The sequence below is a fragment of the Podarcis pityusensis genome (genome assembly GCF_964106645.2).
Source record: "Podarcis pityusensis genome assembly, chromosome: 2".
Taxonomy (NCBI): domain Eukaryota; kingdom Metazoa; phylum Chordata; class Lepidosauria; order Squamata; family Lacertidae; genus Podarcis; species Podarcis pityusensis.
Window position 1 is genome coordinate 5,096,714 of NC_138029.1, and position 121,418 is coordinate 5,218,131.

Sequence of the window (121,418 nt, forward strand, 5' to 3'; positions counted from 1 at the left end):
ATAAGCTTTTGTGTGCACGCACACTTCTTCAGATAGCAAGTTCAGGTTGCACAATTACAGCCGAGTGGGAAGTCTTGTATAACAAACTTGCTTCTCAAAAAAAATAAAATCAGTTTTTTGTGATAAGGAAAATGACAAGAAAATGCACTGGAAAGTGTGGGACAATACCCACAAACAAATAAGCATGAATGCTCAATAACTATGTCAGCTGGAACATGGGCATAGCCAGGATTTTTGTTAGGAGGGGCAATTGCGACGTGATTAGTCAGTTAGTGAAGTATTTCTGTTGTTTAACTTGATGGGAGGCAGCTGCCCCTCCCTATCCCACCCCCGGCTACACCCATGTCCGGAAGTGCCTTCAGAGTCCCCAAGGGAGCTCCAAACTTACATTCCTGGGAGTGCAAAGCAAGCAGTTTTGCCATTAGCCATGTTAGTTGCTCAGGGGCCCCACCAAACTTCCATTCCATTCCATTACACACTTCAATGCACATTGTGGCCACACAGGATCCTGCTTTCCATACTGCTTGTGCCTGCAAAAGTTTTGAGACAGCCACATTGCTTCATGTTCACTCAGCACAGATCCCATAACATCCTCCTGAAGTCCCATAGCTTTTTATGCCACAAATGTCCTGGTTTATTTTTGTCCTGCTTCTGTTGCACTATAGCTCCTCCAAACAGCAATAATGTGGTAGCATTGGAGACCCATCACAGAATAAATCCACCACTATTGCACTATCATTGTGTCAAGAACATGTTGCAGAATAAAGCACCAGTCACAATAAAGCACCAGTCTGGAGAAGCCCTAAAAGAGACCCAGAACTACACAAGAATGAAATGAGATAAAATGCAGCCCTAACTCCATTCTAACACCTTCTTTCCAACTCTGCCTCCCAACTTCAGGATGGGAATTAAATTATCCTCTTTGGCATTGTTCTTCCTTGTTACCTAAAATCTTAGAAATATGCAACAAGGCTTAAATAACCTATGTTATTAATGTTCCAAAGCAGCTGAAAACATTGTCAAATGAAAAGGATTTTGAGAAATGCCTGAAGATTTAAAATGGGGGTGGGGAGGGGAAGAATGAGGTGAGGAAAGGAGAGCAGCCTCTTTCCCCCCCTTTTAATAAACCCTTTAGAAAAGATTTACAGTGCCGATAAGTGAACAAAGAGCTAAGATGAAAATAGATCTGAGACTCGGAGCTGCTATAGATCCGTTTAATATAGGTGTTTGTTACTTTTCAAAGACAACCGGGAAGGCTCCAGCAAGGTATTAATGTGGGGCCCCAGTCAACCTGGAAGACTAAGGTGAGGGGAACTGAAAACTAAACAGGTACCAAGGGGTAGAAGCAAATAGGGTGCCCAAGGGCCAAGGTGCACATATAATTCTTGAATTGGGGAAAACCTAACAAGGAAAAGTGTCATTGCAATGCACACTACGGCACTTATGCTGACCCCAGTGCTGTGCGACTGGTTTCCTCTTAGTTTGCTGGTTTGTGACGCTGCTGGAAAGGCAGGCAGGAACACAGGATAGGTCAGCCAGCCCCACTCCATCTGTCTGGGCACGTCACAAACTCCCACCTGCCCTGGCTGTGGCACCTGTGCTGCGGGTTGGTCGCCCACATCCTAACACCTGAGAGACCCTACACATTTTACTTATTTGAAATGCTTCAAGTGTCCCACTGATAACATGGCTACCCCAAGGGTCTGGTGGGAATGCCAGACAGTGGCAGCAAAGTCAGGCCAAGACAGTGTGGGGCCCTTTTGAGTCCCCCCAAACCCCTAGCCAGTGCCCAACCTGGCCAAACTCTGGCACTTGGCTTGCTCCCAGGGACTGTGCTGAATGCAGAATCACCCTACTGTACTAAAAGGGTAAAGGTACCCCTGACCGTTAGGTCCAGTTGTGGATGACTCTGGGGTTGCAGTGCTCATCTCGCTCTATAGGCTGAGGGAGCCGGCGTTTGTCCACAGACAGCTTCCGGGTCATGTGGCCAGCATGACTAAGCCGCTTCTGGCGAACCAGAGCAGCATACAGAAACAGCATTTACCTTCCCACTGGAGCAGTACCTATTTATCTACTTGCACTTTGATGTGCTTTCAAACTGCTAGGTTGGCAGGAGCAGGGACCGAGCAACGGGAGCTCACCCTGTCGTGGGGATTCAAACCACCGACCTTCTGATTGGCAAGCCCTAGGCTCTGTGGTTTAGACCACAGCGCCATCCGCTACTGGACCTTATTTTTCCTGAAATTATCCTGAGATTCCATATAAGTTTTGTAGTCCCAGGTTTTTTCAACATGGTTGGGAAACACTGCTTGCTTTCTGTAATGTTCACCATCCTGAATGGGGTTGTCTAGGCCAAATTCTTATTTTCATAACTGTTCCTGAGAAATCTGGTACTTGCCTCTCATTGGGACAATGGTGAACTTTCCCTCTTCCTTCTCTTCCCCCACCCACACATTCCATTCTATGCGACAATTTCATGCTGCTAGCTCCTTTCCTATCTGTCACACCCAATTTGGCATTGCTGCTTCGAGGGGAGAGATGTCCGTTATTATTTTTGTCTGAAGCGCCATCAGCGGCTCGTCCCCCAAGCTGAGATTTGTTGTCATCCACCTACAGAAGCTGCAGCTGTCACACTGAATTCCACTGCCCACTCCGGCCAGGAAGTCGATTCGGAAGGGAGCTTGGCAGGTGTGAACTTGCCCCTCGCCCTCCTCCACACGATGTGGAAAGCGCACGTTCCCACAATGCACCTCTCTGAATACTGTTTTGCTCTGGTTAAGACCATATGGAACCCTTACATTCTATCACTTTCTTCATCAGCCACTGGGGTCAAATAATCTTATGTACATCTGTTAAGTTTCACCCTGTAGCTAAAACAGCCCCCGGAGGGACTAAGACTGAAAAACAAAACCACCCAGTGATTATGGTTCTTTTCCCATTTGTGAAGGACAGGAAGTCTGTTACAGTAATACAGGGATGAGGAGCCTGAGGGCTTTGATATTACTGGACTGCAGCTCCTTTCATCCCTGACCACGGATCGTGCCGGCTGGGGCTGAGAGTCCAAAAGCATTTGGAGGATCACAGGGCAACCACCACTGCAGTAAACTTTCACCTGACGCAGTAAATATTTGAGGCAATATTTCCAAAAGAGCATTGACATGCGTCTACAGCAGCATAACACAAACATTATTGGGCTGTATTTGCGGGATTCAAGTCCCTCCCAACCTCTACTGAGTGGTTCTCAAAGGGCGTGGTGCACCACACGGCAAGTGGTAGGGAAGATTCAAGGACAAAGAAACATTTAAGCATTGCTGTGCTGTATAGTATAGTATCAAAAATGTTTTTCTATTTGCAGAATATGGATAGATATATTTTCAAAATGGGAGCAGGAGCAGTGATACTGCAAGCTCACACCTCTCATTGAGTTTGCATACATAATTAAAGTATGTCTAGGGTTGCCATACACCTGGGAATTCCCAGACATGTCATCTTTTGGGAGGCCTACATACCCCTCTGGGGGGAATTTTACCTTTTAAAGCAAATGTCCGGGATTTGGGTTGGGGGGCGGCCTGGGGTGTACGGGTGGCTCTGCTTTAGGCTCTGGCTCAGAGCAGCTAAATTGCAGCTTGGAAGCCAAATCATGTGCAGTTCTGACTCTATTCTTGAAATTAAAACAATGTTGTGCTGCCAAATACAGCCGTTCTTTCCAAGGATATCAGGACAAAAGGAATGAGGAGGTGGAAGGGGAACCAAAACAGTTTTATTAATAAATAAAAAGCAGGCATGCAAAGCATAAAATAAAACATACCCAACAGGGGCCACCCAATCTCCCCTTCAGCTGCCCGGAGCCCTAGGTAGAGCACAGGAGAAAGACCCCAACCGTCAGGTCCTTTGATCTGGGTAGAAGCTCTCTGGGCCCCTCCCCCTATGGCTTTTACAGCCTGCCTTGATGTAATCCAGTGCACCTGGCATTACTCAGGATTAGCCCAGGACCCTGAGATGGAACTAATACAGAGCGGCTGAGAGTCTCCCACTACCTGCAGCCGGGCATCCAGCCAGCACTTGCAACACAGAAGAACCCAAGAAACTCCCGACAGGTGTGTGAAACACCAGAATCCAGCAGCACTGAAACTGGGGATGTTAAAGGGAAAGGGACATGCCACCTAACTCCTCGAAATACAATTGTCTTCCGCATTTCCACTACAAATGTCCAAACACTTGTTAAAATATTCAAAAGCTTTTACTTGCAGACCATATGGTTAAAGAAGAATATATGCAAAGTATTTACATTCACATGCTTATCCAAGCATGGACTTAGTTTTCCTTAGCTGAAGATCACAGCTTCTGTGTTTTTTCCTCTTTCCAGTCCTTGCCCTCAGCCTTCTGCACATGACCAGCTGGGCCAGGGAGCTCCTTCTGAGAGGTTTCCACCTTATCCTTCCAGCAGACTTCTCCTGACTGGGAGAACACCAACGTCTGCATTTCTTTCTGCCACAAACATTCACACAGAAACATGGGCCTCCTCGCCTCTATTGTGTCTCCTCTTCAGAGTTCATGGACATGCAGCTATTATAATCAAGTCACTCATACTCAAAACAAAATGGAGAATGGAATAAGGACACCTTCCATGTGACCAGAGTTAACCGATCACACAAGAGTTACTGAGAAACATTCCAGAATTAAACACACAGTAATGTGTACAGTTAAACATTCCTAATTTCAGTAAATTAAATTGTTACAAGGTACTTTACAAGATACATATATAAGAGGCTTGTTTGTAATTATATTTTGGGAAGGATTCATGTTCTTATGTAGCTGCACTGTTTTATACTTTCTGGATGCTCCGTGATCGTATCCTGAAGTAGTTGTGTTCTGGGTTATCAATTGAGTACTGCTAGTTGTTGTTTCTCTTTGTTTTCCAATTTATTTCTTGTCAATAAAACATTTGGTGTGGCACAATCAAATTTTTATTCTGAAAGTGTGTGTGGCCCAGAAAAAAAGTTTGAGAACTACTGGTGTACATAGAATCATAGAATCATAGAGTTGGAAGAGACCACAAGGGCCATCGAGTCCAACCCCCTGCCAAGCAGGAAACACCATCAGAGCACTCCTGACATATGGTTGTCAAGCCTCTGCTTAAAGACCTCCAAAGAAGGAGACTCCACCACACTCCTTGGCAGCAAATTCCACTGTCGAACAGCTCTTACTGTTAGGAAGTTCTTCCTAATGTTTAGGTGGAATCTTCTTTCTTGTAGTTTGGATCCATTGCACTTCTACATTTCAGACTGATTTAACAATCATTCCCCATCCTCAAGAAACCCTGGGAACATAGATTTATTAAGACACATCACATTTAAAATTCACTGCACTCTCACCAAAACATGGCTTCCAAGATTCTTTGGGAGAAGCCATGGCTGTTAATATAGTATAAAATCAATACACACATATAGCCACTGGCTAAATCAGGGCATGTCTTTAAATTAAATATCTTTAATACGGTCAATGACCAGCAAGAATCAGGGCATGTCATTAAACCATGACTTAGCAATCTGAGAGTGTGACATGACGAGCATTGGGCTTCCGTTCACCTCCCTTATTCATGTGCAAGGGGCAGAAATTTAAAGCTTCTGGGCATGGTTTGTAACAAGCCACACTTTCCTGGTTCATCTGAATCTTATTATTAATTTTTTATTTGTGAATTTAACAAGAAGAGGAAAGATGAGAGAAAAAGATAAAATAACATTTTAAAAAAAGAGATAAATAATATTGATAAACAATAATATACAAATAATATTAGACCACCATTAGTACATGAATCTTAAACCAAACATATAAATTAATTTAAGCCCTCCAGATGTCCAAATAGGTATCCACAGAAAATTCCTATATGAAATATTTCTGAATGCAGCCAAGGTAATAAGGTCCTTGGGCCACTGTGTGATAGATGGTGGTTTTTATCCTTCCAGAGTTGAAGTCTCTTAGCTACCAGAAGTGCTTACAAAATCCACTTTTGTAGTCCATCCATGAGTCCCTATACTATAGGTAAATGGTTCAGAAGTACATTCCTTTCATCTGAATCTGAGAAACTGCAGTTGGTACACATCCTGGTTTCTGAACCAAGTATGGTTTGTGCAACCCAGTGTTTCCACAACTGTTCACCACTGCTTTACATTTCCTCCCCTTGTGCATAAAGATGGAGGAAAGCACAAGAACTCAAACTTGTTGAGGTTACTAATCCCATAATGCTAAAACATTGTTTAGAATTACATCTGAATTTTGTCAATATGACATGGGGAAACTGACAATAAGGGTAGAGGGAAAGGCGTATCCCCCTAAAAACTGAGACAAGCCAACAATTGCAAAGCAATCCTGGACTTCTGTGCTCACCTTCAGGTTTGTAAACACATTCCGCTATATAGAAAGCACAGTGTATTGGGCAAATAACCCAGTAGTGTATCTATTAAGCGAACACTTCGTAAGCATTTGAATGTCTTGACACGTGTCTGATTATGTGACATTCTTCTTCATTCAGACATCATTCAGGAAAGTGTAAGATGCAAACAGGGCCTCAGGTAATGAATTCCCCTATTTCTGCTGACTCACAAGAACATAAGAAGAGCTCCGCTGGATCATGCTAAAAGTCATCGAGTCCAGAATCCTGTTCTCACAGCAACCAACCAGACGCCCATAGGAAGCCTATTAAATAGGCATGAAGGAAGCAAGTTCATCCTCTCCCCTGGTTCTCCAGAAATGGTATTTCCGTCATGCTCCCTCTAATACCACAAGTAGTACACAGCTATCATGACAAGTAGCCTTTGAGAGCTTTGTCTAATCCGCTTTTAAACTCATCTCAAATTGGCGACCAACACCACATCTTGTGGCAGCAAATTCCATACATTCAGCTATGCACTGTTTGAAGGTGTACTTCAGCTTTACTCTGGATTTTCAGCCTACCTGTGCAGCATTGCAAACAAATATAGCATCAATCCTTGCTTTTACCTGCAGTTATGTGTCAAATTCTACTGCTGGAGAGCTCTGTGTCGCAAGGATGCCACATTTAACTGAGCTGGAGAAGCAAGCTCCCCACCCAGCAGGTGTCTAGGGGGCCACATCACCCCCCCAACCTCCCCACTGGTTTTTATGGGAGATGCAGGAATGGTTGGGAAACGGTCCTCACAAGACTAGCAGCTGGTTTCTTTCGTTATATATATATTAAATTTCTCAGATCCTCACCATCTGATCCTAATTGTCATCAATATCGCCATTAGGTAGAGTTACAGCTGGGCATGGGGTGGAAGAAGTAGCGCTTATGGGAGTTTCTGCCTCAGGTGCTAAAATCTCTTGATTGGCCCCTGGATTGGGGGGGGGGTGCCATTTCCCGCTCTGCCTCAAGCAGCAAAATGTCTCAGCCTGCCTTTATACACGTTGCCCACCAAATTATTTCCCTAGCACCACTGCTGACACCAAGCAGCACACAGCCTTGAAAGCCCTTTCCTAATATGTTGATGCTTTCCTCTCCCAAATCCTTTCCTACATGAAAATAGCTGCCCCCGCTTCCTAAACACCCTCGTTATCCAAATCTCTGTTCCAAAGTGACCAAAGGTCACTGCTGCCCAGGCAGGGCACAGCTGATCCGCTAATCTGACTGAGTGTGGTGGGTAACACTGATATTTAAGGGAAGAAGTACTTAAAAAACAAACAAACCATTTTTATGCCACCTTTACACAATCAAAGTGGTTCACACAAATTGGAAGGTGGCAAGGAGAACAATAACTTCCAATAATTGTATCTAAACAGAAACACCGAGCACAAACAAAAAACCAGAATAAGCTGAAACCAGAATAATACTTACTAGGCAGATCTCAACAGCCGAATGCCCTCCAGAACAAATACTTTATATATCTTTGTTTCCCAGCAGCAGCCACAGTTCACCCCTTTGCCTGATTAAGTGTATCACGTCCTAGCCTTGAAAATGGTTCCGTATTTGGGGTGTGGGGAGTGTGGTGGGCTGCATTTGAGACACCCAAGGGCCTGAGATAGTATACGTTGCCTCATTTAGTTCTCTGGGATCACTTCAAAAAGACTAATAACATAATACGTTCAAGTTTAATTTATAGAAAGAAGAACCCTGAAAAGTGAGAGCAAAGAGGGAGCCTTGGAGTTGGCCATCAAAAGGAGCACCTGAGCAGCAGAGAGAGCAGGCCCACAGATCACCTGGGCACAATCTTCCCCACGAGGGTGAATTGCATTGTATCTCTTTCTCGCTATTAAAATAAATGTTATTTTTCAGTCTTTCAGAAATATTTTGACAAATCAACATACAATCCAACATTTTCTAACAAATATGTATATTTTGACTTTCCCCCATTCCTTTTGTGGTTTTAATTTTTTTTTTAATTTGTAACACTTCATCTCCTTCAGTACTCCAATTATTAATTACTCCCTAGTTATCCTTTGCATTGTATCTCTTTCTACATAGTAATTATTTATTCATTTTATAAAAATCTGTGTCCTTTTTTATGGTGAAACGTGAAACATGTCCTTTCTTTTTGCATCATGTAACTGGTGCCCTTAATCTGAACAGAGGTGCCACTTCAGACAGGGGTGCCAACTAGAAAAAATATTGAGGGGGGGAGGGAATCAATCACATGATGTGGCACCTGCACAGCATTTTTTGGAGGGCGAATATTTTATGGGGGGGGGGGTCAAATACCTCTTGGCCCCTAGGAGTTGGCTCCTATGACTTAAGATATCACTGGCTGTGATCAAGATTCTTCGGCAGGGCCCAGCTTCATTGGGGAGGGGACAGGACAAACGTGTCCCACACATATATCATGATTCCATTGCATATGTTCAATCTCATGATTTATATTTATAGCCAGACATGGCAGTAAGGTGTGTGCATGTACTGGACATTTGTTGACATACATTTTCGGCCTGTAAATCAGCACTTGTTCCCACTGTTCTTGGGATCAATGTCCCTGATTATCAATGTGGTTTTTGAGAGAGCATTAGATGTAGGAAAACACAAATGATTTCTCTGTCTCTCTAACTACAAGTCCTGGCTTAACTGCACAAAGTATATACTCCTTGTCCTAGGAAAAAGGCCTGGGGCAGCATTTTTCTCTTCAGAGTGTTGCAACACGGCTTCTGTTCCGATTGGCCCTAGCAACTCTCTCAAGATCTGAAGTTCGGCTTCATGTTCTCCCCCCATGATAAAGGGTTGCAGGCTGGCCTGGCCCCTGCCCCGGATCAAACAAGCCCCGGTAAATTGTACCTTTCTCCCTCACGCTTGGGCTCCCCACCAGAAAGATGCAAAGATCCACTCCTGGTAAACATATGACGATAAAATGGCGAAAAAGGTGGATTTTAAGAACAACTGTTGTGATTAGTTTCTTTAAGTACCTCAATAAAACAAAAGCAATGTTATCAACAGAAAACAGATCCTTCCAATCCCACTCCCTTTTAGTAAGCAAAAGGGATTTGAGCCTTTGGCATGCATACCTAATTCATACGTCAGCCTGCTGGAGTGTTTATATAACCATCGTCACTCAGGGTAAAGAACCAGGAAGCTGAACTACTGTTGCCGACGCTGCTGAGGAATAACAACATGTTATCCCAAGTATTCAGAGTTGTCTGCCCGCTTCCCACTACTTAAATGTCACCCCGTGACATTTGAATAACTTTCTTAAACACATGGTGACAGGGAACATAGTATGGGAAGGTAATGCACCACATTTTAAGTACTTTGGAAGTGATTTTGATTTGAACAAATTGCGCCAATGGTAGTTAAGGCTGCAGGCACACTGGCTCCGTGGGCAGGGCCAAAAGCTGTAGGGTGATGCCCCGCGATGAGATGAATACCATTTTAAAAATACTTAGAATATTTGTATGCTACCCATACAAAGATTATCTGGGTGGCTTATAATGTATATTTCATATACTGTACAGTAACCATGAAAAGAAAAAATACCGTATTTTTTGCTCTATAATACTCACTTTTTCCCTCCTAAAAAGTAAGGGGAAATGTGTGTGTGTCTTATGGAGCAAATGCAGGCTGCACAGCTATCCCAGAAGCCAGAACAGCAAGAGAGATCGCTGCTTTCGCTGCGCAGCGATCCCTCTTCTTGTTCTGGCTTCTGAGATTCAGAATATTTTTTTTCTTGTTTTCCTCCTCCAAAAACAAGGCGCTTCTTATGGTCTTATAGAGCAAAAAATACGGTATATAATGCAGCATTTAAACAAACAAACCTCAAGCAGCCTATAATAAAATCAATAAGACAAGACTCTCAGTCAGCACTAAAAATGCGAAGAGATTTTTAAATAATTTTAAAGGCCTGGGAAAATAAAAAGATCTTCACCTGGCACCAACACCAAGTACATGCCAGGTGGTGAAAGAATACCAGCTAGCGTGGCACCATCGAAAAGCCTGTGGTTCACAGCAAACTGCTGTATCTGGTCAGTGCAAGGATTTCTGCCCTACACATACCCCAGTCTGGGCATATGCCCACCTACAACATCATTGGGCACTTTCCCAAAATTTCAGATATGCCCACTTGCCCAAAAGGATTGGCAACCCCTGTGAGGGCAGCAAATGTGTTGCACTCCAGATATTGTTGGATTACATCTTGGATTACATCTTGCATCATTCCTGCCCACTGGCCATGCAGGTTAGGGCTGATGGGAACTGGAGGCCAACAACATCTAGAAGGCACCATATTGAATCATAGAATCATAGAATCATAGAGTTGGAAGAGACCACAAGGGCCATCGAGTCCAACCCCCTGCCAAGCAGGAAACACCATCAGAGCACTCCTGACATATGGTTATCAAGCCTCTGCTTAAAGACTTCCAAAGAAGGAGACTCCACCACACTCCTTGGCAGCAAATTCCACTGTCGAACAGCTCTTACTGTCAGGACGTTCTTCCTAATGTTTAGGTGGAATCTTCTTTCTTGTAGTTTGGATCCATTGCTCCCTGTCCGCTTCTCTGGAGCAGCAGAAAACAACCTTTCTCCCTCCTCTATGTGACATCCTTTTATATATTTGAACATGGCTATCATATCACCCCTTAACCTCCTCTTCTCCAGGCTAAACATGCCCAGCTCCCTTAGACGTTTCTCATAAGGCATCGTTTCCAGGCCTTTGACCATTTTGGTTGCTCTCCTCTGGACATGTTCCAGTTTGTCAGTGTCCTTCTTGAACTGTGGTGCCCAGAACTGGACACAGTACTCCAGGTGAGGTCTGACCAGAGCAGAATACAGTGGCACTATTACTTCCCTTGATCTAGATGCTATACTCCTATTGATGCAGCCCAGAATTGCATTGGCTTTTTTTAGCTGCTGCATCACACTGTTGGCTCATGTCAAGTTTGTGGTCAACCAAGACTCCTAGATCCTTTTCACATGTACTGCTCTCAAGCCAGGTGTCACCCATCTTGTATTTGTGCCTCTCATTTTTTTTTGCCCAAGTGCAATACTTTACATTTCTCCCTGTTAAAATTCATCTTGTTTGTTTTGGCCCAGTTCTCTAATCTGTCAAGGTCGTTTTGAAGTGTGATCTTGTCCTCCGGGGTGTTAGCCACCCCTCCCAGTTTGGTGTCATCTGCAAATTTGATCAGAATGCCCTTGAGTCCATCATCCAAGTCGTTGATAAAGATGTTGAATAAGACCGGGCCCAAGACAGAACCCTGTGGCACCCCACTAGTCACTCTTCTCCAGGATGAAGAGGAACCATTGATGAGCACCCTTTGGGTTCGGTCAGTCAGCCACTTACAAATCCACTGAGTGGTAGCATAGTCAAGACCGCATTTTACCAGCTTCTTTACAAGAATATCATGGGGCACCTTGTCAAATGCCTTGCTGAAATCAAGGTAGGCTACACCCACTGCGTTCCCTTCATCTACCAGGCTTGTAATTCTGTCAAAAAACGAGTTGGAAGGGATATTGGGCTATCCCTGCTATAGACCATGGCACCTCCCCCCCTTCCTGACTCTTGAATCAGTGCTAGCAATGTACCAAGTACCCAGGAGGACACTGCTGGCAAACTCCTCCCAGTCCCTCCATCCAGGTCTCAATGACACCAACCAGATTTGCCCCGGCACCCACAGTTTAATCAATGATTAGATATTTTATTGTGGACTAAGCCAGGGACTTAGCTACCGTATTTTTCACCCTATAGGACGCACTTTTTCCCCTCCAAAAATGAAGGGGAAATGTGTGTGCGTCCTATGGGGCGAATGCAGGCTTTCGCTGAAGCCTGGAGAGCGAGAGGGGTCGGTGCACACCGACCCCTCTTGCTCTCCAGGCTTCAGGAAGCTATCCGCAAGCCTGCAGAGCCCGGCGGGAACTCCTGCGGGCTCTGAAGGCTTGCGGATAGCTGCCTGCAGCCCGAAGCCCGGGGAGCGCGGCACTGTGCACCCCGGGCTTAGGGCAGCTATCCGCAAGCCTGCGGAGCCCAGAGTTCCTGCCGGGCTCTGCAGGCTTGCGGATAGCTGCCCTAAGCCCGGGGTGCGCAGTGGGCTACAGCGCCGTGCTCCCCGGGCTTTGGATAGCAGCAAGCTCCGGGAGCGATGGCGAGGTTGAGCGCAACCTCGCCTTCGCTCCTGGACCCCCAGCCTCAAGGCTAAAAACGAAGCCAAGACAGGGAGCGGGATCTATCCCGCTCGCTGTCATGGCTTCTTTGCTCTTTGGGGCTCGGGGGGGGATAATTCCCCCCCTTTATTTCCCCCCCCCCAAAATAAGTGCGCCCTATGGGCCGGTGCGCCCTATAGGGCGAAAAATACGGTACATCAGTAAAGGAAATGCATTTTAAATGCATTATAACACTGTGACACCAGATGGCGCTGTGGAGTTCCGTCTTTCGGCAACGCGATTTCCCACTATGAGGTTTACAACGCGTTTTGCTGAAAGTTTTTTTGACGTGTCTAGATCCAGCCCAGCAAGCATTCAGTTGATGCCCTGTGGGTATCATACTCCAACATCTGTAGAGCATCCTTTCATCTTGTGCTCTGAGGAGGGCAGAACAGAGACTGGCCCCACAATCCCATGATTTCAGAAGCTGGTGTTTTAGGGAAAGAAACACATGGCATTGTGAATGCTGTCACCCACCTCCTGGGCATTTCCCCTCCCTGGCCACCAGCCCCTTGGCATGGCCACCCTTCCTGGAAGGCCCAGTTGTTCTGAGATACTTCTATGTGGGGTGGGAGATATGTCACCCCTCACTCCGAGAGAGGGCACATTTGGCAAGAGCTCTCCCGGCACCCTCTTCAGAAAGCCAGGCAGGTGTGCCAGCTGCAAAAGAGCCAGGTGGCCAGTGAAAGGGCAAGCACCTGCTGGTGCCAGCATTAAAAGGGCAGCTTTATTGCTTCCTTGTTTGGGTTGCGTAGGATCCTGTCTTTCCTCCCCCCTCCCTTGGTGGCTCCCTCCCCGCATCCCCGCTCCCCTGCTGCTCACACACCAGGCAGAGCCCTGTCAGCCTTCAAGGGGAAAGAGGGAGAAGAAAAATAACACTTGAATATGTATTTCTGCTGAAATGAAAGAATTACTGCCCGCATATGAGGCGGCAGACACCTTAGAATATATAAGGGCATCCTCTGCATACACAAGAGGCAGGTTCTTCAAGTCAGCTTGCTTCGGGGGTAGGAACTGGAGGGCAGAGGGGCCTCTGGGAAGAATCATGTCCTTGATGGGGCAGCATCTGTCTTTAGGTAGGTGCGGGTGGCTGTGGAATATAAAGGGGATTTTGATTTTGAAGTGGATGGGTCTCCAGTTCTCTATGAAACAATTAAATGCTTGGTGATGGGATTCAAGCCCACCTGGAACTAAGTGTCTACTGCTATGAAAGACCCTCCCCAAAATCCAAGATGCGTAAGCTTTCTTAGTGGTAAGTGAAAATAACCTGGCACAAACTATGCGCATGCTTGAGGGCACTATTTTCTTTGTCAGAGAGGTCTTGAGGCACCTTAAAACATTTGTTAGGGCACACCCACCCCTCTGGAAATTGTTTTATTAATTATCACATTTCAGAGAAATTTATAAAAATAATCCTCAAAAACTTAACATGTACTAGGCGCTAAAAGCACCCCTGCCAAAAGATAGACAGTCTTCTGACATTTTTGAAATATTACCTATATAGAAAGTAAAATAGCAAGGTTAGCCTATAGTTGCATACAACCCCAGTTAGACTGATCACTATGGCTGAAAACAGATCCGAGAGCTCAGATTAAACCTTATTGTATACTGTCCCCTGGTTAGCCCCCCCCCCCATCTCTTGTTCAAACTGGAAGATTTAACATACTGCACCCTGCGATTTTGCGCATGGATCTGAACCCACTGAAGTAAACGGATTTACGCGTATGCTGCCGAGTGTGGGGAGGGGGTGGCGGGGGCAACCTTTGATGTCTTCCTTCCCCTTGAGATCACAAGTTCAAACCAACCAACCCTACTCTCTTCTGTGAAAAGTACAATTTTAACTTCTTCAGCATGTTCTCCGCCCCCCCCCCGCCCACATTTTTTTTTTTGCCCCCAGACTCTTTCCCTCCCAGGAAGAGGTGTAGGAAGAAAAATCGCAACACCCTCTCCCATCAGCGGCGGGCGGACTGGGATTGGTGAACTAGGGAATTGAGGAACATACCCCCCCCCCGCCGCCGCCAGCGCCCCCTTCCCTGCCAGCATCTTGGGCAGGGCGCATGCAACTCACGCCCGTCTCTTCTCCGCGCGCTCCCCTCCTTCCGATCAAGTGCAGAGTCAACTTTCTCCACCCCCCCCCCCGCCTCAATTCTCAGTGCATCTTGGATTGCTGCTCCGGATACCTGCTGCTCCTCCTTCCCGCACAGCTCTTTCGCGGTCTCCTTCCCACCGCAAGGATTTTGTTGTTTTCCCCTTTTTTTGTGTGTGGGGGGGTGCCTGCTGCTGCTGGTGGTCTTCCTTACTTCGCGCTCCCCACACCTCCTCCAGACCCACCTCTCTCTCTCTCTTTCTCCCCCCCCCCCCTTCTCCGCCGCGCTCTCAATGCTGGCGGAAGATTTTTGCCTTGAAACATGAAGGTCCTTATCTGGGTGCGTCTCCTCCTTAGCCAGTGGCTCTTGCAAAAGGTAAGGAGCGAGCTGGGAAAGGAGAAGGCGCGGGCGGCTTGGCTGGCTGGCTGGCTGGCGAGGGGGTCGCGGGCGGGGGAAGTTGCCGTCGCCCCAGAAGGCAGCCTTGTGCCCGAAGCAAACTTGCCCCTTGGCACGAGGGAAGGGAAAGTGGGCACCAAAGGAACCAGGAGAGATTTCTGCCCGGTCCAAAAAAAGGCTAGTACTGTGTATATGGCGAGGAGGGATTGCTTTAATTCTGGCCGCCGCCCGCATCGTTTCCCCAACTTTGACTCGACTCTGGGTTACAATTCGTTGGAATGTAAGCAGCAGAGACTTGACGCGTGTCTCGAAAGTTAAGGCAGACGCTGATTTCTGGGGAGCGGGGAGTCGTCTGTATGCATTCATTGGCGAGCTGGGCGGGCGGCTGGGTTGTGTGTGGGTTGCGCGTGTGTCCTGTTTTCTTAGCGTGGGACACAATCAGATTGTGTAGCAAGTTCGTCTCCCCCCGCCCACAAAAAAGAAATCAGCACGGAGCGCCTGTGTGGGGTGTTTGGTTTGGTTTTTTTGGCGGAGTGGGGCGAGGAAGAGAAGAGATTGCCAAGCTGTAAAAACACCTCCTCCGCTCTCGTCTGGGGCGACGGCCCGTCTGGCGGCTCCGCGGAAGGCGGCTCGCGAGACGTGAATCGTGTAAATATAGCCTGGCTGCCAATTCGGATCCTCTTCCCGCTTAGCCCGCAGACAGCGATGGGGGCGGTTAGGTGTAACTCCGGGTCAAGGCGCGCTCGCAATGCTCGCGCCGCGGCGCTTCGCAATGGCATCGTAAAAAGCCGAAGAGCGGCGGCTTGGTGACGCGCGGGCACCCCGAGGTCGAGTGGTCTGTCCAGCCGAGGGCAGCGCCGATCTTTCTTCCCGAACTCAGACGTTCATGCATCGGACGCTCGTGTCATATTCCAGTACAATATTGCGTATTCTTTCAACTCCCATAGGGCTGAAATGCGCACGGAACACGCTCGCAGGCGCGGCACAAGCGAGGCTCCGGCGCACGCCCTCACGTACCCGTTGTGTGTACAAACGCGCGCACGTGGTCGTGCCGTGCCACTTGGCTCCCGGAGGCAGGTGGATCAGTACGGAGTTGGTGTGCAAGGTTTGCACGTGGGAACACCATGCAAGCGTGAATAGAGGCACCTACACGTCCGGGTCACACCGTACAATATCGATTTCGTGCAAGGTGGTGGGAAATAGTGTGTGTGTGCTCACACATATTTCAGACGCTTGTTCTGTGAGTTGTGTGCAAAGTGCTAGACAGCTGAATAAACGTACCTAGCATTTGCTAGGATCTGGGGCTCTCAGGGCAGATCAGCCCATCCCGACCTTCCACCGCAATCCCAGCATTCAGAGTTTTATTTCCATTTCATTATCTACAAAAACTGGTTTCCACCACTTTTTCAGAACCCACTTCCACTGGCTAGGAAAAGAGGTACATTTTTCCCCTTATGACATGGCAACTCCCCTGCTCCCCTCTTTTGAGGTGCTTCTTCTGGTTCTAAACTGAGTAATTTTAGACAGAGCTTTGACCTTTTGCATTGGGTGTTCCTGTTGCGAATTTAGCTTGTCTCAAATGCCACAAGCACTGCAGAACCCTGGGAGCCACTGTCGCTTCCCCCAGAGGATCCGATGCACTATTTCCAATTTGCTCGCCTTGAGGACAGGATGGTTGTTTGCCTGGTGCAAGCCCTCATAAAAAAATCAAACTGGAACCCAGTTCAGGCACAAACCCTGCCCCCCCTGCCCTTCTGACCTTGACGCCCATCTTCTGAATTACAATCCAGTCCGAAGAGATGTCTTCCATAAAATGCATCATTCTCTCTGTTGCACATACGTATGAAAGGGGATGTAACAGCCAGTGTGTTGCTGTTGGTTCTGTTTCTCCAGCATGCTTACAGATTGTGGCATTAAGTCTTTCTTTGTGCCTAGTATAGTATACCCCTTATTGGTTAAACCAGGGCCCATTAGCTGTTCCACTTGGAGGCTTGCTCCTCTAATTTGCCCAGTTTAAACTGAGTGGAGAAGCACTTAAAGCAAAGTGTTATTAAATAATTGCAGAGGCCTTCCAACTCAGACCTCCCCCCTCCCCCCCTACTTCCATTCCCCTAGGCTTCGGGTCTTCTTTTCTTCTACCAAACATGCTGCCATATTTTTTAAAAGTGACTTTTGGGAGCAGAAATGACCTGGCCCTTGTGATTTGGAACTTTAGAACTTCCCAATTTCTCTTTAGACCAGTCAAACAATAGCTTTCAAAAAGAATCATAAAATTTTGATTCTCTTCCGTCTGCTTCATACACATCCGCTGGTGTGCAGTATGTGTGTGTGAAATAATTCTTTCACAGGTAACAGGCATTGCCGTTTTTAGTGCTTGCAAATGGGGAGTTAAGAGCTTCAGTTTCATTTTTAATTTTTTTCTCTGCCTGTGTCTTATTTTTCTTTTTATGGCATTGTAATGTTGCAGGGAGAAATAAGGAACGGGCTCATTAAGCACCAGGCCAGCGAGAATCGGATTTCATGACAATCAATTTTTACTTTTCAACAGTTTCATGAATGCAAACCCCTCCCCCACCCTCTTTTCTTTCTCAAGGAACTACATACAGACTTTTGCAAGGTTAGATCTAACTAGTTTGTCTTTCTTGGGCTCATCTTATTCTATGTAGCAAGATGGGGAGGAAAACATTATTTGGGAGCTACCCCCAGCTTTCCATCAGCCTGAGAGCATGCTTTTAAGAGGCTGTGGGGGGACCTTTGTTTTAATCAGATAACAGCGATTTTTGTTGCTGGCGTGAAAGGCAGGGAGATCAAAGGAATGAGGTGTGCTTTGGGTTTGGAAAGAAGGTTTAGCTACTGGGGTTTTTTTGAGCCCTGCATTAGAGAAAAAAACATTCAGTGAAGGTACAAATGAGATGCTTTCCTGATTCTCAAACTAGGTCTTGTGCGATGTGTGTGTAAGACAGAGAGAGAGAGAGAGAGAGAGAGAGAAGAGACACTACTGTTAGCTCAAAAAAAGCCCAACATCTGGGTGGGAAATCCGCAACCCCCCAACTACACCTCACAGGATCATCAGTTGTTTCAAATAAATATTACAAGCAAAGTTAAGGAATGAGAATCAATTCAGACACCAGTGCCTGGTCTATATTAACTTCTCAGGCTGCAAGCTGCCACTATTACTGTGGAGGTGCCCCATTAAAATGTGGGGCTGCTTTTGTGGACTTCAATTTTTTATTCAGTTCCTTTGTGGCCCTGCATCTTAGGCAGACAGCATCCCTCTTCTACTACATTTCTGATTTATCCCAACATTTTCCATGTTGTCCGTACCATTGAGACAAATGAGATTTTGCAGTTGCCTATAGAACCAAAACCTTGCTGTGAATGAATATTTAGAGCAGAGCACAGCAATATGCCATTCTTTCACCTGAGAATTTGGTTGATATTGAAGACCATTGGAAGTTTTTATTTGCCCCATCTGTGCTTCCTGGTTTCCAGTCTACCCAGCAGCAGGCAAGGAAGTCTAAGATCATGATGTGGAATCCAAAAAATAATAGCGCTGAATGTTGCAGCTGCCATGGTAGCATTTTTGGAGTTTCCCTCAAATAAACAAAAGAAAAGGAGCAGTTTGCTAGCCCTCAAGATGTGGACTCTAACTTAAAATAATGTCTGAGTGCTATCTGGTAATATTGATCTACTAACAGGGAATCGACTTCCCTAAAGTCAGGGTTCTGCTCATCTTCTTTTGTATCTTCCAAGAAGTCTGTGATCGTGTTCATGGGGATTGTGTCACCTTTTATCTTCACAAGATGATAACTAACTCAAGACTGCTCAGTGGGTTTGGAATGTAGATTTAAGGGTTTCAGATTTATTTGTTTCTTTTAAATGCAGAATTGCCAATCAAGTATATAAGTATCCTATCTGTGGCTCTGAGGATGTTGAATGTGATGCTGCCACCTCAGAGTAGACTTTGACTGAAAAGCATAGCTAAGTGAAATTTTACTCACCTATTTCTATCACTAAGATAATCAGATTCAGCTTTATGCAACCTTTGGCCATAAGGAACCCAGGATGTTGCTTAATACCAGGTCAGCTATGGACAGACTGTGGACATCATACAGTTAAAGCACATTCAACCCACATGTAAAGCACATAATTCATCCCGGAAGGATCCAGGGAACTGTAATTTTTCCTTCACAGAGCTACAGTTCCCAGCACCCTTAACAAACTACACTTCCCAGGATTATTTGAGGCTAATTGTGTGCTTTAAATGTATGGTGTGAATCCATCTAGCCCAGATGGATACCTGAGAGCAAGCCTGGGTGTGAGAAAGAACGACTTGGCATGAGTACCCTATTCATTACCAGGCTTTGCCCAGTACCAGAGCTTAGTGCTGAAAGGCTCTCTGTCCACCACCTACAGCTGTCCTTTGCAGAAAGGGCACGAGTGTCCCACAAGGCAATTGCTAACAAGCCGATGTACATTGTCTCTCTGAAGATGCTAGCATTTTGGCACATGGCAAGCTCTGCAAGGGGGTTCAGCTGAATATCTTGTTGACTCTCAGCCCAGAGTTCCCTTTCCATGCTGATCAGCCTTCAACCGGAGCATTTTGTCAAGTTGAGGTGCGAACTCTGATTATCCACAAACCAACCTGAAGTTATTTTAACAAAGTGGTGGTGGGGAAATCTACAGACTTCGATAGTTGATACTGCTTTTTGAAAACAGTTCAGTTGATGTTGAGATTCTTACCCAAATATTGTTTATGGTGTTTAACCAGCACACGGTATTTTGAGATATTTCTAACTTTGCTTTTGCAAATTGAAAAAAAGCTTATTAATGGCAGCCCCCTGTGGTTCAGCACTGTCCGGGTCAACAGGACCCTGTCCATTAACTTGTTTTGTGCTTGTGTACATTTCTGTCAGCAGATGCTGGGAGATTATGAGGAGTGGGATCTACAGCTCTGAGCTAAAAAAAAGTAAGAAATCCCCAAACATTGCAGGATGGAATAGAATAGTGCTAATCTGCTTGGTGTGCTTGCATTGTGGTTGCAAAAGAGACAGTAGAATTTTGAATTTACTTTACCAAGGACTAGTATGTTGGAGGAAAAGAGGAACTGGGTGGGTAAAACATTAGAAATAACATGACCCATAAGTGTATGAATGAAGAAGACCAAACATGTAGCAAGGAGGAAGGGTTGGGGGATGTAAAGCAAAGGTGTGGCCTTCCGGCTGTGACTGGATTCTGCTTCCCATCATTCCTAACCACTGCCTATGGTAGCCGAGGCTCATAGGATTTGGAGTCCAGCAAAATCTGGAGAGCCCCTGTGTCCCTCACTCAGCCACCGACATCCCAAGAATCTCATTTTGGAGTGTTTAGAAATTGCTACTCAATTTTGTACATTTTGTGGTGAGAGGTGTCTCTTTGTTATGAGGACCGCAATTCTGCTGCTTTTGAAGAATGAAGGCTGTACTGAACTAAAAGCGAGGGTTCAGATTCCAGAAAGCCATATTCATCTATTATAGCAATGCAGATTTCTGAAATCCAGCCTCAAATATCAACCTAATAGTGGTGTTTAAAAATGTACAGTGGAAAAACATTGAAAAGGAGAGATTTGGAAATTGCTACAGCAGAATCTCTGCCCTTCCCCTTTCCTGATTCCATCTTCGTTTCCTGTAGTTCCTCCAGTGCTTTTTTCCGGGGGGACGCGGGGTATGCATACCCCTAAACATTTTGTGAATCTTTGTACTTTTATCCATTTACTGTATTTCTTTTCCCCGATTTGAACTATAAAATGGTGAGCCAAAACTTTTAAAGGAAAAAAGCACTGAGTTCCTCCCTATGTTCCACTCATATACTGCCTCAGTTCTTTGGAGGGGCTGATGGTTGCAGCAGGAGCCAGACGACCTCAGGACTTTTAAAAAAATGATTCCTGGCCCTACAGAGGAAATGGGATTTAGTTCAGGGGTGCAGGACAAACCTCTACTTTGGTTTTTCCACTCAGTTTGCTTCAGTAGGGTGTATTTAGTGCATCACTTTTCCCCATATGAAAGTGGTTCTAATAACGTAGAGCAGGGGTCAGCAAACTTTTTCAGCAGGGGGCCGGTCCACTGTCCCTCAGACCTTGGGGGGGGGGCGGGCGGACTATATATTTTTGGGGGGGGGAATGAACAAATTCCTTTGCCCCACAAATAACCCAGGGATGCATTTTAAATAAAAGGACACATTGTACTCATGTAAAAACACGCTGATTCCCAGACCGTCTGCGGGGCGGATTTAGAAGGCAATTGGGCTGGATCTGGCCCCCCGGGCCTTAGTTTGCCTACCCATGATGTAGAGGCACCCTTGCAAAATGCAACACGTTTAACACATGTCTGTCTCTAAAGGAGTTCCACAAAATGAACATCCTATTATTTTTCTGACCCAAGGACAAAGGCATGTGTCCTCATCCTCAGATAATAATGCCTGTCCTTTTGCTGGGCTTGCTATCTTGCTGTGTTCGGCATTGCCCTGTCCTGGGGAAAGGGCTGGCTTCGTTTTCTTTTCCATTTATTACGCTCAATAGCCACTTAAAGTAGCTGATGGGTGCCTGGAGCCCCGTCTGGCCCTGCTGTTTCACAGGGTCATGCGGTGCCAGATGTTCCTGCATTTAAGCAGCTGCCGTAGCCTCATTTTGATAAAATAATAAATCCCTCCTCTTTGGCTTTAACCCCTTTCTGGCTCATACTGTAAACTGATTCCTTCCTTTTACTTTGAGATACCACTCACAGCCAGTGCTACATAGCAACTTGGAGCTATTCACGTTCACACTGGATTGACATAATGATATGAGGGGCAGGGAATTTTTTAACCAGTAGAGAAATGGGCCTGGATTGTAACTGGAGGGGGAATCTATTGAGGCCTTGAAGCTGTTAGCAGATGTATAGAAGGGATAATTTTGAAAGGGGCTGCTTTTCCTGCTATTACAGCAATATTATGGAAAAAAGGGAACACTGAAATTCCTCCTCCAGTAAAACTGATTCAGTGCACCGGAACCCGGCTTTTCTTTGAATCTTGCAACCCTGGCTGGAGTAGTAACTGGTGCTCTTGTCTATAAGACTGGCGGTGGGCACTGAAGGAGTTATGCTGCCCAATTCTGAACTGAGCAAATCTAAGAAATATTCCCCATCTCAGCAGTATTAATTAGCAAGGACACACTTCTTCATTAGCCACAGCCTTGTTAAGAGCTCATTGTCTGACTGGCTCCTCCGTATTGTAATTGGGACTGGTAGGTAAACAGACAAAACACAGTTCTTATTTTGGGAGAGAAGCAATCATGTAACATGGGAAACAGCTTTTTCTAATGGATGCAGCAGCTAGGTTCAGAAGGGCACTTGAACACCTGAGAAAATGAGAAGCAAAATTTAAAAGTGTGCGCTTGTGGACTGAAAGAGTGGGGAGCAGGCTGAGAGCCAAGATGCCTGAGGGATGTGGCTGACTCGGGCCCTCTGGAAACAAAATGGCCGCTGCATGGCTGCTACATAAAATGGCACATGTGTGACAGGCTCCCAATGGAGCAAGCTGTGCGATGCCATAATCAGTGCTGGCTCACCTTCCATACAGATGGAGTTCTAGTCGGCCTTCATGTTCTATCCTTTAATGTGTGATGGGATTCCTTCTCTAACTATTTGTTTTGCCTTTTCCTTAAGAAAGGCCCAGGCTCACATAGAACTAGTTTCATCCAAATGGCGAACACAGAGGTGGGCCTGGAGCTGGGAGGGTGAATTTCAGAAGCTTGCTTGGTCACGGACCTCCTGCCTAAGGGATGTGGCTGACTCAGGTTTGGCCAAGTTGCTCTTTGTTGGCCTCAGTATATAAAATAGAAATGGAAATGCCTTACCTCCCACACAGTTGTTGGGAAGCTGAAGATAAAGCCATAAAAACATTTTATATTATGAACAAGCAGTATGTAAACCAGGCTTCCTCAACCTCAGCCCTCCAGATGTTTTGAGACTACAATTCCCAGCATCCCTGACTACTGGTCCTGCTAGTTAGGGATCATGGGAGTTGTAGGCCAAAAACATCTGGAGGGCTGAGGTTGAGGAAGCCTGATGTAAACCATTAATAAATGCATCTGTATGAGTATGTGCCTGTCTCAGGAGGCATTAACACTTTTAGCCTTATTTAGTCAGTCCTATTTACTCTCATAGTTCCAAATTGAGTTCTGGCTCTTATATTCTTCTGTATTTTCCACCTCAGTTTAGGCTTATGCGCTCTTACTTTTTGCCCTGCTCTTTCCACACAGAGGTCTGCACTTTAGTGGTCTGTGTCTGAGTGTTGTTGTGGTTGGTTTTTTTGCCCCAAGTTTCCCCCGCAAAATCCTGCTCTTTAAAGCTCAATCGGAGCAACTGCCAATTCTGGTTTTCCACAGGTTGACTTTGCTCCAGTTGAGCTTTAAAGAGTGGGATTTTGCGGGGAAAGCCCAGGAGCAAAAAAAATGAAGAAAAAAAACTGGGGGGTGTTTGGATAGAGAGCTTTAAATTGTGGACTGTGCCTGGAAAGAGCGGAGGAGAGGTAAGTGTGGATAAGCCCTTTGTCTCATTAGACCCTCACTCATTACACATACAAAAATGTGCAAGGTAAGTATGTGCATCCAGGAATTGGGCAGGGGAAAACAACAGCGCATTGTGCAAGCCTAGAAGGCCATATTGGAGATCCAGGGGTCACTAATCTAAGCAAGCCTCGCACACCCTTTTGTCTGACTATCAAGGGGCGAGTGGACAGAAGCTGCTGTCCCTGGCTGGAGAGAACCTGCTGTGGATTTCCTTTTCTTCCCTCTCTTCCACTTTGCATCTGCATGCTCCGTGTCCACCCAGTAAGGGGAGCTCTTGATTTCTATTCCTCTCAATTTCCATTCTAGCCCCCTTTTAGCTTTAACTCAAAGAAGCTTGTTGAGAATTGGGACAAGCTGTAGTTGGCACAGCCAGTTTTCAGCCAGAATGTGGACACCTCAGAATTCCAGCTGTTTTTACTTTGTTTTACAATTTTGTTACTGGTATTTTCTTTTATATTTAAGCATAAGTTTCTAGCCCTTATGACTGTTGAGAGATGTGTTTCAGATGTACAGTGCCTTTCTAAAAACTCGCTCCTTCTGTTTATGTGTAGTTCCTTCATGGCTTCCAGTGATACTGCTCTCTGCATATACCGAACCCAAACAGTACGTCATTTGGCAACACCTGGGAGAGTGTATGGGGTGTGTGTATGTGATTCCCCCCCCCAAACTATTTTAATTGGTCAAATTTTATCTTGCCCTTTCTCCAAGGGTAGCTGATTCAGAATAAGACATGCAAAACAAACTAATTTGAAAATGTTTGAATGATAATCCATAATGTAATTGATTCTGAGTTAAAAATATTGAGTTTCCATTGTGCAGGATTTGGAGAAACAGGCCCCAGCAATACCAGGAAAAAATCCTGGGAACAATTTGGAAATCTAGGGAATCCACCTCCCTTTTCTGCCCTGTATTGATTAAATGTTAAAATATGACTACTTCATGCCTTATTACTTAAGAGTTGCCTTCTGTTCTCGTAGAGCAGGGAGAGTCATCAGGCCTAATCTGGCCTGCCAAACCTCTAGATCCATACCCACCTCCTCCCATCAGGTCCAGCCTATTCTCCCTAGACTGCTCTTTATTTGCTATTGATCTGCAATCCCTGTGCAGTTGTGCAGCACTTCCTGCCATGTGATCTCTCCCCACCCTCCAGATTCTGCTCAGCTGATTGCAGGTTTCACTATTGTTGAGCAGTAATCTTTCACTTTGTAATTTGGCTCCATTCTCCACCCATATGTCACCCCGATCACTTTGCCCAAGAGACTGTGTTCCTGGGGGGTGGGGACCCACCCCACCTTTAAAGCTATATAAAGAAGGCCTCCCACTGTTTCATGTTCCTACCTCATATTACTTCCATAGAACTGGTATATTCCATCAGCTCCCAGCATTTAATACAGCACATCCTGGCACAGCTGGGGTTCGCCCGATATCCCCAGTGGAGCAAGCCTCTCAGCTCTCACGGCACACCCATATGATTTTCCTTGGCATTGCTCTACTCCAGGGGTCAGCAATCTTTTTTAGCTGTGGGCCGGTCCACCGTCCTTCAGACCATGTGGCGAGCCAGACTATATTTTTTGGGGGAAATGAACAAATTCCTATGCCCCACAAATAACCCAGAGATGCATTTTAAATAAAAGGACCCATTCTACTTATGTAAAAACACGCTGATTCCCGGACTGTCTGCGGGCCAGATTGAGAAGGTGATTGGCCCGCATCCAGCCCACGGGTCTTAGGTTGCCTACCCCTGCCCTATTTCCTCCCAGACTGTCATCCATTCCCCTTGCCCATATCCTTGCCTGGGCAATCCAATGAATTGAAAGGGGTGGTGGTGAGGAAAATGTGATTCTAACAACCAAATACCAAGATGAAGGTCTACCAGGCTTGCGTGTTGAGCGCGCTGCTTTATGGAAGTGAGACACGGGCAACTTACACCCACCAGGAGTGACACTTCAATGCCTCAGGAAGATTTTGGGCATCACACGGCAGGACAGAGTCTCAAACAAAGATGTGCTCTTCCAAGCCCACACATTTCTGTCTCAGTGATGGCCTGGTCATGTACACAGAATGGAAAATGGCAGGATCCAAAAGGATATGCTCTACAGGGAGCTGACTTCAGGTACCAGGACTGTTGGCAGACCAACTCTGTGTTACAAAGACGTTTGCAAATGTGATGAAGGCTGGCAACATCAATGCCGCCTTGTGGCAATCCCTTGCAGATGACTGCAGTGCCTGGAGACAGACATTCAGGTCATGTATCCCCAGCAGTGACCAGAGGAGAAATGACCACTGGGAGAAGCGCAGAGAGAAGAAACACCATGGTGCATCTGTAAGAGTGAAACTTGACACCTTCAGGTGTCTCACCGGCAATAAAATATGTTTCTCCCATATTGTTCTCTACACCCACAGCAGGAGCTGTAACTCTCCAACAGTTTTGTCTCTCAGGACAAATCAGTGCCAACAACAACAAAATTCCTCCACCAGTTCTGCATAACTGGAGTGGTGGTGTTGGTGTTGAAAGGCTGCCAGAAGAAATCGCAATGGCATGAGCACCAAGACGATGCAGAGGAGCAACCCCTGAAACCAGATGTTGTAAACCAGATGTTGTCTTGCATCTGCCTTGCATGATCTGCTCCCCCCCCCATTCTAATGTGTGCATAGGTAGGTAGGTAGCTAGGTAGGTAGATGGATAGATGGATTGGATCAAGGTCCAGCTAATCTAGGACTCATTGCAAGGTGGTCTTCTAGAAACTGACCTGTAGACCACCAGTAGACCATGATCAACCTTCTGACTCCCCCTGCAGGGTGCAAAACAACAACAACCCTGGGGCAAAATCACAGCAAGGGATTTTTATAAGACTGGGTTTGTCAAGAGGCCCGAGAACCAAGTTGTCTGGCTTAGGCTCCCCCAATTTGGGACTACATCTGCTCTGTCTAGGTAAGGTTTGAGTATGTAAATGTCACTCTTATTTGAATTCTATCTAAAAGTAAAAGGTAAGGTAAAGGACCTCTGGATGGTTAAGTCCAGTCAAAGGCAGCTATAGGGTTACGATGTTCATCTCGTTTTCAAGCCAAGGGAGCCGGCATTTGTCCACAGACAGCTTTCTGGGTCATGTGGCCAGCAGGACTAAACTGCTTCTGGTGCAACAGGACACCGTGGCGGAATACAGAGCGCACGGAAACACCGTTTACCTTCCCACCACAGCGGTGCCTATCTATCTACTTGCACTGGTATGCTTTCAAAGTGCTAGGTTGGCAGAAGCTAGGGCAGAGCAACGGGAGCTCACCTCTTTGCGTGGATTTGAACCATCGACCTTCTGATCGGCAAGCCCAAGATGCTCAGTGGTTTAGACCACAGCGCCACCCGCGTCCCTGAATTCTAGCTATTGTTGCTATTGCCATACACAACTGTCAAGGGCACTTCTCAGACAAGGAATACACATGGCAGATAGTTAAGTATTTCTTGTCAAAGATAGCTCAGTCACTTCTACATCTCTGGATATCTACACACCCCAATCTAAAGGCTAGGCAACTATTCTCAGGTCTGCATTCTATGGAGTAGTTGCAGCAACAGGGGACCATTCCCTCTCCACCAGCTTATGCACCTTCCTCCGAGGGGCTGTGTGCATGCAGCTGGAGACTGTGCCTGTATGGAAACTTTCTCTGTGCATCCTGTTTCAATTCCCTCCTCGTTCTGGGAGAGTGGTGCAGGAAAGGGTGGAGAAGCACCTTCTCTTGCCTGACCTGCCTTTTTCTCCTCTTCTGACCCATCCTGTGCTCCAATTTCCAGCTCCGAAGCTTCCTCATGCCTCTGATTCTTGCATCCTGCCTGGTACAGGTCCCCACAAATCATTGCCCCTCTCTCAGAAATTGCATCTCCTTAACTGGGAGAGGGGGAAAAGTAATTCAGGGGTGGGGTGGGGAGTGTCTGAGTAGATTTAACCTACTTCCTAACATGCCCTAAAGATAAGTGCTTAGTGATCTCTACAGCAACACCCTTATTTCAGCTTGCTGCTCAATTGAGCACAACCAAAGCCATTTTGCTTCCGGTGGCCCAAACAGTGCCTGCTTCCACCGACTCCTGCATGCCAAAGGCGCATCTGAATTTGAGAAATTATTATTATTACTATTATTACTACTACAAGATCTCCACACAGTACATGTGGGGAATCACTTCAGCTAATGTAATGCCAATACTGTACATACAGTGGATCTCTTTTTGTTTTTTAAAAACTAATAACATGGAAGACCTCTGTGTTAAAAACTGTTCAAGACCTCAGCACCATTTTTCGATTTTTTAAAAATGCCATAAGATTCGGGGGGGGGGGTGTTATTATTTAAATGTGTACAGGTACAAAAATACCTGCTTGCATGCCTAGAATGGGAAAAGGTAGAGGAAGACGAAGGCGCAGGACCAGAAAATACATCCTAAGAACATTCCACCAAGCACTGCTCCCTGGTACAGATGGGATACAGCAGAATGGTTATGAAAAATGTGTGGACACTTGCATACCATTTGCCCACATGAAAAAGCAGATCAGAACAATCAAATCGAGACGTTAAGCCCCCATCTGGAAGTCCCCTAAGGGAGCCATTGTTAAGTCTCATGTGCATTCCAGCCAGTGGTAAGTGTTACAGTCTCAGGAGGTGCAAGAAGTAGATGCAGTGCTGTCTGAAAATGCCTCATTTACTGCCCCCCACTTACCACACTGGAATCATCATGGCTTAACAAGCTTATTGTGAGCCTGAATGAAATATGGAGAATGAACCGCAGGTGGAGGAAGGCTGGGCCTGCTCCATGAAACTCTGAACGCACCCCGCAAGCAGCGAATTTGGTATCTCTTGCAGAATTCAGCGTTGTGTGAAATCTCTTTAAAAAGTAAAGCAAGTTTCTAGCACTCAGGGCTAAACATTTCTAGCTCATATGAGGTAAAATCATAGAATTGTAGAGTTGGAAAGGTCCCCAAGACTCATCTAGTCCAACCCCACAGCCATCCCTAGGTGGGCTTGAACCCCCAGCTTTGTGGTTAACAGATGCACTAACCCATTGTGCCACTGGGGGAAATCTCACACATTGGGTTAGGGGTTTAAAGAGACTTCCTGCAGAAAAGAGGTGGTGAGTGCTGCAGAGCTGATTGCCCCCTCTCATGGAAAACAGAAATGGAATGTATTATTCAAATGAGAGCAAAAATGCTCTAATTTGCATAATTTATTCCATTTGCAGAATCTGTTTCCTTGGTGCTAAATTTGGACCAAGTGTGCTTGTGCGCAGAGTGTACAGCAGTCCTGGGTACAGGAGGAACTATAACTCTAACTAATAATTATTTCTGAAGTGCTCTTAATCGATATTAAATTTATTTTCTGAGTGTTGCATACTGCCTGGATTCCTGCATCTTACACCAGTAGCCGAGGTGCTAATGTTAGGAACTATGCATGATTGAAAAGCTGTCTCCAAGAGACCGGAGTGCTGGCTGGTCTCTTTCCAGCCATCTCCAGAGCTAATATATTGCCGAACAAACACACTGTAATTCAGATTGAAGCTTTCCAATATGACTCATTTCCCTCCCTTTTAATAACACTCCCCCTGCTGCGGCCTTTAAACCCTTGGCTGCGAGCAATTCAATAAGGAGGCACACGACCCCGTCTGCCACCCCGAGACAAGCGCTGCGCATATCGCAGGACGCAGCACATCCATCTGGAATAGAAACGAACCAGCGGCTGGGAAGCTGGGGCTAGACTGGGGCAGAATCCGACTTCTCCTGACAAATGCCACTTGCTTTTTAATAAGAATGAAATATTCTCCCTTTGCCATCCCCCCCTTTGCGGTTGATTATATTTGAGAGCATTGCAAGAATCAGTATAAACAGGGAGGCTGGAGGTCAGAACTGAGGGGCACCGTCAGAGCTAGGTTATCAGGAGGTGTGGGAGGAGATTGACAGACACAGAGGATGTTATGGCCAGTAAGCAGAGTGTCCATGGAGGGCGGGGGCCCCTTTGCGTTTGCATTCACTGGAAGTTCATATGTGAGCTTGTCTTATTCAGAAGTGCGGCTGTGCAGATGAGGGTTTAGAGCTCCTTTATCTGTACCTGGAGCGAGATGGTTGCTGAGCTTCTGTGGTTTCTCCCACATCATTCCAGGAACATTAATAAATGTCTGTCCACATGGTTGTTTTGTTTTTGCTTTGTAAGAGAGAGACGATGCCCACACTCTCTTGGGAAGTGTGTTTCTTCTCTGTTACACAAACACCATAAAGCAAAACTTCATGGTCAAAGATGTCCAAAAGTTGTAGAGGGAGTAACTGCGGAGGCAGGAATATTCCATGCTGCCCCAGGAGCCTCTATAAAGTGGGCCTTAGACTTGTTTCCAAGAGAGCAGAGTTCAAGTCCTACCTCTGCCATGGATTCATAATATCAGCCATGCTGAGGGTTTCCCAAAAACAATGCTGAAAACTATTTGAGCCTTCCATATTGCACATGGACACTGGTTAATGCAGGAGAGAATTGGGATGTTTGTGTAGTCAGAGTCAGCTGGATTTAAAGATTGTGGGAAGGTTGGTGCCTCTTTCGTGAACTGCTAACTTTAATGCCAAGAAATTCAGAAGTGGAGTGTTGGTTAGGGGCAGGACTTTGCAGTGTGCCTATGCTTTACCTCTCCCCCGCAAACCCCCCACAGTTGAGGAAGATATCCCCCAAGCTAACAATGGCCAATATTTTTTGCAAGTGTGCAACAGGCGCAAAGTGTTGCTCTGGTTAATGTTTGCATAAGTATTTAAATGTCGTTTGTGAATTATTTGGAAACAGTGCTATATTATGTAAATGTTTCTGACGTTGTAAGATGTTGCGAAGGTTTCTGGTGGAAGAATGGCACGCAGGCTAACTGATTATGAAAATAGACATGCAAACCCCTCTCCTCTGAGCCATTCGTGTCAGTCTGCTGAGCCAGAAAGAAGGCTGTAATGCAGAACAGGAGAGGCAAGCGGGACTGTAGCTCTATGGGCCCCCCAAGTGTGCCAGGCCTATGGGACCCCTCTATGGGTGAGAGTGGTGACACTCAAGCTACAGGCTGGCTATCACACCCATGTCCTAATATATGTCTGCGTTTAACTGGAGGACCAAACTAGGAAGAGTCAACAGTATCATATTGAACACTCCTCTCCAAAGTGTCCCTGAATTCTGCTTTTGAACCCAGTTATTTATTTATTTTACATTCTTAGCCCACCCTCGCTTTAGGGAACTCAGGATCAAGTACTGTACATGATTCCCCTATTATATTCACACAATAACCCTGTAAAGTAGGTTAAACTGGAAGATGGTAACTGACCCCAAATCATTTAGAAACTTTTGTGGCATGTATATAAACCCAGTTTTTCCTCTCTTAAGTCTAATGCTAGCCATCACACAATACTGGCTCTCAGTTGTAAGGCTTTCTTTTTTTATTTTATAAGATATTTATTAAGATTTTTTAAAATATTACAATAAAAATGAAAAAAAAAGAAAGCAAAAATACAAAATAAAAATAGTTAAAAACACACAGATTTTCCATTACTTATTTTCCTTTGACTTATTTCCCGGACCTCCTCATACCTCCCTTTTTTGTATTCCACTTCAATCTGTTGGTTCAGCAAATCCTTTAAAAGTAATAATATTAGATTTTTACCTATTTATAACCCTTTTTTCATATTCCCTTAAAGCATTACAGCTGGAAACCACTTAATTACTATCCAACATCATTCTAACATTCATTAATTTTACAATATTTCTGTAGATAATCTTTGAATTTCTTCCAGTCTTCTTCCACCGACTCTTCTCCCTGGTCTCAGATTCTGCCAGTCATTTCTGCCAGTTCCATATAGTCCATCAGCTTCATCTGCCATTCTTCCACAGTGGGTAAATCTTGTGTCTTCCAATACTTTTCAATGAGTATTCTTGCTGCTGTTGTGGCATACATAAAAAAGGTTCTATCCTTCTTTGGCATCAATTGGCCGACTATGCCCAGGAGAAAGGCCTCTGGTTTCTTCAAGAAGGTATGTTTAAATACCTTTTTCAGTTCATTATATATCATTTCCCAGAAGGCCTTAATCCTTGGGCACGTCCACCAAAGGTGAAAGAATGTACCTTCAGTTTCTTTACATTTCCAGCATTTATTGTCGGGCAAATGATAGATTTTTGCAAGCTTGACTGGTGTCATGTACCACCTGTATATCATTTTCATAATATTCTCTCTTAGGACATTACATGCCGTAAACTTCATACCTGTGGTCCATAACTGTTCCCAGTCAGCAAACATAATATTATGTCCAACATCTTGTGCCCATTTAATCATAGCAGATTTCACCGTTTCATCCTGAGTATTCCATTTCAACAGCAAGTTATACATTCTTGACAAATTCTTAGTTTTGGGTTCTAACAGTTCTGTTTCTAATTTTGATTTTTCCACCTGGAAGCCAATTTTCTTGTCCAAATTATATGCCTCCATTATCTGATAATAATGAAGCCAGTCTCGCACTTTATTTTTTAGTTTCTCAAAACTCTGCAGTTTCAGTCTATCTCCATCTTGTTCCAAAATTTCCCAATATTTCGGCCAATTGGCCTCCATATTGAGCCTTTTCAGAGCTTTCGCTTCCATCGGTGGCAGCCACCTTGGGGTTTTGTTTTCCAATAAATCCTTGTATCTTATCCAAACATTAAACAGTGCTTTCCTGACAATATGGTTTTTAAATGCTTTATGCGCTTTGACCTTGTCATACCACAGATATGCATGCCATCCAAATACATTGTTAAAACCTTCTAAGTCCAAAATGTCTGTGTTTTCAAGAAGTAGCCATTCTTTCAACCAGCAAAAAGCTGCTGATTCATAGTAAAGTTTAAGGTCTGGCAGGGCAAATCCACCCCTTTCCTTCTCATTTGTAAGGCTTTCTATACTGGATCCCTTGGACGGAAGACTATTGCTGCAGTGTTTGTTGGTGAGGGAGTGTCCAGTGTTCAGGATGACAGGAACCCACCTCAAAGGGGTGAAGCGCAGTCAACTGATTTTACTTAAGCTGAAAGCAAAATGTTCATCAGCAGAAACCTGGGCTGTGTATCCACCATACATTTAAAGCATATTCCCTGTCAAAAAGAACCCCAGGAACTGTAGTTTACCCCTCACAGAACTACAGTTCCCAGCACCATTAAAAACTATAGTTCCTGGGATTCCTTGGGTGAAAAATGTGCTTTGAATTATGGTGTATATGTCAGCTTACTAGAGCTGTGGGACTAAAGAATGAAAGGACACCGGCTGCTCTGTGGTGAAGCAAGATGTGCATTTGCCTTCCCCTGTTACACACAGCTTGGCTTACTTACATGAGCCATCCTAGGCTGTTTCCTCTCTAAGGACATTGGTAGTTCCTGAGTGTGTGCTGCTGGTGTGGATTGCAGAGAATGATATCTGCGTTAGCTGATCCAGCTTTGCGGCAAAGGGCTGAGATGGATGGCCTCTGAAGTCCTTCCAACTCCTGCAACGATTGCGTTGCCATGCGCCTATCGCTCCCGTCACCATAATCTGCTACAAATGAGCATTCAAGGCAAAATATTATCCCTCCTTAGCAAATCCTCATGTGTCGGCGACACAGGTTTTTAAAGGTCGCCAGCGTTGGCGCGAGACCCCGGGAACAAATGGTTCGTGTCTCTTTTCTTTGTAGGTGATCGAAAAGCCCTTTCCTCTCCCCACCCCAGCCGAATCGCTTCCCCTGTTCAGCATTCCTCCTCTGCTGCCAAGGCTAAATGGCCCCGAGAAGATGAAAACTTTTCTCCGCGCCCGACTGGATTGATGCTAAAGAAATAATCAACCCCCGGATCGCCGGGCGAAAAGCCATTCGGCAAATGAGCACCGGGACTGCAATCTCGGCTATTAAGAGCCGCCAAGGCTCACTCTAGGATTGGAATTAATTTCCCCCTTCTTCCTCCCAGGGCCTGTTGTGGGGATGCTATAAAAGCTGCTGCTTCAGCTCTTGAGGGGTTTTGGGGGAGGGAGGGGGGAACTGTCCCATGGTGGACCGGCTGTCTCTTTATCTCTAATCCCTCCTTCAGTGCTGGTCGCAGGCAGCTGAACGCACACAGTTAGCACTCACAGTGGACAAATACTTTTTAATTTCTTTCGCTCCCCTGAAGGGCAGAAGAACATCTGCCATATATATATATATATATATATATATATACTCTCTCTCTCTCTCTCTCTCTCTCTCTCACACACACACACACACACACACACGTATCTACATCTATATCACAGTCACAGAAAGTCTATGCTCCACTAGGTCATTGTGCATGTCTGTTTTAATAAAGCTCTTTTGAATTTTGTGAAGGTGGGAATGTGTCTTCCTTATGTAGTTTTTGTTCTATGCTGAAGATGCACATCTTTACCCCAGCTTTATATATACGTATGTAGGGCCCACCCTATTACCTTGACTGTAATTTTTTAAAAATAAAACTGTTTTAATACTGCATTTTAAAGTTGTTGCAGCACTCCCTGGGAACTTACGGTGAAGGGTGGGCAAGAAGTGTAATAAATAAGAGTGACAAATTAAGTTTGGAAAAGACTTTGAGAAAAAAGAGGGAAAACATCTGTCTCAACCACGAGATTCTTAAAATACAGATGATTTAGCTCTCTGAATAAGGTATGATTCACAGAGATTAAATCCAAATCCCAAGATCAGCAGCTCTGAGGAAAATCTGTAAGGGGAGATTTAATTTGTCACCCCGAGCAGCAGCCTGGGCTTTGACTTGGAACAGAAGTGGGTGACCAGATCCATCAGGCCAGCATAACCAGAAACAAAGATGGCAGAAACTTACCCAGGGCCTAAAGAGACCCCTGGAGTTTTTAACCGTGAAGCCTGACCACCCCACCCCCAGGAACCAACCCCTTCCACTCCAGGGACCCACATCCAGTGTTAGAAACTCAGATATATAGGCTAATCACCAAAGGGCACCTTAAACAGAGGTTGTAGTCATCACAATGGAATATCTAGGCACCATTTTATTTGCAATGGATATTATTATTATTACAGTGGTACCTCGGGTTACATACACTTCAGGTTACATACGCTTCAGGTTACAGACTCCGCTAACCCAGAAATAGTACCTCGGGTTAAGATCTTTGCTTCAGGATAAGAACAGAAATTGTGCAGTGGTGCAATGGCGGCAGCGGGAAGCCCCATTAGCTAAAGTGGTGTCTTAGGTTAAGAACAGTTTCAGGTTAAGAACGGACCTCTGGAACGAATTAAGTACTTAACCCGAGGTACCACTGTACACTGTATTATTATTATTATTTACTATACCACTTTATAAAGGATGCGGGTGGCACTGTGGGTTAAACCACAGAGCCTAGGGCTTGCCAATCAGAAGGTCAGTGGTTCGAATCCCCGCAACGGGGTGAGCGCCTGTTGTTCGGTCCCAGCTCCTGCCAACCTAGCAGTTCCAAAGCATGTCAAGTTCAAGTAGATAAATGGGTACCACTCCAGCAGGAAGGTAAACGGCCTTTCTGTGCGCTGCTCTGGTTCGCCAGAAGCGGCTTAGTCATGCTGGCCACATGACCTGGAAGCTGTCTGCGGACAAATGCCAGCTCCCTCAGCCAGTAAAGCAAGATGAGCGCTGCAACCCCAGAGTCTTCCGTGACTGGACCTAACGGTCAGGGGTCCCTTTACCTTTATACCACTTTGTATTTAAAAGAAAAAAGATCTCAAAGCAGTATACAACACATTGAAACATCAAATCAATCCAGAATAAAATAATTAAAGCTTCAAAGGAAATATTTCAGATCTAAGTGACATTTTGCTTTCCCCTTATTTATTTGCCTACTAAGTTTATGTAGCTGCCCCATAGCAGAAGTACTCTAGGATAGTGGTTCCCAATTAGTTAATTACTGAGGACCCCCTATTTTTCAAAAGCCAAGCCATGGACCCCCTACTTTTGAATTTTTTGATAACCCTATGCGCTGGGGGGGGGTGTGTGTGCCCAAGGTGAAGCACAAGTCCCAGAGCCCAGTGTGCCACTCCCAAAAGCAGCGCCACTCAGGACTGGGCTCTTAGCACGCTGAGCTGCTGCGTCCCCCCCAGCTGCCAGAGGGCGGCCGAAAAGGATGCAGCTACCACACACTGGAGGGCTGCTGAGGGGAGCAGCGGGCAGATGCCCTGCAGGCTCTGTGCTGCTCACGGTACGCGCAGACACGCCGTCGCATCTTGCGTTCCATTTGGGATGCGAACGGGGCTCCGGAACGGATCCCCTTCGCATCCCGAGGTACCACCGTACAGTTGCATTGTGTGTCTTTAGACTATTCTCTGTACCCTGAGAAAGGTCTTTATGGCACTATCAGCAGTGAGGCTGAACAAGCACAGAGAGACCAAAATATAATCTGAACACCCTCCACTTACAACTTCTTTCTTTTTTCCAATAATTGGGTTGCCACAAACTTAAGCAGGGGTTACCCAATGCTCATTAAATACTTGTTCAGTAGCCCAGAGTGGATCCAGAGAAGTTTTCATTTTTCAGAGGGCAAAAGGGAGGTTGAAGAGTCCACAGCTAAGCTGAGGTTTGAACATGATACTTCCAGGGTCAAGAGTCAAAGGGTGGTTCCTAAATTACAGGAGTGGCGTGGGGTATGCTGCTGGCTAGCAAGGGAACTAATTATGCCAGATCTTCCCAATTGACTGTTCCCACCCATTAATGTTATTGGAGTCTCACGGGATGGAGCCGTAGGGAAACAGCAGCCAACAGTGGAACCGTTCCTGTAGCATCTTACAAAATGCATAGTTATATGCATGCAAGCGCCTCAAATTTCTCACATCCAGTAATTCATGACTCTTGCCTCCAAGCCCTACTAAAATGAGAGATTTTGCACAAGTACGACTGCGTACTAACAACTCTCATCCATTTCACTGGGGCGAGAGACGTTTCTAGTGGATGGAGCCTTGTATGTTTAATGCCAATACCACCCAGCTGCCCAAATAAGCCACGTTACACCAGTGACACACCATATTTAATGTGAACAGCGCTCCTGCATTTCTGCAAGCATCTGTCTGCTCCAAATGCTGCTCCTTTCTCTTTTTTTAAACTGGAGTACTGGAGCACTGCGTGGTTTTTAATGGGTAATAAACAGAAGAGCAGAATATCTAAAGGTAACTCTGTGACCTCCATTAATGTCATGTCTGAACATGTTAAACAGTTTAATGGCCCCATTAGGGTCCCAGCTAATGGACGGAAGGCACTAGATATAAATGGCTCCATCTCTGAAGCAAAAGTAGAGGCTGCCTTGGCCCCCCAAAAATGGTGCTCGAAGGAACAAGGTTCTGAAAGGTGCATGGTACCCCTTCACCTTCTGTTGCTTTGATTGGAGACTTTTTCCATTGTGATGCATTTTCAGGGACTATATTGCCTTCTACTGAGCAGGTATCAGAAGACTTCCTGTATCCCCAGTCTACAGATTGGAGAACGGATGCACAGAGAAATTGATGCCTCAGTATCACATGTTCCGTTTCAGTATCTGCTGATTCCTATATTAAAGGCTAGAGAGGGGAAAGGAATTGAAAAACAAACTGCTAATAGTGCTTAAATTTTATGGATCACTATTCCAAAGTGTACATGATTTCAGTCATCTTAACAGGAATCCCGTAAGGTAGCCCAATACAATTCCTTCCGTATTATAGAATGCCTAGGGGCACCTGCTGAGGGACAGCAGCTTGCCTAAGACCACCGATTTGGTTCCTGGGGTGAGCCAAGGTTTGGACTGTGGACCTCTCTACTTGTAGTTCATCCACTATGGAGGACATTGTAGCTCTCCAGATGTTGCTCTCCAGATGTTGCTGGACTCCCAACTGCTATCATCCCTGACCACTAGCCATGCTGGCTGGGGCTGGTGGAAGTTAGAGTCCAACAATGTCTGGCATGCTGCAGGTTCTCTATACCTGCTCTACTACTCTGGTACTCAGGAAGGACCTTAGGCTAGGCAGCATGAGGGCAGGAAGGGCATGTTTTTACCCCACATAATGTTGGGAGTGAGATGTGACTTGGTGCATTTGTTTGGTGGGAGTTGACTTCTCTGGTCGAGATGAATGGGAATGAGTGGATCTGGGCAAGTGATGGATGCTTTGGATTTGCCCCCCCCCCCCCGCCCCCCAGCATTATGAGAGAGGTTGGACTTTCAGCCTTCTAATGCTTCAAATGACATTTTGGGTAGTTTATTACAGCAACTTTTTCTGAGTCACTGAGATAAAGGCTGTATGGAAATCTAAAGCAAAAATAAAAATGAAGAAGAGCATCTTTTCTTCCAACTCTCATCACTGCAGGTCTCTTCCATTTTAATCTTTGGAACATCCCGGGGGGGGGGGGGTTCGCTTCCAGCTACCATTGGCAGCCCCTCTGTCCTCGCCCTGTTCATTCCGGGAACTGAACAGAGAGAAGAACAGGACATCATCACTGTTGCCCTGCCTTGCTTCCCCAAAAGTCTTGCTCTCCCTGTTCTTCCAGCTCAGTCATCCTCGTCTGACTGTACTTGTCCACAAAACAAATCATCCCTCCTGGTGCCTCTGCTTTGATTTCTTTTTTAGCAATATTTCTCACACAGTGATTTTCATCTGTGTTCCTGCTCTCCCTCCCGTGGCCCCAGGAGAGAGCAGGGTTATGTAGATAGAGTGGGTGTGCAAATAATATATTGTCCCACCTGAGCCAAGCGAATCAACTCTCTCCCCAGAGGGCCTTTAAGATGCAGTGGGGCTGCTGTTTGTTTTGTTTAACTCTTTAAAGCGGATGTAGCTGAACGAAATCAATTGGTTAGGCAGACATGGTATGGGGGAGGGGAATAGCAATCTTGGGACTGAAGATGGCAAGAGGAATTGAGGGCCAGGGTGGGCCTGAGATTCCACAAAGACAGTCTCGGGCTGTTTGGGTGTGTGTGTTGGGGTAGGGCAATGGAGTCCGGAGGGAAGGGTGAGCAACCGAGGTGGGATGGCCTGTGGCTGTTTTCTGTACGTTCACCAATATTGTTTGTGTGTTCTGGGAGCAAGGAAGGTCCTTGTTATTTCAAGCTTTTCCCTTCTTGGAATTACTTGGGGAGCCTGGGGAGGCCTTTGCTCCCATCGCCACCCTCTGATGCCCCACTTTTTCATTCCGACGTCTGACCTTATGTGCCACCAGCAATCGGCTCTCATACAAATCAAGGGGCGTGCAGTATGGCGGGGGGAAAGGGAACTTGGAAATGCAATTTATGACCCTTCCCGATAAGATCTTATAAAATTTCCTGGGCACACTCGAAATTACATTTCCATAGCTCCGTCGCACTGATCTCCTTGAGTATATGATACTTGCCACTTTTATGGCTACATTTATTGCAATAATAAAGCGAAATGGTGGGGCCGGTGGTGGCAACGATGGAGAAACGGGGAGTGTCGAGACATTTCATTTCCCCCATGGCAGCAGACAAAACTTTTGCTTTCCAAAAGGAAACACCCGCCTGGGAGTCAGGCCTCTGTTTGGTGCCCTGAGCTGGGGGTGAGCCATGGTGCATCCCAAACCAGTCTCCTTTCCCTGCTTTATGTATGGTGCATCCTGCCATACAGGAGTGAAGAAAGAGAAGGAGCAAAGGGAAGGCCCGCTGCTCGGTGGCAGAGTATTTGCTGTGCATGCAGAAGGTTCCTGGTTCAACCTCTGGCACCATCAGGCAGGATTTTGAATCTCCCCAGTCTGAGACCCTGGAGACACAGGACCATTCAGTGCCAGCAGTACTGTGAGAAAGGGTTGGTGTAAGGCATCTTCCTAAGGCATTCTGTTTTCTAGTTCTTCTTCTTCGTGGTGTTTCTGCAGCTCCACATTCGGGTTCTGTGCCAAAGCAGAACAAACCCTTGCCAGGCAAGTGGCATTGCCCTACCAGGGTCTGCCTGAGGCATTTAGTTGGGGTCTGTATCAGCTCTATGTGTACCCCAAATTACAAGGTGGCTCAATATTCAGAGAAGGGTCTCATAGAACCATAGAATTGTAGAGTAGGAAGGGACCTCGAAGGTCATCTAGTAGAATCCTCTGCAGTGCATGTTTCCAAGTCAGATGGTGCCATTAACGAGGCTGATCTGGACCCCCAAACTTCTGAGTGGCTCTGTGATTGTTGGTTATTTTTCTCCCCTGAGAAATAGAACCAAGCTGACCTGGGTGGGAGGGGGAATCTTTTGCTTTAATGGGCAGGTCCATCCTGTCCAACATTTCTCTGATGAAAATAGGGACGTCCCATTCCATAATGATAATTTTACTGTTTATACCCCACACATCTTTCTGGGTTGCCCCAGCCAGTCTGGGCAGCTTCCTATATATATATACATATACATATACATATACATATACATATACATATACATATACATATACATATATACATACACATAATAAAGCATTAAACATTTTTTTTAAAACCTTCCCTATACAGGATTGCCTTCAGATGGCTCGGGGATTGGGTAATTCCATACCCTCCAACATTTCTCAAATGAAAATAGGGATGTCCTAAGGAAAAGCGGGACATTCTGGGATCAAATCAGAAACTGGGACTGCTTCTCTAAATCAAGGAGGTCCCTGGAAAATAGGACCACTGGTAGGGTGTGCAAGTCTAGCTTTAAATCACAGCTAGCTATTTTCCCAGTGCACTCCAATCAAAGTGATTCAAAGTAGTGTCTGTTTTTCACATGGATCTATGGCTCTCTCATGGCAAGTCAATGGAGAGCTTTCCCATTGCATTCCCCAGAATTGGAACTTGTGTATGGAACTCTTCCCCCAACGGTCCTTGGGTTAACAGGGTCATTGTTGGAGCTGGGAGGCCAGCTGGCTATGAGAAACATAAAATCATAGCCAGGCTAGTGGTTTATCTAGGTCAGCACTGTCTACGTTGACTGGCAGTAGCTCTCAAGGGTTTCAGATGGGGGACAGTCCCAGCTCTACCTGGGGGGATGCTGGGGAGTGAGCCTTTTGCTACCTCACCTTTTGCTTTTGGAAGTCTATAAGAAGCTGCTGCAGGAAAGGGGCTGTGAGCATCATCATGGAAGGCTGTTTCTAAGACTAAGGTGAAAATTTGACACTACCTTGTTATTTCTGCTAGGGGATGGTGTGTGCTGTTTAAGTACAGCATTTACTGTACATAGGCTTTCAGAAGTTTAGAGTCTTAGTGTTCCTTATAATACCCTGTAAAGCAGACAGGTGGCGCTGTGGTCTAAACCGCAGAGCCTAGGACTTGTCGATCGGAAGGTCTGCGATGGGGTGAGCTCCCATTGTTCAGTCTCAGCTCCTGCCCACCTAGCAGTTCAAAAGCACGTCAAATGTAAGTAGATAAATAGGTACCCCTCTGGCGTTTCCATGTGCTGCTCTGGTTCGCCAGAAGTGGCTTAGTCATGCTGGCCACATGACCCAGAAGCTGTCTGTGGACAAACGCCGGCTCCCTTGGCCTATAGAACGAGATGAGCGCGCAACCCCAGAGTCGTCCACAACTGGTCCTAACGATCAGGGGTACCTTTACCTTTAAAGCAGATCAGTATCGGCCTCCCTCTCCCACTGGCAGTATTTAAGAAGAGCGCTTCTGGACCAGACCAAAGACCTACCAAGGCCAGCCTCTGGGTTCCTGCAGTGGCCACCTAGATGCCTCTTGGGAAGCCTATGGCTCCATGCTAAAGTGCACATTGCAAGCAAAAGGGTCCCGGTTCATTTCCTGGCATCTCCAAGTGGGGTAGGAATATCCCCTGTGTGAAAGCTGCTTGTCAATGCAGACAAAAACTGACCTAGATGAACCAATGGCCTTAATTGGTACAAGGCAGCTTCTTATGTTCCCACTTGCAGGATCCGGTTTCAGACAGGGTATGTGTGCTGAGGTTTGCCCAAGGCTACTTGCCCAGATAGTTTACCACTCATTCTCTCATAAATCCCTGCTCAGAACTGCCTCCCACTGAGTTCAGTGGAACTTAACCCCAAGTAAGTGTGAATAGGAAAGTATTCTGCCCCACTATGGCTGCTTTCCCATATTCCTTCCCCACTGTGTTAGAGCTGTAATAGTTCCATCCTACAACTGCGGCTGTTCCTTGGAGGAGAGAGATTGTTGGAAAGTAGCAAGCTCACATTTTTTTGCTCCTGCTAATCAGCCAAGTCTAGGCTGCTTGGCTCTCAGGGTAGGGAATCTAGCCCAGGGGGGATTAACCCCCCAGCCTCACAGGCGAGGATGAGCTGGGCCGCAGCCTAGTTGTGTTCTTACAAGGGAATAATAAGAAGTCTTAATAACCTGCCAAGGCGTGCGCTCAAAGGAGAGAGCGGCGTGGAGATTTTGAAGTGATGAGCCTCTATCGATCTCACTGCTGCCGGGGATAAAGCGATGGATAAGGTCTGCTTTCCCAGAAGCTGCCTTCTGCCTTCTGCCTTGGCTTTAGGGGATTCTGTGTTCATGTTCCTCGATCCCAACCACCTACAGCTATTTGCTGTCCTCGTCGTGGACTCATCCTCCTTTCTCCTGATCTGATGCTGAAGGCTCCACTTGCAAGTTACTCTGCCGTTCCATATCTGTGCTGCGTCTTTCTAGGAACACCCTGGGATTCCACTGGAGTTTTGATGCATTGATTATGCCCCGACTAGTCTCTGCTAGTCCACTTGGCAGACCAGGGAAATATGTGGCTGGTCTTTCAACATTTCATTGTTTAAAATGGGGTTATTCTTGTCTACTTGTAACAGTTTTGTTCACACATCCCCAAACACTGACTTATCTCCTAGTTAGCTACTTGTCATTATACATATAGTTGCTCTCCCTGCTGCCCATTCATTCTGCCAGATTCTCCTGCATTCACTTCTGAAGGAGTGTGAATAGACCGTACCAGTTTGATCTTTGCAATTTTCTCAACACTTTTAGCAACCTTTAATTTCTCGATTAGCAAGAGAAATGGAAGGAAGGGAAGGAGCACACTGGTATTTGGGGTCTACATATGCATGCATTTTTCCTGCTTGAAATATGCATTGCCCAGCCCCCAACCCCTTCAGAGGTGTACAGCTTAAGACAAACTTGAACAAACTGGTGTTTTTCAGATGTTTTGGATTACATCTCCCATCATCCCTGACTAGGGGCCATGCAGACAAGGGATGGTGGAAGATGAGGTTCAACATCATGTGGAGGTGACCTGGTTGGAGTGAGGTGGAAATCCTATGCATGCCTACTGAGAAGTATGACTTATTGAGTGGGACTTACTCCCAGATAAATGTAGATTGGATTGCTGCAATCCTATTCCACTTTGCCTGGGAATAAGCCCTGTTGAACTCAGTGGGACTTACTTCTGAGTAGACATACATAGGATTGAGCTTTTGACTTCTAGAAACTCTAGGTGGTAACTCTAGCAATTGACACAAACAGTTTTTTTTTTTTTTTAATTTAAAAAATAGCATCCTGAAGTCTCCCCAAAGGTAATTAGAGGCAAGGACAGCTGCCTCCCACCCAAGAGATTGCCCCTGGTAAATGCAATCCATGTGGCACAGTAGATACAAGTGAATTGAATAACAATAAATAAATAAGCCAGGAGAAGCTGGGTTTGCACAGGACTAATAGGCCAGTTCTGTATCAATCAACCATAAAGCAGCTTTTCCCTTTCTTAGAGCAAGGCTGTGATCAGCTCTGATTGGCTGGCCTTCATATCAGTCAGAAAGCCACCTCCCTCTCTCCAGACACATCTCAGTGTGCCTATATAAATAACTTAATCAGATGCCCATACCAGATGCTTGAATGAGAAAATGCAAAAAAGCAGAATATGTATGGCACCATGGGTCATGTGGTGTATTTATTGTGCCCATTTATAAATGTTCATAAGGGGAAATGGCATGGGTCAGAGTTCATAGGCTTTGGTCATTCCAAGTTTTTAATATATGGGAGCATCAAGGATTGCAGTCTCATTGGCCCCCAGTTAAATTCAGTAACATAATATCATGCACAACACCATACAGCAGCATGGTGCCTCCTTTTTTGTGTGTGGTGTCCCCAGTTTAACAACAAAGTTCTTGAATTAGCAGGGTGGGTAGATCTCATGTGGACATTCTCCCATCCCAGCAGTTCTTGTAGTATGAGGTAGGCATTCCCTAGGGAAGCATTATACATCTAAGAAATCCTGAACAGCCTGAACAAGCAAGCAGGTGGATGCACAGAAAGAAAATGGCAACCGCTTCACTCTTCCTCCAGTCCTAGTACATGAAGCCAAGCCATGGTTTGGCTTGGTATTATGTCTGAATCTGGGTTCATGGTTTGTCTCTCCCAACCCAGGAGCAGTTTGCCAACAACAAACCTCGGCTATAACTTTTTGTCTGTTTGGAACAAAACAGACCACAAGCCCAGATTGGCTCGCAGTGCTAAGCCAAACCATGGTTCAGGTCTGGATAGCATGGCAGCAGCACAATGAAGAGAGGCAGGAAGAGGTTACAATTTCTGCTTTGTGCAGCTGTACATTTGCTAATTAAGCTATAGTTTGTCTTAGAATTGCATGCAAACTATGCCAGGTTCTCTTGGATTTCATTACTGTCTATTCTTTGCCGGGTCACAATTTGCAATGATGGTAGAAGCCCTTATATGCCGCAAGGTGGTTAAGGCACACAAGAGCCCTCTCAATAGACCCATAGACCTTAAGCCATGTTGTTGTTTGGCTTATTGTCCCTAAGCCATTTCCCCCTGCCTCTGCCTTTCTCTGACTCTTCTTCGCAGGTTCCTCTATCTCATTCTGCTGCCTATTCCTCCCCTTCAATCTTTCAGTTACTGTTCTTGACCCTCCTAACTCTTAGGTTCCCTATAATCTAGAATTTGGCAGCCAGCTTTATAATTTTTTAGTCTGTTCCTTCTTCCACAGGACATGTGTGAGGTTTTAATGGTAGATTACACTCTCAGCTATCTGTTATCACAGAAGCTGGCCTGTTTCTGACCACTTTGTGCCCTGAACAGTTGGAATGTTCAAGCACGTTCTGTGACACCACACCAGATGCCTTGCAGCAAGTGCAACACAGTAGAGATTTAATCTGTATAGGCCTCAAACATAGTCAGGTAGAGAGAAGAGTCTTCCGCTGGAGGTGTTTCTGTATTTTTTTTACTGCAACTCATCACCTGGAAGGTTGGATGAGCTGACTATATTTAAAATTGGCTTGCCTTTTCATCCAGGTAATCAGTTGCAGTAAAAACTCAGAAAACGCCTCTAGCTGTACAAACACTTTTACCCGTATCTGTACAAATGACTGTCTGGGATTGTGGCCTAAAATATTTTTTTTTCAGCTGTCTACAAAACTAGCTCCTAGAAATTTGAAATACATTTTCCAGCCTGATCCCAACCCACTATTCACCTGCCCTGCAGTCAATGTGCAGTGTCATATGTGGGTACACTGTGGGGATTCACTTGAACCCCTTCATGTGTTGAAAGCATGTCTGAAGGCATCGCATGCATAGCGCTTCTTCTCTTCCACCACTGACACATCTTCTGGTCATGCTGTGAGCAACTGTGAGCAGGGGCCTACAATCATACCAACAGACACATGTAGGGACCTCCATGAAAGGGAGGACGTCAAATGACCCATGACTCCCTCGTGTAATAGGTAGGTATGTAAGGACTCTTCTCACAGAAACCCAACACACAGAAGATGAGCACTGGGCATACCAGGCAGTATTAGAAACTCAGATATATAAGCTTGGCACCAAATGACTCCTTAAACCAGGGTTACGGGTGCCAAAATGGAATGCCTAGTTGCCATTTTTGAGCCAGACGACTTTTTGGTTCCTGAATTCTTTCAGATTGTGCAGATAAAATATAATGGATAGAATTCTACAGGATGTGTTGTTGGTGTGTGTGAAAACAGTCAAGATCCAAGGATCCCCAGGGACACACCTCCAGATGGTGGAGGCAGACGTCTTCACTTGGTTGCAAGTGGCTGATAGCCAGGTGCAAATGTGCCCGGCAAATTTCGAACGCTGAGGGTAGGAATGGGGCTAACCCCCACATCGCCCCTCACATATGCTTTTAATGCATGAGAGGGCTTCTGTGACTCACTGAGGAGGCTGGATGCACCATCAGCGTTTTGTCCTCCCCGCCTCCGGCAGAGAAATTAAATAATGATATTTTCGTACCTGGGAGCAGTTTGGACTTCCAGTTTTGCTACTTCTGCGGCAGAAGGTTTTAAACCACTGATATGCCAACAGCAGCAACCTCCCATTTCCTTTGACCAATTGGCTGGTAGCTGTTTCCAGCTTTTTATGTATCACATCCATAGCTTTCCTTTCTCTCTCCATTTATTGGGTTCACTGTTCATTTATTCCTTTCTCTCCCTCTTTTTTTTTAAACCACCCGATGAGTCACCCAGCTCAGATTCATTGTCCTCTTGGCGGCTGCTTCCCCTCACTGCTTTTCCATTTTGCAGAGTTTGGTGGTTAATAATGTGGGAAGGGGTGTGTGTGGAATTGAGTGGTACCTCCTCTCTCTTTCTCTCCCTCTCTCATTCCTCTCCCCTCCATTCCTGATTTCCTCCAGGCCAAAGATGTTCAAACACAGAGAGAGAGAGAGAGAGAAAGAAAAGAAAGAAAGGGAAAAGGCAGGAAACAAGTGACAGGGATAAAGCACAGTAGAAGAGGGTGGGGGGAGAGCAGTGATGAAATATTTATTAGCTGGCATGCGTTCCGGGCGCATTAATAAAGCAACCACATTTGCATGGTGCTCCTGTCAGGGGTGGTGGTGAGGTGTCTTATTTGAGGGTGGGGAAAAGGAAAGAAATACACTGGGTTGTGGCAGAGGAGTGGGTGTGAGAGAAAGAGAAGAATGTGACGTCCTTACAAGAGAGAGATTTAGGACCTGGACACTATGTGCAAAATGCATGCTGGATGGTTCAATCAGTGGCTGTTAGTCATAGTGGCTACGTGGAGCCTCCGGTTTCAAGGACAATATGCATTTGAATGCTAGATGCCAGGGTCAACAGCTGGAAAGGGCTCTTGCCTCCAAGCCAGCCATGTTTCTGGCTTCCCAGGACAGAGCTGTAGCTCCCGTGGGGGTGGGGGAGAGGCTAGCCAGGTTTTTTGCCCCAGGTGAAGTCTCCAGAGGGGTGCCCTTGAGGCGTCCAGTGTGTGTGTGTGTGTGTGTGTGTGTGTGTGTGTATACGTGTACAGAAATGTGCATGGTGGGGTGCCATACGGGGTCTTTGACCTGGGTGAAATAAAGCCTAGTTTGCCCCTACCCAGGGGCACTGTAAGAGGCAGTGCTGGTCCAGAATATAAGCAGGGCTCTTCCCACATTCCTCCTGGATTCTGATGGAACATAGGAAGCTGCCTTATTGCTTCATCTAGCTCAGTATTGTCTACAATGACTGGCAGCTGCTCTCCAAGATTTCAGGCCAGAGTCTCTCCCCGTCCCAGCCCAGGACTCTCCCAGCCACAACCCCAGGGACTGAACTTGGGAACATCTGCATGCAAAGGGTCAAATGAAAGCTGAGTGGTTTCTGCAAGGGTCTCTTGAGTGTCAAGGAGTACAGAAGCTCAGCAGCAGGAGTTTCTGTGGCCTGCATTCTAGGAAAAGCATCATCTGCTGGTTCTTTGCATGCGTAGCTACCATTAGAGTCACAAAAGCAACACTGGTAAAATAGTTGGCAACGCTTGAGGTATGCTGCCGTTGAATACATACATTCAGTTCTTAGCATCATGGCCAACAGGCACTGATATGACCCCCTTGGGGCTACCTAATCTTCATGAATTGAATGTTTAAACCTTAAAACAACAACTGCTCATGTAACACCTTTTAGTCATTTAATTCCCTAGGTTTAGTTTCGCTTTCTGGGAAGAAGTACTTCCTTTTGTTTGATGCACAAAGGTTCCTAACTGACCCCCCCCCCCCCCCAGAACTCATGTGTCTTCTGCAGGTATTTACCATGCAGAATTTCAGCCACCAATGCTTTTCATGGCATGTGGGTTTAAGGTTGTGGGAAGAATCAGCTGTTGAAGTTCTGAGTGTGATGTAGCTTGGAAAAAGGCTAAACTCAGTGTGAAGGACAGAAAAGGTGAAGTAGGGGTTGGTCGTGTTGTATGTTGGAATCTTGGTACTTCCCTGATGAGTAGGAAGTTTTCAGGAGTAAACCTTTTAAAAAGTTGGCTGTTTCCTTGTGAGGAATGAGAACTGGAGACATAGAGTGTTTTTGTATTGTTGTCTCCCCTCCCTGCAAATGCAAGCTGAAAAGTGGGAAGCATGCAAGCATCTAGACAGATGGTGCTAATCTTCAAAACAGTGTAGATTTCCACCCCTCAAGCATCAGCATACTCTTGTAGCCCTCCAGATCTCCTTATCAGCCAGCTGCAAAAGTTGTTGGTTCTATTCCAAACTGTCAAACTGTTGCCTTCAGCCTGCACTTCAAGCAGGAAAGATGTGTGCTCAGTAGCTTGGTGTCACCAGCCATCAAAGGCCATCTGGCAAGCACATTCAGCTCCAAGTAATACAGAAACGTGAAGGAAAGGTCATTTTGCGCGTCTAAAAGAGAATGCCTGCAACAATCCTCTTTCCCTTGTTTGCATCTCTCTCTCTTCTTTTTCAGCCTGTGTTGTTCCCTTCCTTCCAGTCTTCCTCCCTCCTTCATCTATCTTTGCTGTTATTCCCTCTCTCCCCCCTCTACGTGCTTTCCCTAGAAACTGCTCAGTCCCCCTCTTTTGCTCTGAACACGGTGGTTGGTGTGCCAGTCCTAAGCAGACACTCCTGACTTGCACCCAGGACCCTCCTTGAGAGGACCAGCGTCCTGTTAGGGTCCCTTCTACATTTCCATCCGGCCCTTTCGATCTTGCTGTAGTGAATCCGATTTCCTTTCTGCGTTGGGGAAGGGCAGGGTGGGAAAGAAGAAAGCAGAGAAGCCCCCCTGGCGACGGCAGCTCCATTAGCGCCCACGACTAATTGTCAGGGTGGTTTTGAAATTAAGATCAAAGCCTTTGAAGTCGGGGTCGGGAATAAGCGGATAGGCACCAAATGCCAAGCGCAGGGAGTCCAGCCAGGAGCTGGTTAAGCAGCGTTTAGGAAGGAGCAGTCGGGATGTAAATGAAATGAGTCTGTAGCTGGCTGGTTCCCCAAACAGACGGCCAGAGACCGAATCTCTTTCAAATGCCTTTGATTCTGGATTTACTTTGCAGAAGGTTGGCCGTGTCTTTACTAGAGTGCAGCCCATGTGAGAGAAGGGCGGGGGGGAGTTAGGAGCGCAGTTCCTTCCGAGTGCAAAGGCAGGAGGAAAGATGGGGGGGGGATATCAGTGGGGGTTGTTTGGAGCGGATCAAGAGGAGGAGAGCTCCAGACGCAGCCCTCAACTCCACACTTTTTAAAAGGTCCAAATTGTTTAGTGTCAACATTTGCATATTAATCAGAGAAGGATTTTTCCATAGAATGAGTATGCAAATTATGCAAAAATCAATGTGGTTCCACTATTTCCCCTCCTAGTTATGGAGACAAAGCACTGCTCATAGAGAGCTGTGAATAAAGCCAGTGTGGTGTAGTAGTTAGAGTGTCGGACTAGAACCTGAGAGATCAGGGTTCAAATCCCCACTCAGCCATGAAGCTCGCTGGGCAATTAGGCTAGTCACTGCCTCTTAGTTGGGTAGTTTGCCATGTTTTAGGGAGCTCCTAGCAACTTAAAATAGGGCTCTGTGTGTATATACAATTCATATGTAGCTGTTTAGACTTCCTTTCAACGGGTTTCTGATTAGGGGCTCATCCACACTTTCCAGGCATGGTCTGCAATTGAAAGTTCCATCTCCAAACACCCCCTTTTTTTTTGCTCTGGTGCTTTCTCCGCAAAAACCCGATCTTTAAGGCTCAATCGGAGCAAACGTCAATCCATGAAAACCCGAATTGACGTTTGCTCCGATTCAGCTTTAAAGAGCAGGTTTTCATGGAAAAAGCTCAGGGCAAAAACAAACATATAAATGCTCAAACACCTCTGCCTGAAAAGAGCGGAGCAAAAGGTAAGTGTGGATAAGCCCTAACTAACCCTCCCTGAATTTCACAAAGAACGGGATGCTTGCATGATGCATCCAGTCTTCCTGGATCATAGAACAAAAGCTAATGAAATCTTTTCTTGCCTTTGTGTTTTCTGACCTTTGTTTGTGTGTATGAGCATTTGCGCGACCATTAGCTACAAACTACTGATGTACAAACTATGCATTAGTTGATCACCAAGCCTTGAAATTGCAGGCAAACCTGTTATGGAGGCTGCAAACTGAAATGGGTCACGAGGAACTTATCATAACATGTGCACTCAGCCTGTTATCCTAGCTCTCTTGATCAACTTGATGTATACCTCCAAATAAAGTACAGTATGTGACTCTGTGTGATCAAATGCTCCCCCACATGTAAATCAAAACCAAACCTCCCTGCTCATGGAAAACCAGCACATCACTGAGATAATGAGGCTTGGCCCCTTCTCCTTAGCATGCTGGCATTCCATAGGCTGGTCTTCCTCAATCTGATGCCTGGCAGATAATTTGGAATACTACTCCCCATCATCCCTGGCCAACAACCTCTTGAGTGAGGGTAGCAGATGGGGAAAAGCTGCAAGAGGGAGTTTTTGTGTTGAAAAGAAAATAGCACAGGAAAGAACATCCCTGTATTGTGTTCTCCCTCTCTTCCATTGTCATATGTAGTTACTAGTTGCCAGATTTCAGGACTACAGCTCCCAGCATCCCTGATGGTTGGTGATGCAGGCTGGGACTGATGGGAGTTGTAGTCCAAGAACATTTGGAGGGCACCACATTGACTAACCTTGCCTTATGCTGTTGTGCCTAAATGTTGGGTGCTTCGTGCCTCAACTCCTCATCACTGGCTGGTGGTGTTGGGAAAATGCTCAGCACCATGTCCATGAGGGCAGGGAGGAAATATGTTGCAGAAGGTGGGGAATTCAACACTGGGGCGCCATCTTCAGCCATAAATTCCACCCCTTTTGACTCCCTGCCAGTCGTCCAGTTCCTCTGTCTGCATCCCAAAGTGGTGCAGGCACCGGAGGACTGCCTCACTTGCCTTTTCTTCCTGCTTTTGATCTACTTGCTCCAGGCTCTGGGCATCTCCTTTCAGCTCTCAAACTGGCACCCAACCCTTGTGCCACTCATTCCTCGCTTTGGTCACCCACCTCCACCTTGAAGGACTTGCCCCAACTACTTGCAGCTCTGGCCTCTCAGGAGCCTCTCCATATGCAGTCATATGCCTACTTACCTGAGAGTAAGCCCCACAGAATTCAGTAGGACTTATTTCTGAGTAGAAATGGATAGGATTGCATTGTTAGGCACTTGATGTGCATATATTTGATTTGCGTACACTTGATTTGCATGTTCAGGTGAACAAACTAGTACTGTGTGTAAATTTTCTACTTCATTTTTTTTGGGGGGGGGAGAGGACCTTCCTTCATCAGTTAATGAGAAAAGAAATACCATTTGAAAATTATCAAAAATGGGGAGGGGGAGAAAATGTTGGTGAAATTCTCATGGATGAGGTGCAGGGTTTTGGTTGCATTTAGCTTGCTTTCAAGGGAGTTGAGGGATGTTTGTGGGTGTCTTTTCTTTCATTCTGCAATTCAAATCTCTCTGGTGGTCTGCACTCTGAAGCTTTCCTGAGTGCCTGTGCTTCCTGGAAACCCAGTGATGTCCTCAGTCGGGCTTTTCTGTACACACAGAATGCAGGAATGCACCTGACGGCTGCTATTCTTGCTTTAAGGCAGGGGTAGTCAACCTTTTTATACCTACCGCCCACTAATGCCTCTTTCTTGATGGTAAAATTTCCTTACTGCCCCCCAGTGCTTGATGGAAGGAGGATTCAGCTTGTGCCGTAGAACCCCCTTCCTCCCACCCAGAATCCTGAAACGCCCACTGGTGGGCGGGAGGGACCAGGTTGACAACCCCTGCTTTAAGGTGAAATCTTCTTACTTTTAAAGAAATTGGTGCAGAAAAAATATTTTAAAAAAGAAAACCAGTGAGTTCACTGATCTCAGACGCTCAGTGGTCAACCTCTCGAGCCCCCCCCCCCCCATTTCAATAAAAACCAGTGAAGGCTGGTTCATAAAGGCAGACAGAGCCCTGCTCTGGCAACTTAAGTTTTCCCTCAGCCAGTGCGCCCCACCCCCCCGGCTTGGCTTCTTATTTATGACCAATCGAGGGTGGCACTTCCTTTGGCATCTTCCTCATCCTTAGCCTCAGTGTTTCCCTTGCAGAAGTCTGCATGGAGGACGAAAGGCACCAAACTAGAATGAGCTGCTGGCTGGCCTTGCCTCTGGCTCTGCTGTCCCTGACTCTTGCTCCCCCTGCCGCTGGTCTTCCTGCGCTCTGTGCTGCCAGTTCCAATGGGCACCAGGGGAAGACGCCATGAGGTAACTTCTCACATGGGGCTTCCTCAGATCAGGATTTCTGGGGGAAGGTTAACTGGAAAAATAAAACACACCAGCACCCCTCTCTCTCACACACCCAACAAAAGTAGAGAGAGGTGTCCTGTGAAAGAGTCAGAGGAACAGAGGGCACTTTCACAGGTGAACTAAAACTTCTGGGAAACTGGAGGACACATTTCGGCGCAGAGCATGGGAGCAAATTGCTGGCGCGTCTTCTCTTGCCTCCCACGTGCATTCGCAACAGGACTCCCCTGTGGCTGCCTTGTCCCTCCCTCCCTCCTGTCTGCCCCCCCCCCCCGTGTCCCAGCAGCGGTTTGTTCTTGGGCTGCTCTTGTCAGGCCCTGACAGATGCAGCTTGCTGTGCCATTTCTTCTGGCCTCATTGAGGCAATCGCATTAAAACCCTCTCTGGTGTCCTTCCCCTAGCCAAGATAAATGGGATCTGTCACCAGCTGTGTGTTCACTCCTAACCCTTTGGAAATGCCACGCTGCCTGGCTCTGAACTGCAGGATGGAGCAGGGGGAGGGGAGGCAGGCGGGAGGGGGGCAGGAAGGGCCAGGGAGGGATGTCGCTTGCAAGCGCCAGTTAATCTCATTACACCCACGTAGGTGAAGGTATTAGGGCTCTGCTGGGTCATGGTGAAGTAGAGAGGCTAATAATAGGAGTCCTGAGCGTTTATATCTCGCTTTGAAGAGTTCACATCCATTATCTCATTGCATCTGTATTGGTCAGTGTTATTATTGTAGGTCACTGGTGGGCAGGAGGGAGACCAAGGCTGAGAAAGAATCATTCGTCTAAGACCATCTAGGAAGTCTATGGAAGAGGCGGAATTCAAACTAGGGACTTGTCTTGGAGGACAGTCTTGGAGGCTGAAGCTGCCCAGTCACATTTATCTTTCCCCCAAAGTTCTCTTTTAAACAAAAAGCTGGTGCAGGGGCTGCCCACAAATGAGTGTTTGCAAGGATTTGTTCGGACTAAGGAACCTGTCACCCTCCAGAAGTTTCTGGACTCCAGCTCCTGACACCTTCCAATCAGCATGGCCAATAACCAGGGATGATGAGATTTGTATTCCAACAGCACCTGGAGGTTCCCCATCCCTGCCCTAAATGGACTGGGCCTGGCATATTCCAGGAACAGCCTGCGCCTGTCTGTCTTCTCAAGCATGGTGATCCAAGTCAGGCCCTGCTTTAGAGCTGAAGTCAAAGTAGGGTGTGTTCACGTTGCCTCCTTAGGGTGCAGTGAAGTCCTCCCCTCTGTAATTTCACAGCTCTTCCCCCCACTAGCTGTTTATATCAGCACAGCTTCATGCCCTGACTCAATATAAGGCAGCTTCCTAGGCTCCTAAGCAAGAGGCTCCTTTGGGTGGCTTGTCCTCTTCCACATCTTTGCTTCATGAGAGTTAGTCAGTGTACTGTGGTACCTGGGGTTACAAACACCTTGGGTTACGGACTCCTCTAACATGGAAATAGTACCTCGGGTTAAGAACTTTACCTCAGGATGAGAACAGAAATCATGTGCCGGCGGCGCGGCGGCAGCGGGAGGCCCCATTACCTAAGTGGTATCTCAGGTTAAGAAGAGTTTCAAGTTAAGAACGGACTTTCAGAACGAATCAAGTTCTTAACCAGTGGTACCATTGTACTTCTCAAGGTTGTGAACTGAAAAGCCCCAGTTCAGATTTTACCTCAGCCACAAACCCATGCCCATGGCCCGGGGTGCCAACTTGAATAAAATACTGTATTGGGGGGGGGGCCAGGTAATCAGCGCACACACACCACTTGAATGGCCATTCCCCATGAAGTCTGAGGCCCCGGCCCCCTCAAATATTTCATGGGGGGGACTGAAGGGACCTTGACCCCTAGGAACTGACTCCTATGCCCATGGCATTAGGCAGGATGCTGCTGTTTGCAAAGCTTCAGCCCCTTAATTTATAATGCACAGATAATAATGCTGACCTATCTCACAGGGCTGCTTTAAGATTTAAGGAGACCATGTATGTGAAACACTGTATAAAGGCTATTTTCAAAATTCGGAGATGTGCGAGTTTTGAAGGATAATTGTTTTTCACTTCACGTATTGGTTTGTGACGAGTGTAAATTAGGTGTTTCTCATGAAAATGCAAACAAAACTGAATTTCTTCCCCATCCCTAGTGGAAGGTTAGGCTGAGAGGCAGTGCTTAGACCCAAGTCAGCTTTGTGTCTGAGTGGGGATTTACCGTATTTTTCGCTCCATAGGAGGCACTTTTTCCCCTCCAAAAATGAAGGGGAAATGTGTGTGCGTCCTATGGAGCGAATGCAGGCTTTCGCTGAAGCCTGGAGAGCGAGAGGCATCGGTGCGCACCGACCCCTTTCGCTCTCCAGGCTTCAGGAAGCTATCCGCAAGCTTTGCAAGCCCGGTGGGTGTTCCCGCGGGCTCACAAGGCTTGCAGGCAGCAGCCTGCAGCCCCGGCGAGTGTCCGCAAGCCTTGCGCGCCCGGCAGGAGGTCCCGCCGAGCGCGCGAGGCTTGGGGCAGCAGCCTGTCGCCCGAAGCACGGGGAGCCCTCCGGAGGGCTCCCCGTGCTTCGGGCGAGTGTCTGCAAGCCTTGCGCGCCCGGCAGGAGGTCCCGCCGAGCGCGCGAGGCTTGGGGCGGCAGCTTGTCGCCCGAAGCACGGGGAGCCCTCCGGAGGGCTCCCCGTGCTTCGGGCGAGTGTCTGCAAGCCTTGCGCGCCCGGCAGGAGGTCCCGCCGAGCGCGCGAGGCTTGGGGCGGCAGCTTGTCGCCCGAAGCACGGGGAGCCCTCCGGAGGGCTCCCCGTGCTTGGGGCGACAGGCTGCAAGCCTTGCGCGCCCGGCAGGAGGTCCTGCCGAGCGCGCGAGGCTTGGGGCGGCAGCCTGTCGCCCGAAGCACGGGGAGCCCTCCGGAGGGCTCCCCGTGCTTCGGGCGAGTGTCTGCAAGCCTTGCGCGCCCGGCAGGAGGTCCCGCCGAGCGCACGAGGCTTGGGGCGGTAGCCTGCAGCCCAAAGCAAGTGAGGCTTGGGGCGGCAGCCGCGGCGGCGGGGGCGGGGGGGGGAATAATTTTTTTTATTCATTTCCCCCCCCAAAAAACGAGGTGCGTCCTATGGGCCGGTGCGCCCTATAGAACGAAAAATACGGTAAACTCTAGTCTTCCTGGTCAAAGACTAATGCTCTAACCATTACACCATAAAATCTAGCAGCAATACAAGCCTAATCAAGACCAAAGCTGTCATATATTTAAGTACCAGCTCAGTACAGAAAAAAAGGGGGTGGTATTTAAAATACATATCATATTTTCAGAGCTCTACTGACCAGGCATCTAAGATTTTCTCCTGCCCTGCCTGATTCCAATTAAGTTCACTGGGCTGACACATTTGCACTGGTTCAGTACACTTCACTGCACACTCCACATAACAAAAAAAAATGTGCTCATCCCACCAGGAATGTCACAGGTGTAGTTTATTAACGTACACACCATAAGGCCCGAGAAACCCACAGAAGGTTGTATGTAGAATAAGCAGCACTGGATTAAATATTGAAGCCGGCTATCCACATGATGTGGGTCCCTGGGCCTTGAGTTGCATTCCTTGTGTGTTTTTGTGTGTGTGTGTTTGTGTGTGTCAGAGAGAGAGAGAGAGAGAGAGAGAGAGAGAGAGAGAGAGAGAGAGATTTTAAAGAACCTAAACTCAAAACACTATCTAGGGAAATAATTGCTGTTGCCTTTGGCGCACGCTTCTTGCAGGAGCCTTCTCTAGGGAGACTGTCACTGTGAGTAAGGGGCAAATGACCTGTGAATTGGAACCGGGTGTCATCAGCACCAGGTAATTGCTGGGTGCTCCTGGCTCTCTTCCTCAAGTACATGCATGTCCAATGCCCTCCTCTGCCCCACATGCCATCGACCACACTGCCTGGGCTGCCAAGTGCTTTGCAATTCCCTTTCATCACGCCCATTGCAAACTCTTGCTGTGAAAGGGAGTTTGGAAAAGGAGAGAGAAAGTGGGGACATGAGGAGCTGCAGTTCCCTCTGTGCCTGGGCTGGGGCTGATGCAAGCGGCCTTCTTTAGAGGAATCTGGGAAAGGAGATTGCTGGATGCTCCCCTAGGCTGCCCACTTCCACATCACCAGAAAAAGGGGACAAAGAGGCACCGATTTGCATGACATTTGCATATGTTAATTTGTACATATCATGGCAAATTCAGAAATAACTGAAGTTTAAATAGAAATACATCTCACTGCAGGAAAGACTATGGCTGGTTGACCTCTATGGCTGCTCAGACGGCTGTCTCAGTGCTACCCGATCCTGGTGGGCAAATTCAAAGCCCCTTCCTCTCCCTTCCTATGTTTCTTTATCTGATAGCTCTTCAAATATGAGATGGGGAAACTGCCACCCCAAGGGCTACATTCCCTTCTGGATCACTTTCCATGAGCCACCCAACTGGGGCCAGAGCAAAGGTGGGCAGAGCAACCAGTGCAGTTTGTCTTTGCACAGTAAGCCAGTTCCTACTCACACCTGAACCCTGCCCCTCTCCCATCCAGGCAAGCAAGAGCTCAAGGACGCATTCCAGCCAGGCAAAACACTCCAGGAGACCAAGAAGCAAGGATGGTGATGGCCATGTCGTAGGGAGCCAGGGGTCTGGTATGGCTAGAGTTCTGAAGTCCAGACTGAGAGGCTCAGAGGGCCACATTTGATCCTTGGGCCTGAGGTTCCCACACACCTGAAATTGAGGACTGTCCTCTGCAAAGTGGGTTGCATGCCCTTCTAATGCCTTTTGCCACAGCAGGTCCTTCAGGATTGTCCTGAGATTTGCCAGTCTTGAGCTCAAGCACCTGATTTTGAAAAGCTGCTCTTACTTCATTTGTTATTTAATTCAGTTTTAAAGAAAATCTATACCTTCCCTTTCCTCATCGAGTTGAAGATGCGTCTCAAAAAATAGCAGCCAAAGATGCAACGCAGTGAAGACAGCAGTACAAAAAAGAAAACACAACAATGAAAGCCAACAATGAAGAAGTTTAAGAGGAACTTCAATCAACAGCATAATAAAATGTAGTAAAAGGCAGTTTAATACACACACACACCCCATGCATCAAAAACAGAGGGATACACAGATACACACCCACAAAGCTTCTCAAGGGCAGTCTAAATTGGGAGGTTTTAAAGCTGCACTGGAAGGAGAAGACAAGTAGCAGCTCCCTGTGTAAGCAGTTCCAAAGTCTGGGTGCAGCAGCCGAGAAGGTTTAATGCTGACGCTGTCTCTGGTTGTTCCTCTGTGTTCCCCTTTCTGCAGGTGGGGAGAGCTGTCATTCTGTTGACGGCTGAAAGTTTAGGACAGATGAAACCTTTGCTTCACTGCTTTCCTCACTCAGATTCAACAGGCAGTATCAGGCAGGTAGCCGGCAAAGGCTTCTGTAGGGGAGCCAAGGCTGCTTCAGTTGTTGCCCCCATGGCACTTTCCCAAGCAAGCCACTTTTTAGAGGCACATGTGGCTCACCTGAGGCCCTCCAAAGGGTTTGTTTGTTTGTTTGGTCTTTATCCAGCTTTCCTCCAAGGACCCCAAGGCACTGGCGGAGGAACGGGCACCATCGGGGAGGTGGGCACCATCACAGCCACTCCCCCAGACACGCATTGCACGCCCCCCCGCACCGAGTGCCATGCCCCTGGGACGTGCGCCAGCCACACCCCCACCCGCTCCCCACCCCCAGTGCCAGAGCATGCAGCTTCGCCACTGCCCCAAAGTGGCCTACATTCTTCTCTGATTTGCCATTTACCTTCACAACAACCCTGTGAGTTAGATTAGGCTGAGAGACAGTGACTGGCCCAAGGTTACCCAGTGAGCTTCATGGCTGAGGGGGAATTTTTCATTTGCTTCCACTTTCAATTTGCATACTACAAATAGCAATTCTATTTTGCTACTCACAAGGCAGTTTACAAGGCAGTAGAAACAACAAAATATACAACGATCACACATTCTATAACAATTCAATCCAATGCAAATAAGTCATAATAAAAAGTAAGACTTTAAAATAAACAACTTATATCAAGCATAATCCAATTAGAATATAATATGAAACATTAAATTGACTCAGAATATCAGCAAATAATAATTAAACAGAAATTCACTCTCAGCAATTACAATAAATCATTGCTAGACTATAATAAAAATAACAGCAAAGTTACAATAAAATACTATAATACATAAAAGACCATGTAAAAGGATCAAACTGAGCAACGAAGTTTCATAGCTTATAAAATTACAAAATACACAAACGTAACTCACCCTGTGGTCCAGGTCCAATATTATTGCACAAGACTCTTGTGTGCATACAGGGATGGGAACCCTGGTGCCTCAGGGCCTAGTCTAACACTCGGAGCACCGTTGTTGGACTCCAACCCCCATGAGTCCCAGCCAGCATGGCCAACAGTCTTGGACCATGGGAGATGTAGTCCAGCTGCATTTAGAGGGCCACAGTTTCCCCATCCTTGCTTTGTAAGGAGGAGAGGATAATGGGAATTTCAGGTGTTTTGGTAAGATCTATTCATTTGGGGCTCCGACAGGGAACAGACAGACACATGGACATACACTGCTGGTATTTTAAACAGCACCAGTTTCCTCTCCCTACAAAAGCAACAATATCAAGTCTTTGTAGCTGCCCCAGAGGCTGCTGCTTATTGGCCAGCTACAAAACCCAGACATTCTTTTTCGCTTTTGGTGACTTTATTTCAAATGGTCAGATTTTTTCTTTCATTTCTGTATTGAAGCTGATGGGAGGAGTTAGCTAGTGGCCACCAGGTGTCCGGGGCCATTAAGCAGGTGCAGGGGGCACCAGCTGTTTAGGGCTTGCCGGACACATTTGGAAATGTGAAAATCTGCTGCATGCATCACCACAGAATGGCTGCCATGAGAGTCTGACATAGTCAACAAGGGACAAGTAACTTGTGAGTGCAAGGCAGAGCTGGGATCTGCAGTGCACCCTAGAACACAAAATCACTAGCGTTATCTTGAAGCCATGCACAACTCGGCCTCCCTGTGTGCTATTTTCTTGCCAAGGAATCCAAAGACCTGCTGCCATCCAGCTGCTGGGAATTGCAAGTGGGGAGAAGACTCTTGTGCCCAGGTTCTGCTTGTGGTCTCACCTGTGGGAAGAGGATTAGATGGGCCTTTGGCCTGATCCAGCAGGGCTCTTATTTCGTTTCTATGCCACACAATAAGTAGCCAGCTGTGTGTGTGTGTGTGTCTGTGTGTCTGTGTCTGCAGGGCTAGGGAGAAAATGGGCCGAAGAAGCTACAGGTCCAGCTCCACTAGGAGATTCAAAGTGTGTGTTCTCCATCTTTGAAAAATCTGGTTACTCCAGAGAGTGGCAATGGCCCAGATCTGTCCTCCATATTTGAGCTTCCATAAACTCAGTGAAGCTTATGAAGAATATTATATGCTATGTGGCAAATATGTTTGTGGCATATCTGCCAAATGTAAAGCAGTGAGTTTGGAAAGGGAGGCACACATCTCTAACCATGCAGCAGAATTGCACCATCCTTACTGGGTCTGTTCCAAGGAGTGCACATGGTAGACATGTGGCAGATAGGTCTGCCAGGGAAAAACTGCAGTAGCATTAGTGGGAAGCCCTGTATAGCAGTTTGTGTATTGTATTCTCTAGATTTTCTTAGCTGAGGCATCTCAGTAAAGGGAAAACACACAGTTTTCCTGCACAATTGTGATGCATTTTCAGTGGTGGTGGCTGAGAGAATGCTGTTCGGTAGCCTCAGCCCTGATGGCATATCAGCCGCAACACTAATTTCCTGGTAATTTCCTGTGCTGCCGACGGGGTCCCCTGCACCAGGTATCGGGAGGGCCCCATAAATATGCATAAGACGAGGCTTTAATAACTGCAAAAAGAGATGGTGGCAGATTATCTCTCCATCCCCAACTCTTGTACTTTCATTATTTGTTTATGTGGCAGCTGTGCTCTTTCTCAACCACCCATCTGCAATGCACCCCTGTTTCTCCCCTGAGTCAGTAGAGGCAATGATACCCACCAACTTGGTTGGCTTTAAAAGAGGATTAGACATATTCATGGAGGAGGAGAGGGCTATCAATGGCTACAATTCAAAGTGTTGGTGCTGACCTTTAAAGCCCTAAACGGCCTCGGCTCAGTAGACCTGAAGGAGCGTCTCCACCCCCATCGTTCAGCCCAGACACTGAGGTCCAGCGCCGAGGGCCTTCTGGCGATTCCCTCACTGCGAGAAGCCAAGTTACAGGGAACCAGGCAGAGGGCCTTCTCGGTAGTGGTGCCCACCCTGTGGAACGCCCTCCCACCAGATGTCAAAGAGGTAAACAACTACCTGACATTTAGAAGACATCTGAAGGCAGCCCTGTTCAGGGAAGTTTTTAATGTGTGACATTTTAATGTATTTTTAATCTTTGTTGGAAGCCGCCCAGAGTCGTTGGGGAAACCCAGCCAGATGGGCGGGGTACAAATTATTATTATTATTATTATTATTATTATTATTATTATTATTACTACTACTACTACTACTAGCCAATATGGCTATTCTCAGCCTCCGCAGTTGGTAGCAGTACTTCTGAATGTCAGTTTCTGGATGATGGATTGGCCTGATCCAGCAGGCTCTTAAAGGACTATAATCCCAAGCCTCTTTAAACCTGTTGGATCAGGCCTGTGTGACCCATGATCCAGTGAGCTGAGCGTGGCCCCACTGGCCCTGTAGCGAGGCCTACCAGATGCATACCAGTCCTCTTTTCCCAGTCCCAGTCAGAAGATTTTTCGGGCCATCAGCAGGCTACCAAACAAGTTATAAATTCTGTTGGTTTGGCCTGGGCTAATCTTTCTTCTCCAAGGCTAAAATATACCATTGCATGCCACTCCAATCTCCAAGTGGTGCGAGATTCCAGGGGTTCCAGATGCTTACCCAAGATTTGTGTTTCCTTTTGGAAAGGAGGCACAACAAAGACTGTGGTCTCTTTAGGATATATGGTTTATTTGCACATATATGCAACCTGAGCCTAGATAGAGGGGTTCACAGCATGAATACCCCCAAAGGGTCTTGTTTCTCCCATAGCCACAGCCTTGGATTCAGAAATCAAGCATTGTGCTCTGCCTCTCTAGCTTTCCAGCTTCTAGCTCACATAACAACTAACCCTAAACTCTGGCTTTACTCCTCCTTACTATCTGCAAGTTGAGGGAGGGGGTTCACCCATTTGCCATCTCCCACAGAGCCCCTTCCTTGGCTCTCTTTACACCTCACCAGGAGGCTAGTCTGTTCCTTTCCCAGAATCTGAAGGCTTGATTAGCTTTTAATACTTGCTGGATCCAGGGATTAGAGACATCTAGCACCCGAAGAAGAAGAAGAAGAAGAAGAAGAAGAAGAAGAAGAAGAGTTTGGATTTGATATCCCGCTTTATCACTACCTGAAGGAGTCTCAAAGCGGCTAACATTCTCCTTTTCCCTTCCTCCCCCACAACAAACACTCTGTGAGGTGAGTGGGGCTGAGAGACTTCTGAGAAGTGTGACTGACCCAAGGTCACCCAGCAGCTGCATGTGGAGGAGCGGAGACGCGAACCCGGTTCCCCAGATTACGAGTCTACCACTCTTAACCACTACACCACACTGGCTCTCTCTCCCAAGACTTGATTAAATTCTAATACTTGCTGGATCCTGGGATTAGAGGGGTTTGGCACCCACACCCTCATAATGCTACCAAACCCAGCTCCCCACTGATCACCACTGCCTTCTCAGCTCTGTCTGTTCCTGATCACTGGCCACGCTCATTGAAGCCGATGGGAGCTGTGCTGCAAAACATCTGGTGGGAACCATTTTAGCTACTCCCAACCTAGTAAGTTCTTGGCAGAGGTAAATGCAAACCAGATTTGCTGCTCTTGGTATAATCCTATTCATGTCTATGCAGAAGTAAGCACTGTTGAATTCAATGGTACTCCCAGGTAAGTGTGTATGGGATTTTAGCCCTGGTCTCTCAGCCATTATACAGCACAATATTTCCTAACAAAGAAGACACCTGTTTTCTCTGTATGGTTGCTAAAAAGATGCAAATAAAATCAAAATTCTTTGCCAACATAAACCAAACTCTGGCAGGAAATTTAAATTCCCCATGATTTTGTTTAAAATATGCAAATCAAACATATACCTTTTCCTAGTTTAGAAGGGCAGGGAGATATAGGGGGCACTGAGACTTTGACTCTTGATCACTGGAAACATTCTGCTGAGCTAGATATTTCCCTATACATTACCCACACTCAAGTTTTATTGGGGAGCACTGAGGCACTCCAAATCTTTCTGGACACAAACTTATGTTCTCCCTGAGCATTAGACACGCTGGCTGGGTGCTGATGGGAGTTGGAGTCCAATAGGACCTGGAGGGCCATAGGTCGTCGTCCCGTCCCCCCCGTCCCCCGGCCTAGGCTCATCACCAAGTCCTTGGATCTCTCCCATGGAGAAACAGGGCAGAAAGCCTGGACTCCTTGACTGCCTGCTGCACTTTCCACAACTGAGAGCAGCAGGACCTGTGAATTCTGAGCCTTCTCCCGAGGAGGGCAGCTCACGCTCTTCAGCCCACTGCAGCCGTTTCTCTTACTTCCACATCTGCCTCCTTCCCCTTCCTCTGGACTTGGCCATTCTCCCTGTTACAGATTTGGCTCCCAGTGCTACATTTCCATCCTCCACCTCCTTTCAGCATAGTTAAGGTACTCCTCCCTGCTCTTCAATTAGCTATTAACCTTGCCTGCCTCCCCCCTCCCTTTATCTCCCCATCTCCCACACTGTCTCTCTCTTTAGAGAGAATCTCTGCCTTTGAAGATGCATTGAAATATAGATAAGGCCCAATGCAGCAGAGAGAGAGAGAGAGAGAGAGAGAGAGAGAGAGAGAGAGAGAGAGGAGGTAGAGGGTGGAAAGTAAGGGGGGGGGCATGGCAGCCTAGCTGAGATTGTCTTGTACTTGGCTTGGCCACTTATTGCCACACCCCTCTGGTTCCATGATTTCTTATACTTAATGGCTCAGCCCTAAACTATGGGTCAGACTAGATCCAATCCTGAATGTATGTTGGACTAGGACTTGGGAGATCAGAGTTCAAATCCCCATTCAGTCAAGAAGCTTGCATTGGGACAGTTGCAGTCTCTCAGCCTGACCTACCCCATCAGGGTGTTGTGAGGATGAAATGAGGAGGGGAGACTCATGTGTGCTTGCTTGAGCTCCGTGCAGGAAAGGTGGGAGTGATATGAATGTCATAATAAATCTCTGCACTATACCAGCCATATCCCCATCTTGACTCATCATAATAAAGGCCATTTATGCAAGTGGGAAGTAATACTAAAGAAAACAGTATGTTTGACCACATGCAAAGTTTATTGATACGGGGTATCAACAGTTTGTTCTTACACATCAAGGATTATACTTGAATCCCACTCACTACCAAAGAAAGAGAGAGAGAGAGAGAGAGAGAGATGGATTGCTGCAAGAAGTCAAAATTCTGTGTTCAGAATGAATCATGAAATTTAAATATATATATGCAGTCATTTGCCTGGCTTTGAATGATTCATTCTGCTTTCACCATTCAGGTTTTCAAATCCACAATGTTATTTTATGGTATTAGTGAGAAAGAGAAAGGGTAACGGCGGGAATGGGAAAGTCTGATGACCTTTTCATTGGGGCTTTGCAACTAAAAACGAAATCTGAGATTCCCAAGAGACCAAATTCTAGGCCTGATAGCAAACCTTGCATGTGTGTTCTTTATGAATTGGCAGCCACAGGCACAATGCACACAGTCCCCCCCCCTCGCCTTAGGAGACTACAGCCCCCAGCCCCCACCGTCAAGTAGAGGGAGGGGCCACACAGTTATGTCCTTGCTTTTAAAAATGTGTTTATATAGGAGATTTTCTACCACTTTTCTCCTTATGCTCCCAAGGTGGCATATATGACAGTAGTCACATAAAACACATTTAAAATCAATATCAAAACAGCAATCAAACTAATTCACTGAACAAACATCTGCAACCAATTCAAGCAGCAGAAAGTGCAGGTAATGGGGGCCAAGTTCCTCAGCAAAACCAAACAAAACAGACACTTCTTTATAATATTATTTGTTTTGTAACGTGTAGGTATCTGCTTGAAAGAACATAAGCTTGAGACTGCTAATGGGAGAAGGAATTATGTTCTGATCGCACTTGTGCAGGGATGGGGAACCTTTGGCCCTCTGGACTACGGCTTCCCTCATCCTTGACCATTGGCCATGCTTTCTGGGGCTGATGGGAGTTGAAGTCTAATAGAAACATATTGAAAGATTCTGAGCTCCCTAGTGCATTCTGATCTCCCACCTCCTTCACTTTCTCTTCCGGAAGTGTTTTAAGTGTTTAGCTGAGAGCTAAGATAGACCAGGAGCATGGGGGCTTGTTTTAATAACTCAGTGGTGATGGATGGGTCCTCTTCTTATCACTGTGCATTGGTACTTCATAGCGCTGACCTTCAACACTGAATGAATGCAGAATCAGTGTGCTAATAAGTTCTAAGTCAAATGAAGCCCTGCTTCCAGAGAAGGCAACTGGAGGGAAAGGAGTGAGTGTAAAGAGAAAAGTGTGACAGAGACCCAAAAGGCACTTGGGAAAGGAGGAAGAAAAGGAACAGGGAATAAAATATTGAGTGGGGAAGAGAGCTATTGGGGAAAAGTGGGGATTGAGTCCAAGAAGCATTGTGTTGGATGGTCTGCAATTTTGCTAGTTTCAAAGACCAGGCAGAAATAATCACCTAGTTTTTTCTGGCTTCCCAATGAAAACCCTGTGTGTGCACATATATACAGAGAGACATCTATATAAAAAAAAATTCTAAAATTTATATCTTGAACCTCATCATCATAGATGATCCCAGGGCCAGAAGCAACAATATAGTAAGATATAAGATACCATTAAAACAGTCTATACAAGTAATTATAATAGAAAAAAACATTGATCAGTATCTCACTGTGCAGGCCCTATACATACATATTCAGAGGGCCGGGCAGAAGAGAAAGGTCTTCAGCTGGCAGCAGCCAAACCTCATGGGTGATGCACAACTGAGCTGCCATTACTGAGAAGACGCTCTGGCGAGTAATAGATCCTCTGACCTTATGTACTGATGGTTAATCCAGAACTGCCTTGCAGCTGATCACAAAGTGGGATGGTCTGGGAAGAGGCCCCAAGTTGTGTGGACTTTATAACTTTGAAGTGAATTGGTTCAGGTCTTCCAGGGCTGGTGCTACATGATTCTGTGCTGAAAAGCCTATTAAAGCCTTGTCTGCTGCACTTGGCACCACTATCTTAATGTAGAGCAAATCACAGTAAGTGGCTTAGGCTCCTCCTTTCCCCAGCTGATGTTTCCAAAAAGGAAATAGGGTCACAAATATGGTACTTTCTGCCCATGAGCGTAGCCAAGGGGAGGCAGGGGGGCAACTGCCCCCCCAATCAATACAAATCAATATGAATCTTAGGTTCTGCCCCCCCAACAAAAGCCTGCCCCCCCCAAAATCCCAACCATTCCCATGTATTCTGCTTCACATAAAACTATGATTCAGCAGTCACCCTGACTTGCCTAAGATCCAGGACAAAGCACCAGCTTCTGGAAACCCCCCCCCCCATCAATTCTGCCTTTGAAATCTCGGTAATGTCTAGGAAAATCCAGACGTGCAGCAGCCCTAGTTAAAAGAAATGGAAAAAAGGCCCCAGGATGTCTCTATTACCAGTTTAACTTCATCCACAAACCACAGGAAAGTTGCTTTGTGGTGTAATACAACTCCCCTGAGAATACAGTGGGTTTAGGGGAGCGTTCTGAGAGAGAAAGAAATGGCACCGGAGAGGGGCCAGAACTGAGCTCCAGTGAGATCTGGCTGAAAAAAAAGCCCTTGTGAAGAGTGTGAACTTTTACTAAGAAATCCCTGGCTGGAATAATTCTATAGCTGTGAGACCCTCAGTGTTGCTCAGCTGACCTCTCAATCTGGGGATATTGCTGATTTAACTTTCAGTATTGTCTAGAGGATTAATAAGCATATTTCTCTGGAATTGACACAGTTGTTTATCCAGTTGTTGTGATGCATCCAAACGATAACACCACCAAACATTTGTATTTCAAATTTGAATCATAGAATCATAGAGTTGGAAGAGACCACAAGGGCCATCGAGTCCAACCCCCTGCCAAGCAGGAAACACCATCAGAGCACTCCTGACATATGGTTGTCAAGCGTCTGCTTAAAGACCTCCAAAGAAGGAGACTCCACCACACTCCTTGGCAGCAAATTCCACTGTCGAACAGCTCTTACTGTCAGGAAGTTCTTCCTAATGTTTAGGTGGAATCTTCTTTCTTGTAGTTTGGATCCATTGCTCCGTGTCCACTTCTCTGGAGCAGCAGAAAACAACCTTTCTCCCTCCTCTATGTGACATCCTTTTATATATTTGAACATGGCTATCATATCACCCCTTAACCTCCTCTTCTCCAGGCTAAACATGCCCAGCTCCCTTAGCCGTTCCTCATAAGGCATCGTTTCCAGGCCTTTGACCATTTTGGTTGCCCTCCTCTGGACACGTTCCAGTTTGTCAGTGTCCTTCTTGAACTGTGGTGCCCAGAACTGGACACAGTACTCCAGGTGAGGTCTGACCAGAGCAGAATACAGTGGCACTATTACTTCCCTTGATCTAGATGCTATACTCCTATTGATGCAGCCCAGAATTGCATTGGCTTTTTTAGCTGCCGCGTCACACTGTTGGCTCATGTCAAGTTTGTGGTCAACCAAGACTCCTAGATCCTTTGCCTCCCCATCTTTTTAAGGAACAGCTTTGTTGCAATTTTTCTCAGCATTTTGTTTATGTAATCCAGTCCTTAAAGTCAAGCCCTCCTGAAGCATCTTGCAGGTGAAAAATGTTTTTAAAAAACAAAACTATAAACACAGCATTAATTCCATCCTTTTCCATGTTGCCTGGCAAAGTGCTGTTGACGTGCCTGGGGGGAGGAGAGGTCCATGGAACAGGTGGCACGGGGCTGGTGATGGCCCACTTTTCTGAACTGCTTGCCCTGCGTCTCCTGGTAGAACTGCCATTATGTCACACTATATGGTCCCTTCCAAAGCCAGAGATTTGTCTTTTTAATATCTTTTTTTCCTGCTAAAGCACAATTATATGAAAGTAAAATGGAATTAAAAGAAGCAAGCAAATAGTAGAATTGTACTGGCTGCAAATAGGAAACGAGTCATTAAACAGCTAATGTCAACAGGCCCAGTGACTTGAGTTAAAGGGCCTGTTTCAGTTATGCTGGGGGGGGGGGGGAGAGGATGGAAGGCAGCAGGAAATGGCTGGTTATAAAGGGCTGATTTTGTGGGATAACCAGCCTCATACAACCAAGATGCTTAAGTCTATGCATGCTTAAGTTAATATGCCTGAAGGGGTTAAGACCACAGAGTAAGCTTCCCTGCCAGGCTTAGCTCCCTTGGGAAGGACTAGGTAATCCAGCTTTTGTTTTCTTCCAGTCTACCTGAGAAATTTGCCTATGGTATAGAAGCAGTTAACATGGTGCTCTCCAGATATTGTACTACATCTGGGACTTAGTTGACCTTTGCGATAATGTATGACTTGGGGGGGGGCAGGGTATTTTCAGTTTCTCTATAGCTTTTAGTACCATCCACCATTGTATCCTTCCAGACTAGCTCTGCGGGATGGTTCTACAATGGTTCTACTACTGTCTTGAGGATCTGCTGTAGACAGTAGTATGGGGAGACTGCTCTTTGTCCCCTTAGCAGTTATGGGGTTCCACAACGCATTATTTTATCCCCAATGCTCTTTAAAAATATGAAGCCATTGGGAGTGATCCTTAGTGGGTTTGGAGTGTGGTGTGATTAGTATGCTGATGATGAACAACTCTTTTCTCCATCGCACCTGAATCAGGTGTGCCTGGGCACAGTGGTGGGATGTGTGACCATGCATAACCTGAACTTGAATCTTGGTAAGAAGGCGGTTCTGTGGGAGAGCTCTTCTAAGGTCCAGAAAACAGTTCACATGCCTGTTCTGCATAGGGTAGCGCTCCCTCTAAAGCTGGGGGCTCCTGCTACATCCATCTTTGTCTCTGGAGGCTCAAGTAGCTTCAGTGGCTAGGGGCTTATCCATACTTCCTCTTGTCCCACTGCTTTCCCCCGGGGAAACTGCTCTTTAGTGCGCAATCAGAGCAAACAACAATCAGGTTTTCCATAGATTGCGATTTGTTCTGAGTTAGAGCTTAAGAGCAGGTTTTCCCTGGAAAGGAGCAGGGCACAGGACAAGCAGAAGTCTGCACAAGCCCTGAGAGTGCCTTCTAACAGCTTTGGTTGGTGCAACAGCTACAGCTGTTCGTAGATCAGGAAATGCTTGATGAAATGTATTCATGGCATGCTGAAATCCATAAAATGTCAGCCTGTGCTTTCACTGAACATCAGACAGGCACCTACAGTATTGGCATTTAAACCCCTGCTTAAAGCTCAGCCTGTTCAGCTGGGCTTTCTCCTGCAGGGTGGTCCAGCTAATAATAATAATAATAATAATAATAATAATAATAATAATAAAAACAAAAACAAAAAACACACGAAACATTAAGAACTTCCCAATACAAGGCTGCCTTCAGATGTCTTCTAAAAGTTGTGTAGTTCTTTATCTCCGTCACATATGAAGGGAGGGTGTTCCACAGGGAGGGCACCATTACTGAGAAGGCCCTCTGCCTGGTTTCCTGTAACTTTGCTGCTCGCAGTGAGGGAACCAGCAGAAGACCTTTGGAGGAGGATCTCAGTGTCCAGCCTGAACAATGGGAGTGGAGATGCTCCTTCAGGTATTCAGGGCCGAGGCTGTTTAGGGTTTTAAAGGTCAGCACCAACACTTTGAATTTTGCTCAGAAATGTACTGGGAGCCAGTAAAGATCCTTTAAGACCGGTGTTTTATGGTCCTGGTAGCCACTCCCAGTCACCAGTATAGCTGCCGTGTTCTGGATTACTTGTAGTTTCCGTGTCACCTTCAAGAGTAGCTCCACGCAGAGCACGTTGCAGTAGTCCAAGCGGGAGATAATCAGAGCATGCACCACTTCTGCGGGAAGGTAGGGTCTCAGCCAGCGTACCAGATAAAACTGGCAGATGGCTAACCTGGGCACAGAAATGACCTGCACCTCCATGGACAGCTGTGAGTCCAAAATGACTCCCAGGCTGAACACCTGGTCCTTCAGGGGCAGGGTTACCCAATTCAAGACCAGGGAGTCCCCCACACCCGCCCGCCTCCTGTCCCCCCATAACAGTACTTCTGTCTTGTCAAGATTCAACCTCAATCTGTTAGCCGCCATCCATCCTCCAACCACCTCCAGACACTCACACAGGACATTTACTGCCTTCACTGTTCTGATTTAAAAGAGAGGTAGAGTTGGGTAACAATAACAATAACATTAATTTATTATTTATACCCCACCTATCCGGCTGGGTTTCCCCAGTCACTCTGGGTGGTTCCCAATAGAATATTAAGAACAAGATAAATATATCAAACATTTAAAACTTCTGCATACTGATAAACACCCAGCCCAACCACCCTGATGATCTTTCCCAGCAGCTTCATATAGATGTTGAAAAGCATAAGGGACAGAGCCCTGAGGCACCCCACAAGTGAGAGCCCGGGGGCCTGAACACTCATCCCCCAACACCACTTTCTGGATACAGCCCAGGAGGAAGGAGCGGAACCACAGCATAACAGTGCCCCCAGCTCCCAACTCCTCTAGACGGTCCAGAAGGATGCCATGGTCAATGGTATCAAAAGCCACTGAGACATCCAGCAGAACTAGGGAACAGCTTTCACTTTTGTCCTTAGCCCACTGGAGATCATCAATCAGCATGACCAAGGCAGTTTCAGTCCTATGATGAGGCCTGAATTGGAAGGGATCCAAATGGTCCGCATCCTCCGGGAGTGCCTGGAATTGTTCAGCAACCACCCGATCAATCACCTTGCCCAAGAATGGAAGATTTGAGACTGGGCGATAGTTGGCCATATTGGCTGAGTCCAAAGATGGTTTTTTAAGAAGCAGTTTAATAACCGCCTCTTTAAGCAGGTCTGGGAAGACTCCCTCACAGTGGGAAGCATTCACCACCCCACAGAGCCCATTGTCCAGCCCTGCCCCGCTCGCTTTTATGAGCCAGGATGGGCAAGGATCAAGGAGACAGTGATTGGTTTCACTCATCCAAGCAGCCTGTCCACATTCTCAGAGGTTAGGGTATTAATTTGAGCTACTGATTTTTTATGTATTTTGTAATTGTTTTGTGGGTGTAATTTGATTGTTGATCCTACGCTACCCTCCACCATGAAATTTTCCTGTAACATTGGTGGTATAGAATTGTTGTATTTATTTATTTTGCAAATATATAATCCTTAAGCACTGGCCAAGGGGAATCCAGTAACATCTGGAGGGCACTCCGTTGGCTTCCTTTGCTAGAGTATAAGCCAGCTGTCTCCCTAGTGGCAGCCAGTGACATGTTCCTCTTAGCTGCAGAAGCTCTCTCACCACCAGAAAACATGTGCTCACATGCACGCGCGCACACAAACCTCCCACTGTACAGATCATCATGTCAGACAAGATGCACTCACTCAGTAGCAGCTAGGGCATTAGTGGGGAATAAAGCAATTGAGCTGGGAGCAAGAAGCCTTACAGCTGGTTAACAGAACAGCTGGGGACTAGGACTGAAAAGCAAGCAATTGCTTGAACTCACCACCTGGCTGGAAACAAAAGCCAGAATCTTGAGTTACTTTCCCAACCATTCCATAGTTAGCTTTGCAGCAGGTCTTTCACGCCTTTCTTATAGAGAGGCGAAACTGAGGCCAGAATGATAATCGGATCACTTGCCTAAGGCCACCCAGATTGCCTGAGGCGGAACAGAGGGTTGGATTCATTTGTTTACTGTGTGGCTGTGATCAGTGTTATATATAGCTGAGTTTGATTTCCACGCAATAGCATCTTCTTGAGAATCCTGGCATCCTGTTATACGTGGAAGTTTTCAGCTCTTGCATATTTGCTTTTCATTTTAAAGTGATGACACTGTTCTTCAAGAGCTGTAGGATTAAATAATGTCTGGCAAGGGCTTCCGGTGGCTAGGGTGCAAGATCTGTTATCCTTCACACTCCTCTGTCCCTGGGCTACGGCTCCTGGTCTCAGGTATTTTGCTTTTACCTACTCCTTGTCAGATTTGAATGTTCATTTCTCTTTGCTTTTATGCAATTAGAAGAGCTTAATCTAGCATAACTCAAAGTGAGTTCTTCCCACCTCTTAGTGCTGAATAGTAAAGGTAAAGGGACCCCTGACCATTAGGTCCAGTCGTGACCGACTCTGGGGTTGCGGCGCTCATCTCGCTTTATTGGCCGAGGGAGCCAGCATACAGCTTCCGGGTCATGGGGCCAGCATGACTAAGCCGCTTCTGGCGAACCAGAGCAGCACACAGAAACGCCGTTTACCTTCCCGCCGGAGCGGTATCTATTTATCTACTTGCACTTTGACGTGCTTTCGAACTGCTAGGTTGGCAGGAGCAGGGACTGAGCAATGGGAGCTCACCCCATCGCAGGGATTTGAACCGCCGACCTTCTGATCGGCAAGTCCTAGGCTCTGTGGTTTAACCCACAGCGCCACCCGCGTCCAGTGCTGAATAGAGTGCCTATTAAATCAAGTTTAACTGATGCAAACCAGGGGTGGAGAATCTGTTGCCCTCCAGATGTTGCCAGACTACAGTTCCCATAATTCTTGACCATTGGACTGATGACTGTTGACTGGGGCTGACTGGAGTTGGAGTTCAACAGTACCTGGGAGGTCACAGATTCTACATTCCTGCATTCGACAAAATATCATTTTTAAAAATAAATTAAAAAATCTGCATAAAATCTGCATAAAAATACATTTGCCTTGGTAAACTTGTGTATTTTATGTTTTCCTGGATTACACAATTTTGGTTTCCAGATTTGCAGTACATTTATAGCTTGTCAACCTGGGAAGGAGCCTATCTAGGAGAAGGAAAACTCTGATCCTATACTGCCTTTGAGAGAAGAAAAGGCTAAGAAGTAAGCCATACCCAAATCCAGTGTGGAGTCCCTAGGACAGTTGAATAGCGCCTTGTGCGCCTCCTTCTGACAACTCCTGCAGCCTAGCTGCTTTCCTTTGGACTACATCAGCGAGGCCAAGAAGTGATTGATGCAAGAAACATTACCCATAATTACACCTAGGGAGAAATTCCCTTCCAAGCTCATGGAGTGGGGTGGTTTGGTCCACTATTTTTGAGTTGGGAACTGGGCTTCATGGTCTTAATTTCAAATGACATTTCAGCCAGTGTCCTGTTTTCACACATACATCTGTTTAAATGTGGCTAGATTTAAAGAGGCCTCTGTACAGTCCCACCTAGAGAACTCGTTCCTGAGCAGGCCCAAATTTGCAGAATCTTCCAGAACCCTGGAAGTTCACAAGATGCCATCAGGTAGTTTCCCCCACTTTTCTGCCAAATTCCTTCCTGAACCACCACAGAGTGGGAAACAAAAACCACTCTTGTCATCTCACACCCTTTGGAGCACATTGGGGCTGCTGCTCAGTAGTTTCATGTGTTCATTCATTTCAGGGTGCCCTAGATTAAAAATTGCCCACTGCTTAGGGGCTCAGTGAAAACCTAGCTAGGTTTTGCAAACAGATGAAGGAATGAGAGGTAGCCAGAACTCTGTATATTGGAAATGAAAATCACAATCCTTACAATAATAATATAAACCCTGAAAGTTTTTCTGGGGGCAGGCTAGCGGGGGAGTTCATAGTAGGAAAGGAATGGCTCCTTTAAAACCAGCTAGGCCACAAGCCTAACAAGACTTCATGTTGACAAGGAGTTAGGCTGAGAGACACAAGAGGCTTGCCACATCAGCGGGAGAAAGGGGCTTCCAGTCACGGAACAAATTAGAATGGATATAGGTACTGAGCCACACAGCCTTGCAGTTTTGCTCCACTGGTGATCCAGGCCTTTTGCCCCCTTTTTGTTTCTGAAAAGCTCAGACACATCAGTTTCTAAGATGACGGGTTGTCCGTGGCCAAGCCAAGAGATTTTATTTTTTTTTAAGTCCGCCAAGTCAGATGCGACAGTAGGTGACAATGATTGACGAGCCTGACATGGGTCCACATGATGATCAAAAGCCATCGGAGCGCAGCTGAGGAACAAGTAGCGAAAAGCAGCTGGAAGGGAGGAGGAAGCTGTTTGAGGGGTGAGGGAGGCATCGCATCAGAGCGGACGCCCACATGATGGATAGGGAGAACGGAGAGCTACTGTAGCCGGCTATCTTCTGTTGATAGATGGAAGAGGCCAAGGTAGAGAATGGGAGCTGTGTTGCCTGTGGCAGACTTGGCAGTGGAGGGGGGGGGGAGGCAGTAGCAAGACAGAGAAGTGAGCAATATAAATTGAGATTGATAAATGGTCCATGTGGTCAGAAGGTGATGAATAAGCTCGATACTGCTTAACCCTAGACTTATCTAAGTAGGTTATGTATGTTTTATAACACTGTGGTACTGCGGGGCTGGAAATTTTGACTGGTTCATCTGCGTCTTGAATTATGAAGTGGTAGGGGGTTATTAAAATCTACAAGTCCCACTCTCTGACTCCCCTGATTGTAGCCAAATCATGCCGCCAATAGCCTTCTAAAAAGAGTAACCAAGGGAGCTGTTGCAGAAATAAGACCCCCACTGCCCCCAGTTGTAATTTGAGCTCTGTCTCTTTCCATAAAGGTGGTTATGTGGATTCATCATTTTGGGTGATGGAGGGAATATGTAACCTTACCTTCAACCCAGCAAGTAAGAAAAGACGACAGTGATTCTCAGTTTGTTGGCATCTGTCTGTCTCGAGAGACAATGGAGTACGTCTCCAAGTTGTGTTAGGCTGAGCAGTGTGCATGGAGGTTCTGGGCTACCCAGATGACAAGACCCCCCACCACTTGGCCTCACTGATGTGATCCAAAGGAAAGCAGAGCAATACGTTTGACAGCCGCTTGGCAGCAGGAGTTGCCAGAAGGCACCACCCACCTGCCTTTGGGACTTCTCAGGTCCAACACTAGGGTTTTCCATGCTTGATGGTTCTATGTTGGGTGGCTGTTTGTTTTTATCTTTTCACTCCAGAGGTGGTATGTAAACACTCTTTGCCATACAGTCTTTGCTCTGATAACCCTTTCATATATACAAGTCATTCACTTGTTGTGGTCATCCCGGGATGCATGGATAAACCAGCAGCACATAGAAAGGTCAAAACATGCAACACAGCCTTTCCCAATGTTTGTCAAGCCCTTCTCTTGAACCTGCACCCACTGGAGGAAATTCCACAACCTCAGTAAGCAGCGTCTTATATTAAGGGAGAAATCCCTTAATGGCACAAAGCTAGTTGGTGTAAGACAAACCAGGAGCTGGCTGAGCTGGCCTAAGCCTGGCAGAGAGAAATCAAGCTTTTACCATAGTGTTTCAGTTACACCACCCTTTCTGCCAGCTTAATTTACCCTGGGTGGCCAGGTCACATGTCCAAGCTGAATGGGCTTAGGTCAGGATCTAGCCCAAGTCCCCGCTCTCTGGTCCTGCCTCTGCCACTCCTCTGGAGTGCCCCATTATCAGGACTTAGGCTGCCTTGATATCCACTGGATTTGGCTCAGCTGGCTGGGTCCCAGCTGAGCTGAACTGGGGAAAATACGCCGGCGTATCTCCAGCTGTATCTCCAAGGAAGGGGTGTTATACTGGTGTATCCCAGCTATGCTTGGAACCTCCCAGCTCAGCCAGAGATTTGCTGGATCCTAACCCCACGCACACTGGCAGATCTTGCTATATTCTGCAGTGGGCTGCTACCAGACTAAATAAATTTTAGTCAATGAATCATATAAATTAATCAAGCAAGTTGATTATGAATAAAATAAATTTTGAAGTAAAAACTGCTAATTATAACGGTAATAACAATGAGATTCCTGCATTGCCGGGGGTTGGACTAGATCCCTCCCAACTCTACGATTCTATGATTCTAAGTCATATTACTGTTTTTATTAGATGATGCCTGGTCATGTTGCAGCAGGCACCACCTTAGAAGAAGTATTTCATCTTTGGAAACAAAGTGAATTATTTTAGTTTCAGTTCACAGTGCATTTTCAGACAACCTGTTTATTGAGCATTCATCTGATTTGTTTTCACAAAGTTCTCATGGAAGTCATACAACTCCAGCTGTTTATTGGGCATTCACCCTGATCTGTTTGCAGGGAATTTAGACATTGTTTCTTCAAGCAATGGTTATTCCTTATTTTTCTGTGCTCCCCCCACCCCATCACTTCTATTACCACAAAAAGTCAGGTGCGGTTTTTTTAGAAGTGGGTTTGTTGTGATGTGTGCCAAATCCATTTTAAATGTGTTTGAATCCCACCTAAAATAGCAACAGTTCGTTGGAGAATTTGGCAAGGAAGATGTTGGCAAAGCCAAAGGTTTGTTTGTCAAAGAAGTGAAAGAACAGAATGAATTAAGATTGAGAACTGCTTAGCTGGAAGGTCACTAAGCATAGATAGCCAGCCCTGAGATTACTGGATGATATGTTTTTAACTGAATCTGTTTTTATATGCTTTTAACAATAACTGTTTTTAGAATGTTTTAACTGTTTTAGAATTCATTGTTTTTTAAAAAAAGAAAATTTGTGGGTGTGTTTACTGTCCTGGGCTCCTTCAGAAGGGAGGATGGGGCATAAACTAACTAAATAAATGTAAACCATCCCTGGAGGAAAGCTGGGATATACATGGAATAATAATAACAATGATGTGCTGCTAGAGAATTGCTGCAAGAAAGGAAATTTGGAAAACAGTGCTCCATTTTGTTTTCATACTTGTTCTCTGTTGACTATGTGGTCCAAAGGGTGGCCAGTGTAGGATGGAACATAACCAGAAATCCACAGTACTGAATTACTTTTTCGAGCAAAAGCCCCTCAGCATATGTAAAAAGCAATCATTTAAACACACATACAAATGAGCAGATGTGGCTCACAGCAGGGAGGTGCAGATTTCTGTGGGAAGACAGAGTAGAAGATGTGGAGACCTTTGTTGTGGTCCCTTTGGCAATCTAAGTTAGATATTCATGTTTGGTAAATCATGTTTGGTGAAATCAAAACCAGCAAGCAGATTGATTGCTAATTACACAAATCAGCATATACTATTAATTAATCTGTGTTATGCATGTACTTGGGTACTTTCAGTTGGCTACCCAAGTCCAAACTCACCCTTGGAAGGGTGTCACCTGCTCCCTAGTGGCAAGGGAGAAGGGTGGAGGAAGTGGTGGGTGTAGCATTGTGGGACCTGATGGCCGGTCCTTTTGGGTGGCTAAATGTTGAGCTCATGACCCATCATCCTCACAGAGGCCCACGTGCAGAATTAGTTACTAACCTGCACAACTCATCATTGTCTTGCTGTTGCAGTATCCTAGAGAAATTGTGAGGAAGCTTTAGTTGTGTAGAACATAGTGGCCTGCCTCTGGTGAGCATAGGGCAGCAGGAATTGCATATGTGTACCAGACTGCTGTGGAATGGGTGGCTTCCCTCTTACCTTCTGGGTTAGGGGTGGGGGAAGCTCAGGCCCTCTCTGGCCTTTGGGAATCTCCCCAAGCAACAGCCCTCACTGGCCCTGCTCCAGACCCTTAATCATCATTCATACTGATTTACTTGCCAAAGCTTACATAGAGGTTAGATTATATATTTATTGAACATTCACCCTGCTTTGTTTGTGGGAAAGTTATATGACAGTGAACGTTCCTCCTGCAATTGTCCTGATTTGCTTGTGGGGTGTCTATATGTTGTCCTGTTAATAATTTGTTCATCCCACACTTTTCAATTCATTTCTACATCACTTTCCTAACTGCAAACAGTCCGTTTCTTTTTTAAAGCGGCCCTGTTATGCTAGGGTGACAAGAGCCCTTTAATCCATTGTAATTGCACATACCTCCTGATATGCACCTATAATAGAATCATAGAATTGGAGAGTTAGAGTGGACCATGAGGACCATCTAGTTCAACCCTCTGCAATGCAGGAATCTCAACTAAGCATCCATCCAACCTCTGCTTAAAAACCTCCAAGGAAGGAGAGTCCAACACCTCCCAATGGAGTCTGTTCCACTGTCAAACAGTTCTTCCTGTAAAAGAGTTCTTCCTAATGTTTCATTGGCATCTCCTTTCTTGTAACTTGAATCCATTTGTATGAGTCCTACACTCCAGAGGAGAAAACATGCTTTTTCCATCTTCCATATGATAGTCCTTTAGATATTTGAAGATGGCTATACTATCTCCTCTTAGTCTCCTCTTTTCCAGGCTAAACATACCCAGCTCCCTCATAGACCTGGTTTACAGACCCTTGATCATATTGGTTGCTCTCCTCTGCACACGTTTCAGCTTGTCAACATCCTTCTTAAATTGTGGTGCCCAGAACTGGACACAGTATTCCAGGTGTGGTCTGGCCAAGGCACAATAGAGTGGTGCTATTACTGCCTCTGATCTGGACACCAGACGTCTCTTGATGTCTTTAATCCCTCCTGCAAAATAGTGGCACTCTGGGGGTGCCTATAGTTTGCTTGTTGTTGTTCTTTGCCTAATTTACATACATACATTTTGATATTTTGCTACCCAACTAGAGAAATTAGGCTGAGTATTTGTCCTCGTTTGCCTTTTATGAAACTCACAGGCCTTATGGGTCAAACTAGACACTGATCCTCCTATCCACAGTGTTATTTTCCTCCCCCTTGTCTTTGTTTTTGAAGTGTAGGAAATAAATTCGTCCTGACAAAGGAGGTGTTGCAACGATGAAACATCACACGTGAAAACATTGTCCTTTATTTCAACATGTACGTGAAGATACCAGCCTAATTTGGGGCCTTGGGTGCTAGACTGGTTTTTTCTTTTATATATAGGACTTATGGGTATGCTTTCAAATGTAGTCAGGAGGTTAGGTTTCTATTCAGGGTTCTGGAGTTAGGACTGGCAAGTTGGAATGATGTGTGTGTGATGTGGAAGCTTTGCGGGCATGTGTGTAAGTGTGATAAAAAGTGAGAACCAGAAGCAAGGGCTGCTAGACTGTACTTGCAGCTTTTGAAAGGTTAGGGCTTTTTGTTAGGGCTGGCAAACAGGTACTGGTCACCAAGCCTGAAAACTCCCCAAGAGACAGAGGAGCCAGGCCAGGGTCAATGGCTTTATGTGACCAGGTGGCCTGTTATTCGCCCTTTTGGATTGTCTGGTCCCTGCCAAGTTTGTGGTTGCAGCACCACTCTCTGGCCATCAGTAGTGGTGGCACTGAAGCACAGTGGTGAGCAGACAGGCTCTCCCTCAGGGTAGACTAAAACCCCTTTTCTCTGACACCTTTACCTTCTGGGTGAACAAACTTGTTGTTTGCAACTTGGAGAAACATTCAGACACAATTCCCACACCTGAAGCAGCGCTGCCTGGAGGCTGTACCATATGACATTAGTGGATTTGTAGTTTGACTCTCAGAATACCTCTGAGCGGAAAGTAGATCTGTCTTCCTCCTCAAGGTCCTTTAGAACAGCTCCTGCCACCTCTGAATATGGGACAGTGCTCTCAACAGATGAGGTGGCCACAACCCATTCTGTAGAAGGACTTAAATACTTAGCAACCTGCAGAGCACGGATATAATGAGCTGCTTGATATTGTCACAGGCCAATGCTTCCTCTAGCACGCTGCTGACAGTGGCTTTCAGAGTCTGATCCGGAGGTCTTTTCAAGTACTAGTACCTAAGATCCTTTAACTGCAGGTGCCAAGAATTAACCCTGTCATGAGCCCTCTTCAGGCAGCATGATCTGTCCCCATGGAAGCAGTGCCGTGTGTGGCAGAGCAGGGATAAGCATCCTAAGCTCTGCTTTCGTCCCTGTCACCCTCTGCAAGTTGAAGGGGCCATCGCCAAAGCAAGGTGCCTCCTGTACTCATGGAAACTCACCATGTGATTTAGAGCCTAGTCTTCAGTAAGTACAGGAGGCTTCCTGCTCTCGTGGAGGGCAACAGAGAGGAGCTTAGTGTGCTCCCCCCTCTCTCCCCCCCAACGATGCTACTCACATGTGAATAAACCCCCAAAGCAGACTAGGGATAGAAAAAACATTTTTGTCAAACAATTGCATTATAATCTCTGTGCTATCACCTCTCATGCAAAAGAAGAACCCAAAGGTTCCATTCCCCAGCCTAGTGCCCTCCAGGTGTTTTGGGATACAAATCAACTTTAATTTTGCAGCCTGTGTTTGCTGGTCTGCAATTGAATCCCACCCCCCAAATAGTAAAGGTCTGGAAGCTCCTTGTGTTCTTGCCAATTTGCTTTATATGGGTTGTAGACCTCCCTTAGCAGTTACAATGCTCAGAACTTCATGAGATTGCACGTTTCTGTATATTTCCTAAGTGAAATTAGCAGGATAGGGAAACAGCACTGTTATTATTTAAAGCTGCATTTTTGTGGCAGTTCATATGCCCATTTGCAGCTCACAACAGCTGTAGTTTTTAATTTTAGGTTCATTATACAATTGTAGAGCTGCTAGGGATTCAGTTCTCTAAAGGCAAATCTACCTCACACTTTCTGAAACGATATACAAACAGGAGCAGCCATCCTTCAAAATCCACACTTCTTCAATTTTTTCAATGCAATTCTCTAGCCAAGTGGTGTGTACAAAGCAAAGCAAAGCAAAGCAAAGCAAAGCAAAGCAAAGCAAAGCAAAACAAAACAAAACAAAACACCGAACATGTACTAGGGTAAAGTGTGCATAAAATGTATTACATTAGGAAAAATTGCTTTGCAAAAATGTGTATATCAAGCAAAAATGCATACAAAATTGTGTATATCAGGATAAATTTACACAAAAATGCTGTTGAATTTCCATGAGGACATTTTAAGAAATCACAGACTGATGTGCAAATGTGGAGAACTGATCTGAAGAGTTAAAAAAAATAAATCGGAAACAGAGAGAAACCAAATATTTACAGATTCACACATCCCTAAGAACTACAGGCTGAAAGCAGCCCAGGTTTGGATTCTGGCTTAGCTGCGGCTGATCCTGCATTTGAGGTGATCTGTGACAACATAGCAAAAGCCAAATTCAGTCTGTGGTGGCATGCTCAAAAAATCGCTTCGTCAACATGGACTTGCCATCCACTGAACCAACTGGTTATGAGAATTAGCTCTAGTGAGGCAGAGGAGAGAAGATAGTGGCATACAGATAATGGAATCATAGAATTGTAGAGATGGAAGGGACCCCAAGAGTCACCTAGTCCAACCCCCTGCAATGCAGGAATCTCAACTGAAGCATCCATGGCAGATGGCCATCCAGGCTCTGCTTAAAAACCTCTGGAGGTAGTCCCTAGAACAGCTCTTAATGCCAGAAAGTTCTTCCTGATCATAGAATTGTAGAGTTGGAAGGTACCACAAGTTTAGCTGGAATCTCCTTTCTTGTAACTTGAATCCATTGGTTCGGGCCCTACCCTCTGAGAAAGAGAAAACAAGCTTGCTCCCTTTTCCATGTGACAGCCCTTGAGATATGTGAAAATGACTATCCTATCTCCTCTTAGCCTCCTCTTTTTCAGGCTAAACATTCCCAACTCCCTCCTACCAAACTCCCTCATTTCATTAATATTGCTGGTTAGTTGGGTAGGTTGTGTCTGCAGCTGTGGAGAATTTGTAGAGCAGATGTGGGGAACTTGTGGCCTGCTACATGTTGCTGAACTCCAGATCCCACCATCCCTGACTCATGGGCCATACTGGCTGGTGCTGACAAGAGTTGGAGGCCAATATCTGGAGGGCACAGGTTCCCCAATCCCGGCTTACAACACAATCCTAAGCATGTTGCCTCAGACGTAAGTCCTACTGAATTCAGTGGGGCTTACTCCCAGGTAAGTAGGGTTAGGATAGCAGCCTTAGATGTGGATAAGAGGCCTCTCGGGCCCTGCTCCTACTTCTAACGAAAGGCAACTTCCCCCAGCTCCATACCTTGTTTTTCTCCCCTCCGCAGCATGAAGTTCACACCAGCTGCCCTCTCAAGAGCGCACAAGGTTTAATTAGTGCTCTCCAAACGCCTGTGACGAAGGATGCAACACGAGGTTAACCCATGTGCAGCTTCCAGTGGCTGCTTGCTTCTTTCCCAGGGGGACTTCTGTTTCGATTCCTATTCCCTCCTTTCCCAGAAGAGAGGCAGGCAGCAGGACCACAACCCTTTGCCCACCCTGGAGGATTCACAACTCGGCTCCAGTAAAAGCTGAGGCCTCTTCCAGGGCAAGGCTTCTTCCATTCCTGCTTGCTTATGCTGGAGACTACAGCCCCCTAACAATGCATGGCCTTGCATCTTCACACCTGCCTCATGAGTCAGCTCCCCCCTGCATGCAGTTATTGCCCAGGGAGGCTCCATTTTGCCCAGGCACTGCACACTACCCTGGGGTGAGGGCAGGCGCTCTATGAGTCAAGCAGCTTGTCTGAGCTTTTTTATAACAATACAATTAGGGGCCAGCTGCATGGTGTGCTGGCTGCCCTCCTACCTGCCTTTTAATGACCCTCAGCACTTCCCTGAGCAGGTGTTAACAAACTGCTGGGCGTATTTTCCACACTGAATGCTGAGAAGGAACTGGGGGTGGGGGTGGGGGGCTGCTTAGCAAACAGCACCTTTCTTTCAGGCATGGAAGAGCAAGGACTCACCCACACTTCCGCTTGTCCCGTGCCTAGAAAACACAGGCCTGGGCTGCTTCTGCTTGTCCTGTACTTTCCAGGCACGGGTCCAAGGACTTCTCTCTTTGCACGGCTGCTTTCCCCTGGAAAACCCACTCTTTAAGGCTAAATCATAGCAAACATCAATCCAGAGAAAACCTGATTGAAGTTTGCTCTCATTCAGTAAATAGTGGAAGTGCGGATGAGCCCTAAGTCTCTTTTGGGATTGTGGCAGGCTTAAATTTTGTCAGGCTGTACCCTTGGACCTCTTTTCAGTGTCCTAGACACTTGAGCATGTCTGGAGTGCCCCTGTTTCCTCATTGAGGCTGTACAGTAGTCGCTTTTCATTTTAAGAACTAAACTGCCAGTAGGCTGGAGCTCTGTTCAATTGGCATAGCCAAGATTTGGGGGGGGGGGGCAGAACCTCAGTTTGCTATGTATTTTTATTGATGGGGGCCAGCTGCCCCTCCCTGCCGCTCCCTGGCTATGCCCATGATCTATTCCCTCAACTTATGCATGGATATTAACAGATAAACAGTGGTCATGGAATCACACCTGTTAACCCCCAACCCCAAGCTCCTGCAAAAATTCTTCTTTCTCCAGAGCTGTGATGTCCTGCCTTCAGAAGCGGAATTATCAACATATAGTCATCAGTACATCAAAACAAGTCAATCCACCCATCACATTTGTATCTTGCTGTTCCTCCAACAAACTCAGTGGGCACCTTGAGCCGACCTACTTACTGAACGTTCATCCTGATTTAGTTTATGAAGAGGTTGGATTATATTGGTCTTTACTGAGCATTTGTTCTCATTTATGTGTGGAGTGGTTATGCAAGAATAATTATTCACTCCGCATTTGTCCTTATTTGCTTGCAGGGTCTTTATACATTTTCCTGTTAGTAGTCATTCATTTATCCCACATGTTTCAATTCATTTCCCTGTCATTCATCCTAACAGCAAAAAGTCTGCTTCTCTTTTTTGAACTGGATTTGTTATGCTTGGGTGAGTGAACACTTTAATCCACTTGAATTGTGCAAACCTAAATTTCCAGGACACATTTGAATCCCTCCTGCAAAATAGTGACAATATGGAGGTGGCTGGTGTTGCTTACATGGGGGCTGTCCTATTTTATCCTCACAACTCCCCCCCCCCCAAGGTTAGGCTCAGAGATGAAGATTTATCCAAGCCTCCTCTTCTCCCCGCCAGACGGACAAGCTGGGCATACTAGCCAAGTGGGCAGTTGAACTGAGCCTCCCTATATTGCCAGTCCGATTGCTCTCTACATTAGAATCATGCTAGCTATCAAATCAAAATTCTGGGTATCAAGAACAGCATGTTAGAGCAATAGGGTTGTGCACCTATTGTTACATTCCAACCATTCAAAAATCAGAATTTGTGTACACACACACACACACACAGAGAGAGAGAGAGAGAGAGAGAGAGAGAGAGAGAACCCTCCATCCAGGAAAGAAAAAGTATGATTACAACAAGAATATGTTCTAGCCTAGCAAAAGCACTTGAGATGGTGTGTATTAGGGCCACTCTGGGGCGTGTGGCTTAAGGGAGGTGCATGGCCCAGACCCAAGATGGTGGGACAGGTGGAGAGGCCTGGAGGTTCGCATCAGCTCTGGGTCTTGAGGTTCTCCACTCCTGCTGTACATGATGGAGGAGAGTGTGCCCCATTGCAAAAACTCTCTGAGAGTCTCATGGGTTGTTGTGGATGTTTCCTCCCATAGTATTTCACTTTTGCCTTTCCCCCGTCCCAACACACAAAGACAAACAGCAGATGCATTCTGACAAATCCACTTAGACAACTTGCTATTTCCCTGACTGTTTGGGTGCAATGAAATAGTGATTGGCCCCTTTAAAAATGTTGCAGTGGAAAACCGCTTGGCCCATTACATAACTGATGTTTTTCCAATATGTCCATCACATCCAAAAGACCTCACAGCAACCTGTGAAGTAAGTTAGCCTGGAAGATGATGCCTACCAGACACCTGGTGCGCTTCAGGGCTGAGTGAGGAATTGAACCTGGGTCGCCCTAATCCAGTGCTCTAACCACTGCACCCCACTGACCCTGACCATGCTATGTGTGGCTGAATACATAACCGCTTAGGGATTTTATTGCTATTAAGCAGTAGGTAAAAGTTGTGAAATAAATAAACTGTATGGGCGCATGTATGTCCTGTTCCTACATGCCAGTCAGACAGGTGGGCTTGCTGCCATGATCCCACTTCCCATAACATATATTTACTGTATGCGCAATAGTGCACATCTGAAAAGTGCATTTGCCAGGGTCAGTTCAAGACCTTTTGGCACCTCACTCTGCTTCATGGTTGGGCTCGCCCTGGCTTTTGCAGTCATGTTATGTTATACAAATTCAGCTCTTTATTTCTTAGCCAAGGGCCACCAGCAAATCATACAGTAGCACAATTTAAAACATAGTGCATCACTGAGAATATAATTAAAACAAACTAGTAGCATAATCCATTGTAGTATCTAATCCATTGTAGCATTCAGTATTTTCCCCCAACAACATTAAATCTACAACAGTGCGAAAGTGTAACATTCACTACAGAAAAAGGGTCCTTCTCATTTACACTTTAGCCCAGCGCTTCCAGCAACGGAGCTGACAGTCCTCAGCCTTGCTCCAAATCGTGCTGGCAATCAATCTTATGGGATTCGGCCCATTCTTTTTTAATAGACAAAACCACAGAAAGCTAGCTAAGTCAAATATGATCCTGTGGGTCTGGTTTGTCAGCAAAATGACCAATATGTCACCACCTACCCAATCCTTTATGTCCCCCAGCCATTTTTGCTATAAATTTCTGCCTAGGGCAATTACAAAGACTGTACTGCAACACAATTATGTTCCAGAGTTTCCACTGTTGGTTGTCCACACTGCTTCCATGGCTGCTGCACAGAAATCCCTCTGAGCCATCCTAAAGTGACTGCAGAAAGGAAATTGTTTAGTGTTGCCAAGCTGATTAGTCTTTGGCACTTTGGTACCTATGTTTTGTTGAGTATGGGGGAAGGGAACTCATGTTATCCAATCTTGGGTAGAAGGGAGATGTTATTTGGGTAATAATCTCTGCCAACAGCTCATGAAAATCCACATCCATGATATGCTGTCTCATCACATTGAGAGCTTTATTTTCTCCCAGCATGAACATAAGATGAAAATCCTATCCTGAAAAATCCTGTACTGGCTATCAGATTAATGGCAAAATTTAACCCAATCAAAAAGGTTTTAGCACCCAGTACCTTCTGCCAATGAGCATACAGTGGTACCTTGGGTTACATACGCTTCAGGTTACATACGCTTCAGGTTACAGACTCTGCTAACCCTGAAATAGTGCTTCAGGTTAAAAACTTTGCTTCAGGATGAGAACAGAAATCGTGCTCCAGCGGCGCGGCGGCAGCAGGAGGCCCCATTAGCTAAAGTGGTGCTTCAGGTTAAGAACAATTTCAGGTTAAGAACGGACCTCCGGAACGAATTAAGTACTTAACCTGAGGTACCACTGTATCTATATTCCATACTCTCTAAATGCAGAACCTGTTCACCACTAGGCAGGCAAAGGCAAGTATCCAGACAGATTGTTTGGCAGTGGGTGAGAAAGTAATTAACCCCAAAAATCTTGAGTCAACAGCCTGACCGCAGACTCCCACACCCTGCCTGTGAGGGAGTGCTACAAGGAACCAAAGCATTCCACTCCAGTCATGAAGTGTCTTCAAAAGAATGTAGAGCAGAGGAATTATGTCACTGAACTATGGATAGTTTTACTTCTTGCCCGGAATCATTGGGCCAGGGATGCCAACAGGATGTCCTGGGCCTAGTCCACGCAGTCTATTGACAAGAGCTGCTCACTCTGGTCTCCAACCCCTCATTAGCCCTTCTGAGCTTCTGCTTCCTGCCCCATGCAAACTACTAAGCTCACTTTTGATCTTCACCATCCCATTTCTGAAGGCTCTTCTGTTTTGAAGCCCTACTTTTCACCCCTTTTTCACCTTCACTCCTGTATATATGTCTCTTGTGCTTGCTTCTGTGCAATCCCCCTTGAACGCAAACCATGCCCCTGGTAACTTCCTGCATCTTCCTTCTTCCAGGCATTATGTTAAATGCTGACCATGGGATCCTCCAGTCTGGATCTTGGCCTTTGCATCTCTGCATTAGCCGCGGCTTCTGGACCGACCTCGACAGTAATCAATTTTCAAGGTGGACAATCACAAACAAACATCTTCCCAGCTTAATCTAGCCAGTGCAACCAAGCTAACATTCAGATAGCTAAGCGGTGGTTTGGTGCAGATCAAGGTTCCAGCCAAACATGAAAGCTGAGCTGATATGCACTGGGGCACTTGCTGTTGGCTCATATAGAGGTGGCTACACATACTTCGCACCCAAGATCTTAACAGGGACGTGGGTGGCGCTGTGGGTAAAACCTCAGCGCCTAGGGCTTGCCGATCGCATGGTCGGCGGTTCGAATCCCCGCGGCGGGGTGAGCTCCCGTCGTTCGGTCCCAGCTCCTGCCAATCTAGCAGTTCGAAAGCACTCTTAAGTGCAAATAGATAAATAGGTACTGCTTTATAGCGGGAAGGTAAACGGCGTTTCCGTGTGCTGCGCTGGTGCTGGCTCGCCAGAGCAGCTTCGTCACGCTGGCCACGTGACCCGGAAGTGTCTTCGGACAGCGCTGGCCCCCGGCCTCTTAAGTGAGATGGGCGCACAACCCTAGAGTCGGACACGACTGGCCCGTACGGGTAGGGGTACCTTTACCTTTACCTTTACACATACTTGGCCAATTGTCCACCTTCGCTTGGAGAAGCCAATAGGAACATTCTTTTTTTAGAGAGAGTGAGAGAAACACATTGTAGCCACTACCAATTTCAAGAAGGAAGAGTTTCAGGAGGAGCTGTATCTTCTGTTGTGCACCATATTCAAGGCCTTTGAAATATTTAAAGATAATGGGATGGAATTCAACATCACACTCTTTGTTTGCTCCATCTGGGCAAACATTTTGGCGTTCTCCCCGCCCCCAAACCTCGAGTCAATTGCGGTGTGTATGAAGGGAGAGTAGGACGAAGCCCTGTTGCACAAGGGACAGTCCTTGCACAGGACTTCCACTTATGGTGCTCATTAGATCAATCCCACTCAAGAGTCACCAGATCGGATGTATGTTTGCATGCCATGGACCCCTAATATTAGACCTAGTGCTTTTGAATGAATCCAGCACCACTTATGGCTAGTTCACACATTTAGGCTCACCACTTGAAGTCTGTAGCAACCAATGATGACTCAGCATGTGTGAATGAGTCATCACAGATGAAGTGTTGCACAATTTTCATACCTCCTTTTGCCATCCAGCCCAAGCCCACCGCAAGGAAGCTTCCCTCTGGGCCAGTTCAAACATGCAGCATCAAATGGTGATTTGTATGCTTAAATGCACCATCACAACCAGTCAGACACCATCAAGGACCTCACACCCAAGACCTTTCAGTGGAGTAACATGGTCACACCTTCATCTGCCAGTCACCAAAACTGCACAGTAACCACGTATAGTGGAATCCCATACATGCATGTGTGATTTATGACACAATCCTATGTGGATTCACTTGGAAGGATGTCTCCCTGTAGTCAGTGGGCCCTACTCCCACATGAGTGTTTATTGTAAAGGCTGCCATCCTAAACACAGTTACATGGGAGTAAGTTTCATTGAGCTTAGAGCAAGCGTGGGGAACATGAACTGTTCATCTTGTGTCTGCACTATGAAGATAGACTTCTGTTCACAGATGGGTTACTTCAGAACAGATGAGTCTTAAAGCCTGCCTTCTCTCTCATCATGCTGAGACAAAAGAGATGCTGCAGCCATGATTTTCTGCCCTGGCTGCCTGAACTAATTACAGTCAGTGATTGCAGAGTTCTCTGCACCTTGATTCCATGTGCTGAAGAACTGAGTGGGGAGGACAGAACACTCTCTTGACTCGGACTGCATCTTCTAAGACTGCTTAGAGTGCTTTCAACTTTCATTTAAAATTTGATATGCACAAACTCCTTAGGACTAATGCAGACTAAAAGCACAGTGTGAACACACCCAAGAACCAAACAAGGAGAGAGAAGGGGCGTGGGTTTTTTATATTATTATTAAATCTTTGATCTTAAAATCTACAATATGTGATTTCTGACTCTCAGCAAAAGGATGAAAGCAAGGGTGGAGGATGAAATGCTGTTCCAATGCATGCTCAGAAAGTAACGTTTGAAATGACAAAGTCCCTGACTCCTTTTTGAGGAAATGCAAAAGACAAGTGTAGCCTGGGATAGGTATCATGCCCCAGTTGCCGCCCTTGGATTCGGAGGATGTGTTCCTTGTTGTTGTTGTTTTTTAAGAGCTCCAGAACCTCATGTAGGGCAGTGTACCCATTACCTCTTACTATGGCTCCACTGCTGGTGTTTGAAGCTGAGTACACATGACACTAGCCACAATCCATAAGTATCCTACAGCTTCTTGAGAAATACTGCTCAGTGTGCTTTCCCTTAAACCAGCCTCCATCCGATTGCAAACTAGAAGCTACAGTTAAGCTGCAGTGCATAGAGTTCAGGAAGCCATTGCTCATCCACAGATGACAGCATATGCGCAGATGGTAACTTCAGTGAATTGGAGTTGAATTGGAGTTCAGCACAGGGAAACAGGTAATGGGCATCATCTCTGGACTGAACAGCAGCATAAGAATGTGACTTGAAACACAGCAGGGGAAACATCCTCACTGTGTTTCATGTCTCTGATGTGCACATAGCATTGCTTTGGAGTAGCAGCTGCATCCCCCTCCAATGCCTGCCCTTCTCCCTCACTTAGGCCTCCTCCACTTTTGTATGAGTCTGAGCAGTTTTCTCCTTGCCCTGCTCCTTTCCCAGGGAAAACTGGCTTCTTAGTGCTCAGAGCAAATGTTAATCTGGAGAAGATCAGAATTGGCTTTTACTCTGATTGAGTGCTAAAGAGTGGTTTCGCGGGGGGTGGGGGAGCATCAGGACAAGAGAAAGTGTGGACAAGCCCTCAGAGTTGTCATCTTCAGTCCAGGAGACTGCCTATTTGAAGAGCTCCAGGGCAGCAAGTCTTTATGGAATACAGTAGTTGTGCTTGCCTTCCTGGTGTGTGGGTGGTTAATTCACCTATCCATTTCTCCGGCCTGGCGCAGCAATATTCATCTTTCAGCAAGCAGGAGAAGGTGGTGGTGAACAGGCTGCTTGAGGAGTGGGTAAGAGCCCCCATGGCTCCCTGACCTGGATCTCTTAAAGCTTACAGCTGCAGTCCATGTGTCTGGAGCAGGCAGTACAATCTGCTGAGGATGTGCAGAGATCTTCCCAGACATTGAAAAGGGGGTGGGGTCCACATGAAAGCAGAACTGCCCTGCCAAATCAGCTCCAGTAATAATCCAGAGTAAGCAGATGCATTTACTAGATGTCCCTTAGGTGTCTAGAAAGCTAACTTAGATCACTGGGTAGCTGGGCTCCAGCATGATGCAGGCATCATTCTCACACACCAGTGCCTGGAGGTCTTAATAATAATAATTTATTATTTATAGCCCGTCCATCTGGCTGGGGTTCCCCAGCCACTCTGGGCGGCTCCCAACAGAATAGCAAGGATGGCTCTTTTCATAGCATGATGACCCATCTAGGGAAGCCAGGTCCCATGTCAGTTCCAGGATTGGAGCCCAACCAAAGGCCGGGATTTTACCCCAGCTGAACCCAGCTCCTTGATTTGAGGAGCATGTATCTACCTGTATCTTTTCAGCAAGTCTGAGGGGCATGTCTGAATATGAAGGAAGAGGCCTGGACACTCTCTATATTCCACCAATAGCAATAGTTTCATTGGCAGATGAGAGAGTGAGGAGCTCAAAGGAGCATCAGACACCTTTCTACCCTGTCATCTGCTACTATCTGCCATCACCGCCTTCCACTACACTTGGCAAGGTGGCAGAGCTGCAGCTGTGAGAGGGTGGTGGTCAATGGGGGAGAGTGGGAAGAGGAAATGCTGTAGCTCAGTGGAAGAGCATCCTAGATTCATACCCTGGCATCTCCAGGTAGGGCTGGGAGAAACCCTAGTCTGGAACTGGGGAGCTGCCTGCCGAGTTGGTGTAGACAAAATTGAGCTAGATAGACGAATGGGTCTGACTCTGTATAAGGTTTCTATGAGGTATTGAGGTGATAGAAGCTGAAGCAGGAGAGGTGAGAAAAACATGCAGATCCACAAGTTGTGGCTGGGTTTGATAGCAAACCATTGATTCTAGGAGCCATTGCAGATGTGCTAGAAGGACCTTTGAATTCATGGATGTGGTGCCACGATGCCTACTGAGCAACTGCAGTCTGGTGGTTCCTCAAAATGGAATAAGGTAGTAGGGCTTAAGAACATGGATGGAATGGAAGGCTTTTAAAGAAATTACAAAGCAGCCTCATATTATGTGTCTTCCTTGTTAGACAGTGCATCAGCAACAAATTTTAAGAGAGATTGTAACACAAGTGCATACATTCATCAAAGTAATTTGTTGCTTCACCATAGGTCATAACTAGCAAATGCATGGACTGGAATCCTTCCAAAGAGATTTCAGTTCTGGAATATTTTTAGTGGAAGGAGAAAAATTCAAAGATGTGTAGTGTGTTAAAGAGCAGGAGAAGGGAAATGGAAGAGGCAAGAGTTAGGAGCCTTAACAAGGCGGCCTGTGTGAAACTTCACCAGCTTCCAGAAGTAGCAAGTCAATCGAAGTAATTTGGAAGCCCACCTACCCAAAGTGGCAGAGGAGTTTGCTCTTCCGTGGCTTTTTCATGGCGCATCTGCTCTGGAGTTTGTGACCAACATGGGTTGATCTAGAGGTGTGGGTCTGTGTGGGCACATATATGGCCCTGCCCTTTGGCCCTCTGATCTTTTCCTGCCCTGTGCTGTGGCCATTTTAATAAGCCAGCCTCTCTGTAGCAAGCAGAAGGGTGGAGGAGAGAACTAGATGACCTCTCTTTTAGTATCTACCAGCTCAGAAGAGAACAGAATTGTCATTAAGGAGGGGAGGAACTGGGATTTGCTAATAGGCTGACTTGACCAGGTTTACACCAGGGCTGGCCTTGGCCCTTGCTTCTCCAGCCTCCCTGGATCTTAAGCTGCCAAATCTCCCAGCGGTTTCAGTCATCACCTTTTGCAGCTCCTGTCTCCCTTTTAATGAGCATCCCTGCGTGCTCCCTGTACCTGTGAACAGCTCTGTGTCTGTAGCTCCTCTCCACCTGCTGCGCTTATGCCTTGCTGCCTTGGGGGATTTGGGCTGGAACCAATCAGTCAAGAAGCATTGGTGGTAAGAGTTGGTGGTGGCTTACATTCAAGGTGCGTGCAGCTGCAGGGGCTTTTATTTCCTCTCTTTTCTTTCTCACTCTCCACATTTTTCCTTTTATTTGGGATGGCTGCATATGGCTCTCTGTGCTGCTAGGCGAAGTGGGTCTGAGATCTGTGAGCCACAGGATTCAGTCCCCAAGGGCCGCTCCATGTCCTCGGGCAAATAGCTGCAGAAGTGGAGTATTTCTGGTCAATCAAGGCAAAGTGGGTGAGGGAGATGGGAAGGGCCATTCATGTGGCATCATCAAGGCTTCACAGAGCTCTGCCAGGGGCCTGTCGCTCACTCGTGTGCGGCTTGCTGCTGCTGTCATCAACTTTCTCTGAGTAAAGTCTGATGACAGCACACAAGTCCCTTCCCTGGGATGAAGCATCAGACTCTAATGGGCTGTTTAATCCCGGAGTGCTGGGGTGAGCGGTAGGAAGGCAAGAGCACGGACAAAGACAAATCTTAATCAAGACAGCTTTTGGTGCCCCGGGGCCAACCCACAAATAATTAGCCATTGGGATAGTGTGCTGTGGGAGAGACAGCTGTGGAGATTGACAGCACCCAAAGAATATCACCCCACTCGTAAAAAACCCACACAAAAAAACCCAAAGCAAAACCCACACAATGTACTTCACTGCATTCACAGTTGAGTAGCACACACATTTATACTGAATTTATTTCCTTTATTGGATTGTCCCTGGATTGGGTAAATCCAAATGTAATGGGGGAAAGTGTGGACTGCTAGTTGGATGAAGAGGACATAATGTGAACAGCACCAAAAAGAATGGAGACACAAGCGGCTTCAAATCCACATTAAATTTCTGTGTAGACTAGTTCAGGGGTAGGGAATCTTTGGCCCATGGGCCATATTTGACCCATCTGAAGTCCTAATTTGGCCCTCAAGGCTGTTCTTTGGAAGCCACGCCCACCTGCCCCACACCTGACATCATATATGACAGCAGGTGAGGGACAGAAAGCCATAATGAGGGGCTTAAACTGGGCTCCCAATCGTCTCCCCTTTGGAAGGATTCATCCTCCTTGTGTGCCCAGTGTTGTCAACAAGTAGCCCATATGCCTGTGATACAAGCAGCTCTAGTGATGGCAAAGGAACACCAGCAATCCATCATGACCTGTCATCCAGCTGCTGCGTTGGCACAAAAACTTTCCTGGGCTTGAGTGGGGGAGAGCAGATGATGAGAATTTGTGAATAAAGCTAAACTGGAATATGAGAGGAAAGGTTCCAATAAAGTGGAAAGGTTTAGAAGAAGAATAGAGAAGATCAGGGAAGCACAGAAGGTTTAAACTTGGTTAGAGGGACTGATTGCTCATATCAAAGCTGCCAGGCTGGGTCAGTCTAGTGGTTCATTTACCCAGACTCCTTGCTTTCAACTGCACCAAATGTTGCTGAGAAACAGAAGGGACCCACACCTTATTATTTGTTCCTAATATCTGGTACTAGGCATTCAGTGACCACCTTGGCCAGTGGCTTTCAGTAGCAGGGTGTTGTGTTGTGGAGGTGCTTACCTGGCCTCCCAGAAGAGGGAGGGGCAAAGAGGAGGCCGCACTGACAGCACCATGCAAAATCAAGGCTGTAGCACCTGCCCACTCTAGTCTCTGGCACTGGAAACAGAAACCCATGAATTCTGGCCCTTCCCCCCAACCCTGCGGTCACTTTCTGCCCTTGCCAAACTGTTTGGCTGCACACTAAACCTTCCAGGTTTGCTTGTATTTTCACCCCTTCAGCACAAATAAGCAAGTACAAGTATACTTCCAAAAAACTCCTTTTTCCCACTTCCCTCAGAGCCTTTCCCTCTGCTTCCTCTCCACGTCTGTTCTCCACAGTTCAGTGCAGAGATGGATCTGCCTAAGTCCACTGAAATCAGGAGGCTATGAGGGCACATGCTGTAGCTCAGTCTCGGGTTATGATCATTGTATCTTCGCACTGCATGAATAGTCCAACCCCTCCTTTCTTCAGCCTCTGCTACCGACATTGGAATGGACCTTTTCCTAACTACTCCATACCATCTAACATTTCTCCGATGGAAATTGGGACATCCCATTCCATAATGAAAATCTTACTATGTTGCCCCAGCCACTCTGGGCAGCTTCCAACATATAATAATAATAATAATAATAATAATAATAATAATAATAATAATAACGTTAAGAAAAACTTCCCTATACAGGATTGCTTTCAAACGGCTCAGAGGTTGGATAACTCCATTTATTTATTTTATTTATATTCCGCCCTATACCCGTAGGTCTCAAGGTGGTTCGCAGAATAGATTCACACGTGAATCCCCTAATTGTAAAATAAAAATAAAGATTAATGCACTTCTAATGTTTTTATTTTAAATGTGCTTCAGTTTTGAATAGAGCAGTGGCACTCCTGGAGGGGATATTTTCCCCTATGCCATCTTCTTGCTCTGTATTGCTTACACACAAACACCACCAGAAAAAAAAATCAGAAATGAATAAGTAGAGAAATAGCAGCTTCAAATAAACCTCTCTTCCCCCTACTCTTGTGTGCACTCCCCCCTATACCCACTAAACTTGCTCTGGATGGTTGGGGGGAAACCCAGATTAGGTTTATTTGGGGGCGCAGTGGAGAGGGGGAGTTCCATTGTGAAAGTGGTCCTTGTTCCCTGCATGTGTGCCCAGTGCTATGTTTATTTCCAAACCATAGTGGGAAAGGATTAAACACTCCCCCAGTTCTGCTGCTCTGATCAAAATCAGAACCCTACCAATCACCACCACATGGCAGGTTTAGGTTCAAACTATTTGTTTGTTCATTTGCTTTATTTAAAAGCATTTATAAACTGCTAAATATATCAAAAACCTCTAAGCACAGGTCTAAAAGACAAACATTTTATCAGTAAAACATTAAAACAAAAACACAACTTAAAATCAATAAAGTAGCAGTATAGAACACATAAGAGATATCAAAGCAAATAAGAGAGAAATTCAGAGGATTCGAACACATGGAACAAGGCCCAATCTTGTGGTTCAAGGGAAGTGTGGGCAAAAAGGTAAGTCCTCATAAGAAGTCTGAAGCAAGGGATCGTTGCCACTTCATGTAAGCCCAAGGAAAGGGCCTTCCACTATGCAGGGGCAACAGCAGAAAATGTTTTCAGGTCAGACAGTGTTGGCATATTATGGAGCTCACATGTCACAGCTATTGTTACTTGTAATAAAGGCAGAACTTCACATCTGCCAAATGAAGTGTGTGATATGAACAAATGTGCTCACCTGTTGTCTGGGTTGCATGGTTCGTGGAACTGGATTTTTCTGTGTTGTGGAATTTCGGGTGTAGAGCTGTTGTGTTTTAAGGTAGCACTAGAATGAAGCAGGGCACCACAACTTCCCACTGTGGTCCAGTGTACACATTACAGAGAGATGAAGCCCTCTTACAAGTCCTTTTTTAAAACTATTTGTGTCCTGAAGATACCTAGATGCTTTCTCTGTGCACAGGGCAGGGTGCAGATGCACCATGAGTACATGAAGGATCTCAGAGCACACCTGTTTTAACCCAAATTCCCTATTTTTTCTACCTCTTTGATAGGTTGCGTGTGTGAAAGGCCATGTGACCAAGACCCTGAACTACCTGGAGATGAGTCCCTCAAGTGTCTTGAAGGGCACTGCTTTGAAACCTCACCCACTCAACCCTGCTCGAATATTTTCCAGTGAGCCATCCAAAGCCAAGCTGGACCCATACAGTGGTGCCCTGAGTCCCTGGGACTGGACCAAGAACCAGACGGCCATGGAGCACTTCAACCAGCGAGCTAAGAGGAAGCCCTCCATGAAGGCGGGCCGAACCAAGAAGATCTTTGGCTGGGGTGACTTCTATTTCAACATCAAGACCCTGAAGTTCAGCCTGCTGGTGACAGGCAAGATCGTGGATCATATAAATGGCACCTTCAGCGTCTACTTTCGTCACAACTCCTCCAGCCTGGGCAATGTCTCTGTGAGCATTGTGCCACCCACCAAGGTAGTTGAGTTTGATGTACTGGTTCCTCCTATCCAAGCCCAGCACCTTCACCCTCAGCAGTCCACTTTAGCTGAGCCCAAGGAACCCAAGACCTTCAACTGTCACGTGGAATATGAGAAGACCAACCGGGCACGCAAGAATAAGCCTTGCCTGTATGACCCTTCTAAGATCTGCTTCACTGAGCACACGCAGAGCCACGCCGCTTGGCTGTGTGCCAAGCCCTTCAAGGTCATCTGCATCTTCATCTCCTTCTTCAGCATCGACTACAAGCTGGTCCAGAAGGTCTGTCCAGATTACAACTTCCAGAACGAGAACCCCTACTTTGGCTGATGAGGGGGGAAGACTTTGGGAGGAGGGGGGACAGTGCAGAGGGGTGTTAAGTAAGTTGCACTCTTTTTATCAGGACAGGAATTGGAATAACTTTGGCTGGCAGTGAAAGAAACAGGAGAGCCCCCCCCCTCCACCCTGATGCTTAGTGAGAGAAGGATGGCCGGTTCTGAACAGGAACTGGATTCTGCTCCATCTCATAAGGCATTCCCTTCCCAGTGGCCACTAAACTTCCCAGGACTTTAGGAAAATAGAAACTGGCCAAAAGGACACTGTTGCTTTTGCTCCCCACTGTACCCCCTTTCCGATGCTGTTTGGGTCATCTCAAGGGAATTCCCAGCAATATGAAAAAATGGCTTGCTGTGGCTTTCATCTCTTTTGTGCATAAATGGACCCTGCTGCTTCTGTGGGGCTGTAACACTGACATATATGAGAATGTCTTTCAGGATCATGCCTCCCATCTGGAATATAAGGTTCTGGTAGCAGCCAAAGGTCCCTCTGTGCATCTCTCTGTCTCTCTTCTCCTTGGACTGAGCCACAAATTGTCAGCTGAGTTGCTACTGAAGCTATTCATTGACCTGCCTGGGATTGTGGAAAAAGCATATTAACCCACAGTGCCAACTCACCTCTTGCCAGATGCTCTACAATGGAAAGGACCAACAGAGGGCAGAAATTGCCAAATTTGGGAGCTTCTCTGTTCATATAATACAGGAATGTAATGTGCAATGGATCAATCATGTTAAATTGGGAGGGAGAGTGAGAATGTGTGTCAGCTGGAGTTAAGCTGAATGTAAACAGGGAGATTGGGGTTCGGTGGGTGAGATCATGTCAGAACAAAGGGTTCGCATGAGAAACTGAAAGATTGGGAGGTGCATAAGAACACATTGATGCAACTGGGACTGTAACATTTCAGTGTGCGCACGTGCACCTCTCTCTCTCTCTCTCTCTCTCTCTCTCTCTCTCTCTCTCTCTCTGTGTGTGTGTGTGTGTAAGTGGAACTTTATGTTCATAGCAGAAGCCTGAGTTGAGTGTTAGTAGAAATTCAAATGAAATTCTATTAAGGACTGTGAGATTCAACCGAAACACGTATGTGTGCACAACTTAGGAAAGTGTGTGTGAGAGTGTGTGTGTGTGTGTATACACAGCGTGACAGCGAGTAAGGATGTGTGCTATATTAGGTGTGCTCTTTTGGCCTTAATGGCATATGTATTTGCAAGTACCTTTATTTAAGTCTGTATAACTAGGAATGCATATATGCCACCATGACAGTAATGAAGTGTGTTTTAATTAGGGCTGCAAGCATTCATTGATTTATTCTGCAGATTGATCAACTAGAGCTTTAATCTCAGATTAAAATTTGTCCCCTTTGATTGAGTGGCAGGGCTAAGACTGAGGAGCACGCTTCTGTGCAGTCCTTGCAGGTGCAGCAGTTTCCTCTTTCCTGCGGATGGGTTTGCTTTCCAGCTGACACCCAGAGTTTGCAGATCTTTTTTCATTTCAGGGTGAAAACCCACTGGGGTTTTCCTGCCAGCTATATGAAGCACAAAGCAACTAAGGCTGACAGTGCTCATTTGAAAATCACATCAGTTTCTCTTTTAACTCTGGATCTTCCGCAGCACTTACAGGATTTTGAAGTTGTTCCTTTTTGAAGACATTTTGGTTCTGATGACTTTACTGTAACAGGGAATGCTCTGCACAAGAAAGAAAAATGTAAAGGATGATCAATCCTTCTTAATAGTGGTGAGCGGTAGCTTTTGTTGATTAAATTTTAAACTATCTCATATTTAATAGGAGGCCATGCCTATCCTGCTGTATCATAAAAAGGCACCTGCAGTTTTGTGGTTTAGGTAAGGTGCAGATTTATTTAAAGACAATTGACAACCCTACTTTCAATATATTCATATATTTCAGTATAAAGATTTCGTTAAAGGGTATGAAGAGACATTTGAGTTTGCATATGTAAGTATGAGTGTGTGCTATCAGGAATCTGAATGCCTGAGTAAGGAGTGTCCGTATAAATCAGTGGCAGCGTAGGTGAGATGGTGTTAATGGGAGTCTGCATGTGACTGCATGTGCTGGTGGGGTGTGAGAGAGAAATTGGCTTGCTAAACTGTATGGGAGGGAGAGAACAGATTCATTTTTTGTAAGAATGTATGGCTGGGCTTGCTTACATGAGTCTTCTAGAACAGTTACTTTGAAAGCGATTTCTGCAATGCTCCTGCGCTCCCCTGCTCCCTCTTGCACATGGTGTGTCTAGAGGACTTTGGGTGTTCCATGAGAGGCTAGTCTATAGTCTGTCCTGGCTTCAGAGGGGTGGGTAGACTCTAGTAACATTGCAACTACTTCTAACATTCTGGCTCAGTGATGCTTTGAATTCCCTTGATTCCTTCCTCTTCCTCAGCCTCTCCCTTCCACCCACAGCCCTTGCAAGAATTACAAAGGGTTTCAAGTTGGTTTTTAGCGGTTGCCACATGCCAGGTATAGAAATGAAGAGGGGAAATGATATGCTTCTTTTTTTGACAATCAGTATTGTTTGTTGGTTGGTTAGTCTGTTGGTTAGTTAACAGCAAAACAGTAATATAAGTGTGGCTCTTCAGGTTTGAATGCATACAGAAAAAAGCAACTACAAAGTAAGGAACAATTTAATTGTGTGCTGCCATTACAAAATCAGACAGTTGGAATATTTTCTGATGTACAACTTCAAAAACATTTATTGTCATTAAGACAGTCATTTATTCATTTTTAAAAGCAACGTGAGTCAAGTACTAGTAAAAGAAGTATGGCAATACCATATGGTTCAGTCATTTCTGGACTATGACATTTGTTAAAATGTTTGAGTGCTCCCTCCCGCAAACAAACATTCAGCTTGCATGTGAGGAAGGAGCCTACCTATCTCTCTGTCATGCTAGCTTTCTACATGTTAGTTTGGGGTTATGGTTTGGCTTGGTTTTAACAAGGGCATTCAGACATTCATTCCTCCCCCTACATTCTGAAGTAGTACAGTTCTAGGAAGGCAGCATCACCTGATGCTTCCAAATGTGCAGTTCAGCTGCAAGAGCTTAAACACCAGAGATGAAACTTTAGATTGCTTTTCAAAATTGCAAATCAAATCTGAGGACAAAATGTGACTCATTGGAGAGTGGCCTGAATTTTAACTTGCACCTTTTTATGTGAAGGTAGCTTTGACTGAGAATAAGTCACTCTGCCTTCACCTAAAAACAACTTTGTTTCCATGGGTGAAGGACATGTGACACACATCCAGCCAGTTGTGGAATATGTTAGGCAAGCTGCCTCGTGCTGCATTCACACAAATGGTGAATTATGAACTCACACTAACAGCGGGTGATGAATTCAGAAACACAGCCAATTCACATATAACCAAGTGACTGATGTCTTGGGGACCTCTGTGGGTGATGTTTACAAATGAAATAAAAGATTCATGTTGGAATTCATGAGTTGTAGATCATGAATCTAAAGGCTCATCCCAGCTGTAAGGGATCCCACCTGGAATTTGCATGGCCAAATGGTGAATCATCCAGTTTTGCCAGTTCTAGAGGTAGAGGCTGTACCTTCACTACTCTCCTACTTGTTGCAGGACACGGGTGGCCCTGTGGTCTAAACCACTGAGCCTCTAGGGCTTGCTGATCGAAAGATAGGCGGTTCGAATCAGCGCGATGGGGTGAGCTCCCATTGCTGTGTCCCAGCTCCTGCCAACCTAGAATTTTGAAAGTGCACCAGTGCAAGTAGATAAATAGGTACCACTGTGGCAGGAAAGTAAATGGCATTTCCCTGTGCTCTGGCTTCCGTCACGGTGTTCCATTGTGCCAGAAGAGGTTTAGTCATGCTGGCCACATGACCCAGAAAGCTGTCTTTGGACAAATGCCGGCTCCCTTGGCCTGAAAAGCGAGATGAGCACCACACCCTATAGTCGCCTTTGACTTGACTCAACTGTCTAGGGGTCCTTTACCTTTACCTTACTTGTTGCAGCAAAGCTAGAGAAGTACAGCAGCCCAGCTGAAAGTGTGTGCAGGCTAGTGTCTCTGCTGTTGTGTTTTGTGGGTGTACACAACCATGAACAGGGATGCTCGTGCACATCAGCTCATGTGATAGGCATGAATCTCATGCAGCTGTCGGTGTATGTAAGTGATTTTGAGTGCTTTCAACAATGTCTGGTGTCTCTGTGGCTGTATCGGTGTACTTCCTATTGCGTTAGAACTAAGCATAGATGTGCTTAGTCTACACAATCACATCAGCGTTTCCTAAACTTCCCAAATTCTGTCCCCCCTCCCACCCCCCTCCCAGCATCCTTCCCTTTGCACACTCACACTCAGGGTTGGGACTATGACATGCTTTTGGGATTCCCCACATTTGTCTACTCTGGTGCAGGCTGCATTAGTGAGTCTGAATCCTCCCTGACTCACTTCCTCAGGAAGATGTTACTTCAGAGAAAGGATCCATGTTGCACAGAGCTTTCCTGCATGAAAGGTAGAGAGCACAGGCGGGCAATCTGTGGCCCTCCAGCTGTTGATGAACTACAACTCCCATCATCCCTACCATTGGCTGTGCTGGCTGTGGCTGATGGCAATAGGAGTGCAGCAACCTCTGGAGAAAGCCACTCTTACCACTGTCTGCACATGCCCCTGTTTACGTGTTTTGTGAACTTGCAAGTTTATACATGTTGCCAAGGAGGCATGTTATCTGGAATATTTAATCCAGAGCTTGTTGTGCTTTGTCTGATTGCTAGGGCGGACATTGGCAAACAACAAAGCCACATTACCTGGATCAGCAGGTTGTACTAAGCTTATTTCTCTGATAGAGAGAGTAGCTGATGGAACTTCAGAATCTAATGGCTACTGTGCAAGGAGTGGAGAATGGTGCTAGGGATCTGGCCTACTGAACCGGAGGCCTTAAAGTGCCCAGAAAGATGCCTGAACACAAATGGCATGGGTTTGGACCATGCAAGGACAGAAGGATGTTGAGATAAGAGAGAAAGGAATATGTTAATAATGTTCTGAAGAGGGGGAAGGAACAGGTTTTGCCATGACCCAAGACTTTGGGATCATCACAGCTATGTAGTGGGACACTTGGGACGGCTAGGTGCAGGTTTTGTGGATTTGTATGCTGCAGTCTGCAGATACTGCGTGGTGGGATGATCTCTATCATTGGTTTTCAACCAGTGTGCCATGGCACCCTGGGGTGACTCGAGGAACATTCCGGGGAGCTCGGGGGGGGGGGGCATCCTTTCATTAAATTGCAGCCCATATCTTTCTGCATTATCTTTCTCTCTGAGGAACATTCAGGGGAGCCAGAAGCTTTAACTCACAGCCCATTATCTTCCTGAAATAAAACAGCGGCAAAAAAAAGTGGGGAAACACTTTTGCAAGACTGTTTATCTTCTTAAAATCTTTCCCCCACACCAACAAAAATCCTTCCCAGCTTCAGTAACGAACAGTTCCTAGTTTTACACAGAGGGCTTGAGAAATGCAAGAAATTAACAAAGTAGCTTGATAGTGTGTGTGCCTGGATGTGTGTGTGCTCTATACAGTGGCGTAGGAAGGGGGGTGCAGCGGGTGGGGGCCACCCCGGGTGTCATCACTGAGGAGGGTGACAAAATGGCAAAAAAATATGTGTTTTAAAATAAATTTTTAAAAATTGGGCTCACGACACTTTTTTTTGAAAAAAATAACTACTGCATCCCCCTTCCTACGCCACTGGTAGCTAGGTGAGGTGGGGGGCACTGGGCGCCACACTGCGGGGCCTGCAGCGTGCCTGAGCCACTTGTCTCTCCTGAGGGGGTGGCGCCGGGTGGACTGCCTGCAAGCTCCACACTGCTTTTTCGAGCAGCGCAGGGCTTGCGTCTGCCCACCGCTTCAGCCACCCTACATCTGAGGGGGCGGTTGCGGAGAGGCTCCATGCAGTGCGCCCTGCCTTGGCTCACCCTTTCCCCATGGGCAGCTCGCTTCACCCCTGGCTGCAGGACACGTGCACCGCACCGGGCACCTGAGCAGATAGCTACTCCGCTGACTCTATAAGGAGGTATTTAAAAATAACTCTGAAAGTGAGGAGTGTCTTCTGTGTTTCTCCTTCTACCCCCTGCCCCCGACATCCCTCTCCCTGCTTCTTCTTTGCTTCTCCCTCCAGGCAACCACCCTCCTCCTTAACAGTCACCCAGCTTTATGGGCATGGAGGGAATGTTGCAGGAAAGGGCCATGTATGCATGTGTGTCCTGTGCTGTGTGTTTCTCACTTGCCTTCCCTGCAATAACAACATATTTCTGCTTCTGATCTTAATCTTGTTTTGCCCTCTCCACCCTCACTTCCACCATGTGCACACTAATTTTTGGAAAGGCAGGCTGGGGCTGCCATGTGGAGTGAGTCAGCTCGGCCCTGCAGAGCAGTGGCGTTGGTTGGGGTCCTGTCGACACAAGCGCTCCCAAAATGGCGCTGGCAAGGGGCGGGGTGGAATGGTGCAGGGGCAGAACACTTACACACGTCCTGTAACGGAAGCCCAGTGTCAGCGGCTTCCACAGGGGATCCGCAGAAAGAATGTGGTTGGTCAAGGGACCCGGGACTCAAAAAGGTTGAAAACCACTTCTATGGATCATTCAGGACCCTGGTAAGGATAAGGGAACCACAGGTCAGTTTCTTAAAATTCTCTCTATGTAATTTCAAAAACAGCCATTTCTACAAGTTGGAACATGTGGAAGTTATGTTCCTTTGCAGTTCCTGAGTAACCCAATGAAAATAAAAACAGGGCAGCAGGACAGAGGAGGCAAAGGAATGGAGCTAGCTCAAGTGTGGTGTGGTGATCTATTCCATGAGGTCAAGCATACTTCAATCAAAGCTTAAAGCAACGTGTTTGAGGAGGGGGTTCACCAAAGACGAACAATGTGGTTTCTTGGGGAGAGATGTTGACTTCCTGAGGGAACATGATAACCTGAATCCAAGAATTATTAGACTGAGGCTGCGAAGGAATATTCCAAAGTCAACAGGGAATGTGCTAAATCACTGCAAGGTTCCTGCAGCCACAGACTGACTGAACTGTCCCAGCGGGCAAAGGTCAATTGGGACAAGATGTTCCAAACCCATACCGTGCTTGGACTTGGGTGGGGGTCAGAGGTGTCCTACATGGAAGCAGATGTAGGGGTCTTAATCTTTGGAGAAGCAAATGGTTAGTGATTAGGCTACTGGCAGAGCCGTGCCAGCCAGAAGGAACTTCTGGTCTCACTAGGGCAAAGGGAGACCAAGTAGTGGCTTGTGCTGCCTTGTGTTGGCAGTTGGCTGATAGCTTAGCCTCAAAGTGAGGCATTAGCATACATCTAGAGTTCTTGCATCTTATGTGGTCGCTTCCTCTGTGCTTGATACGAATCCACACTCACAGCACAATCTCCTGTTGAGCTAAGCTAAATGAACCACACAGTGCTGGGCTTGTGCTGAGTGCCAGCTCACCTTCATAACACAACTGGTTGCTCACCCCCTATAAAGAGTATGGCAGGGGTCTCCAACGTGCTGCCCTCCAGATGTTGCTTGACCAAAGTCTCATCATCCTTCACTTTGGCTAGCTTGGCTGGGGGCTGATGGGAGTTGGAGTCCATCAACATCTGGAGGGTACCATGCTAGGTATTCCTGGAATATTGGATGCATCCAACATGCTTTCTTCATTCTTTAAGGCCTGGTGCTGCTCCTCTTGTGGCAGGCTAATTTGCCCTAGCACACAGTTGGCATTCAGTGGTGTATCCTCCCCAGTGTGTATGTGTGTATTGTTATCTTCAGTCATACCTGTTTTGTGTTTTTATGTGCATTTCCGTAAGCATCATTCCAGTCTCACGCTAGTGCAGAAAGAAATCTCCAGTCACTTCCATGTGGACGTACTGCACACACAAGTCCAGCTTCCTGCATGTATACATGTTTGGAACCCACTGCCAATTGCAGCTTCCCAATTGCACATGGCCAAATAGATTCATGAACAATCTTCACACATCATAATGTATACATGGTGGTGCATGCAATCTGTACATTCGAAGGAAAACCTGGGAAGCGATTCTTGGTCATTGCGTCTCAGTCTTGTTTTGTGTGTCCTTTCTCTGTCCATACAAGTTCAGATGGTTGCTCTGTTTAAATTAGGATGCAAAGAACACCTTACAAGGAGTCAGATTGTTACGTTACCAAGCCCAGTGCCATGTACTCTGCCCAGCAAAGCATGTGCTCTCCTGCTGAGCTGTGACACTAGTAGGGGCTCCTAATGAGGAAATAACGTGAATCACAACTGTTTTCATTTGGAAAAGCCAGGCAGTTTTTAGCCAGTGAAGTAGTGAAGCTTGAAAACACGCCAGCAGCTCTTAATATACTCTTACATCTCTGAACTGTGAAGGAACCAAATATGTTTGTAAATACCTCATTACTTTTTAATCCAGCCTTTAGGGAGGAGGCAGGCAGGGAGGGGGAGGCAGGAGGTGGAAGGCGAGAGGCATGGAGTCCACAGGTGGTTGTGTCATTTGGAGTTCGTACTGCCGTGTACTCGTGTCGTGTATTGGTATGCATAACTATGCCTCTTTCCAAACATGGAGCCAAAGTTTGTACAATCCATTATCAACAGATTTTCTCCATGAACTCAGCCCCCTGTTGCAGCTGATGGCATGAGAAGCATCATTATGTGACTCTTTGCTGTCAAGATCCTGTTTCACTGCCTCCATTCATTTCAGGCATCAGATCATACATAGCATCGAATGGCATAAATCCCCACGTCAGTGGCAATTCCTGACCGGTTGCTGGAACGCTACTTGTTTCTGCATCTACTGTTGTGAGAAACACAAAGGGGTGTGTGTGTGTGTGTGCAGATTGCAAGGGTGTGCATGCACATCTATTTGTATGTGTGAGTACGTATGCATGTAGTTGCTAGGTGTGGCAAGGGTGTGTGCAGTGTGTATGTGTAATTCAGACAGTACATGGCAGAGGGGACGCGGGTGGCGCTGTGGTCTAAACTTCCAAGCCTCTTGAGTTTGCTGATCGGAAGGTCAGCCATTCAAATCTGTGTGACAGTGGTGGTGAACTCCCGTTGCTCTGTCCCAGCTCCTGCCAACCTAGCAGTTCGAAAGCATATTAGCGTGAGTAGATAAATAAGTACCGCTGCAGCGGGAAGGTAAATGGCATTTTTGTGCGCTCTGGCTTCTGTCACTGTTCCGTTGCGCCAGGAGCATTTTAGTCATGCTGGCTACATGACCTGGAAAGCTGTCTGTGGACAAACGTTGGCTTCCTTGGCCAGAAAGTGGAGATGTGTGCCACACCCCTTAGTCACCCTTGACTGGATTAACTGTTCAGGGGTCCTTTACCTTTACCTACACGGCAGAGGTTGCAGGAGTTGGCAGAGGCCGATGAGCTGGTAGGAGGTCTTGCCTGTGAGTGCAGTCTGGGAAATCAGAGACGGGAATTGCGACAACAACTTCTTCTGCCCAGGGACTAGAGAGCTGTGCCTGCAGATGAGGTCAGATTACAGGAAGCTAGAAGGAACTGTCACCACTCCTGGGGAATCACCCCCTGCCCTGCCACCCTCTGGACTATCAGCCATTCATTGTTGTCATTATCTATAGAATGTCTGTATTCTGTGAAGAAGCAACAGGCCACTGGACGACGGGTTGAGAAGGGGGCAGCAGCTAAGTCTACTTCGCCACGGCAGGGTTGCTCCCTTTGCAGCAGTACAAACCCACACCCTGCCCACCTTTGGCTGCACCCTTGGCCAGGGTGAAGACTTCTTCATATTTTTATATATTTAAATTAAATAAATGAATAAATGAAAAACTGGAGAGAATTCGTTTTTTGGAAAGGGGTGACTTATGAGTGTTGAATGTGGCATCACTTTGAAGTTTTATTACAAACAAGTGGCGTATAAATTGGGTGAAATAAAAGAAAAATGATTATCATTATCATCACCATCATTATTATTATTTAGCCTATATTGCTTAATTGCCAAGGTGGCTACTCAGCGGTTCACAAGTATAAAACCAATTACAAAACATACAAACAAGCATCCATAAAACACACAATACAAATATACTTTTTATTTTTTAAAATGTTAACGTATCTAGATGTGGTGTTAGGAACATAATGAGCTATGTTACATCATCAGCTCAAGCTATTTGTCCATCTCTCCCAAAACTGGATCTAAGCGGAGCGGCAGCAACTTGGTCTCAAGGGTTGTCTTTTTTGGGATAGTCTGTCTTATTCAGCCGCTCAACTTCACGGCACGGGCAAAGAGCTCTCTGACACTCATTTCAAGACAAGAGCAAACGGCTCCCAAATCCATGTGAACAGGTAAGGAGGGTGGTTGTGTGTGTTCTTACAGGCCTCTGCCATTAGATCTACATTATGCTGGAGCTTTGTTCACAGAGAAACACAAAGGCTCTGCAAAAAGGTGTGTGTTACATTGTGCAGGCATTGTGGATAAGGATTTGGGGTAGTCTGTGCTTGTCACTTGTTGCAACACAGGAACTAGCCAACCAGTGCGCTGCCTGTTCCACACAACAATCACATTGCACTGGTTCGCCACAAGAGCTAGTGCTTTGAGAGTTCTGGGGGTGGGGGGAGCCTTGCAGCAGATACAAAATGGGAATGGCAATAGAAGTATTTGCAGAAACTCCTCCGATCCCCCTGCCCCTGTGGTCCTGCTGCCAGGCCATTTTGTTTCCAGAGCTCTCAAAGCACAAGCTTCTATACCATGGTTAGGCAAACTAAGGCCCGAGGGCTGGATCCAGCCCCGTTGCCTTCTAAATCTGGCCCAGATTTGTCTGGCTACAAAGTGATTGGCATACACCCTTTCAGAGTTGAAATCCTAAACCCAAATAGCTGGAAATATATTTCACTTATATCAGTGGGTCTTAGCTCTAACTAAACATGCTGAGATGGATTCTAGAGCATGGGTAGGCAAACTAAGGCCCGGGGGCCGGATCTGGCCCAAACACCTTCTAAATCCGGCCCGCGGCCGGTCCGGGAATCAGCGTGTTTTTACATGAGTAGAATGTGTCCTTTTATTTAAAATGCATCTCTGGGTTGTTTGTGGGGCATAGGAATTCGTTCATCCCCCCCCCCAAAATAGTCCAGCCCCCCACAAGGTCTGAGGGACAGTGGACTGGCCCCCTGCTGAAAAAGTTTGCTGAACCCTGTTCTATACTCAAGTTGTGTGTTAATTGCACTATTAAGCGAGCCGTAGTAGTCAATCTTTATTGTTATGATGACAGATCAGTCAGCATTAAGCAGAAAGCACCAGAGGTGGGACAAGAGCAAATCAGATGGAAGATGCCATCATCTGTGAAACGGAAGCCCTGTGCACAAGAAGGTGGTCACTATAGCTACCCTTCAGATACGTTGGCTCTATTCTATAGCAGTTTAACTGCCACAGTTTTCCCCAAAGACTTGTGGGAAATGTGGTTTGGCATTAGAAGAGGGGAGCTGAGAATTCTGTCTCAGAGATCCCTTGCCCATCTCACAGAACTACAGTTCCTGGGGTTCCCTGTGGAGCAGGAATGACTGCAAAGACAGTTTTAAGTTTTGTAGCGCAGCTGTGCCATAAAAATCTGTATCTTGTTTTAAAATAAAAACACAGCATAAACTTCAGGGGAGAATATAGAAGCCAACAAGCAAGCTTCCCAATTGCTGCTCTGACATATTTTAGTGTGGTGCAATTCTTTTGTGCTTGCAAGATGTTGTCAAATATTAAATATAATGCTTGTGTCAATTCCAAGATCCTCTGTGGTACATATGAGCTTCTCTGTAGCCAAACAGATTCTTGCTGGTCCAGTCTTCTTTTCTCTCTTCCAGCATTTCATCAAAAGGAGCTGACTGTTGTTGCTACCGATTCCTTTTCTCTATGCTCCAGTGGATTCTTTTCACCATGAAACCAAGTGGAACCATCACCAGAAAAGAGTTTGTGTAACCTCTGGCTCTGTGTCACTGATGTGTCCCTAGCTGGGCTAGACCAGCCCAGGAGATGAGAGGGGTGTGTGTGCAGTAATTTGTGGGACTTGAGTCCATGGCTAGGTATGGAGGTGCCTCTTCGCATGTTAATCTTTGGCTGTGTACTCACCACACTTTATTCTATAAACAATGGAGACTAAGTACTTGCTTGTTTCCATGTACTCCACACACAATCAAGATCTGTTGCATATTTTTTGCCCCGAAAGTGGTTTCATTCTGGAAAGAAAAGCTTGTTGCAGGTTGATTCTGCATTGCCCTGCAGTGTGTCCATTTGAAAACAGATGAAAACAAATGTTGACAGTCCCACTGATGTCGGGTATATCAGTGTCTGCCCAATAACACTGTGGGTAGGCAGACGCCAAGACTCAATCAGCACTTCCTCCTCCATTCATCTTCTAGGGCAGGTGCAGCAGGGGGGGAAAGTCTGCCTGTGCAATAATGGACATCTGGCTCTGCTCAGACTCCTGGCTTGTTTTTTCAACTCTGACTCCCTGGGACAACTCCTGGTTCTCCTCTGCTACCTTGTGTCCAAGCCTTTAACCAAGACACCATCAATTTTAGAAGTAGCACATGCCAATCAATATTCAGTCTGCAAGCTCTACATGCAGACAGCACACAACTGATCTATCCAGAAAGGAAGGAGGAGTGTTAATGTGGAATGAGTGTTAACGTGGGATGCACTAAAAGTAGTGACGCCACCAAACATCAGAACATAACATTGGTCCCACTCCTAATGCTCATCTCTATTATGAAATGAGTGGCATTTATGTCCCCAAAAAATTATTCTCCAAATTGGAATGTAAACTGGAATTTTTTTTGCACATTGTTATAATTCAGCAGACATACCAAAAGCCTGTTGCTTTCCGTGTGCAAAAGCTACTTTATGTCAATCCCTTTTAATTCTAACTGAAGTTTTCATTGATTGCTGTGAACTATGCCACCAAACCCCTTGTCCAACAAAGCATCATTTCAGTTAGCATTTTCGGTTAGCATTTTCTTTATTTGGCTCCAACACCCAAAACCCTCCCTTGTTCCTAGGGGTGTTTGTATTGTGGGAAGGGGTGAGTTGTGTTTCCAAGTGGCTCTAAGCCACAGCTGGTGCTGGGAATGACAATCCTTAAGGCATAATATGGTCTGCAACACACAAGGCCTTTTGGTGCAGCGTTGTTGCAGGACGGCAGAGGCTCCACTGGGGCCCCGACAAGGGAGGCATGGCCTCGGTGCCCTTTCCTACAAATGGGGATGCAGGCTTGGGACTCGGGCTGTGCCAGGGGGTGGAGCGGGAAAGCTTCCTTTGGGTACGCTTCATGGCCATTTAAGCAGGTCTCGCCTGGGCCCCTACCTGCCTTTCCTTCATCGGGCTCCTCACCTGCCCACCCTTGGTTTAAGCTGATAGTCAAGGACTTTGCTGTGGTTACGGTGGTCACCGTTTTATGGGGCCAAGTAGGAATTTGTCCACTGGGCAGATTGGCTCCAACCTGGTGGTTTTGCCTACCTCATAGCAATCGTCAGAACTGGGTTGGGCATCGGGACAATCCGTTGTCTTGGATGGAGGGGAAATTGTAGTCTGCGCCTGCCCCTCCAAATGCTGGGGTATCTCTTTAAAGGGATCCAGGGGGAATGGTCATGTCCACGTGCCCAGGAGGGGCCAGGGCTGAAGGAACTCCCACAGACGGCAGTCCCAGAGGGGGTCACCCTATTTGATGTAAGTCTCAGGAGCCCCCACTTGGAGTGACCTACACATCACTTCCGGTGTGCGAGCTTGAAGTATTTTGATTGTCCCATGCCCCAGCCAAACCCCTTTCATCTGTATTCAATGAAGTTGTGGCCTGTTCGATCCAAACCAATCTTCTATTCATATGGGTTGGGGACTGAGGAGCACAACGCCTGGACCTGCAAGCACACCACAACATCTTGAGCCGGGGGAGAGAACTCTCAGAACTCTTACTGAGTATGTGGAGTCATTCCTCAGCCAGTTACAAATTTACTTGGTGGGAGTTTGTCGATTGCTGTGTGAAAGTGTGTTCAAGTTCCTTCTCAGATCTCCACTGTAGGACACGCCTGTGGCCAAGTCCCTTCTGTCTTTTCTAGATTCCCTTGGTCACTTTTCCAGAGTTGCGGTGGTGGTAACATCCTCTTTTTTCTTCTTTCCCCAAACCACCCCTATTCCTCCTGCTTTTTTCTGCAAATCAGTGTGCCAGCATTAATCAAAACCTTAGTTTCCCAGGCCCATTAATGATGGGAAACATAAACTGTGCAACAAATTAACTACATGTGGAAGGTACTGAGGGACGTCGTTATGAATCTCCCCCTGGAATGTCCATCAGACTGGGACAATGTATCCCTGTTCAAAGCCACACTAGCAGTGACAGATAGAGATGATCTTCCCCCAAATGGCCTCTCTTGCTCTCTCTTCTCATCATCAGCTCTTGCGCAGCGCTTCTTGTGAGCTGACGCATCACGTGAAATTTATCTTCTTGCTTCCCACCGCGAAAGCTTTATTTCCTGAGCCCAGATGTTTGGTTTTGTTGTTGTTGTTTTAATTAGATTCTGTTCAGTTAGTAGTAGTATTGCCTCAAGCAAGTAAAAAAAGAAGAGGTGGGGGGATTAGAGGAAGGGAAGGAAGAGGGTTGTAGTGAAAGGAGGAGGAAAGGCTAGAAAGGGGGAGGAAACAGCAGTCTCAGTGTAGAGAGCATTCAAGGTGGTGAAGGAGTTATGGATTGCACATCCAGGACCTTTTGCTGGCAGCAGAAGTAGCCCTCAGTAGCCTTCTAATAGTGCTGTTAACTGCATATGCACCACAGCAGTGCCCCCCAGATGTAGGCGGACTCCAACTCCCATCAGCCCCAGGCAGCATGGATGATGGGAGTTGCTCTCCAGGAACATCAGGAGGGCCATAGGTGACCCATCTGCAGAAGAGGCGCAGCCAGTGGCATGAGCAGGAGGAGCAGGGGACCCTGTGGATCTTAAGGCCATAGCTCAGTAGTAGAGCTTCTGGTTTTTGCATGTGGAAGGACCCAGATTTAATCCTGGCATCTTCAGGTAAGGCTGGGAGAGATCCCTGTCTGAAACCCTGGAGAGTCACTGCCTGTCATTGTAGACAACACTGAGCAGAATGGTCCTGATGTCTGTTTCTGCCTAAGGGCTACTCCACACTTAAAAACTTCCCTCTTGTGGCCTATCCCCACAACACCTACTCACTATGGGCCCTACTAAAGCAAACAGTCTAATTGGGCAACGTCTAAAAGATATCGAGCATCAGAACAACCTGGCCACTATAGGGAAATTCTGCCCTTGGTATGTTCATTTCCCACCTCTCCATTTTGATTCTCTGGCCCCATATCTGCACAAACATATTATCCCCAAATACAGACATGCTTTTACACTTGCAAGACTGGATGTTTTGCCATCTGCGGTGCTTGAGGGTCGATTCCAAAAGATCCCGCCTGAGAAACGTCTTTGTCCCTGTGGAGATGGTAGCACCGAAACAGCGGCACACGTCCTAATGTCTTGTGCTCTCTACAAAGACCTGAGGAACGAGATCATCACCCCACTTGTACTAACCATCCCAGGGCACTCAACCACTGCCACAATGTCCTTTCTTCTATCAGATCAAAATGAGCAGATAAGAGCAAAGGTTGCTAGGTTCATAGCAGGGGCAATCAGAATAAGGGCCACTAACTGACGTCTGATTCAGGACTTTAAATTGTGCTCTTATATCAAATTTCCTTTTCTGCGTATACTGTAATGTTTTACTGTTGCTATGGCCATTGGCTAATGCGAATAAAGTTTTATCTTATCTATCTATCTAGTCCACACTTCCATTTGCCCTGCCACTTTCTCCCAGGAAATCCTGCTCTTTACCTGCTGAATCAGAGCAAATGTCAACGGGGCTTTCCGTGGATTGGCATTTTCTCTGATTCAGCAGTAAAGAGCAGGTTTTCCCAGGGAAAGCGACAGGGCAAAGGAAAAACTGCGTGGACTCGTACTTTCTAGGCATGGGACAAGCAACGTGTGGATGAGCCCTAAGGCAGCTTCATCTCTGCACTTCCGCCTGCCTCTGGTTTCATTTTGTTCTCCTTGAATTAGTAGTTCAGAGGCAAAACTTCAGATGTATTTTTAAATAACAGCAAAGCCTAAATGCTCCTAAAACAATATTGGAGCGCACACTGGAGCATACATGCATCGTTTAATATACAGAACTATGGACATAAGAGATGCAGAGGAGAACCCAGATCACTCACATCTAGAAACAGGAATATATAATAAAGGCTTCAAAGGGTATGAGCTGTGCTTGCAAACTGCCAGTCATATCCTGGTTTAGAAAACGTCAAAGAAGAAGTGAAGACTTGTAGTGCTAGATCACACCGTTCAAATGAAAATGCAAAGCATAAGCCCCCAAACTGGCATGGATTCCTATAGTTCATTATTAATTATCATTATGTTTTAATGCAAATTAAATATACTTAAAGCAATCTAAAACAATATTTTACTTAATAAAATCAATAAAGAGCAATGAAAACAACAATATTTGCAATTTTCCTACAGGTAATTCCATTTTTTTAATTTTGCAGATGTCATCGGCATGGTACATCTTACTTTACAATCTTACGCAGTGATAGATTCTATTTCTTCTTCAATAATGGTTGTTCACATAGACTAATATTTCAGGCTGCAATCCTAATCCCATTTACTTGGATTAAGCCTCACTGAATTCAATAGGACTTCTGAGTAGCAATGTTTAAGATTGTGCTATTAATCATTCTTACATCTTACAGTTACAGATAGGTAGCCGTGTTGGTCTGCCATAGTCGAAATAAAAAAATCCTTCCAGTAGCACCTTTAAGACCAACTAAGTTAGTTCTTGGTATGAGCTTTCGTGTGCAAGCACACTTCTTCAGATACACTGAAACAGTGTATCTGAAGAAGTGTGCTTGCACACGAAAGCTCATACCAAGAACTAACTTAGTTGGTCTTAAAGGTGCTACTGGAAGGATTTTTTTATTTCTTACATCTTACAGTCTCGCATAAACAAATATGTGTTGGAGATGGTTCCCACCCCCAGCTTCTTTCTTGTTTGTGTAACAAACAAAACCACAGCATAAGTCAAAGCAGTATACAGTGGTACCTCAGGTTATGAACTTAATTCACTCCAGAGGTCCTTTCTTAACCCGAAACCATTCTTAACTAATTCTTTTGCTAATGGGGCCTCCCGCGGATGCCACGCTGCTGCCGCACAATTTCCGTTCTCATCCTGGGGCAAAGTTCTCAACCCAAGGTACTACTTCCAGGTTAGCAGAGTTTGTAACCCAAAGCATTTGTAATCCGAGGTACCACTGTATCAGTATTGATCCCTATAGTTGTAGCCTCCTCCTCCCCCCACAGAGAAGTCTGCAAACGTGTCTCCAGTGGTTATAGGAGATAAAACTGAAGACCTTACTGATCACCTCCCTAATTTCAACATCCTAAATTGCTGTTGGGGTGGACTCACTGTTGGCACTCATTTGAAATGCAGCCAGTTCTGGATAAGGTCAGTACAACCAATGATTCAGCAACATCCACTTTGTGTGGGTGTCTCTATGGGAAGCAGAAAGGGTACTTATGGAGGGAGAAAGCAATAACCCAAGTTGGGATGGAGCCAAGGGGGTGTTGGAATTAAAGCCACAACTCTTGCAAGGAATGATCTTTAGTAGCTGGGATATGTTTGTGCAGTAACTACACCATAAAGCACCTTTCATCCTGAACAAAAGACCCTTGGGGCACCTTAGTGTGAATCAAGCAGTGCAAGAACATAAGAGCTGCCAGACAGCATAAGGGCAATGATCCATCTAGCCTGGCATTCAGCTTCTCCAATGGTAATGGAGGCTGGAGAGGAAAGGTCTGAGATGCAACAGGTGGTCTGTCCACTGTGGTTTATACCTGGTATCCAGATGAACTTGAAAATGTAACAAAAGCACGTGGGAAGATCTTCACTATTCAAATGCCCTCCAGTGTGGGGGACTTCCTGAAAGCTAGAGCAGTGCTGTGCACCAGGAGTTTCATTTGCAACAGACTGACCCCGACCAGGATGTGTCCCATTTGTGCCAGGGACTCAATGGATGTTTTGTCTGACCATTTACCTAATAGCATTTGATTAATATTCGGAGAGTGCATCATCAGATGCTTGTTGTTGTTGTTGTTTAAACCTTAATATTATCCCTTCACTTTAAGAAGAAGAAGAAGAGTTTGGATTTGATATCCCGCCTTTCACTCCCCTTCAGGAGTCTCAAAGCAGCTAACAATCTCCTTTCCCTTCCTCCCCCACAACAAACACTCTATGAGGTGAGTGGGGCTGAGAGACTTCAGAGAAGTGTGACTAGCCCAAGGTCACCCAGCAGCTGCATGTGGAGGAGCGGAGACACGAACCCGGTTCCCCAGATTACGTAACCACCGCTCTTAACCACTACACCACACTGGTTCCAAAGAAAGAAAGACCACCTTTTAGCAGCTGCCAAAAGAACTCAGTCAAACAAAGGGTTCTTTCAAAATTCTGATGGAAAAGGGAGAGAGCTTTTTACTCAAATACAAAACTCATCACCACCAGATTCACCTTCCTTACGTATGGACCAGGGGTGAGGTGGGGGAGGCAGCTCCAGTAAGGTGGCCTTCAAAATGGATTAGGCCAATTCATGAAGAGACCACCAGTGGTTAGTTGCTATGAGATTCCTCCTCCTCCTGTTGACGTTTGAAACCCAGACCATGGAGACAAGCAATGTGGAAGGTTTGTTGCCTCCACCATGCTTTCCTGGTGGACGTCTCAGAGGTAATGGTTACATGGCTAGGATTCATGTTTTGAAACACCTATCAGATTTTTTTCAAAAACAACCATAAAGTCTTACACAGGTGGAAGCACGCAGGGATGAAATAACGTCACAATTACAAATGAGAAAGAACGGCAAAGCAAGATAGGCTCAGAAATTCATGAAAAATGAACAACGCAAGATGGAATCCTGAATTACACCCCCAGTTGTCACATTTCACATTGGAAGTTACATTGTAAACTTCAACTTTTTGTCCCACATTGAGCAGTTCCGGGGGAAAGCAGATCATAGCACCTAGTAGAAACTTCTTGAACTTCTCCTTCTCCAAACTTCTTTCCAAGTCTCTCGCCCCTGCATACACCTAGAAACAATACACACAAAACCTACCACAGCTGCCTGTTTGATAAGGGAGTGTGGGGAGATTGCTTGCAAGCAAGACTGCATCCCACTGCACCCCACACGTTTCTATGGCAGGGATTGGAAACCTCCTCCTTGACCACTGGCTGTATTGACTGAAGCTGATGAGAGTAGGAGTCCAGGAACATCTAGAAGGCACCACCCTGATCTATGGATTGGGGAAACTAGCATGCTAAATGCCACTATAGCCACCTGCTGTGAGAGTATGGCGGAATCCACATCATACGTTTAATGCACAATTATGCCACTTCTCCCAAAGAATTCTGGAACTGTAGCTTACCCCTTGCAGAGCTACAATTCCCAGCATTCTTAACAAACTCCAGTTCCCAGGATTCTTTGGGTTAAGCTATTACTGTTAAAGTATAAGAGTGTTTTAAATATGTGGTGTGGATGTGACCTAGGTCTCCTTTGGAAGCTGCAAAGATGCCTGCATTGCAGGGTGTTGGACTAGATGACCCTCGCAATCCCCTCCTTCCAGCTCTACAGTTCTCTGAGTCTCCGATTCAGCACTTGTGGCTGCTCATTGACTCCCTATTTCAGGGTCCTTACCTGCTTCTTTCTTCTTCTTCTTTGGCGATCGCACATAGCCGAGTAAGATTGTCTTCCATAAACACGGTTTTAACAATGAGTCCATAAGTGTCTGTGGAGGCCAATTCTGGACCCACACGTCCTTCCACAGTGGGGACATTAGTTCCCGGATGGGAGTTGATCATGGTGTGGATTTGCCAAGCATGCCTTCCTCTTAGCACGTTTCTCCCTTGCATTCTGAGTTCGAGTGTCTTCAAAGCCCATGACACCTTTGGTAAAGACTGTTCTCCAACTGAAGCGCTCGCAGGCCGGTGTTTCCCAGTTGTCAGTGTTTATACTACATTTTTTTAGATTTGCCTCGAGACAGTCTTTAAACCTCTTTTGTTGACCACCAGCATTACGCTTTCCATTTTCAAGTTCGGAATAGAGGAGTTGATTTGGAAGACGATCATCAGGCATCCGCACATGACCAGTCCAACGAAGTGTGAGCATGACCAGCTGTTGCAGCAGAGGTGCACAAGGCACTGCCTTCACATTTTCGAGTCACAGCAAGACTCTTGCATTTTTTATGATAGCCATTTCCCCCTTTCTGTTGCAATTTCTTTAGAGCTCCATTTTATCATTCTTTTACCTGCCAGTTCATTGTCCATTGTTAAATAGACTTGTAACAGACCTGTTTTCATAATAATGCAGTGTTATAATGATGGTGGAGGAGGAATGTGGGCTTAATACAGTGGTACCTTGGGTTAAGTACTTAATTCGTTCTGGAGGTCCGTTCTTAACCTGAAAGTGTTCTTAACCTGAGCACCACTTTAGCTAATGGGGCCTCCTGCTGCTGCTGCGCCGCTGCCATGTGATTTCTGTTCTCATCCTGAAGCAAAGTTCTTAACCCGAGGTACTATTTCTGGGTTAGCGGAGTCTGTAACCTGAGCTACCACTGTAATATGGAAAGACCCTAAGGCTGTAATACTAAGCATGCCTACTAGAAAGTGAACTAATATGGGCTGCTGCTACTCAGAGTAAACATGTGGAAGGGTGGGTGTGCTTTGCTGTCATAGTCAAGGGGGGCGGGAATCTTTTCCTGTAATAGGCAGCTGGTGATCTGCTTTGATTTTTGTGCAATTTTTAATTGTATTGTAATTGTTATAAATCACGTTGATTTTTTAAAAATCAACTTGCAGTAAGCAAATAGATAAATAAAATGGGAGAATGGAGTGCAAGTTCACTCCAATGTTTGAGGGATTTTATGCTTGGTTAGTTTTTGTTTGTTTGCAAATCTAAGGGCAAAGAGCATGTCCTCAGTGATGTAAAATATTTCTAGGGTTGCTAACTGCCCAGCACAACCCCTCACCAAACAATATTCTAGTCTGCTGCTGTGCAGTTTGATCTGCCCCCCCCCCCCCATATCATCAGGTGAAACTTTTCACAGCATGGAGATAAAACACGATCCGTCGCCATTGTCATTTATCAAATTATCTCATTTATTTATTACCTCAGATACATATGTAACACCATTTGAATCAACTAATAAATGATGCCCGAACCCTGAGTTGCTCTTAAAAGCACAGCTACAGCGACAGCTTGCAAATTTGGCAACCCTTCGGACTTCAGTGTGTTCCCATTTTTAATGCCTGATTTGTAAGTGAGCCACTATAGGGCATCACTGATAGCAAGCAATGCCATATGTGACATTAATTGCCTCTCTGTTGAGGCTGTTGTGTTACCGCACCAGGCCTGAGCACACAGTAATTGCCTAATAACAATAATTAATAGATAATGCAGCCCTATTACAAGACAGCATGAAATCTCATGCTCCTGTACACTGCTCATCTATTGGCCCTCGCCCTGCAGAAACACACACATGAATAATGACTTGGTGTATGTCATGAGAGGGGGAGAAATAAATGCATTAACTGAGTCTATGGTTTTGGTTGATTAAAGTCATCTGACTTTAGCATGCCCACCAATTAATCAATTAAGTACTAAAACTCAGCAAAACCTCAACGCAACATGACACAATTTTCATAATTTTCATTGCAGACAGGTAGATTTCCTTTATTCAGTCAGTTTTAATCTGCAAGCAGTGCTTTGCTCAATGAATGTTTGCAGGCCTAATGATAAGTCTACACTATCCATCATTTTAATGGTACTTCTGTACTGAGATGCAGCAGCAAATGCGGGGACAGGAACTTAAAATGGGACAGCTTCCCACTTCCCCACCCCAAGAATTTTCCAAAAAGAAAATAAAAGTGGGAAGCTCAAGATTGCCTGGCAGTCATTTTGTTGTAGGGTTTTTTTTTTGGGGGGGGGGGAATTCCATCTGGATGATGCCTTGAGTCACTTTCAATTCTTGGGTTCCTGTATCCCATGGAGATTAGAATCTGACAAGAGGATTTTGTTGAACTAGTCAAATAGGTTTCTTTGCAAGCCAATGGCCTTATACTCAGATAATTGTTCTTCTAGCCCTGTACTGTCTACTCTGAGTTGCAATGACTCCCCAAGGTCAATGACTGGCTGAGCCGGGATGACAGGGACCCTCTCTTGGGTCCTCATCATCCTGATTCAGCCAGTCCATGACAGAGGAATGCCTTTCAATCCCTTACTCCTTTTACTGGGAATGCATTCTCCCCCACCCACCAAAAATTGAAAGGGTCTCAGGAGGGACTCAGGAGGGCCACACAGGCTCCCCATCCCAGATTGAGGGGTTTCCAGACTTTTCCAGTACCTCTAGAACGCCTTCCACACTGTGCTGTCACTGACTGAAGAACCCTGCCTGTCTGTCACAGATCTCCAGTCCTACAGGCTGCTGAGGATCCTGGAAACAGGTCATTCACTAGAAAGACCATCTGATTGTGGGAGAAACTGGCCCAGTTAATCAAATCTCTCTCTTTGCTGTGTTAATCGAGAAGTACACTTCAGAAGACTTCCAACATTCCAATGATTTGTAGGGGAAATCTCTCATTTCAAGGAACTGTGTATGCCTTTTACTGGTTTTCTCACTGAGTAGTCCCAATAACCTTTCCTGTATTTTTGTTGGAAGCTGCCCAGAGTGGCTGGGGCAAGCCAGTCAGGTGGGCAGGGTAATAAATTCGAACACAAACACTCCAGGGTGACCCAGAAGACAATTTGTGTGGTTAGGTAATTTTAGCCTCTGGGCTTAATTGATGGTGGTAGTACTATATGCTGTACTTCCCTTACTTGTAAATGTGGTGAGCTGAGTGGGGGCCCTGGACTTCTGGCCTAAAGTCCTGCTCGAATGGCACCACCAAGAGCATTGAGTCAATCAGGCAAACAATATATCAATCGTGTACTCCTGACCGCAAAAGACTTGCAGGGAATAAGCTACCAGAACAGTTTACATTGAGCCCTGCTCCTTCTTGCAGTACGAAAAACCTCCAAACAATGCAATAAAACTTTTTATTATTGGCTGAACGTGTCCACCCCTTACAGGGGAAGGAACCACTCACAATGGCTCACAGGATCACGAGCAGCAGCAGCAGCACTGGCTCCATCTATCACAAATCACTGCAAGATAAGAAAGAAAGAAAACCTGTAGGGGGGGGGGGGAGGATGGCACCACTGACTTCTTTCCAGCATTGCTGCTGGGGCTGAAGAAGGCTTGGATCAGCAGAGCAAAAAATTAAAAATGAAAGATGTGCAAACTGCTAGATCAGCAACTAGCACGCACACTTCACTGAGGAGGCTGGTGGGGGGAGGGGAGATTTGAAGTGAGCAGCAGCCTAGAATGTTACAGAAATATTGCACTGGTAGGCTGCTTTGGCAAAAGTGAATTTTGCCAAATTTATGTCAGTGCCTAACCTATTGCTGAGCCAGTGACCTAAAATTGTAGGTATCAGTGGGAAAGTATAAAATACAAGAAGCAGTCAGGGGACCAGTTCATGTTCTGGGGTTGGGGAAGAGATTCATCATAAAGGTTCATATTGGGACGGGTGGTGCCATTTCACATGTTCATAAATGATCTGTAGTGAGCGGCGGGATGGCTGTGTTTGCCAGAGGTTATTCAGTTATGAAAGATGGTGAAAGCCATTGCAGATTGTGAAGTGCCCCAAAAGCAGCTTTTGTAGCTGGAGAAGGGACAACAAAATGGTAAATGAGCTCCAGTGTCTGTAAGCGTTTGCATGTTAAAATGAGACACAATTCTAGCTATGTATGTACTATGTACATGTACTATGTACACAGAGATGGGACCTGACCTAGCAGCAACTAACAAAGGAAGTGATCTTAGGGTTGTGGGAGTAACCCAGTTAAAACTTAGAAGAAAGAAAGAAAGAAAGAAAGAAAGAAAGAAAGAAAGAAAGAAAGGCAAATTTCATGCTAGGGATTATTAAGGCTTGAAATTATTATTAGGGTTTGAAAATAAAACTGTCAGTTTCGTTGTACCTTTGCACAAATCTATGCTGCCGCAATGTTGGAATACTACTTACAGTTTTAGCTGCTCCATCTCAAGAATGCCATTTCAGAGGAAGAGAAAGGGGTGACCAAAAATGATCAGAGGGTTAAAGTACCTTCACTACATACAAAAGTTAAAATGGATTTCTTTTTTTGGGGGGGGGGGCTGGGGCTTTCTATACAAGTACAGCTGCATCATACCTTACCTTTTCTATGGTGGAGCATTTGGTTCTTTGAGTCAGAGGCTGGGGGAAACCGAGCAAAATTCTGCTTTTCCCATTGCCCAGAAGTATGTGAATGTGCATGCCTGTATGCATTGTTGTTTATGCACAAAAGAGATAATGTGGTGTACACAGGGAAGTGACATCTGGATGGTGTTTGAAATAGCTAGTATCAAGGGAAGAGCTTTGGAGCATGAACTTGTCCACCACAGGGGTGGGACCTACTGGTTAACTTAAAGCAGGGCTGGGGACCCTCAAACCTAGGGGTCAAATGTGGCCCTCCAGACCTTCCCCAAGGCCGCACGCATCTCCATCTCTGCTTTACACTCTCCATGAGTGTTTCTACCTGTCTGGAATGTGTCCATCAACTCTGATGAAGTTTCTTGCTTTTCCTGGACGGAGAATAGAAAGGGGTGTGTGAGAGTGAAGAAACTAGGTAGAATTCGTATTAGTTGCTTTGCCCACCTTTGCCTCTAGCCCCACCCATCCATGGAATGTGGCTCCTAGAAGGTTGCCCCAAAGGGAGCTGTGGCCCTTGAACTTAAGAAACTTGAAATATCAGTGGTTTGCTCACTGGAATGCACTCTGATGTCCACTTACTGTGGGATTTCCTTCTGAGTAAACAACTCTCATGGTATTGGGCTGCTGGTTTTACTGTGTTTAATGGCCAAGAAAGCTAGAATATAGCTAGTAGCTAAAGCTGGTGACTTTTCTCCCTTAAATTTGGGGATGGGGTAAATACTGTTATGAGTTCATGGAGGGGGGCAGACTCCCCAGAATTCCTGGATTTAGTAAAAGTTAGAATTAATCAAGTTTTGATTAAACAGTGCCAAATGCTGAAACCCCCTAGTTTAGTTTATGCCAACAAGCAGGCCAACTTGGCAAAGCTGCTAAAGTGGACCATTGGCAGCAGACAGGTGATGACCCATCAACGTAAGGGTGCTGTCAGGGGCTCCCAGCTGGTTGCCCAGGAAAGTATAAAGACAAGGAAAAGTTTCTTACAGCCCTTTTTTATTTCAAACTTTACAGAGAAAGGCTATAGAACCCAGCCTCTTGGATAATGGTGTAGTCCAGAGTGAAGCTCCACCCTCCCATCTCTCCCACTTCTACATTCATCATCACTATCATCTCCCCTACGGGCACCGCTAAGTGCCCTCTGTCTTTGAGCTCTTTGCTCTCCTACTTTTATGGCTCACTGGGTTCTGGGAGAAGGGGGGGGGTCTGGAATGCTTTCTAATGACACTGTGTCAGCCAGCTGCTGCTCCGACTCTGCCTTCACCTCCTTTCTCCCATTATTTCCCAACTTTCCCCCTCATCTCTGAGCTGTGACCTCCCGCAAACCACTGTTGTAAATCTATACAGTCTTCCTCTTCCTCCTCCCTGAGAGAGTCAGGATAGGGAGGTGGTCTCCATCACTCCTCCTCATCTGGCCAGCCCCTGACCACCAAGGAAACCACCAGAGGGCCATACAAGGAGGGGAGGGGCTACTCCTCCAGCCAGGGGCGGACTTTGGCAATATGGTGCCCTTAGCAAGGACAAAGTGGCAACCCCCCCCCCCCCAATTCTTATTTTCACAATAATTCTTTTTGGTACATTTGCTTTTTTATGGATCTTCTCAGTAGGTACCTGTATAAAAA

The 121,418-nt window shown here is 46.1% G+C and overlaps 1 protein-coding gene and 1 long non-coding RNA gene across 8 annotated transcripts; both read left to right on the top strand.

The window, feature by feature from the left end:
• The first annotated feature begins 14,980 nt into the window (after positions 1-14,980).
• NXPH4 (neurexophilin 4) lies at positions 14,981-96,378 on the top strand. 6 transcript variants are annotated; one of them, XR_013981586.1, is made up of 2 exons: positions 14,981-15,093; positions 33,373-34,176. XR_013981586.1 is itself a non-coding variant. In XM_080990507.1 (2 exons), exons 1-2 carry the CDS (start codon positions 15,040-15,042, stop codon positions 95,440-95,442), a joined length of 810 nt encoding a protein of 269 aa, XP_080846633.1. In that variant the 5' UTR covers positions 14,988-15,039; the 3' UTR covers positions 95,443-96,378. The 6 variants fall into 6 exon arrangements, 4 of the variants coding, with proteins under 4 accessions (XP_080846633.1, XP_080846635.1, XP_080846634.1 ...); XM_080990507.1 differs by lacking the exon at positions 33,373-34,176 and adding an exon at positions 94,687-96,378 and having other exon boundaries at positions 14,988-15,093; XR_013981587.1 differs by lacking the exon at positions 14,981-15,093 and adding an exon at positions 15,104-16,028.
• LOC308468679 lies at positions 16,065-20,634 on the top strand. Of its 2 annotated transcripts, none has more exons than XR_013981809.1 (3): positions 16,065-16,320; positions 17,593-17,731; positions 20,034-20,634. It is a non-coding gene; the product is annotated as an uncharacterized lncRNA (long non-coding RNA). The 2 variants fall into 2 exon arrangements; XR_013981810.1 differs by having other exon boundaries at positions 16,065-16,303; positions 17,582-17,731.
• Positions 96,379-121,418: the final 25,040 nt, after the last annotated feature.

What these genes read in the sequence shown, in the direction of transcription:
- NXPH4 (XM_080990506.1), top strand. Translation starts at nt 91,044, where the DNA reads ATGCCTTGCTGCCTTGGGGGATTTGGGCTGGAACCAATCAGTCAAGAA. An exon ending in TCAGTCAAGAAGCATTGGTG is followed by an intron (nt 91,101 to 94,686) that starts GTAAGAGTTGGT and finishes CCTCTTTGATAG; the next exon opens with GTTGCGTGTGTGAAAGGCCA.